General features: G+C 44.1%; 1 protein-coding gene and 1 long non-coding RNA gene across 2 annotated transcripts; both read left to right on the top strand.

The window, feature by feature from the left end:
- Nucleotides 1-12,546: 12,546 nt before the first annotated feature.
- Nucleotides 12,547-76,557, top strand: LOC124038998 (SH3 and multiple ankyrin repeat domains protein 1-like). The gene is given in 31 exon segments (XM_046354893.1): nucleotides 12,547-12,724; nucleotides 29,807-30,369; nucleotides 40,177-40,380; nucleotides 40,922-40,993; nucleotides 45,078-45,186; nucleotides 45,369-45,520; nucleotides 45,801-45,968; nucleotides 46,327-46,368; nucleotides 47,128-47,244; nucleotides 47,404-47,481; nucleotides 47,736-47,802; nucleotides 52,146-52,324; nucleotides 52,503-52,633; nucleotides 52,895-53,043; nucleotides 53,226-53,339; nucleotides 53,744-53,822; nucleotides 59,480-59,562; nucleotides 59,760-59,884; nucleotides 60,302-60,440; nucleotides 60,586-60,666; nucleotides 61,042-61,050; nucleotides 61,202-61,228; nucleotides 61,326-61,382; nucleotides 61,809-61,921; nucleotides 69,550-69,653; nucleotides 69,771-69,822; nucleotides 69,825-71,771; nucleotides 71,836-71,897; nucleotides 72,001-72,592; nucleotides 72,767-72,986; nucleotides 73,129-76,557. Coding segments are annotated over 30 exon segments (6,684 nt in total). The 5' UTR covers nucleotides 12,547-12,724; nucleotides 29,807-29,868; the 3' UTR covers nucleotides 74,040-76,557.
- A 9,306-nt stretch (nucleotides 76,558-85,863) lies between these two features.
- On the top strand, nucleotides 85,864-95,367 carry LOC124039897. Its single transcript, XR_006839639.1, has 3 exons — nucleotides 85,864-86,103; nucleotides 94,541-94,628; nucleotides 94,766-95,367. It is a non-coding gene; the product is annotated as an uncharacterized LOC124039897 (long non-coding RNA).
- Nucleotides 95,368-132,833: the final 37,466 nt, after the last annotated feature.

The following is a 132,833-nucleotide window of genomic DNA, read 5'->3' as shown; positions in this document are numbered from 1 at the left end:
GTTAGCTGAAGTCTTTCTGACACACTTGGCTGGGCTGAGGAGATTCCTGGTGGGAACAGCAGGTTCAGGTAATTATAGTCAAGATGGATGAGTGTAGTGCAGGAGGATTCCACCCCTCCTCCTCTGCCAGCCCTGGGACTCCTCCCACAGCTTCCCTCTTCTCTGACCACTCAAAGATATTTCATGGGTCAAAGATAATGGCTTCAATGTTGTAAAGACCAAGGTGCGTATTCACAAAGCGAGACGCTGCTCTAGGATCAGTTTTGCCTTAGATCTTTATGAATAAGATTACATGGACAGAGGAACTTAGATCAGCAATCTTACTGTAGGAGCGCTGTGTGAATACAGCCCCAGAACAGTAACCAGTTGTAGACAGTGTTAACCACCCATCCCTATGGTAGTATTAAACCCTGCTGCTCATTCTATTGTTCTCAGACCTCATTTTAATATAATTATTCCAGCACAGGGTGATCCCGCACCAAGGTACACCAAAGTGCAATGGTATAATAATATTGACTCAATCTGTGTCTGGTTGAGTGTGGGACCCAAACAACTGATTAAACTTTGAGTATTTTATATATTTTTAAACCTTTATTTAACTAGGCAAGTCAGTTAAGAACAAATTCTTATTTACAATGACAGCCTACCCTGGTCAAACCCTCACGATGCTGGGCCAATTGTGTGTCGCTCTATGGGACTCCCATTCATGCCGGTTGTGATACAGCCTGGAATCAAACCAGGGTCTGTAATGATGCATCTAGCACTGAGATGCAGTGCCGGAGACTGCTGCGCCACTCGGGAGCCCTAGTTTCCATAAAACAATTTATTATGCACATACTTTATTTCAGCAAACTAAATGATCATAATGATAATACCCATATTCCACTGCTGCCCACTATAACTAACATATATATTGTAGTGGTTTCAGGGGTTGTGTGGTGGATGGATGGTATGTGCCTGCAAGGTTTCTGTGTTTTCTGGCTGCCAGTATTCCCTAGAGGCAGGACCATGGACAGCTCAGGGGAAACTGCCAGACTACAGCAAAACAGCCACACCTGTCTCCAGTTGTAATTAGGCTAAAAGTCAGACAGGTGAAACCAATTAGGGCCTCTACTTAACCGCTCCCTGGGTTTGCTTTTCTTGCCTTTCCTTTGGCCCGGGCTGGAGGAGGAGGAGGAGGCGGCGGCGGCGGCGGCGGCGGCGGCGGCGGCGGCGGCTATTGGAGAGACTGAGCATACGAGGGAGAAGGACGTTCACCGGAATAACCCCAAAGACCAAGGGTGGAGGCCCTTCCACTGGTGACGACATATTTACTTTGTTTGAGTTTTGTATATCAGGAACACTGCCGGTACCTGATAGATAAATAAACCATGTTAACCCTTCACGTGGACTGGTGGTGTGCGTTTGTATGTGTAAACCCTGCCTTACCAAGATCATAGTGCCGAAACCGCCACAATATACAGTCTAGAGTATCGCTTTGAGATATCAATATGTTTAATATACATTATATCTCAATGCAGGCTCCGTGTGCATCTGGAAAATATTCAGACCCCTTGACTTTTTCCACATTGTTACGTTACTGCCTTATTTTAAAATGTATTAAATAAACATCCCTTATTTACATAAGTATTCAGACTCTTCGCTATGATACTTGAAATTGAGCTAGGATGCATCCTGTTTCCATTGATCATCCTTGAGATGCTTCTACAACTTGATTGGAGTCCACCTGTGGTAAATTCAATTGGACATGATTTGAAAAGGCACACACCGGTCTATATAACGTCCCACAGTTGACAGTGTATGTCAGAGCAAAAACCAAGCCATGAGGTCGAAGGAATTGTCCGTAGAGCTCAGACAGGATTGTGTCGAGGCACAGATCTGGGGAAGGGTACCAAAAGATTTATGCAGAGTTGAAGGCCCCCAAGAACACCGTGGCCTCCATCAATTAAATGGAAGGAGTTTGTAACCACCAAGACTCTTCCTAGAGTTGGCAGCCCTGCCAACCAGGGAGATGACCAAGAATCTGTTGGTCACTCTGATAGCTCCACATAGGAACTCTGGGAATGGGAGAACCTTTCAGAAGGACAACAACCCTACGTACACAGCCAATACAATGTGGAGTGGCTTTGGAATAAGTCTCAATGTCCTTGAGTGGCTCAGCCAGAGCCTGGTCTTGAACCCAATCTAATATTTCTAGAGAGACCTGAAAATCGCTGTGCAGCAAGGCTCCCCATCCAACCTGACAGAGTTTGAGTTTATTCTGCAGAGAATAATGGGAGAAACTCCCCAAATACAGGTGTGCCAAGCTTGTAGCCCCATACCCATGTAGACTCAAGGCTGTAATCTTTGCCAACGGTGCATCAACAGAGTACAGAGTAAAGAGTCTGAATACTTATCTAAATGTACATTTAAATGTTTGTAAAAATGGCTAAACTGTTCTTGCTTTGTCATGAGGTATTGTGTGTAGATTGATTATATTATTTTTTAAATCCATTTTAGAATAAGTCTAACGTAACAACATTAGAAGAAAAAAAGTTAATGGATCTGAATACTTTCCAAATGCCTCTGAATACTTTACAAATGGGTCTGAATACTTTACAAATGGATCTGAATACTTTACAAATGCGTCTGAATACTTTCCAAATGCGTCTGAATACTTTCCAAATGCGTCTGAATACTTTCCAAATGCATCTGAATACTTTCCAAATGCATCTGAATACTTTCCAAATGCATCTGAATACTTTCCAAATGGTTCTGAATACTTTCCAAATGCATCTGAATACTTTCCAAATGCATCTGAATACTTTCCAAATGCATCTGAATACTTTCCAAATGCATCTGAATACTTTCCAAATGCATCTGAATACTTTCCAAATGCATCTGAATACTTTCCAAATGCATCTGAATACTTTCCAAATGGTTCTGAATACTTTCCAAATGGTTCTGAATACTTTCCAAATGCATCTGAATACTTTCCAAATGCGTCTGAATACTTTCCAAATGCGTCTGAATACTTTACAAATGCGTCTGAATACTTTACAAATGCGTCTGAATACTTTACAAATGCGTCTGAATACTTTACAAATGCGTCTGAATACTTTACAAATGCGTCTGAATACTTTACAAATGCGTCTGAATACTTTACAAATGCGTCTGAATACTTTACAAATGGTTCTGAATACTTTACAAATGGTTCTGAATACTTTACAAATGGTTCTGAATACTTTCCAAATGCCTCTGAATACTTTCCAAATGCGTCTGAATACTTTCCAAATGCACTGTAATTTGAATTTGATTGAAGGGGCAATCTGCAGTTCAAACACAAGAAAGTGGCCAGCCAGCCACGGTCTTCGGTAAACAGCTTAGACGTGGGACTGGAGAAATGTAACCACTCTCAGATTCATAGACAGGACAAGATGCAATAACTGACCATCCATGAGATCAAAATTATAGTTTATTTATTTTATTACAATGTTAAACAATATAGCAAAACAAGCTTATATTTTTGGTTTTGATGGGGTTAAACAGTTGCGCTATGCCCACGAGGCATTTCTAAGTTATATTCTTCAATAAGCCTCAGGGTGGAGGAGACGGACGGTATGAGGAGCTGAGAGAGAGGGAGAGTACGACACCCAGAACACAACTCCAGCAGCAGCAGCAGCAGGGGGAGAGAAAAGTGGGGGAGACACCTTGAAGGTGAAGGAAGAGGAGGCTAAAGATAGGGATGGGGAGAGGAGGTTGTATGACATTTTGAAAAAGTCCAAAGATGGGTGTGGGGGGGGGGGGGGGGGCAGAATCTGTACCATACTTTGGGGGCAAAACGCAAAACTATAGGTCGATTTGAAAATGCGATGGAAACACATTGAAATGTAGATTTCTATTTGGTACATGAAAACGTATTACCATCATTACCTTCAGGCATGAAGGTCAGTCCTACCTAAACCCCTTGATTTAAACTACCCACATTTTTTGCCACTGAATTGAAACTATATGTCAATGAAGCTTATGCATTTGGAAATTGGCATGTTATATTTACCCAGAACTGAGATGGTGTAGCTGTTACTCTTCTGTCCATTGCTCTCACAGAGTCTCTACTCTGGGGATACATTTAAGCTGAGCTGTGACAACAGCACAGGTACGATAAAATGGTCCAAGAGCAAGACAGCCAGACATGCAGCAAGACTTGCTCTTGAATCCCATTTTTGTTAAATAAATATTTTATAGTACCTGCGCTGTTGTCACCACTCAGCTTAATTGTATCCCTAGAGTAGACTTGCTTGACTGAGGGGGACATGGAAACTGAAAAGAGATTGAAAAAAAAGGAGAGAGAACAATTTGAGAGGCTTTTGTCTCTTAGTGTAAATAGGAATTCTCACAATATTTGGCTGAAGTGGCCAACTGCAGTCTCAGAGGTTAGGTTTATGCTGCCATCTAGCGGTAGATTACAAACAGCGGCATTTGAGACGTCACACTTGAGAAGTGATATGAAAATTGCTATGGTGGTTAAATTGTTATCTGTGGGATTTCATTTAGTGACGGGGAATCAACTAAGGTACAATTATCTCGTGGACAGACTACGTAAAGCATTTTACCAAATTACATAAGATTTTAGTTCTGGGCTCACCAAGATTACTCAAGAAGTAGCCTAATTAAAAGGCTATTTTAAAGATGCATTAAGGCAAGAGAGGAACAGGGAGATATGAGTCATTCCGTAATTGGTTCAAGTCATGTATTGTCCCTCTGTACAAAGAACTCTGTCCAACACTCTAGCGTTGATGTATTGTTGTAAGGTTAAGAGTAGCTATGATTCCATTCACTTTTGTAGCGATTTTTTGTTGTTATTGACATTTTGAAAATTCGCGTAGAAAAGAGTTGCGACATTTGCCTGCTAAGGTGCGTTTCCATGTAGATCTCTTGTGTAGATAAAAACAGCTGGACGTAATGACTGATAAACGCCACTACACGGTAGGGAGATGAGGAGGAGCAAGCAATGTCTGTTTGCTCCTGGCTCTTATTTGCTAGAAATATTTGTTGTTAATCTGATTTTAAAGGGATAGTTTGAGATTTCTGTCAATTAAGCCCTTTTTCTTCTTACCTTTTCTACTCATTCGCTTCTGTTAAATTAATACAGGGGAAACACTGCAGACAACCAGAAATGCAAGGCGAAGCAATTCAGACATTCTTGATAGTCAGGACAATCCTTGTCCTGCAGTACAGTAAGCAACTAGGCGTTTATGGTGCAGACATTCATATGGCCTATTGTTAGCTTCAGTCATGTCATGTCATGTGACCTGGCCAACATCCAAATGTGTTTGATAGATCACTGGAAACACTGGAAACACTGCAACACATCTCCTTCGCACAGAGTTGATCAGGCTGTTGATTGTGGACTGTAGAACGCTGTCCCACTCCTCTTCAATGGCTGTGAAAAGTTGCTGGATATTGGCGGGAAATGGAACACGATGTCGTACATGTCGACCCAGAGCATCCCAAATATGTTCAGTGGGTGACATGTCTGGTGAATATGCAGGCAATGGAAAAACTGGGACATTTTCAGCTTCCGGGAATTGTTTACAGATCCTTGCGACACGAGGCTGTGCATTATCAAATCAAATTAAATTGTATTTGTCACATGCAACGAATACAACCGTACGTAAAAAGACTTTACTTACAAGCCCTTAACCAACACTGAAGTTCAAGAAATAGAGTTTAAAAAATATTTACTAAATAAACTAATGTAAAAAATAAAATAAAAAGTAACACAATAAAATAACAATAACAAGGCTATATACAGGGGGTACCGGTACCGAGTCAATGTGCGGGGGTACAGGTTAGTCTAGCTAATTTGTACATGTAGGTAAGGGTAAAGTGACTATGCATAGATAATAAACAAAATCCTGTTGAAACATGAGGTGATGGCGGCGGATGAAAGGCATGACAATGGGCTTCAGGATCTCTTCACGGTATCTCTGTGCATTCCGATGCAATTGGGTTCGTTGTCCGTAGCTTATGCCTGCCCATACCATCACCCCACTGCCACCATGGGCCACTCTGTTTACAACATTGACACCAGCAAACCGCTCGCCCACACGACGCCATACACATGGTCTTCGGTTGAGAGGCCTGTTGGACGTGCTGCCAAATTCTCTAAAACGAAGGTTGCTTATAGTAAAGAAATGAACATTAAATTATCTGGCAACAGCTCTGGTGACCATTCTTGCAGTCAGCATGCCAATTGCATGCTCCCTCAACTTGAGACATCTGTGGCATTGTATTATGTGACAAAACTGCACATTTTAGAGTGGCCTTTTATTGTCCCCAGCACATTGTCCCTAGCTCGTCTCTTACAAAAGCGTTCCAGAACTTGCAAACTGCTTTTTATACTGTTCCACATACCTTGTGTCAATTGAAGCTTATCCTCAATACTGACAAAACTAAACGAATGGTGTTTTCTAAAGCAAGAATTAGACCTCTGAACTTTTCACCTATTATGACCTGTCAGGGCATTGAGATTGAGACTGTAACCTCATATAAATATCTTGGAATTTTAATTGATGACGGCCTCTCTTTTAAATTGCATATTCAACCATTTACAAAAAAATTGAAGCTGAAATTGGGATTTTATTTTAGGAATAAGGCCTGTTTTTCTTTTGAAGCCAGAAGGAGGCTAGTAATCAGCTACATTTATGCCTTTACTAGATTATGGGCATATTTTATATTTGAATGCTCCCCCTCAGTGTTTGAGATCAATTGACACCCTTTACCATGACACTTTGAGATTTATTTTAAACTGCAAAACCCTTACGCACCACTGCACTTTGTATACCAGGGTTGGCTGGCCTTCTCTAGTCACTCGTAGGCTCAGTCACTGGTATACTTTTATTTACAAAGCCATTTTGGGTTTACTACCATTTTATTTGGGCATTTTTATTGTTCAGAAATGTGGTGGGTACTCTCTTCGTTCGCTGGACTTTATCCTGCTAACTGTTCCAAATGTTCGAACTGTATTTGGTAGAAGGGCTTTTATGTACTCTGCGCAATCATCTTGGAACGCCTTAAAAAATACTTTTAAACTGGAAAAACTTGTCCCGATTGGTATTTTTAAATCACTGATGAAGGATCTTGAGACTGATTCCCTGACCTGTCAATGTTTTTAATTTGCTGTTTTATACTCTTGTGAATTCTATGGTTTTTACTAGATTACTTGTAGTTTTTAATGTTGTTTGTCTGTAATGTTTGTAATGACTTGGTGCTGCCTATCTTGGCCAGGACGCTCTTGAAAATAGATTTTAAATCTCAATGAGCCCTTCCAGGTTAAATAAAGGTTACAAAAATAAAAGTGCACCTGTGTAATTATCATTTATTGGATATTTTATTTCAGTTCATGGGACCAACACTTTATATATTGCTTTCATATTTTTGCTCAGTGTACATAACACATTGATGTGAATCACACTGCTGCTCTCTCATTTAAATATTTGCGCCTTATGGATTGTATTTGTTGTGGACAGCTTTTCCCAAATGTATATGTATTTGAACCCAATAATGGTTGAATTGAAGACGTTTAAGCTGCCTATCAATCATTGCTTTTGCAACCATTGGACAGACAGTGAAAAATGTGCACTTGCAACAGCTGCATATTGCGGACCCCAAGCCTATTGAATACAAGTTTGAGGATCTTCCTCCATTCTAAACTTCTCTATGGTATTGTGCTCCATACTGTCAAAAACTAGTTTTATTTAAGAAGACCACGAGTGGGGTTTTTATTGCTCAATCGGGCTGATAAAATAAAACATCTGAATGCTTAATGGACACATGCTCAAATGTACATACCTTTGATAGATTTAAACAGCTGCAAATGATCAAGATATCAAAGTGTCACCAGAAAAATGGTAAACAATAGGCCTATGGCAAATGCAGCATATGGCATTCATTTTTCACATGCAAATAGCACGTTTTGGTAGTGATCAAAGCATGCCATTCCATGAGCGCAGCATTTCTTTTTCAACTTGAAGCAATGAGCCCAATCAATCCTCCACGACAACAAAATATACAACAGAGTAGCTAGGCAAATAAGTCCTTAGCTGACTAAAGTCCACTCCATGGTAGTCAGCTACTAAGTCCCTAGTGTTTGTGTTATGCTCAGGCAAAACATCTACACTATATTTCCAAGTCCTGTTCTTGAAGATCGAGGGGTATTCAATTCACTGTAATGACTGGAAATCTGAAGGAATTTGGTTTTTAATGTAAAGATATAGCCTAATCATATTATTATCTGTAGTATAAAGCAATGGGTTAGAATACGCCTACATAACCAACCCATATAAAGCATTTATGGCCAGCTATGTAAACTTTTAACATTGATTTATACTGCAATAGATGTTGTTAAATGGGTAGATTTTGTGTCTTCTTCTAATGCCTCTTAATGGGAAAGTCATCTAAAAGTAACAAAGTTATCAGATCACTGAGTTTGGGTAATCCAAAAATTATGTTATTAATAACAATTTTGGGCAGGTAACTAGTAACTGCAATGGATTACATTTAGAAAGTAACTTACCCAACCTGCCGGTGATTTACCGAAGTTACCGGAATCTTTAGTAATTTAGGTAATTAACAGAAAATCTATCATAAAGTTGGTAATTTATACCTGAATATATATTTTTTCTTCTTATTTAGTATTCATTTATTATATCAGTTTCCATAATTTCCATGTGTTTTTAATAGATAGACCATATGGTCGGAAAGAAAATAGCCTAGTTAATGAAAAAAGCATCTAATGACATTATTATGTTCTGTTAACTCTGCAAACTCTTCCAACTATTGACGTTTTTCACAACTGCCACCAGTTTGACGCCAAAACGTTGAAAACAAATACATATTGACATTGTAAAATAAATACGTTTGTAAAAAAAAATACACAAAGGATTTTTCATGCTGAAACTCTCATATTAAACATTGGTATTCAAGTTAATGGTTAATATAGGATAATAATTTAGGATAATGTTTTACACGCTTGTCATTAATTATAAAACTCTTTTTAAATCATCTTATTGAATTATTTGATATATTTTGCATGTGAAAAGTTTTAGCTTATCATCTGATGACCTACTGTAATCATTGATGGAAGTGAGAGAAGCTTTTCACAGCCATTCAGTGTCATTTATTTTAGGGCACTGGACATTGGGTTATACTGGTTAGTAGTAGTATTATACTGGTTAGTCTAACCCAATGTCTTGGGGAGAAATAGAAATGCAGTCGATGAAAGATGTTGTCATGCCCTTAGTCACCTCGATGACAGGAATTGAGTAACTTAAGTGCCTGTAAGCAAGTTGTATGCTTCTCAGTTATTCAGTCATGATAAATTATTACCCCCAGTCCATTGGCGCACACGCAGCTAATCTTCTTTCAATTACTCATAACTGTCACTAGAGTTCACTACTGTGTTATTTTTCACTAAATAAGTTGTGTAGTTTCTTCCATAAACCAGATGGCACTGTGATCTGAGGTCAAGGTTGAGTGTAGAAATGACCAACCTGGACACATATATCTTTTCTGCTCTAAATTTGTTACTGAAGAAATGCAATTAAACCATATGGTGGCAATTGCTTCCATGACATGTGTTTGTAATGAATTGATAGATAGTCAAAAGGACTTGTATATTATAACTTACTATGTATGGTGCCCACATAACGAATGCTATTCTTTCCATTTCGTTCCATGAGCTATACAGTGCCTTCGGAAAGTATAAGTTGTAGAAACATCTCAAGGATGATCAATGGAAACAGGATGCATCTGCATCAATTTCAAGTCTCATAGCAAAGAGTCTGAATACTTAAGTAAATAAGGTATTTCTGTTTTTTATTTTTAATACATTTGCAAAAAATTCAAAAAACCTGTTCACGCATTGTCATTATTGGATATTGAATGTAGATTGCTGAGGATTTAAATATACATTTAATCCCTTTTAGAATAAGGCTGGAACGTAACAAAATGTGAAAAAAGTCAAGGGGTCTGAATACTTTCCAAAGGCACTGTATATACAGCACAATATAAGCGCACTCTTCCTTTCATCCCATTCATTAAATCATTTTCTCCTCTCCCTTTACACACACACACGCACGCGCACACACGCACACGCACACGCACACGCACACAAACACACACACACACACAAAATCCCTACTCTCTCCTCCATCTGCCCATGACCCACTTTTTTTCCTTCCCATTGGGATGTGAACTCGGAAGGCAAGAGGAAAGCTTGTCTTTCAGAATCAGGACATAGGACTGCAAAACCAGAGAGCACACCAATATAGGCCTGGAGTATAGTGTATTAAAGAGAAGAAGTGTGCCATCGTGGTACGTGGGTAAAAAAGCTAAATATGATGTGGCTGTCTATGGTTCTGATTTCTGTGTGTGCGCATTCGTGCAAGTCGAAAACATCTTGACTCACCTGTTAATGGAAATGCATTCCAGGTGACTACCTCATTTTTTATTTATTTTACCTTTATTTTACTAGGCAAGTCAGTTAAGAACAAATTCTTATTTTCAATGACGACCTAGGGGCAGAACGACAGATTTGTACCTTGTCAGCTCGGGGATTCGAACTTGCAACCTTTCAGTTACTAGTCCAACGCTCTAACCACTAGGCTACCCAAGCTAGTTGAGAGAGTGCCAAGATATTAAATATATTTTAATTAGTTTAACACTTTTGGTTACTAAATTATTCCATATGTGTGATTTCATAGTTTGGATTTCTTCAATATTATTCTACAATGTAGAAAATAGTAAAAAATCTATAAAAACCCCGGAATGAGTAGGTGTGTCCAAACTTTTGACTGTACATATTAAACTCCCATCCTCTCAAGTGACAGGCACAACAATGTATAAATTAATTGTTGGATTAGAATCACGGTTATAATCGTTGGCCAGCACAGAGAATGAAGTAAAACCACAACCACAAGTATCATATCACTGTGCGATGTTCTATCGATTCCCAGGATCATTTCATATTTATCTGAGCTAGTCCATAGGTTGCTGGCTTTTGTAGGAGGGGGTCCCTGGGCAAGAAAAGATTGAAGACCCCTCTTATATTGTATTTGTGCATCTCTGAGTGATGTTCTGTCGATTCTCCGGGGTCATTTCATGTTTCCATGTGTATCTGAGCTGTTCACTGTTCAAGCATACAGAAACACAGTGTTTAGTATTTCTACCCGTTTTGTATTTCTACCTGTTTGATAGCTCAGATAAAGATGAAATGACCCTGGGAATCGATAGAACATCGCACAGTGATATGATATAACATTCAAAATGGGTGAATCTTTCCTTTCATGTTAATGGAAACACATCCAACGCAGATCCAGCCGACTCGTTAGTGTGCTGCTCATGGTCTGTTGTCCAGCTTCCTGTGGACAGGCCCTCTTTCTCAAGATCAAAGGAAATAATTCAGTACATAAGTCCTGCTGGAGTTCCGTTTAAACAAAAAATACATTGACCTCTTATTAAGACTGTAAACATGGCATTAGTGTAAACAACCCGGCTTCCAAAGTAATTAAATATTCAGTACTACCACAATCAATCATATTGAGGGTAATCAATTATAAATTGTTTATCTGGTGTCGCTTGTGGCTTGAAGGCCAATCATGCAGATGATTTACATGTCATGTTTCTAGTAGGATGCATCAGTAAATTGGTACCTGCATTTTCCAGCTACCTTTCTTCTAGCTGCCAGCCTGTCTTACACTCCGGGTCAACCCAAATAGGAAGTGGGGATCAGCAGTATGTGACACATCCTTACATAGCTCCATAAACCCTGTCCCATTGGGAAGTGAACGTTAATTACGACAGTGTACCTCTCCCAACACCTTGCACTGCGGCGATCACTTGAAGCTTCCGATTCCCCACCAATGTGATGAGAGAGAATAACCTTTGAATTTGGTCAATGGAGAGAGGTCTTGCAGGCTGTGATTTTGATCCCCACTGAACATCAAAGAGACCAGGAGAGAGATGACCTGAATCTGGCTGCTGTCAGTGTTAGACAGTGTCAGTGGTAGATAGACCACAGGAGGGGAGAAGAGTGGCATAATATCATGAGAGAAGAATGTGTGTGAGAGAGGGGTGGAGGCAGGGAGGGAGAATGGCAAGCGACAAGGAGAAGGAGAGTGTGTTAAGAGGGAGGTTGAATATTGGGGGGCGAGGGAATATGAGAGCGTATGTGAGTGAGAGGGTGTGAGAAAGAAAGACAGAATGGAGAGTCACAGGAGTAGCTAGAGTACGTAAGTGGAACATAAAGAGAAAGGGAGGAGAGTGATGGAGTGAGATCAACCTACCAGCTGTAGAGAGTGCGAGCAGGGTTGTTTGAATGAGCCACAGTGGCGAGGGAGAGTGTGTGTGTGTGTGCGAGGGAGAGATAGATAGAGCTATTGAGGGGGTAGGGTAGGTGAAAGAGTGTGTGTCTGAGAGAGAGAGAGGTTGTCAGACCCCCATCGAAGTAGAGGCTACTGCTCAGTGCAGTTGCTCTGGGTCCCATTGATACCCATTTGTAGAGTGGGAAATGTAATTTTGAAAGGAGAAAAAAACATGTTTTCTTTTTTTTCTCCTTCCTTATTTTTCCTTCTGGATCTTTACTCATCTCCAATCTGGTCCTCCTTGCTCTCTTTGTGGTTGTATGAAGGAGGTCACTGCGGATACAAAGTAACGGAGCACAGTCCAAACAACACTGTAGAAGGTATTTATTCTTTAGTTTTTGTGCTTGTTATATACTGATGTATTGTTTTAAAGAATGTTTAATAGAGTAACATTAGTAGTTAACTCAGAAGAGTAACTTAATGGAGAGCAGGTTTTGGTGTTTGGTGACCGACCAAGATAAGTGACAGAAAAGGTGTCTGAAAGTCAAAGGCACAGTAACCAATAGGAAAAGGTCGATCGTTTGGTGACAGAGACCCACTGTGCAAAAAGACAAAGATAAGATAACATCTAGAAGCAAGCTTGGATATGTACGAGAGGTGTCGTCTCAGCAATCAAATCAAATCAGTCTCAGTAGTCTCAGCGATGCATGTTTCATACAGAGAGGGGTGTGAGCAGGAAAGTCGCAGTGTTCTTCAGAGAAGAAAGTGAAAGAGAGCACAGCGCTGGTATCCGTGTTGTAGAGAGCAGAGGGGTGTGTATGATGGTGAAGAGGTCTAATTCACATGTTTTATGTAGATGGGGAGGGGGATAGGTGCAAAGTGGGACAGTACAGGGATTACATGTTCACAGAGGATTCTTCAAAGCCAACACTCGTGTAATTGGGCACATCACTCAAGAGTAGATTAGTATTACTCAAGAAATAGACGATAGAACAGATTTGTCATAGATAAAGTGTGCCTTCTATACCCTGCTTCCATGTGATTTCCATGAAATTTTTGTACAGTATGTAGCCAAAAGCTTGTACAGTTGTTAGGTAATCTAGTTCAACTCCTGAAGTAGTCAATAGAAGAAGCTTACGGTGTCTACAACTTGAATTGAGTTGCGTTACTGTAAATAATTGCTCGATGCGTATGAACGTCGGGCATGAACAAACGGAGAACGAGTCACCACAAGGTTGAGTCAGACGAGTGGGCAAAGATTGTCAGAAGTTTATTCTGAAAGGGACTTTATCACCTGAGGACACTTTGAAGCGTGATTACAACAATATTAGGCCTATGTTTTTTTCAGTCGCATGCAGTACCATAGTCAGACCATGTTGCATGCGCTACCTACTTCTTACAGAGCAATAGAGAGAGGGTGGGGGGGGGTGCATACACATTTCGGGACGGCAATCTGCAAAGCTGCCCCTGTTGATGTAACAAAAGTTATAAAATGTGTTGCATCTTGCTGGGTCAGTTCAGTAGCCTGACGACCTATCCACATCGCTCCGGCCAAATGCCACGCCCACTAGCGTTTCTTCTCTATGTCTGGGTTTGCTTTCTTCCATGACGTCTTGTAGAATGTGAACATATTCTTACCGTTCGGATTGGTCCCAGATACTGACCGTGTTGGGCCAGAGCCCGGCGCCAGAGCCATCATTGGCTTTGCTTAATCCAATTGGCTAGAGACAATCTCATCGCAGTCAAATTTGTTTTGCACAACGCACCCCTGATTTTTGGCGTCAGTACAAATGACTTCTAGGATGGCCGTTTCTGACTGAACGTATGGAGCGATCGATAGAGCAGTGGAATTACATTCATGTGAGTCGCCAAAGGCACCGAGTTCAGAGTGAGGAAATAGAAAGGTTAGGAGAATCATCGCAGAGCACAACACCGAATTTCACACACTTCCTGTTCTGATGCTTGTCAACAAAGTTGAGTTTTATTCCTAACTTTGAGTTCTTACTATGCTATAAGCTGTCTCCAGACAGCACCACTGAATGAAGTCCAGTCATATGCGAGTGGAGCAGGTTATTATATGATAGAAGATGTGCTATGCATCAATGGGGTAAGACAGGCTCATGAGCTGAGCAGAAGACTTTGATCTTATAGATACAGAAAGTAATTGGCTATGCCTCCCTCTAGACTTACAGTGAACATTATACCGGTACATGTTATATTGCACAACTGGCAGTCTTGCTATTGACGAAAAATAGCATATTTTTCTATGGAAAAACTGGACCCCAGGGAATTAATTTACAGAACAAAAAATGCAGTTTGGAGGAGAATGGTTACACCAAGATGAATGACTTCCTTACGAACACAGAACGATTTATCAACATGAATTTGAACGCAACAAAGTCAGTGACGTGACATTATCGAACCCGTAATGAGATCAAATGAACATAAATAACGTGCGCGTGTTCAAAGGAAATAGGATTCATGTAAAGCATGGCGATGAAAAGAAGCATTAATGTAGGCCACAATGCTCGGAGGTTCACTGGGTGCTTTTCTACTCAACAGAACTGGGAGATTTCCCTCTGTGCCCCTACTATCGTCTCTTAATAAAGGAGAGGAATGGAGAGGTCACTGTGTAGCAGATTTAACTCTGGTGTTTGCTGCAGTATCTCTCCAGGGTTTAGTGTGGAGAGTGTGGAAGACACAGAGGGAGACATGTTGAGAATGGCTTTGTGGCAGCGATTCTCCTACGAGAAATAAAGAGGGCGAATTGCAAGCTACTGCACAGTAAGATGCAGCATTTACAATACAATATAGCTTAATTCGCTCCCATGTGGAAATCATAACTGGGCTGCAGCAGATGGGACACACACACACACACACACACACACACACACACACACACACACACACACACACACACACACACACACACACACACACACACACACACACACACACACACACACACACACACACACACACACACACACACACACACACACACACACACACACAGTAGTTGTGTACATAACTAGAGAAACACATTATTAGAGTGAAACACTTATGATGACTCAAGTTAAATATCCTATATGCTCTGTTGGTTAAGTGCCATCAATTAAAGGCCTTGAGAAATACTTTTTTATATATATATAAAAAAAAGCTATCCTTAGATAAAAAATGTTTAATGAGCTTTCGATTGTTGCTTACTGTAGCGAGCATAGCAGCCTCCCAGAACGACACTCATTAAGAAGGTGGAAGACAACAAAATAGCTGTTCCACCTGACTCAGCAATGCTTTCATATCACGTAGGACAGCCCCTAGAGTAAAGGAGAGGACAAGCCAGCATAGCTGGAGCTGGTAAACGGCTACATAACCATCATAATAGAGCACTCTGAAAAATGTATTTTCTTCAAAAACCGACTCGTACAGTATCAGTTGAAAATGCTGTGATATTCCAATAACAAAGCCGTAATGTATTTTTAATGACACTAGAGTATTATACTGTAGTAATTTTGTTCCCCTTCGGCTAAAACACCACGATTCCTAGCTAATGATTCCACTGTAATTAACAGCCTTTAAAAACGAGTCCAAAACCGAGCCAGATGAAAAGCAGTCATTGGTGGCCTATACTCCATGTATCGAACAAGGGCCTCGTAGTCAATAAATAGAGAAGTGTCCGTCTCCTAAACGAATCCAGTGTTTCCCCTATTCTTTTTTACAATAGTGGTGACAAAGTTAGCGTGGGGTGTTGGGCTTGGCCATTGGCGCAGTCTCCAACCAACATTTTTAAAGGCCCTCCTCTTGGCCGCAGATGTTTTTGAAATATATATTTTTAAGCTAATTTCCTGCAATTCTACACAATTCTACACATTTTGCCATTGGCCTGAGAGAATATTTGCAGTTTTAAGGCTAATTTCCTACACATTTTGCCATGGTTTATGCTGTGTTTTTTCTGCTATCTGAGCAGGACGGTAACCAGGGTTTGAGTCTTAGTGAGTTCCAGAAGGAGCTTTGAGAGTTCAACGCATTTACATTTCTATACAATTAACAAACTTTAAAATGCTATTTGGAGTACAGCAAAAATAAGCACAGATGACCCCAGCCATTGTGGCAAAATGGATTAAGGACAACAAAGTCAAGGTATTGGAGTGGCCCTCACAAAGCCCTGACCTCAAATCCTATAGAAAATGTGTGGGCAGAACTGAAAAAGCGTGTGCGAACAAGTAGGCCTACAAACCTGACTCAGTTGCACCCGCTCTGTCAGGATAAATGGGCCAAAATTCACCCAACTTATTGTGGGAAGCTTGTGGAAGGCTACCTAAAACGTTTGACCCAAGTTAAACAATTTAAAGGCAATGCTACCAAATACTAATTGAGTGTATGTAGACTTCTGACCCACTGGGAATGTGATGAAAGAAATAAAAGCTGAAATAAATAATCATCTCTACTATTATTCTGACATTTCACATTCTTAAAATAAAGTGGTGATCCTAACTGACCTAAGAAAGGGAATTTTTACTGCTGTAGGTTATGCCCCTAAAAGTGGGGAAATATGAGAAATGATTCACACGGACATGTAGCATGAGCCACGAAACAATAACGTACTACATTTTTAGAACTGTATGTATTGTTAAATTCCTAACTTGATTTTCTAAGGGGACCCAACCCCAAGTTTGCTTGCTTTCTTTCTCTCTCACTCTGCTCTGCTTCCTCCTGCATGCAATGCAACCTGCCTCAGCCTCACCGCTGAGCGCCACGTCACTGTCTCAGACGATCAGTAGCCTACTCTCTGTAAAACAAAGTTATTATCGGAACGTAGAAGCATATTTTTTTCTCCTGCTGAGGTAGGCTCCGTTTAACATTAGCTTCTAACTTCATCCTTATAACTGGCTAAGTAATACTATTCCAGAGCCCTTCAATGTTACTGCAATCCTTTGGGTGGTGGACCATTCTTGATACAAACCGGAAACTGTGGAGCATGGAAAAAAAACTCAGCAGTATTGCAGTTCTTGACACACTCGAACCTGTGCGCCTATCACCTACTACTATATCCCGTTCCAAGGCACTTGTCTTGCCCATTCAACGGCACACATACACAATTGTCTCAATTGTCTTATAATTGTCTTATTGGCTTATAAATTCTTCTTTAACCTGTCTCCTCCCCTTCATCTACACTGATTGAAGTGACATCAATAAGGGATCATAGCTTTCACCTGGATTTGCCTGGTCAGTCTATTTCATGGAAAGACCAGGGGTTCCTAATGTTAAATTTTTTAAATATTTTTTAAACATTACAGAGGTCCAGACCTCTGTGTCCTCATACGTAGTAACGGCCACGAGCAGGCCCTGGGGCTGTGCCGCAAGAGGGCGGAGTTAGCCATTTGAGAGAGTGGTGAATGTGACACTAAAAAGGCAAATCTGGGAGGCAAATCCGGAGGACGCAGGCGAACATAATGAACAAACCACGGTTCATGATTCCACTCGTTCGCAAAGAGGCAGGCTTGATTAGAACTGTCAGATAAAGAAGATTAAGCGTTCTAAACTTTGATCAACGCAGGGAACAATATTTAGATGTTGACCCGTTATTCATTTTCTTTATGTGTACAAAGTATATATTTGTATTATATATATACATTTTTAAAATAAAATGAGAAACAATTACCGAGGTCTGGACCTTGTTGTCCTCATACTGACTTTTATATCTGGTTGAAATCGTTTATGTTTAGGGAAAGGAAAGAGGGATACCTTGTCAGTTGTACTGAATGCATTCAACTGAAGTCTCTCCTCTGCATTTAACCCAACCCCTCTGAATCAGAGGGGTAATCGACACTGAAAACATTTCATATAAAAAAAAGGTGATGCTTTTTGGGGGAGTGGTCTGCTTTCCCCTAAATGAATATAAGGGAAACACTATAATTGTGCTACATTTGTGTGTTAAAGAACTAACCTTAACAAGAGCCGACAGTCACGTCTCATACACTTCCTCTCTCTGGCATCATCATAGTCCCCCTGTTGAAGCTACTGTATATTTGACAACATTTATTATGATCTTGTATGCCTCAGTTCCTCAAAAATGCACACAGAACCCTTTGTACTAACAGGCAGAGGCTACATACAGTTGAAGTCGGAAGTTTACATACACCTTAGCCAAATAGATTTAAACTGACTTTTTCAAAATTTATGACATTTAATCCTAGTAACAATTCCCTGTCTTAGGTCAGATAGGATCACCATAATCAAAACGAACCAGATAAGGGTTATTTTCTTTCCTTTCTCTCAACCTCAGTTTTTTTTCATGCTGCTATTGTCCGTTGCCTGCTTTTCTAGGGCTTTCGGCCTCGGATCTTTAGTGAACAATATGATGTCTGTAGAGTAAAACGAGCCCTTGGAATATACACGTGTTAATGGGTACACTGGGATGAACTGTTGTGGAGAGACAGATATGTCGCCACTGCCCCCCTGTGTTTCTGTGTTTCCGCTGTGGATGTGAAACAGTAGGAATCCTGCAGCAGAGATCCCTTTGATGTTCAAATGCTCTTTCATGGCATTTTAATGCACACTGTCAAAGCATGCCAGCCATGTTTATATACTGTATATACTACCACCCCACCCAACAAATGTTTTTCATTTTTCAAAATGGAAAGCCCCAGAGATTGATTCGTTCATCTAATTTCTTGAGAGAATATTGATGACGCCACTGGTTTGCTATAAGATCACATACAGCGTCTGCAGTCTGCACAATATTACTAGAAAAATGTGTGCTATGCATTTGATTTAAAAGTTGTAATTGTAAATGTAACAAAGTAATCAGCTGGAAACGTCAGCCCTCGATCAGCTGGAAAACTCAAGAACAACATTTTGATAGAAAAGCAGCTTTCAACGATATCACTGGGGACATTACAGCTAAAATGTGCCCTGCACAGTAGGCTACCCACACTCTCCACCAAGTATAGCCTAAGCCCAGGCAGGCGAGGCACTCAACACACATTCCACCTGACCCATTTATACCCAGTCTGGTGGGGAAAGAGAGAGCGCCGCTTTTGATCTGCACCAGACCACTGCCAGCCAGTTTAAGTGGTCTGAAACCTTAGCTGCTTTCTAGCTACACTCGGGACAGAGGAGTCTGTCTTTAGAGTATGATTCCAAGCTATCTGTATTTGAAACCTTGTCAGCCTATCTCTAACCTTTGAGGATAGCTAGATGTTTCCAGAAAAGGATGGCCCTTGGTGAAGTAGAGTTGGAGGACGGGGAGGCTTCAGAGTAGATCAAAGAGTTGGGAATTGTTTACCGAGGAGTGTAGGCTCGGGATAATTATTTTAATCAAGCACTTAATTAATGATAAGATGTCTGTTTGAGTAACGGTTTGATTATCATCTAACATTCTGTTTGATTAATGAAACGCAATTGTTTTGGAGAGGCGATCATTGAATTTTCCTGTGAAAAGACGGTAAGTGAATCATGGAAGAGGATGGTGAATTATACTATTATCTCATTTGAAAATAAATGAAGGCAGCAGAAATGTATTTTTGTGACCAACATTTAATTGTATTTACCTGCAAAACCTGAAAATGATACATTTTAGATGGTTGACTGTTTCACATCTCGACAATAATCTAATTTTTTTGCACCAAGTACTTCCTTGGTTTATTAGGAACCTGAACCTGAAACATACCTAGCACACAACATGGCCCTCACGGAGTTAAAATGGACTTCCCTGAGTGTTTGCCATCTTCCTGTATTGAGTGCCGCCCTTTAGAAATGATCTACTGAAGTTTAACTCCTCCTCCCCATCTTCTCTGACCACTCCCCACTTCGATGGCCAATGATCCACTCGTAGGTACCTCCCATATAACTTATCAAAGCCCCCTTTTCACATTAGAAGTGTTCATTCTGTCTGTCTCTCTGATGTTGTAATAGACCTACGGCACATTCCTAAATGTCTCATGCTTAAGTAGAGGGGACTATCAGAGTGAAAGAGGTTGAAGGATGGCGACCTAGTGAAAGAGAGGGATATGGAGGACACAACTTGGCCGCTCTACTTTCATAGGACTCAAAAGTGGGACAATCTGTTCCTTGGATACTCTCCAATTCTAGTTTCTGGGGACCAATACACTGAAAATATATCTATACTCACGCTCTGTCCTACATAGAGAGAGAGTGAGGGAGAGGAGAGAGAGAGAGGAGAGAGAGAGAGAGAGAGAGAGAGAGAGAGAGAGAGAGAGGGAGAGAGAGAGAGAGAGAGAGGAGAGAGAGAGAGAGAGAGAGAGAGAGAGAGAGAGAGAGAGAGAGAGAGAGAGAGAGAGAGAGAGAGAGAGAGAGAGAGAGGAGAGAGAGAGAGAGAGAGAGGAGAGAGAGGAGAGAGAGAGAGAGAGAGAGAGAGAGAGAGAGAGAGAGAGGGAGAGAGAGGGAGAGAGAGAGAGAGAGAGAGAGAGAGAGAGAGAGAGAGAGAGGGAGAGAGAGAGAGAGAGAGAGAGAGAGAGAGAGAGAGAGAGAGAGAGAGAGAGAGAGAGAGAGAGAGAGAGAGAGAGAGAGAGGGAGGGAGGGAGGGAGGGAGAGGGAGGGAGGGAGGGAGGGAGGGAGGGAGGGAGGGAGGGAGGGAGGGAGGAGAGAGAGAGAGAGAGAGAGAGAGAGAGAGAGAGAGAGAGAGAGAGAGAGAGAGAGAGAGAGAGAGAGAGAGAGAGAGAGAGAGAGAGAGAGAGAGAGAGAGAGAGAGAGAGAGAGAGAGAGAGAGAGAGAGAGAGAGAGAGAGAGAGAGAGAGAGAGGAATGCGTCTTTAAGGCCTAAAAAATGCTCTGCGCTGCGACCGTATTTATGACCATTCCCTTGAAATGGACCCAAAAAAGGAGAAATCCCTAGATCTAGACTTAGACTTAACTCAAATGTGACATGCCAGTTGCTGATCGACCATCTGCCTATGAAGAGAGGAGTGTTGCTAACAGGTGTAAGATGTAATGTCTGACAGTACAGATGTGCATGATATAGCATGTAGTTCTGGTGTGTTCTGGTATTGACTTGTCAGGCCATGTTCAACTCTCTTTCAATATTTATTTTATTTATCATGTTTTGTACGATTTTTTTACACAGCTACCTAGAGGGGGGGGGGGTCAGATGTCACTGCCAGCCCAAAGTCATGGTGACTTTGTTGCAAGTGATGAGATCTAGATCCTATCTTCCAAAGCAAAGAGGAAAAAGAAAGATGGAAGAAAAAGATATCATTAAACCTTTCTCGAAATCTATCCATCCATCCATCTTTGCTTCCTGGGCACTGAAAGAGGGCAATTTATCTCTGTCCTCGTTATCATGATTAATCCTCCTCTGATCCTCCTCTTATTTTCAACTCCTTCTCTCTCCTCTTGGCTTCTACACACCTCAGTGAACCCATGTGTTCTGTTCCCCATATCACTGTCAAATACCCTGTTTGGGCCCCATGCCCTTTCTCCAGGTTTCCACCAGGGTTTCTGGCGCTGATCTGAGTTCAGACCTGTAGGCCCTAATTTTCAGATCGTTCAGCCTTTCCTCTCCCCAACATAAGTGTCTGTCTTTCAAAAAGCAGTCTTCAGATGGTGCTACGCTCTCACTGTTTTCAATCCATTGGGGCCCTCCACGTACTATTAGTCATGCAGAGCAAGGCAACAAGTGTGATGTTGTCAGTTTTTTAAATCAGAAGGGAGCTTTATCCTTTTATTGGGAGGTTCATGAGGCTTCAGTACCTATTGTGGTGTAAATGTGGCTCAAACTTGGGATGTAAGCCCTAATTTCCCGTACCAACTCCTACACTCTTTGGTTGTCAGCCAGTTCTTTCTCTCACCCCCTCCTCATCCAATCACTCTTATATCCTACGTTTCCTCCCAGGGCTCTTCAACTCTCTTTCGACACCTTTCCAATCCCCCCAATTGTTCTCTCTCTCTCTCTCGTTCTCCCTTTATCTGATTACTCTGCTTTATGCTAAATACATCTCACTCTTTCTCTTTCTCTCTCATGTATTCCCCCTGTGCTCTCTCTCCCCAATTAGTTTGTTCTGTGACGCTCTATTGGCCCGTCTACCCTCTGCCTGTCCTTCTTCTCTTATCTCTTCCAGTGCAGACTCCCAAGTTCTTAAATATTTAATGAGACAATGTACATAAATCAGCCTCTCTCCGTCCACCCTGGCTAATTGTATGATGGTGTTAACCTCCTAAAGCCTTGTAAGCGTCAGGCTAACATGCTGCGGTTTAGCAACGTGCGAATTATAGAACGGCCATCACCGTTAATACGAGGCTTGGTTCGGGAATGGCGGATCTAATGCCGCCAACAACAACTGGAGTTTATGATGAACGGTAGCTTGATATAGCATGAGAGTTAGTTTGGGTTGGCTTGTTTTGGTTAGTTTCATAGGTAGTTTACTGCATTTCTAAGCTACTGGTACAGGTTATTTGCCTGGAGTGTACACTTTTATTCAACATTTTTGAATAGTTGATGAATTATACAAAAATATAAACGCAACCTTGACATTTTCCTTAAAAAGCTTATTTCTCTAAAAAATGTGTGCACAAATTTGTTTACTGTCCATCCCTGTTAGTGAGCATTTGTCCCTTGCCAAGATAATCCATCCATATACCCTACATTATTCATCTCATATGTATACGTATATACAGTACTCTATATCATCTACTGCATCCTTATGTAATACATGTATCACTAGCCACTTTAACTATGCCACTTTGTTTACATACTCATCTCATATGTATATACTGCACTCAATACCATCTACTGTATCTTGCCTATGCCGCTCTGTACCATCACTCATTCATATATCTTTATGTACATATTCTTTATCCCCTTACACTTGTGTCTATGAGGTAGTAGCTTTGGAATTGTTAGCTAGATTACTTGTTGGTTATTACTGCATTGTCGGAACTAGAAACACAAGCATTTCGCTACACTCACATTAACATCTGCTAACCATGTGTATGTGACAAATACAATTTGATTTGATTTGATTTGATATCAAGAAGCTAATTAAAAAGCATGATCATTACACAGGTGCACCTTGTGATGGGGACAATAAAAGGTCACTCTAAAATGTGCAGTTTTGGCACACAACACAATGCCACAGATGTGTCAAGTTTTGAGGGAGCGGGCAATTGGCATTCTGACTGCAGGAATGTCCACTAGAGCTGTTGCCAGATAATTGAATGTTAATTTCGCTACCACAAGCCGCTACTTCGTTATAGAAAATTTCGCAGTACGTCCAAACTGCCTGACATCCGAAGACCACATGTAACCACGCCAGCGAAGGACCTCCACATTTGGCTTCTTCATCTGCGGGATCGTTTAAGACCAGCCACCCGGACAACTGATGAAACTGAGGAGTATTTCTGTCTGTCATTAAGCCATTTTGTAGGGAAAACTCATTTTGATTGGCTGGGCCTGCCTCCCCACTGGGTGGGCCTATGCCCTCCAATGCCCACCCATGGCTGTGACCCTGCCCAGTCATGTGAAATCCATAGATTAGGGCCTAATTTATTTATTTCAAATGACCGATTTCCTTATATGAACTTTAACTCAGTAAAACGGTTGAAATTGTTGCATGTTGCGTTTATATTTTTGGTCAGTATACTTACAGTGGGTATAGAAAGGCATCACCACCTTTCAAAATGTTCACATTTTGTTGCCTTACAGCCTGAAATAAAAACACATCAAATCATTTATTTTCCAGCTTTACTTACACATAGTAACCCACAATATCCAAGTAAAAAATGTAAATGAAAAAACTCTGAAAATGAATTACAATTAAAACAGTAAAATAACCTATTTGGATAAGTGAACACCCCCATGAGTTAATTATTTTGCTTGAATTACAGCCATGAATTTACAGCTAGTCTCTTTGAAAACATGTCTACTAACTTTGCACACCTAGACTGTGCAATATTTGCCCATTCTTCCTTGCAGAATTGTTCAAGCTGAGTCAAATTGCATGGTGACTGCTCATGGACTGCACTCTTCAAGTCATTCCACAGATTCTCGATGGGATTTAGTTTGGGGCTCTGACTAGGCCACTGAAGGACATTCCCCTTCCTGTCCTTCAGCCTCTGTACGGTTGCTTTGGAGGTGTGCTTTGGGCCATTGTCAAGTTGAAACGTGAACCATCATCCCATTTTCAACTTCCTGGCAGAGAGCTGCAGGTTCTCTTCAAGAATCTGTCAGTATTTTGCACTGTCCATTTTCCCTTCTATCCTGACAAGTGCTCCAGTCCCTGCTGAAGAGAAACACCCCCACAACAGGACGCTGCCACCGCCGGGCTTTACTGTAGGCATGGTGTTCTTTGGGTGGAAAGATGTATTGGATTGTCGCCAGACATGTGGTTATGTGTTGTGGTCACATGCACACATTGACCAGTCTTCGCCATAAAGGCCTGAAGCTCCTTCAAAGTCACTTGGCTTCTTCTTGCCTCTCTGATCAGTCTCCTTCTTGGTAGCCTCTGATCAGTCTCCTTCTTGGTAGCCTCTGATCAGTCTCCTCCTTGCTCGGTCATCCAGTTTGAAGGGGCGGCCTGATCTATGCAGGGTCTGGGTGGTGCCATGCGCCTTCCACTAATTAATAATGGTCTTAACTGTGCTCCGAAGGATAGACAAAGGCTTTGAAATCTTTTTATATCCATCCCCTGACTTGTGCCTTTCCACAACTTTATCTCGTACTGTAGATCTTTTCAAAGTACCTTTCCGCCAGTAGTGGATCCTTTGCTTTGAATTGCACTACCAAGCAAAAGACTCCTCTATGAACAACTGCTTTTATTCTGAACTAATCAAAGTCACTACAATGGATCACAGATGGAAGCCAATTGGTTGGTTATACCTCAGCAAGTTTGCAATTGCAATTCTAAGGGGCTTTGTTCACTTATCCAAATAGGGTATTTTACAGTTTTAAATATTTCCACACATAAAAAATAATAAAATTAATTTGGATATTGTGGGCTACTGTGTGTAAATAAAGCCAGAAAAGGTGAATATTTTGAAAGGGGGTGGTGACCCACTGTATTTGATAGATTCTTTATTTGATTTAGTGCACGTATTATGGCCCTTGCAATGTTTTTCATTGAGCCCCCCCTCTCTAATGTGCACTGAACAAAAATATAAATGCAACAATTTCAAAGATTTTACTGAGTTACATTTGATATAAGGAAATCAGTCAATTGAAGTAAATTCATTTAGCCCTTAATCTATGGATTTCACATGACTGGGATTACAGATAAGCATACGCAGGTCACAGATACCTTAAGAAAACCAGTCAGTATCTGGTGTGACCATTTTCCTCATGTAGCACAACACATCTCTTTCGCATAGAGTTGATCAGGCTGTTGATTCTGGCCTGTGGAATGTTGTCCCACTCCTCTTCAATGGCTGTGTGAAATTGCGGGAACTGAAAAGCATGCTGTCGTACATGTCGATCCAGAGCATCCCAAACATGCTCAATGGGTATATGTCTGGTAAGTATGCAGGCCATAGAAGAACTGGGACATTTTTATCTTGCAGGGATTATGTACAGATCTTTGCGACATGGGGCACTGCATTATTATGCTGAATCATGAGCTGATGGCGGCGGATGAATGGCACGATAATGGGCCTCAGGTTCTCATCACGAAATCTCTGTGCATTAAATATACCATCGATAAAATCCAATTGTTTTTGTTGTCCGTAGCTTATGCCTGCCCACCGCCACCATGGGGAACTCGGTTCACAACGCTGACATCAGCAAACGACTCGCCCACACTACACCATACATGCTGTCTGCCATCTGCCAGTTGAAACCAGGAATAATCCGTGAAGAGCACACTTCTCCAGCGTGCCAGTGGCCATCAAATTTGAGCATTTGCCCACTGAAATCGGTTACGACGCAGAACTGCAGTCAGGGCAAGGCCCTGGTGAGGACGACGAGCACCCAGATGAGCTTCTCTGAGATGGTTTCTGACAGTTTGTGCAGAAATTATTTGGTTGTGCAAACCCACAGTTCCATCAGCTCTCTGGGTGCCTGGTCTCATGACGATCCTGCAGGTGAAGAAGCTGGATGTGGAGGTCCTGGGCGTGCAAGGTTACACGTGGCCTGTGGTTGTGACTGCCAAATTCTCTAAACAACATTGGAGGCGGCTTATGGTAGAGAAATCAACATTACATTTTCTGGCTACAGCTCTGGTGGACATTCCTGCAGTCAGCATGCCAAATATATGCTCCCTCAAAACTTGACACATCTGTGGCATTGTGTTGTGTGAAAAAAATGCACATTTTAGAGTGGCCTTTTATTGTCCCTAAACAAGGCGCACCTGTGAAAGGATCATGCTGTTTAATCAGCTTCTTGAAAAGCCACACCTGTCAGGTGGATGGATTATTTTGGCAAAGGAGAAATGCTTAATAACAGGAATGTAAACCAATTTGTGCACAAAGTTTGAGAGATATAAGCTTTTTGTGATTATGGAAAATTTCTGGGATCTTTTTTTTCAGCTCGTGAAACATGGGACCAACACCTTACATATTGCGTTTATATTTTTGTGCGGTGCATTCGGAAAGTATTCAGATCCCTTGACTTTTTCCACATTTTGTTACGTTTACAGCCCTATTCTAAAATTGATTGAATTATTTATTTTCCTCATCAATCGACACACAATACCTCATAATGACAAAGCGAAAACAGGTTTTTAGAAATGTTTGCAAATATAAAAAATATAAAAAGATAAATACTTTCTTACATAAGTATTCAGACCCTTTGCTATGAGATTCGAAAAGTTTAACTCTGGGGCATCTTTTTTCCATTGATCATCCTTGAGATGTTTCTACAACTTGTTTCCACCTGAGTCCACCTGTGGAAACGCACACACCTGTCTATATAAGGTCCCACAGTTGACAGTGCATGTCAGAGCAAAAACCAAGCCATGAGGTTGAAGGAAATGTCCGTAGAGCTCTGAGACTGGTTTGTGTCGAGGCACACATCTGGGGAAGAGTATTAAAACATTTCTGCAGCATTGAAGGTCCCCAAGAACACAGTGGCCTCCATCATTCTTAAATGAAAGAAGTTTGGAACCACCCATACACTTCCTAGAGCTGGCCGCCATGTCAACCTGAGCAATCGGTGGGGAAGGACCTTGGTCAGGGAGGTAACCAAGAACCTGATGGTCACTTTGACAAATCTCCAAAGTTCCTCTGTGGAGATGGGACAAACTTCCAGAAGGACAGCCATCTCTGCAGTACTCCACCAATCAGGCCTTTATGGTAGAGTGGCCAGATGGAAGCCACTCCTCAGTAAAAAGCACATTATAGCCTGCTTGAAGTTTGCCAAAGGGCACCTAAAGGACTCTCAGACCATGATGAAATGAAGTTTGAACTCTTTGTCCTGAATGCTAAGCATCATGTCTGGAGGAAAACTGACACCATCCCTATGGTGAAGCATGAGGGTGGCAGCATCATGCTTTGGGGATGTTTTTCAGTGGCAGGGACTGGGAGACTAGTCAGGATCGAGGCAAAGATGTACAGAGCAAAGTACAGAGAGATCTTTGATGAAAACCTGCTCCAGAGCGCTCAGGACCTCAGACTAGGGCGAAGGTTCACCTTCTAACAGGACAAACGACCCTAAGCACCAAATAAAGACATTGCAGGAGTGGCTTCGGGACAAAACTCCGAATGTCCTTGAGTGGCCCAGCCAGAGTCCGGACTTGAACACGATTCAACATCCTGAAAATAGCTGTGAGCAACGCTCCCCATCCAACCTGACAGAGCTTGAGAGGATCTGCAGAGAAGAATGAGATAAACTCCGAAATACAGGTGTGCCAAGCTTGTAGCAGCATGCCCAAGAAAACTGAAGGCTATAATCGCTGCCAAAGGTGCTTCAACAAAGTACTGAGTAAAGGGTCTGGATACTTAGGTAAATGTGATTTTTCAATTTTTTTGCAAACATTTCTCATCCTGTTTTTGCTTTGTCAATATGGGGTATTGTGTGTAGATTCATGAGGGAAAAAAAATTCAAATAATTTAATTTTAGAGTAAGGCTGTAACGTAACAAAATGTGGAAAAAGTATAGGGGTCTTACCACCTCCCGAATGCACTGTATGTGTGCTTACGGAAGTGGTTTGTGACACATGTCCTTCTTCCCCTCACCACCATTCTCCGGCCGGTCGCTCATCTCCCTGGCATGCCAGCCTCACTTCCTCTGACAGACTGTTGGTCACGGTGAAGTGGCCAACCCTGTCACCTACTGGCTCTTTGGGAATCACTTTCCCCCCATGCTCAATCCTCTTTTTCACTCGCTTACTTTACACCACAACTGTTTAATGGGCGTGCTTCCTGTTTGGGCTCTGAGACATGAACAGACCTTATTGATTTGCATATGCGTCAAACATACGACCTGCAACTGTCATTCAATGGTGCTGATACACAAACCCTCGAACCCTTTTTACCCTATTCATCCATTATGCTTGTCATTTGACCTATGTGAGCGATGTGTCTGCACTTTCGTCATGTCTGTAATTCTTTCAAAATCCTGTGTATTTCCAGAAGCAGGCCGACTATCCTTGTTGTGCCTGCTTACTAGAGTCTAAAATTAATACTTACCCTGTGGTCTCGAGTTTTATTGAGCTCCGTCTGTCGGTCTGAATCTACAAATTCACATCTATGTAGGTTTCACCACCGTCATTTTCATCATTTCTTATTTTATACATTTTTACCAAAGTGAAGCCGCTCCAAAAACACAAACCAATTCCAACCATGAAACTGCCAATGGACCAGTGGGGAATCCCAACGTCATCCACCATCATTCAGACAGTTTGTGGACCTGACCTAACTCTGCATGATGTCAGGCCCTGTAGCCAGACTATGCCACGTAGAGAAGCCAGAACAAAGCATCTGGAGGAAATTAGAACAAAACCAGAACAAAGCATCTAGAGGAAACCAGAACAAAACCAGAACAAAGCATTTCTCAGTCAAATGTTCATGAAAGGGAAGCCATATTAAATTGTGCAAGTCTTGCTGTTATCATTGTGTTTTTCCAGAGAAAACAGTGCTACTTTAACAATGGTGCTCAATGCTCTTGACCAGTTGGGATAGTAAACGGCATGTCCTCTCTCTCCTATAATGAACTTGCAAATATTGATATAGTTTATATATAGGCCGTCTCTCATCAGCCCTACTCCATATATTATATAGGAGAGAGAGGACATGCTGTTTACTGGACCAGCACTCATATGCTTTGTGAGAATGTCACCAATAAGTTATTACTTCTGTTGCATATGTCTACACTACTGTTCAGATGGCTATGCTACTGTAATTATGGCTATGCTACTGTTCATATGGCTACACTACTGTTCATGCCAAATGCTAAATATTTGTAATATTTTTGACTTATTTTCTCACAGTTTGAGAAATGTGTTGATTTCAGTGTTATCAGTCAATGTGTTAATTAGCTATTTGGTTAACCCCTTTCTCTCCCTCTCTCCTCCACAGCATGTTTTTGGGGGTGAAAACGATGTCGCACGGGACAACCATGTCACGTTGCAACAATAGCAATGTCACCCGGCCCTCTCTGCAGTGACCCTGCACAGCAAAGGATGCTGGGAAATAACAAACACTATTATCCCGGGGAGGACGACAAGGATGGGGAGGATGAGGAAGAGGAAGAGGAGCAGGGACAAGAAAACAACAAGGGGGATGGTAGAGAGAAGGAGAACGGAGGGATGGAAGGGCTCGAGGAGATTGAGATGAAGGGAGGCAGACAATCACGTGAAGGGAAAGGGGAGGGAGGTAAACCCTCAGCCATTGTGGTTGGAAGGCAGAGAGGGGACCGGACACTGAGGCCAGACAATCCAGGAAATAGAGGCATCCCTTATACGTCCAATCAGGCCCCTCATAAGCAGCAGCACCAGCAGCAGTATCACCCGGCCCCATCCACTCAGACCCAGAAAAGACGTGCTCACATGGAGCGCAGTATGACCACAGTGGCACCCATAGAGGACACTCGACTGACCATGATGGTGTTCCGCATTGGAATCCCTGACATCAAACAGACAGTAGGTGCATGTTTCACGGTACTGCTAAGTACAAGTATGTCAAGCTGCTATTATATACTTCTTATGTTACTATCATTACATACATTCAGTGTAACAGCCAAGCCCAGGCCAGAGATAAACCCTGAGGGGAACCATACTCAATTCAGAACAACCATCTCTGTCACACACAGTGCCTTCAGTAGGTATTCATACCTACATTTACATTACATTTACATTTAAGTCATTTAGCAGACGCTCTTATCCAGAGCGACTTACAAATTGGTGCATTCACCTTATGACATCCAGTGGAACAGTCACTTTACAATAGTGCATCTAAATCTTAAAGGGGGGGGTGAGAAGGATTACTTATCCTATCCTAGGTATTCCTTAAAGAGGTGGGGTTTCAGGTGTCTCCGGAAGGTGGTGATTGACTCCGCTGTCCTGGCGTCGTGAGGGAGTTTGTTCCACCATTGGGGGCCAGAGCAGCGAACAGTTTTGACTGGGCTGAGCGGGAACTGTACTTCCTCAGTGGTAGGGAGGCGAGCAGGCCAGAGGTGGATGAACGCAGTGCCCTTTTTTGGGTGTAGGGCCTGATCAGAGCCTGGAGGTACTGAGGTGCCATTCCCCTCACAGCTCCGTAGGCAAGCACCATGGTCTTGTAGCGGATGCGAGCTTCAACTGGAAGCCAGTGGAGAGAGCGGAGGAGCGGGGTGACGTGAGAGAACTTGGGAAGGTTGAACACCAGACGGGCTGCTGCGTTCTGGATGAGTTGTAGGGGTTTAATGGCACAGGCAGGGAGCCCAGCCAACAGCGAGTTGCAGTAATCCAGACGGGAGATGACAAGTGCCTGGATTAGGACCTGCGCCGCTTCCTGTTTGAGGCAGGGTCGTACTCTGCGGATGTTGTAGAGCATGAACCTACAGGAACGGGCCACCGCCTTGATGTTAGTTGAGAACGACAGGGTGTTGTCCAGGATCACGCCAAGGTTCTTAGCGCTCTGGGAGGAGGACACAATGGAGTTGTCAACCGTGATGGCGAGATCATGGAACGGGCAGTCCTTCCCCGGGAGGAAGAGCAGCTCCGTCTTGCCGAAGTTCAGCTTGAGGTGGTGATCCGTCATCCACACTGATATGTCTGCCAGACATGCAGAGATGCGATTCGCCACCTGGTCATCAGAAGGGGGAAAGGAGAAGATTAATTGTGTGTCGTCTGCATAGCAATGATAGGAGAGACTATGTGAGGTTATGACAGAGCCAAGTGACTTGGTGTATAGCGAGAATAGGAGAGGGCCTAGAACAGAGCCCTGGGGGACACCAGTGGTGAGAGCGCGTGGTGAGGAGACAGATTCTCGCCACGCCACCTGGTAGGAGCGACCTGTCAGGTAGGACGCAATCCAAGCGTGGGCCGCGCCGGAGATGCCCAACTCGGAGAGGGTGGAGAGGAGGATCTGATGGTTCACAGTATCGAAGGCAGCCGATAGGTCTAGAAGGATGAGAGCAGAGGAGAGAGAGTTAGCTTTAGCAGTGCGGAGCGTCTCCGTGATACAGAGAAGAGCAGTCTCAGTTGAATGACTAGTCTTGAAACCTGACTGATTTGGATCAAGAAGGTCATTCAGAGAGAGATAGCGGGAGAGCTGGCCAAGGACGGCACGTTCAAGAGTTTTGGAGAGAAAAGAAAGAAGGGATACTGGTCTGTAGTTGTTGACATCGGAGGGATCGAGTGTAGGTTTTTTCAGAAGGGGTGCAACTCTCGCTCTCTCGCTCTCTCGCTGACTGCTGGACGTAGATTTCACAAGACGCGAGATTTCATCTGGAGAGAGAGGGGAGAAAGAAGTCAGAGCACAGGGTAGGGCAGTGTGAGCAGAACCAGCGGTGTCGTTTGACTTAGCAAACGAGGATCGGATGTCGTCGACCTTCTTTTCAAAATGGTTGACGAAGTCATCTGCAGAGAGGGAGGGGGGGGGGGAGGGGGAGGAGGATTCAGGAGAGAGGAGAAGGTGGCAAAGAGCTTCCTAGGGTTAGAGGCAGATGCTTGGAATTTAGAGTGGTAGAAAGTGGCTTTAGCAGCAGAGACAGAGGAGGAAAATGTAGAGAGGAGGGAGTGAAAGGATGCCTGGTCCGCAGGGAGGCGAGTTTTCCTCCATTTCCGCTCGGCTGCCCGGAGCCCTGTCCTCTTGACTTCCACATCTCACATTTTGTTGTGTTATAACCTGATTTACAAAATGGATTAAATAGTTTTTTTTCTCATCCATCTACACAAAAAAAAACTTAATGCCAAAGTGAAAAATGTATTGATAATTAAATACAAAAATGTCTCATTTGAGTTAATACTTTGTAGAAGCACCTTTGGCGGCAATTACAGCTGTGCACACCTGGATTGTACAATATTTGCTCAATATTCTTTAAAACATTCTTCAAGCTCTGTCAAGTTGACTGTTGATCATTGCTAGACATATATTTTCAAGTCTTGCCATTGATTTTCAAGCCGATTTAAGTCAAAACTGCAACCAGGCCACTCAGGAACATTAAATGTCCTCTTGGTAAGCAACTCCAGTGTAGATTTGGCCTTGTGATTTAGGTTATTGTCTTGCTGAAAGGTAAATTCATCTCCCAAGCTGTGTTCAAATGCTCATACTAACCAAACTAACTGTACTGTTGTGATTTAAATTGAGTCAGTATGACAAAAGTTACCGGATGTCATACCACATTTTCCAAAATACGAAGTATACAAGCAGTGGACACTATTTCCGGGCTTTTAGGGCCCATAATGCAACTATTCAGAAAATGGGCGTGGCTTCACAACATTATCAAATGTGAATAAAATGGTGGAAAATATGCAGCTGAAGTCTGACGAGAGCGGATACAAATTCATTGCTTTAACAAATTATGACAAATGTTAAGAAAATGTTGAGCAATGTAATCAAGTAATGACTTTCAAATAAGTTTCATTGCATGTAATGTTGGCTGACAATTTGTTAGCTATGCTGTCCTTACGAAACGCATATCATATTATTACAGCAGTATGTACCAATATGTTAGCTAGCTACCTAACATTACTTGGCTACTGATACTTGCCAGTCAAACATGCCAGTATATTAACTATAGTCTATATAACTAACTACACAACGTTTATTGACTTATTAGTGATTATTTGTGCATTCTCAATGGACATGGTTAATTCTGTCTAACTACTCTGATTTCAGAGCACTCTCATCTGAGTGTCAGAGTTCATAATAACTGATGAATTTACTCAACACCCGTTGAATATGGTCTGAGTCAGTAGACGACAGCAAAAAAAGCGTTATTAAGTTGTTGCCAGCAGCACAGTTACAGTCACCAAAGCTCTGGATAACATGAAAACAGACTAACCAGCTCTGCTAGGGCGAATAAAAAAGACGGACATTGCAATTCATTGCCCTGGCCACATCTGCAGTCCTCATGCCTCCTTGCAGAATGCTTAAGGCACGTTCACGCAGATGAGCAGGGACACTGGGCATCTTTCTTTTGGTGTTTTTCAGAGTCAGATGAAAGGCCTCTTTAGTGTCCTAAGTTTTCATAACTGTGACCTTAATTGCCTACCGTCTGTAAGCTGTTAGTGTCTTAACGACCGTTCCACAGGTGCATGTTCACTAATTGTTTATGGTTCATTGAACGGGAAACAGAGTTTAAACCCTTTACAATGAAGATCTGTGAAGTAATTTGGATTTTTATTAATTATCTTTGAAAGACAGGGTCCTGAAAAACAGGGTCCTGTTTCTTTTTTTTGCTGAGTTTAGCATATACTCATTAAGTATGTAATATACAGTATGTTCGTATGGGTATTTGAACACAGCTCCAGTGTCTGTTGGGAACAAACTGAGCCAAGTTTTCCGCTAGGATTTGCCTGTGCTTATAGCTGTATTATGTTTCTTTTTATCCTAAAAAAAAACCTCCCTAGTCCTTGCCGATGACACGCATACCCATAACATGATGCAACCACTGCAATGCTTGAAAATATGAAAAGTGCTACTCACTGATGTGTCGTGTTGGATTTGCCCCCAAACATGATGCTTTGTATTCTGGACAAAAAAGTGAATTTCTTTTCCACATTTTTTCCAGTGTTACATAAGTGTCTTGTTGCAAACAGGCTTCTGTCTTTTCACTCTGTCATTTAGGTTAGTAATTGTGGAATAACTACAATGTTATTGATCCATCCTCAGTTTTCTCATATCACAACCATTGAACTCTGTAACTGTTTTAAAATACCCATTGGCATCATGGTGAAATCCCTGAGCAGTTTCCTTCCCCTCCGGCAACTGAGTTAGGAAAGACGCCTGTTTTTTTGTAGTGACTGGGTGTATTGATACACCATCCAAAGTGTGATTATTAACTTCAACATGCTCAAAATAATATTCTATGTCTGCTTTTAAAATGTTTTACCCAGCTACCAATAGTTGCCCTTCTTTGCGAGGCATTTGAATACCTCCCTGGTCTTTGTGGTTTAATCTGTGTTCGAAAATTAACTGCTCAACTGAGGGACCTTACAAATAATTGTACGTGTGGGGTACAGAGATGAGGTAGTCGCTCAAAAATAATGTTAAACACTATTATTGAACAGAGTGAGTCCATGCAACTTATTATGTGACTTGTTAGGCACATTTTTACTCCTGAACATATTTAGGCTTGCCATAAAAAAGGGCTTGAATACTTAATGAATCAAAACATTTCAGCTTTTAATTGTTTATTCATTTCTAAATGTTCCTACTAACAGAATTCCGCTTTGACATCACGGGGCATTCCGTGTAGATCCGTGACATAAAATCTCAATCGAATCCATCTTAAATTCAAGCTGTAAACAATAAAACGTGGAAAAAGTAAACGGGTGTGAATACTTCCTGAAGGCACTGTAATTTATCTATACATGAAGAACAAAAATCTATGGAGACTTGACTCACTTAATAATCCAATGTAATTGACAGCCTAAAGCCGTTCATTATCATCAAAATTACAGTGTTCTCTCTTCTCACTAAAGTTAGCAATGACTTGCGCTTTCAGATGCTTTCTTGGTATTGCACAGGTAGGTGAGATTGTGGGTGAGAATTGGCTAACCAATCAGTCTGTATAGCGGCATTTCAGGTGAAAATGGGTGCCCTATGCTAACCCTTCGCCTGTTATGAATCTTCTCTGTACTCCAATTCCCAGAACATTCCCAACTGTTCTACATGTCAGCTAATCTGCCCTCAATATAACAGTAATTGTTAATTATCTAATAGGGTTTTAATGAGTTTGGAGAGGACTGGGAAGTGAGCAGCATTGTGAAAGGCATAAACACCAAGAGGGCATTTGGTGTCTTGGTCTTAGAGCACTTTCACCAACGGGTACCTAAACCGCCCACTACCCACTCCAACAAACACTTACAGTACCTCGCACAGGGAATATAATTGTTGAAATGAAAGGAGGATGGAGAGAATGAGGAGCATACTGTAGGCTAAAAGTTTGAGAGAGAGAAGGAGAGAGGGAGAGAGAGAAGGAGAGAGGGAGAGAGAGAAGGAGAGAGGGAGAGAGAGAAGGAGAGAGAGAAGTACAGGATATTAGAAAGGGAGAGGCAATTACAGGGGGATCGAGATCAGGTCACACACAACATACATCTGTCCATTGATCAGTAATTTATGTCTGAACAATGCTATGTTCAATGTAATAAGGACAGCTGCTGAGGGCATCCCAGAAAATCCTGTAGGAATCCACAGAATGATGGGGAGGAAGTGTCACACTCATATACAGTGCCTGTCAGAAAGCATTCATTGGCCTTGGCTTATTACATATTTTGTTGTGTTACAGCCTGAATTCAAAATGGATGAAATAGATGTTTGTCTCACCCATCTACACACAATACCTAATAATGACAAAGTGAAAGCATGTTTTTATATATATTTTTTTTGCAAATGAAATGCAAAAATATGAAAGTTGCGTAACTATTCACACCTCTGAGTCAATACTTTGTAGAAGCAACTTCGGCAGCGATTACAGCTGTGAGTCTTTTGGGGTAAGTCTCTAAGAGCTTTACACACCTGGATTGTACAATATTTGTCAATTTAATCTTTAGAAAAGGATTCAGGCTCTGTCAAGTTGGTTGTTGGTCATTGCTAGACAGCCATTTTCAAGTCTTGCCATAGATTTTCATGCCGATTTAAGTCAAAACTGTAACTCGGCCACTCATGAACATTCAATGTTGTCTTGGTAATCAACTCCAGTATAGATTTGTACTATTTCTTTACGCTATTGTCCTGTTGAAAGGTGAATTCATCTCCCAGTGTCTGTAGGAAAGCAAGTCTCTAGGATTTTACCTGTGCTTATAGCTGTATTCCATTTATTTTTATCCCAAAAAACTCCCAAGTCCTTGTCGATGACAAGCATACCCATAACATGATGCAGCCACCACCATGCTTGAAAATTTGAAGTGGTACTCGGTGATGTTTTGGATTGACCCAAACGTGACGCTTTGTATTCTGGAAAATTAGTCAAACAAATTGCCACATTTTATGCAGTATTACTTTTTTTGCAAATAGGATTGCATGTTTTGGAATTGTTTTATTTTGTACAGGCTTTCTTCTTTTCACTCTGTCATTTGGGTTAGTATTGTGGGATAACTACAATATTGTTGATCCATCCTCAGTTTTCTCATATCACAACCATTAAACTCTGTAACTGTTTTAAAATCTCCATTGGCCTCAAGGTGAAATCCCTGAGCAGTTAACTTCCTCTCTGGCGACTGAGTTAGGAAGGACACCTGTATCTTTGTAGTGACTGGGTGAATTGATATACCATCTAAAGTGTAATTAATAACTTCACCATGCTCAAACGGATATTCAGAGTCTGCTTATTTTATTTTTTACACATACCAATCGGTGCCCTTCTTTGCGAGTCTTTGTGGTTGAATCTGTGTTCGAAATTCACTACTTGTTTGAGGGATCTTACAGATAATTGTACATATGGGGTATAGAGATGGAGTTGTCATTCAAAAGTCATGTTAACCACTATTATCGAACACAGAATGAGTCCATGCAACATGTGACTTGTTAAGCACATTTTTACTCCTGAACTTATTTATGCCATTACAAAGGGGTTGAATACTTATTGACTCAAGACATTTAAGCTTTTAATTGTTTCTTAATTTGATTTTTTTTTTATACAAATAAAATTCCAGTTTGATATTATGGGGTATTGTGTGTGGATCAGTGGCACAACATGTCTATTGAATCCATTTTAAATTCAGGCTGTAACACAACAACATGTGGAAAAAGTCAAGGGGTGTGAATACTTTCTGAAGGCACTGTATATTACATTAGCTTGACTCTCTCCATGGGATTGCACACGCACACGCACGCACACGCACACGCACACGCACACACACGCACACGCACGCACACACACACACACACACACACACACACACACACACACACACACACACACACACACACACACACACACACACACACACACACACACACACACACACGCACACGCACACGCACACGCACACGCACACGCACACGCCAGACACACATACAACCCCTCCTCATATGGTTTACCTCCCAGGGAATACCAAGGCATTGCTACGGCAACGGGTGCCTTGCTCCTCTAATGAACTGGTTGCCATGCCAATGCTGTTGGCTACAGTATCATATGTAGAGGCAGAGGGGGAGAGGAGGGAGACAAGGAACTATGCTGAACTGTACCATTTTATTTACAGATCATAAGCATGGGACAATAGCTCTGTGTGTATCTCACTAACCCCCTTCTCATATACACACATGAAGTTCCAAGACAAACATCGCAAAGGAATTGTCGTTCCAAGAAAAAAAAAACACATTGGGAATAAATCATATAGAAGCGCTACCAGATGCATATAAAAACATCAAAGAAATTGTCCATTGTGACCAGAAAGCCTCTAGTGTATCAAGCACAGACATGTGTGGGGGGGGAAGCTCTTTATCCTTCAAAGAAGTTTAAAAAGAAAATCTCTATTTCTCATTTCTCAGGTCTAGGCGTATGGCATAGGCAGATAATTGGTTTAGACGAGAGAGCGTTGAGTCTTTTGTGTCTTGAGTCTTGTTCACGACACTGAACGAAAAATAGCAAATCAGTCAATTTAAATCAATTCATTAGGCCCTAATCTATGGATTTCACATGACTGGGAATACAGATATGCATCTGTTGGTCACGGATGGCACGACAATGGGCCTCAGGATCTCATCACAGTATCTCTGTGTAATCAAATGGTCAATCAATAAAATGGAAGTGTGTTCATTGTCCGTAGCTTTATGCCTGCCCATACCATGACCCCCACTGCCACCATGGGGAACTCTGTTCATAACATTGACATCAGCAAACAACTCGCCCACATGACTTCATACACGCTGTCTGTCATCACCGAGATCCATCTCTAAAGAGCACACTTCTTCAACATGCATCGAAGGTGAGCATATGCCCACTGAAGTCGGTTTCGACGCCGAACTGTAATCAGGTCAAGACCCAGGTGAGGACGACGAGCAGGCAGAAGAGCTTCCCTGAGATGCTTTCTGACCGTTTGAGCAGAAATTCTTCGGTTGTGCAATCCCACAGTTCCACCAGCTCTCTGGGTGGCTGGTCTCATATGATCCCACAAAAGAAGAATCCGGATGTGGAGGTTCTGGGCGGGCGTGGTTACACGTGGTGTGCAGTTGTGAGACCGGTTGGACGTACTGCCAAATTCTCCAAAACAACGTTGGAGGCGGCTTATGGTAGACAAATTAACTTTCAATTCTCTGGCAACAAGTCTGGTGGACATTCCTGCAGTCAGCATGCCAATTGCACGCTCCCTCAAAACTTGAGACGTCCTTGGCATTGTGTCACCTGACAAAACTGCACATTTTAGAGTGGCCTTTTATTGTTCCAGCACAAGGTGCACCTGTGTAATGATCATGCTGTTTAATCAGCTTCTTGATATGCCACACCTGTCAGGTGGATGGATTATCTTGGCAAAAGAGAAATGTTCACGAACAGGAATGGAAAAAAATGTATGCACAACGTTTGAGAGAAATAAGCTTTTTGTGTATTTGAAACATTTCTGGGTTCTCTTATTTCAGCTCAAGAAATGTTCAGTGTTCATAGTTAATTCAATGTTTTAAAATGAGTCGGAACGGTGATAGCGAATCAGCAGCTTTACAGTTAATGAGCACAGTTTGATGTTTAATAGGTAGTAGGCCTATGCTAGCTCAGTTAGATTATACATTTATTTCAAGAAGCATATGAATGATTATAGTCAGCTTTAAATGAGACCAGTAAAGTGCCATCGATAGAGAGGTGAAACCAGTTTTCATAAAGTACTACATCTACTTTTAATACAAAAACTTGTCAATCATGAGCCGTAAATACAGCCTCGATGTCACCACATTTGAGTTAATTAACTGTAATTATGCTTTAGATTTGGATCACAAACTGTTTGCCAAGCTAATTATACACCTTTCAGTCAAATCAAATGGCATTTAAAATGTAGAACACACCTTTGACCCACTCCTTACTTCCATCCTACACGCACCCCCCCGCACACACACACACAGACACACACACACGCACGCACGCACGCACACACACACACACACACACACACACACACACACACACACACACACACACACACACACACACACACACACACACACACACACACACACACACACACACACACACACACACACACACACACACACACACACACACAAACCACCTTGAAAACAATACATTCATGATCTCCCTCTTATCAACTGTTCACTGTGCTGTCTTGTCTCTCGTCTCCTCCCTCTGTCAGAGGTGTCTGCAGTTTGACCCTGACTTCACAGTTTGGAGCGCCAAGCAGGAGGTCATCTGTTCGCTGAGCGAGCCACTGTGGGACGTCTATAACTATGGCCTCTTTCAGCCCGCCGGAGACGGATGTGATGCCATGTTCCTGGAGGAGGAGTGCTGCCTCCGAAACTACCCACAGTCCTTTGAGAAAGGGGTGCCTTACCTGGAGGTATTTTGTTGGAAGACACTGGGGAAACGTTGTTAGATAGTGATGCAGTAAAAATATGTTTATCCCATTTAGGCTTTTCAGGAAGATAATTTAAAAACTGACTTTGACTAATGGGCTGCCCACCAATCTGATCTCCATTTTGTTTTAAATGCATGACCTCCACCATAACCACAACCACCTTGTAGGAGCAAACACATTTCTTATAGATATATTTAATATACGTTTTTAGTGGGTTTGCAGTGCATGGATGTGACTTAGATTTTTCACTGTGGAGCTTCACATACTATTCAAGTCCTATACAGTACAGTGATACCTATACACTGATATTATGATGCCCTCTTGTGGTACATCTTTTGCAAGTGTTCAGGGTGGGGTTCCAAATATGCAACAGATCCGGGTTAGGGTTGATTCCAGAGGCACTACAGTGTTAAGATTAGGCCAAGTTGGAGCCAGGAACATGAAAATAAATGTGGTTCTTATCCTTCAGATGGTTGTAAAGATTTAAATAAATGTTTTACCATAAATGTTTTCTGTTTTACAGTTTAGGTACAAGACCAGGGTATACAAACAGACAAACCTGGATGAAAAACTACTTACAAAATTGCACACCAAGGTACTTCCTATTTTGTTATAATATTCTTATGTCACTTTTGTAGGTGAAACATATTTGTACAACTATGCTAATTAATGTTCCTTGCTAACAACAAATGTTACCACGACATTAAAGAACGATCCCTTAAGAGTCTCATTCGGTCATTAACTTACGTTTTCAATGGAATCTTCCTGGGATGTGCAAGGAATGTTTCCAAGGGACCATTCCCTTAATGTCAATTAGAACCAGAACGTGGTTACCATGTTCTCAGAACTTAAGAAATTAATGTTCTAGAAACGTTTCATTGGAACATTGCAAGAACATTCATGTGTCCAGTTTTCTGTGGGTTAGGAGAATATTCCATCAACGTTGCCCCAAACACACAGAACATGGTTGCCATGTTCTCAGAACACAAGATGTCAATGTTCTAGACACGTTTTATGGGAACGTTGCAGATTCCATCAACGTCCTACCAAACATACACAAAAAAATAAGCACATGGCCTAGAGATATCCCTTATTGGGACAGTATTTAGGGAATTTGTCATTGATGCTGGTGTCCTGGGTTTGAGACCTGCTTGGGGATTCACCCTACTCTCACATTCTTCGCAATGCATATGTTAATGTCATTATTGCTGTTTTGAATTGCATTTATCAGACATTTTGATTGTTTGTATGGACATTTTGTTACACTTGGACATATTATTTATGTATTTCTGTTGATTATCATGTGTATAGATTTCTCCTCTTTCACTAATTCCTGGAACTTTGGCTACCAGCTCTGTCAGGTTTGATGTGGTGTTTCTGGACGAAGAGATCAATGCTGCCTTTTCAGAGTTAGCATTATACTCAAATGTTGTTCTCTTTCTCCTCGATTTAACTTAAAGAATAATGGGTGCATTTGCACAAGGAAAACGTTAAGCAGGGTAACAACACAGCTGCCATCTTTCGTTGATTTTCGGCATTACAATAGTCTATTGGAAACGAGTTAGCCTACAGCATGAATTCCATTAGCATGAGACAAGGCTTTACAGAATGTAACACACCGGCAAAGAGAAAGTGAGATACGTAAGTCAGTTGTCCAACTGAATGTACTCAACTGAAATGTGTCTTCCGTATTTAACCCAACCCCTCTGAATCAGAGAGGTGCAGGGGGCTGCCTTAATCGACATCCATGACTTCGGCGCCCAGGGAACAGTGCCTTGCTCTGGGGCAGAACGACTGATTTTTACCTTGTCAACTCAGGGGTTCGATCCGGCAACCTTCCGGTTGAGCCTAACGCTCTAACCACTAGGCTACCAAAATATATGCTTCTGAAAGTAATCTACGGGTTACTTGAAAACATAACTGTAATACTATTACAATATTTGAAACCAGTAACTAGTTATTTTACTCCGTTAATCATAAAAGTAAGTAAGTAATATATTACCCCAACACAGTTCCCAAGTGATTCTGTGCTACTGTAAATATGCACAGTTCTCATATTCGGAGAACAGGACAGCCATGTGTTTCTATCAGTGGCAACACCATTTTTTCGTCTGGAGGGTTGATGCAAAAACATCCTTGGTTGACAACCTCTGATTTGGAAATGAATATGTGATATTTTTTTACTTGAACCTTTATTGAACTAGGCAAGTCAGAACAAATTCTTATTTACAATGACAGCCTACCCCAGCCCAATTGTGCGCCGCCCTTTGGGACTCCCAATCACAGCCGGATGTGATGCAGCCTGTATTTAAACCAGGTAATGTCTTAGACCACTGCGCCACTCGCGCGATCAAATTAAATGAATGAATCTTGAAAATATATGAATTTGAAGATTGTACCTGTAAAACCCACCAACAAAAAATATGACAAAATAAATATACATTTGGTCACAAAAAAATAAACACCACTACCGCCTGGGCCATGTTTCGGCAACAAATAAGGAATGTTCCAGATACACACGTTTGTTCTACATGGTATACGTGGTGAGATTTCAAAAATGTGATAGCACAGCATCTCAAAAGAAAATCTAGAATTTTCAATGATAAACACATTTGAATTAGATCCTTATAGGTGTGTTGTGACTGTTGCCTAATAATGACATAACATATTGCTAAGAATGTGAGAGTAGGGTGACTCCCCTAGCGGGTTTCAAACATAGGCCACCAGCACCAATGACAAACACCCTAACCACTGTCCCAATAAGGGATTTATTGGGCATGTGCTTATTGATCCAGTATAGTTAGGCCCTGTCCAGAGGAAATCCTAAACCCTCCTCCTTAGGCATTTGTGTAGATCTAAAAGAATGTGATAGGTGTGAGCAATGTGGTGAATGCACTTTGAAGTAAATCGCAGCTCTATTAAAAGTACAAACAAGATACATTTGTATTGATCATAGTGATTCAGGAGTGTAATTAAAACAGGTTAATATGCCCCACCAACAAAAAGAACTATACAGAAAGCCCTTAAATTGTTCAAATAAGTAAATGAAATCGAACTAGAGAGAATAGGCAAATTAACTGACAACTTACACAGACATGGTGGCATAGCAGTAAGAGCTGAATGCTGAGTTCAGATCCCAGGTGAGAACATGTTATATAGTAAAGACTGTATAAATAAACATCCAAAATGTAATCATGTGTGTTAAATATGTAACTTAAAAGCTATGTGTATGTATTCCTAACCTTGTCAATAGACAAAAAGAGCTGTGAATGCATCAGGGGTTTACCAATCAGGTCCTTGATGGGCTTGGCAACAGTAACAAAGCCATGTCTAATGAAACATGTTTTTTCGGAAAACATTTCTTTGGGACTATCAGGCTGTGTCCTGACAACTGCTACACCTTCCTATGAAACGTGTCTGGTACATTAATACGTTATGCAATTTCTAAACGGTTCTACAGATACGGATGAAAATACCCTCAAATTAAATTTGACCGTCTACACTTTAATCCAGGGGTTAGAACTCGTTCAGGGAACAGAACTGAAAACCGTAAAATAACAACATGTTTCATGGAACAGAAACGGAACCTGTAACAAAAGTGACCCATACTGTTCTGGAACAGCACCATTCTTTAAAAAGCATGGGAACCAGTTAATAATGTTAAGGAGTAAGATTTTTAACTACAAAAAGGTAAGACGTGTTTTTAATTCTGGTGCCGCTCTGCACACACAAGCTTGTTCGCTACCTAGCTCAAAGGACATTCAATTTCTACATAGAAGCCGCTCCTCCTAGGTATAATTCTGGTGCCGCTCTGCACACAAGCTTGTTAGCTACCTAGCTCAAATGACATACAATTTCTACATAGAAGCCGCTCCTCCTAGGTATAATTCTGGTGCCGCTCTGCACACACAAGCTTGTTAGCTAGCTAGCTCAAAGGACATTAAATTTCTACATAGAAGCCGCTCCTCCTAGGTATAATTCTGGTCCCGCTCTGCACACACAAGTTTGTTAGCTAGCTAGCTAGCTCAAAGGACATTCAAAATTCCTACTTTAGAAGCCACTTCTCCTAGGTATAATTCTGTGGACCTAATTCAGATAATGTATGTCATAACTAGATGCCCACCTGCAAAATTTCAGTCACATCTTGCACCATAGGCTACACTTGTCTGTCCTTCACGCATTTAAGCAACTAGCTTGCCTGCTCTATCCACACTGATTGGTTAGGTAATTTAGTGAGGAAAATGTCAAAAGCTGATGATTTGACAGGTTAAAAAGGAACAGAAAGGATCTAAAGAACCGGTACTGTCTTGAAGTTCAAACCGGTTCAGAACTTTATTTTGTTGGTCGGAAACAAAAAAATAGTGGTTCTGTTCAGAACTAAATTATTGGAAAATAATTTTGGTTCCAACCCCTGCTTTAACCTCATAGTCATTGTATAATTTCAAATCCAAAGTGTTGGAGTACAGGGCCAAAACAACAACAATTGTCACTGTCCCAAAACTTTTAGATCTCCCTGTACTGTAGATATAACGTTCCCCTAACTAATAGAAAACTTGACACTCAAACATTAGGGGAACATTACAGTTAACATTACAAAAACGTTCTCTCTCCCTGGATTTGTTAGTTGGGTTTATGACAGACAAATGTTGATATTGGCCAGTAAACCTCTTTCCGTGCAGGTGAGTCTGAAAAAGTTCATGGACTACATTGCAAGTGGATCAATAGATAAAATGTCAAAAGCCCTGGAAAAAGGTCTCGACCCAAACTACCATGACCCTGACAACGGAGGTGAGTTGAACACTAGCTTGATAGGGTTGCCACTGCATGACTTTAACACTGTTTTCAATCAAATGTCAAATGATCATTTCAGATATTGACAACCCTCTTAATCTCAAACACTTTCTCTGCTCCCCCTCTCTCCCTGTTCCTCCATTTCCTGCCTCCTTCCTCTCTCTCTCCATCTTCTTCAGAATCCCCACTGTCTGTGGCGGTGCAGTCTGGCATGACAGTGGAGGGGATCAGGGTGCTCGTTCAGGGTGGGGCCCATGTGGACTTTAGAACCAGAGATGGACTGACAGCTGTACACAAGGCTGTCAGGGCACACAATCACGTTGCACTGCTGGTAAATCACGTTGCACTGCTGGTAACTAGGACTACACACACACACACACACACACACACACACACACACACACACACACACACACACACACACACACACACACACACACACACACACACACACACACACACACACACACACACACACACACACACACACACACACACACACACACACACACACACCACGTTGCACTGCTGGTAACTAGGATTACACACGCACACACACACACAAAATAAACATGCATTTAATAAACATGTCTTTTCCCCCTCCTTGCTAGGCTCTTCTGTCCCTGGGAGCATCTCCTAACTACAAGGACCGATGTAGCCTGACCCCACTGTACCACTCAGTGCTGACAGGTGGCGACACCTCCTGCTGCGAGACCCTACTCTACTACAGGGCCAGACTGGGAGTGAGGGATGAGAATGGCTGGGAGGAGTCTCACCAGGTATCCGTCTAGCTGTCTGTCCGGCTACCTATCTCAAGGATGGGGGTTGATATTGTTTTGGACTGTGTTTTGTAAATATGTCAGTATTTGACTTTGACTTTAATCGAATCTGAAGTATCATATTTTAATGTGTAATATTTTTTGTGTGTTGATTTTTGTGTATGTTTGTCTTCTGTGTATTATCATACGTTGGTATAGTACATTAGGTTTTTAGCATACTTTCAATATCCTGTCCTGTCCATGTCTTAAATTTTTCACCCCTCGTTTTGCACTCTCCTTTCTCCTCCATTGAGAGACACCTTCTCGCTGGTCTCTTTCCGTTGTTTCCCTTTCTCCCTCTCTTCCTTTCTCTCCATAGCTCAGGGATGAAGAGGAATTTGGAATGCAAGAGATACACAAGGTACTGATCATCTAATCCATGAATACTTCCATTCAAGTTGTGAAGTTGGGGGAAGAGTGACTCTTAGGATCATGACCTTGCATGACCTTCCATGGTCTCAAAGGGGTAAAAAAAGAAGATGAAAGAAAGCAGAGTTGAGTTATTTCTTCCTGAAACAGAGATCCTTCACAATTCAGTACATTCATCTCATGTAACTGTTGAGATGCGGATAAACATTAGACACCATCTCGTGCTGACATCTGCTATCTCTGCGTCATTCACTCACTATCTCAGTGCGCTGCTGTACACCAGTGTGGTGTCATTCTATTTTACTTTATTTTATGTTAACTTATGTAGTGTCCTGTGTTTTGTTACTTCTCTAATTTTGTGTTGTGTTATTTTAAGTGCAAATAACGAAAGCGGAAACCGTTAAGGGGAAGGTCAAAAGCTTGTTTACATTGTTTTAATTTCTTAATTTGCAATGGTTCAGACATTCATCAGTTCTATATATTATTCTGTTTGTCTTTTAACGTGTCACAATTGTATGAATAAGCACAGTAATTGCATATTTTCAAGTGATTGTGAAGTGATGACCCTTTCGATACTCTCTGTGATGTAATCTTTCGATACTCTCTGTGATGTAATCTTTCGATACTCTCTGTGATGTAATCTTTCGATACTCTCTGTGATGTAATCTTTCAATACTCTCTGTGATGTAATCTTTCGATACTTTCTGTGATGTAATCTTTCGATACTTTCTTTATACCCCCTCCTCTCAAGGCCTGCCAGAATGGTTTTGCCCAGCACTTGGAGCACCTTCTGTTCTATGGGGCAGATACCACTTCTCAGAATGCCTCAGGGAACACCGCACTTCATATTTGTGCTCTGTATGATAAGGTAATTATCATTTTTTTTAAATACAGGGACAACACAATAATCAGTGTTCGTGTCCATTCAAAGTTGAACTCAAAGTAACTGTTTTTTGAGTTTCAAATGTCTGTGTGACATTTTAGTCCTGAATTAAGTTAAACAGTGGCTGTCTTTCTGGCCTATCAGGAAAGCTGTGTTCGTGTTCTGCTCTACAGAGGGGCCAGTAAGGAAATTAAGAACAAGCATGGACAAACCCCCTTTCAGGTATCAATAACAACTTAATGTTTTCAGTTTTCTTTAGTTATTTATTCTTCCGACTAGCCCTAATGTAATCAGGTTTGCTATAAGTCAATAAACCATTGAGTTGGAAATCAGTTAGTTGTTTTAAATGTATTATTTGCTAAGTGTTTATTAAATTGGGCATTTGCTGTTTTGGAGGGACTCTTACTTTACCCGATGCATGTGTTACAGTGTTGCATGTAATTGTATGCGTGCGTACATGTGTCTGTGTTTTGAAGGTAGCAGTAATGTCGGGCCATTTTGAACTTGGGGAAATCCTCAAAAACCACAGAGATGCAGATGTAGGTAAGTCTTGGTCCTCCACGTAGGTCTTTTCAGATTAGGAAGTGATTGATAGTGAGTTTTGGTGCATGAGTGTCTGTTAGCGTTGAATGGCGGGAACTCGGTTACCGAGATTTACTACCCAAAACCACTCCCTTTTCCCGGAATAAATAACTGCGAGAAACTGAGCAATTATAATAAATGATTTACATCAACAACATGATGTGAAATGGAACTGTTACATTATGTGAAATGATTCAATCTTGCTTCTCTGCTGTCTTCACTCTGCTCTCTGCATGATCAGTCATCAACACTCATGTTGTGGACAGACAGCCCGACTCAGTATGGAGTGCAGTTCATATTGCATGTAGACCAATCATCTCATCATGGTAACCTTTTTTTCTTGTGACAGGTAGGCCTGCATTTACTGCAGCATTGCCTATGCTACGGTATAAGGACAAATGCATGTAGAATTTATCATCTCCATCACCTTGTTCTTTTATTTGAAAGATTTGTGGGGTTTTTTTGTTGTAGCTGCAGAGTTTTAAAACGGCCAATCACTTGAATATTGTTGCGTTAAATTAGAGCAGGCGCGAGCAGTCTTCAAATCAAATTGCATCCAAGATAGATAATCCTGTTCAAGATTCACATATACAGTATATATACAGTACCAGTCAAAAGTTTGGACACACCTACTCATTCAAGGGTTTTTCTTTATTTTTACTATTATTCTACATTGTAATAATTCTACATTGTAGAATAATAGTGAAGACATCAAAGCTATGAAATAACACATATGGAATCATGTAGTTACCAAACAAGTGTTAAACAATTCAAAATATATTTTAGATTTCTTAAAGTAGCCACCCTTTGCCTTGATGACATTGGCATTCTCTCAATCAGCTTTACCTGGAAGGCTTTTCCAACAGCCATGAAGGAGTTCCCACATATGCTAAGCACTTGTTGGCTGCTTTTCCTTCACTCTGCGGTCCAACTCATCCCAAACCATCTTAATTGGGTTAGGGTCAGTGATTGTGGAGGCCAGGTCATCTGATGCAGCACTCCATCACTCTCCTTGTTGGTCAAATAGCCCTTACACAACCTGGAGGTGTGTTGGGTCATTGTCCTGTTGAAAAACAAATGATAGTCCCACTAAGCGCAAACCAGATGCGATGGCGTATCACTGCAGAATGATGCGGTAGCCATGCTGGTTAAATGTGCCTTGAATTCTAAATAAATCACTGACAGTTTCACCAGGAAAGCACCATCACACCATCACACCTCCTCCTCCATGCTTCAAGGTGGGAACCGCACATGCAGAGATCATAATATAATCCGTTCATCCTACTCTGTGTCTCACAAAGACATGGTGGTTGGAATGAAAAATCTTAAATTTGGACCCATTCAGACCAAAGTACAGATTTCCACATGTCTAATGTCCATTGCTCGTGTTTTCTGGCCCAAGGAATTCACTTCTTATTATTGGTGTCCTTTAGTAGTTGTTTTTTTCTGCAATTCGACCATGAAGGCCTGATTCACACAGTCTCCTCTGTACTGTTGATGTTGAGACGTGTCTGCTACTTGAACTCTATGAAGCATTTATTTGGGCTGCAATCTGAGGCTGGTAACTCTAATAAACTTATCCTCTGTAGCAGAGGTAACTCGGGGTCTTCCTTTCCTGTGGCGGTCCTTACGAGAGCCAGTTTCATCATAGAGCTTGATGGTTTTTGAGACTGCACTTGAAGAAACTTTCAAAGTACTTGAAAGGTTCCGGATTGACTGACCTTCACTTTGCTAATTTGAGCAGTTCTTGACATAATATGGACTTGGTCTTTTACCAAATAGGGCAATCTTCTGTATCAAATCAAATTGTATTGTTCACATACACATGGTTAGCAAATGTTATTGCGAGTGGAGCAAAAATGCTTGTGCTTCTAGTTCCGACAGTGCAGCAATATCTAACATGTAATCTAACAATTCCACAACAACTACCTAATACACAGAAATCTATGTAAAGGAATGGAATAAGAATATATGCATATAAATATATGGATGAGTAATGATAGAGTGGCATAGGAAAGATGCAATATTTGGTATAAAATGCTGTATATACATGTGAGAGGAGTGATGCAAGATATGTAAACATTATTAAAGCGGCATTATTAAAGTGACTAGTGATCCATTTATTAAAGTGGGCAATGATTTCAAGTCTGTATGTAGGCAGCAGCCTCTGTGTTAGTGATGGTTGTTTAACAGGATGGTAGTAGGGTGAACAGGCAGTGGCTTGGGTGGTTGTTGTCCTTGATGATCTTTTTAGCCTTCCTTGTTGTAGGTGTCCTGGAGGGCAGGTAGTTTGCCCCTGTATACCACCCCTACCTTGCCACAACACAACTGATTGGCTCAAACTCATTAAGAAGACAATGCACACCTGTTAATTGAAATTAATTCCAGATGACTCCCTCATGAAGCTGGTTGAGAGAATGCCAAGAGTATGCAAAGTTGTCATCAAGGCAAACGGTGGCTAATTTGAAGAATCTCAAATACAAAATATATTTTGATTTGTTTAACATTCCATATGTGTTATTTCATAGTTTTGATGTCTTCATGATTATTCTACAATGTAGAAAATAGTACAAATGAAGAAAAACCCTTGAATGAGTCAGTGTGTCCAAACATTTGACTGGTACTGTATATCCTAGCCTACCTCTTTCAGGTAATACATTCAATTTACTATTAGCCAAAACATTTATCTAATGAATGTTGGGTTATGCATAAATACGCTTCTAACTTAAAACCTCGGTCTCTTGCACAATACGCAAGCACCTGCGTTCCGCTGGCCTCACCTTAAAAAAACGTTCCTTAGATCTTGGAGTCTCATGCGGAAAAAGCTAGACTAGAATAGCTTGCCGGACATTTTTTGTTGTTGTTGCGCTTCTTTTACCAACAGACTAATCAAAGAGGGATGCTTGCTCTTGTTTGCTTCAAAGTTAAATACAGCAGCCAATAGAACTCATGGGTAGTTTGAAAGAAGAGCGAGCGCGCGATGGCGGTAGACTATAGCAGTTTTTTATTCAGACCCATAACCATTCAATCTTTGAGAAGAGAAGGGAAACTCTAGTCCTATATTATTCAAGCGTGTCATTGCAATGATGAAGACAACAAAGCTTATTTCGTTTAACTGAAGAAGAAACGAACGACTGAAGCAACAATAGAGAGAGAAATAGTTAGGCAGGCTAATAACATTAGGGAAAATATTATGAAGGTATATATGCGGCTGCTTATTACACAAATATAAGCCCTATTTCAAAATTAAAATAAACAATTTTGAGTAACTTTTACAACTTTTTAAAAGTAATTTTTTAGGCAGCATGTGCTGCACCAGAATCACATGTTCTCTCAGCTTTATCATGGTTTTGAACAATGTGCGTAAGTCCAGTCAAATAATACAATACAGTACAGTAATACAATACAGTACAGTAATACAGTCCAAACTCAAAAAGATCAGCCTACTGGAGCTTGTTTAATTTCTTTACCCGAGAGAGCATATAGCTAGCCACATCTATAAGCTTTTCTGTTTTTCTGTCGAGCGTAATGCGCAGTAGCCTATATATCATATATGTATTGGATAATGGCACAATCATTTGGGCTTTTTGGGGTTTGGGATTATAAAAGTACTTTTTGATGTAGGCCTCGTAAAATGTATTTACTGTATGGCTCATCAGGCTCAGGTAGCATCAGCCTTGAATTTTAGATCAAAGCTCTAATCAAATCCAGACATAGGCCCATTTAAGTGACACTTCTGTTTTTTCCGGGGAACACCGGGTTATCTGGGAGAAAAGTGATTTATTCTCAGGATGGAACATTTGTAAAATAAGGGGAAAATATTCTTCCTAAGTGTCTGTACTGTATGTCTGTCATGCTATCTGCTATAAATCACTTTGCAGTGCATTGTTTGGTATAAATGTTCTGCTTCATCAATCAACATGTGACTCAGAAGATCTGTTGTCTTTTGCCGTCATATTAAGTTGCTTTATCCCACTGGTAGATGGTGTTTGATGCGGTGCACTGGATCAGCATACAGAGGCTAATCCCTAGACATTTTACAAACTATTTTGTTTCTAGAAACACTATTGGTTCAGAGGTGGCCGTTGACCTCAACTGATGTTTTGGATTATTGCTTGCCCAGTTTGAGGGTTGTATATGTGGTGTTCAAGTCCATCTGTGTTACTTGTCGATTGTCTTTGCATCCGAATCACTCGAGTTGGGTTGTTCATTGTTCACACTCTCACAGTATTCCCTCCCACTTTCTCTCAACTCTTGCACTAACCTCATTGTTTTTCCACCTACCTGTGACTCTCTTTTCTCAGTGCCCTTTCTGGAATCCCCAAAGTATGCTCCCAAAAGAGGAGAGAGTGCACGCACGCTCCCTCTCCTCATGGCTCACCCCTACCCCCTCCTGCGTGCTAACAGTGATAACAGCATGACCCTGCCTGACCCCATGGCCCTATCCAACAAGGCTGCTGGAGCCAATCCCATCCCTGGAAAGGTACATAGAGGCACAGTACGCAGATGTAGCAGGAGATTGCAACTGTACGGTTTATTGGGGAGCTGTGCTCTTAGCTACTTTGGGATGTTAACCAATGAATTGTGAGTTTGGGTCTGTGTAAGTCTCAACACAATTCTATATTTCATCCTGCGTGTGTGTGTATTCCCTCTCTGTCTAGGGTCGCAGGGCCTCTGAGGGTGTGAGGAGCTCCAGCAGTCCCAGGGCCCGTACCCGCTCCCCGTCGCGAGGAGGAGGGCAGAGCGACACGGAGGAGAGGCATCAAAGCAAACCACAGCGCGGCAGACAGGGGTGCGAACATACTGGAGGGAGAGACTGTAGATATTTCAATCGATTGATATATAATGTGCATATCCAAAAAGTGATATTTTTACATGCATTTTGGTTGTCTACAGCCAATGGGGCTGTTACCAGCTTTAAAGTTTCCAAAAATGTTATTCTCATAGTGTAAACCATTGTCATGAGCCATTTCTTGTCCCTCTATCTCCTTACTGGTATCCCCAGGTGTTGTTCCATGATACACAAACTCTTCCTCTGTCTTTCCTCTTGCAGTGCGACCTCAGCGGGTAGTGGCGGGTCAGCTGGGGGTCAGATGAGGCATATGTACAGTGCGGTCCCAGGGCGAGTGTACATGGCCACGAGGGCCTACACTGCCCACGGAGACAAAGAGCTCAGCATCAGCAAAGGAGACAAAGTCAAAGGTAAGAGAGATTCAGAGAGGAGCGGGTTTTTGGAGAGCCACTGTGTTGATTGTAAAGTTGGGATGACCCCTCTTCTCTTTGTTCTCTCTCTCTCTCTCGCTCTCTCTCTCTCTCTCTCTCTCTCTCTCTCTCTCTCTCTCTCTCTCTCTCTCGCTCTCGCTCTCTCTCCTCCCTTCTCTCAGTGTTGAGTGTTGGAGAGGGGGGGTTCTGGGAGGGCACGGTGAAAGGTCGTACAGGCTGGTTCCCCTCAGATTGTGTGGAGGAGGTCGGTCCTCCCAGTAAGGACAATCGATCAGGTGAGACAACACCAGCAACCTTATAGAAACCAAATACAATATGTGCTCAGACAGACACAATCCTCACTCGCATTGCATCAGCTCAGACAAACACCAACCAAAATCCCTCTACAGATGCTAACCCCGCATTTACTGAATGACTCATCTTATCTTCATTCAGTTGCCAACATTCTATTGACTGCAGGACATCCTCACAATGTTACATGCAGTAGGGCATGTATCACACCCACCCAGTAACATTAATAGCACACCACCACAACAACCAACTTGATCATTGTGTGTTTCAGAGATGATGCAGTGGAATACAAAAGTATACAAAGACACAGAGTACACAAATAGCGGGGACACAAAGACGACAAATAACACACATTAATATAAATGTGACACATGATTTTTGGTTCCAGAGACGCGCAGTGAGAAAGCCAAGAGGAAGCTGTTCCGTAATGTCACCATGGGAGCATATGATGGCGTGGATGGCCCCAGGTAAGACTGGACTTGATCAAAACTTGTCATCTGCTGGCCCTCAGGGACTAGACGTATTGATGAATGACCTCACGCAAAGTCTTTTTTTTTTACCCCTGGGACACATGGTCACCATGGTCACCAGGTTCTAAGGGTGGAGCAATAGTGAAGTAACGAAGGAACAGAAGACAAGAGGCTCTGGGAAATCACTAGCTAACTCTGCTAAGATTGAATACCCAGTACTCATCGTGCTCTGCAGCCCTTATGATTCTCAGTAGAACACATACAGTAAGCTTAGACCTGATCTACTGTAATGTTTTAGCTGTGTTTTGTCACTTGTGTAGGTGGACAGCTAGAATCGGCTAATTTGTTGGTGTTTCTGATGGGCGTGTTTCTGGGTTGGAAATTGGAGGAAGGTGTGCGTGTGTGTAGGGTGAACCGGAAGTGATTGCGTGTTTACGCTATTGTGCAGCTGTTTTAAGACCATGCTGGCGCTAAAAGCACGGAAGTCAACATGTCAGTTCAATTCTATTTCTTGTACATCTAGCAGACAAAGTTGCTTGACTTCTGCTTGTTCATCTGGCCAAAATCAAATCAAATCAAATTGTATTTGTCACATGAGCCCCAATACAACATTTCACATTACAGTAAAATGCTTACTTACAAGCCTTAACCAACAATTAAGTTTAAAAAATAAAATAAAAAATACCTTTGAAAAAAAGAAGAATAAGAAATAAAAGTAACAAATATTTAGAGAGCAGCAGTAAAATAACTGGGGCGTACAGAGTCAATGTGCGGCGGCACCGCTTAGTAATATGAGGTAATATGTACATGTAGGTAGAGTTATTAAAGTGACTATGCAGAGATAATAACAGAGAGTAGCAAAAGTGTAAAGGGGGGCAATACAAATAGTCTGGGGAGCCTTTTGATTAGATGTTCAGGAGTCTTATGGCTTGGGGGTAGAAGCTGTTTAGAAGCCTCTTGGATCTAGACTTGGCGCTCCGGTACCGCTTGCCGTGCGGTATGAGAGAGAACAGTCTATGAACAGGGTGGCTGGAGCCCAACTCACATGACCAATCACCCGTCCGAATTCGCCCTTTCAGTCCTACTTATTTTCACTGTTAAAAAAAAGAATGCCATAAATGTTGACGATGGATTCCTTCTCCCCCATTGCATCTGTCTAATCCTCTAGCGTCAAGCTGCAGTCCAGCCCCAGACATCTGCAGTTGTGGTGTGCATCATAAGGACTAACAGTGCTGTGTGTGTGTGTGTGTGTGTGTGTGTGTGTGTGTGTGTGTGTGTGTGTGTGTGTGTGTGTGTGTGTGTGTGTGTGTGTGTGTGTGTGTGTGTGTGTGTGTGTGTGTGTGTGTGTGTGTGTGTGTGTGTGTGTGTGTGTGTGTCTACGTGTCTACGCGCGCGTGTGTGTGTCTACGCGCGCGTGTGTGTGTGTGTGTGTCTACGCGTGTGTGTGTGTGTCTACGCGTGTGTGTCTACGCGTGTGTGTGTGTGTGTCTACGCGCGCGCGTGTGTGTGTGTGTGTATGTCTACGTGTGTGTGAGCGTGCGGCACAACATCCTGATGATGAGTCTTGGGGATTTGGAGGTGATGAGCTTGCGTTCAGTAAATCGGCAGGTGTGAGGAGGGACTCCACGCCCCCAGGGTTTTGGGCTTTCAACGTGTAGCTGACATTAGCCGTGTGCTAAGAAGCTCTTATTATTAGCTTAATAAAGGTTCACCGGTATTTGGCTATGTGAATAATGGCCAGTGACTCAGACGGTGAATGACGTCTGTGTGAAGAGAGAGTGCATGGAGAAATGTGTGTCGTACAGTGGTGGTTATGTGGCCGATTTGTAATACAGTAGCATTTTGAACTGGATCCAGCTCCAGATGTACGGCTGATGCTACCCACTGCATTTGTGTGTTTGGGAGAATGTCAATGAGAATTTTGAGTGGGTTTTGTTCGAATTTGAATGTTGCAAGTGCTGTTATGTGCATGTGTGTGTCTGTATTTGCAGATTAGGAAATCTCTCTGGAGTGGAAATCAGCTGTTTGTGAATCTGCCAGAAACCAGTCAGTGGATGTTCAAGTAAACACCGCATCCCTGCTGCCTGTTACCCCCCCCTTCCCCCACCTGCAAAAGCATTTCTTTTCTCTACCTCTTTTATGCTAAACCAACACTCTCTCTTTCCCTCCCCCTTCCCTTTTTCACATCCAGCGTTCTCTCCCTCCTCTCTCTTGCACTCTCTCTCCTTGTCGCAGAGAACCATCTCCGTAGCTTTCCTTTTCTTTCTTTCACTCCCTCCCTCTCTACTCTCTCTCTCTTTCGCACTGTCTTAAGCATGCAGGGTGTAGACGTGCTAGGGCAGCGCTCGCTCGCTCTCTCCTCTCTCTCTTCTCTCTCTTCTCCTCTCCCCCACTCTCGCGGCTCTCTCTGGCTGTGCTCTCGCTGGTAGAGCGAGAGGTGGAGGGAGAGGAGGGGGTGGAGGAGAGGTGGGGGGAAATGGCAATGGGGGGATGCGGAGAGAGAGATCTGTCTCTCTCTCTCTCCCTCTCTTCTTCGTGGCCGTCACTGGGCCCCAGAAACAGGAGCGTGTGGTTCATTTACAGGTAGCCGCTGTTTCCTCATTCATTGCCTGGCTATGGATGTGAGGAGAGGACAATGGAGAGAGGGGAGAGGTAGATGCAACAGAGAGGCCGTGGATTTGAAAGGCGGATTAATAAGCTATGTATTGTGTGTGTGTGTATTTGTGTGTATTTGTGTGTATTTGTGTGTGTGTGTGTGTGTGTGTGTGTGTGTGTGTGTGTGTGTGTGTGTGTGTGTGTGTGTGTGTGTGTGTGTGTGTGTGTGTGTGTGTGTGTGTGTGTGTGTGTGTGTGTGTGTGTGTGTGTGTGTGTGTGTGTGTGTGTGTGTGTGTGTGTGTGTGTGTGTGTGTGTGTGTGTGTGTGTGAAATCCTCTTTTTCCAGTGTGTGTGTGTATTTGTGTGTGACGGAAGTGGCTACTGAATGGAGGCTCTGACTGCAGCATGTTTATCTCTGTTTCTCCCCTCTCATGTATTTCTGAGTGTAATCTGAGAGCACGCTGCAATGTCAGCTATATATTGCCATATCTCATAAACTGTGTGTTCCATCTGTGTTTGTACCACTAACATATAGGATGATAATTGTTTTATAGAAAGGGCGAGAGTGGACAGATTAAGTGGTTTGTTTGTGATTTCCTTCATGTGAGTGTGTAAGTGGGTGTGAGCGCACAGGCACAGTGTGTGTCACTGTGGTTGAGTGTCGTTGTGGGAGTAGTTCATCTGTGTCTGTGTCCCTGAATTGTGTCTGCGTGTATGTCATTGTGTCTCATGGTTTAATTGTATGTATGTAAATGTAGAAGATGAGTATGTAAGTATGTATGCCTACAACGCTGCTTCTTCTGTACAATCCTGGAAGCTACAGAGGATGATTCAGGAATAGGCTACTGTAATACTGTAGGCTACTGTAATACTGTAGGCTACTGTAATAATGTAGGCTCCTGTAATACTATAGGCTCCTGTAATACTATAGGCTACTGTAATACTGTATGCTACTGTAATAATGTAGGCTCCTGTAATACTATAGGCTACTGTAATACTGTAGGCTACTGTAATAATGTAGGCTCCTGAAATACTGTAGGTTACTGTAATACTGTAGGCTACTGTAATACGGTAGGCTACTGTAATAATGTAGGCTCCTGTAATACTATAGGTTCCCGTAATACTGTAGGCTACTGTAATACTGTTGGCTCCTGTAATACTGTAGGCTACTGTAATACTGTAGGCTCCTGTAATACTGTAGGCTCCTGTAATACTGTAGGCTACTGTAATACTTTAGACTCCTGTAATACTGTAGGTTACTGTAATACTGTAGGCTCCTGTAATACTGTAGGCTAATTTAATACTGTAGGCTACTGTAATACTGTAGGCTCCTGTAATACTGTAGGCTACTGTAGGTTACTGTAATACTGTAGGCTCCTGTAATACTGTAGGCTAATTTAATACTGTAGGCTAATTTAATACTGTAGGCTACTGTAATACTGTAGGCTACTGTAATACTGTAGGTTACTGTAATACTGTAGTCTACTGTAATATGTGAGTGTCACACTGGCCAGTGGTGAATTCATGTAACGTAGAAGCAGTCAATATGCACATATAAATGTAACAGGAACGACGGGGGTTAAATGGTACAGACTATTTCAAAGAACCACGGTGTCATTCCTACACCTCTGTTGCTTTGGGGATAACATGATACAAACCAGCCATTTGAGCACACTGCTGCATGTAGATTTGTATCCTTTGAGAGGGAATGCACGAAGGAGACGGGATGAGAGAAAAGGACTGAAGTGTGAACAGCAGATGGATGGAAGGCGGCTTTTTGCGTTGGCGAAACCGTAACTTTGACAGTGTGGCGACACACAAGGGAAGGATGAAAGGGACAGTCCAAACTGTAGACCTCAGTATGAGAAGTTAACAGTGGTTTCTTCAGCTCTGTAATGGATCCCATGGACTGCCTGCTCACACCGAGTTCAGCAACTCCCAGAAAAGCAAAGACTCTCATCCTCAGCCGTGTTGTACCTTGATGGATTTGCACAGTCGATTGGAGGCGTCAGTTTGAGTTTATCCCGGGCATCTAATGCAGAAAAATGAAGCTCCGGAATAAAACACGAGGATTTCAACCCAACAGATTCAACCACAAGTCATACAGTGACCGAAGAGCCAGACATCCTAATGGAGTTTGCAAAACAGCATGAATTGAGACCGGCCAGCAGTGTAAAATTGAGACCTTTAAATGAACGGAGATGTTGTTGTATATGGCTGTTAAGTCTGAGGTTACAGTATGCACTGAGCTCGTAAAACAGTGTGAATTGAGACCCGGCAGGCTTTACAGCGTGAATTGGAGACACTGTTGTTGTAGGACAGTATATGGCTACTGTGGAGTGAGGCTCCTGTATTCTCTGAGCTCTACATGAGGGAAAGCCGCTGTAAGGCAGCCATAAATCTGGCAAGCAAACAGAAGTCCCAGACATGGCAATGGGGCAATGACCAACTCGTAACCCTGTGCCGTAAAACTAATCCTACCATATCATAACAACTGTCAACCATCGATGAAAGACAGCAAATGTCATTATGAAGAGCGACGACTATCTGCTACTCAAACAGAGATCCCTATCTGTGCATCATCAAGTGGAGAAGTGGAATGAGAGCTAAACCAAGTTAGCTAGTGCAGTGAAAGCTTGAAGAAAGTGAATGCAGTATTACAGGTGTGTTTATAAGTTCCCATTAACAGTGAAGTGTCTGTGCAGCATTTTTTATGTACATTCCCACGTGCTTCCTGGTGCTAGTCAGCGTTATGCTGGATTATGGAGAGGTCTCTCCAGTACACTCCTCCTCGCCCATCATGACACCGACTCTCCCCTGGTTTGACGAGTGTCTTTGTATGGTGGTGCTCTTTGTATGCCATGCCTCAAGCCCCCCCATCTTTTGGTGCAGTGTGATTTCATAATGTGATGCAGTATAGCTGTCTCCCAGATTCAGAAATGCTTTATTTGCATGACAATGAGGCTTTCTGTTACTCAAGAAGTCATATAGCTTGCTCTCTCTCTTGCTCATTCGCCCCCCCTCCCTCCCTCCTCCCCTTCCTCCTTATTCTCTCTAAGTGACTACATCATTAAGGAGAAGACAGTGCTCCTGCAGAAGAAAGACAATGAGGGCTTTGGCTTTGTGCTTCGGGGAGCCAAAGGTGAGTGCCTGTCCTCCGAAATATCCCTGGATGTCTCCTATCTCCAGCTTCCACAGTCCTCTATCCCTCTATATATTTAACTTTCACCTCTCATTTCCTCTTACCCATTTCTTCCATCCTATCTCCCTGCCTCCACTTTAACACCATTGTATTACTTCTCTCCCTTATCCTCTTGTTCTTTACTTGTCTCTCTGCAGCCCAGACTCCTATAGAGGAGTTCACGCCGACCCCAGCATTCCCCGCGCTGCAGTACCTGGAGTCTGTGGATGAGGGCGGTGTGGCCTGGAGGGCTGGCCTAAGGATGGGGGACTTCCTTATTGAGGTATGGATCCCTGGAAAGGCTTGTCATTCTGAGAGTTTATGCAGGACTGGAAATCAACATGGGATCAACTTTTGTACTGACTATCAAATTGTAGATTTTTTTATTTGCTTTGAGTTTGAACTCAAACAGTGCAGTAAGACAGTTTAGTCTTGTTGCCAGCCAGTGTTATCTCTCGCTCCCTCTCTCTCTCTCTCTCTCTCTCTCTCTCTGTGTGTGTGTGTGTGTGTGTGTGTGTGTGTGTGTGTGTGTGTGTGTGTGTGTGTGTGTGTGTGTGTGTGTGTGTGTGTGTGTGTGTGTGTGTGTGTGTGTGCGTGTGTGCGTGCGTGCGTGCGTGCGTGCGTGCGTGCGTGCGTGCGTGCGTGCGTGCGTGCGTGCGTGCGTGCGTGCGTGCGTGCGCGTGTGTCTGTGCGTGTGTAGGTCAATGGTCACAATGTCGTGAAGGTGGGCCACAGGCAGGTGGTCAACATGATCAGACAAGGTGGCAACACTCTGATGGTCAAGGTTGTCATGGTGGCCCGCAACCCGGAGATGGAGGACACCAACCCCAGGAAGAAAGGTATACTTTTGAGTTTGTCCTGTGTCATTTATGCAATTCATGTTTATAGCATAGTAGTAAACAGTAATGATTGTTTGCAATGAGAGTATGTTTATAACACACTAGTCAGAAAGTAAGTGCGTGTTTGGTCCTTCTCCTTTGGCAGTCCCCCAGCAGGCTAAGAGGCTGACTCCTCCTGCCATTGCCCTGCGCTCCAAATCAATGACATTAGAGCTGGAAGACATGGGTAAGACAATTGAAGAAGGAGGGTGGAGAAGCATGAAAACCATGGAGAAAAGGAAAGGAAAAGGATTGTGCACATTCTGACCCATAGAAAAAAATGATTGAAAAAGTCCATGAAATATTAAGTGAGTTGATGCAGAGAGCCTTGGGGATTTAACTGGTATAGGTAAGGATCCTTTTTCTATTTACCAATGGCTTGATGAGGAGGACTATACTATGGAGATACATGTCCTCTTTCAAGTGAATGTATGGAAATGTGCCCTGTATGGGAAAGATAGAGAATTGTTCACATTCTGGAAACGCTACAGTAAGCAACGGCATAATATAACCTCTGCTCCTTTTTCTTCTTTTTCGGCTAAATCAAATGGATGACTAACAGTGGAGAAAGGTGGGAAAAGGTTGAGTTGTGTATCATCATTGTCATCATCAGTGTTAAAGTATGTACTGGGTTCATTCATGTTATTTTGTGATATTACAGCAGCCTCGGTATACTGTCATAGCATAATATGATTGCCCTTCTTTTCTCTAATATGCTGCAGCTGCCTCTCCGTGGAAAAAGAAAGCAGGTGAATGTCTCGCTTATCATTACTTTCCTCAGCCCTTAAGCCCCCATTCAAAATCAGTCTGCGAGGGTCCTATGAATACACTGCCTCTGCTTTCCAGAGTATGAGTCCTCCCAGGTGCCTGATAAGAAGAGGACAGTCTATCAAATGGCACTAAGTAAGATCTGACCCCTGACCCCTTTTGTGTTTCAAGAGGCCGTCTTTGCTTTTCATATTCTTATGCTTTTGATCTCTCTCTCTCTCTCTCTCTCTCTCTCTCTCTCTCTCTCTCTCTCTCTCTCTCTCTCTCTCTCTCTCTCTCTCTCTCTCTCTCTCTCTCTCTCTCTCTCTCTCTCTCTCTCCCTCTCCCTCTCTCTCTCTCCCTCTCCCTCTCCCTCTCTCTCTCTCTCACACACACACACACACACACACACACACACACACACACACACACACACACACACACACACACACACACACACACACACACACACACACACACACACACACACACACACACACACACACACACTCTCTATCTCTCTCCCCCCTTTTCTCCCTCTCTCTCACACATACATACGCACAAACTCTCTCTGTCTGTCAGATAAACTGGATGAGATCCTGGCAGCAGCTCAGCACACGATTGCGTCAGACGGACAGGGGCAGCGGGGTCACGGGGGGAAGAGAGAACGAACCAAGAGCATCGCCCCCAATGAGGTACTGCATCATTCTCAGCATTGTTAGTGCCACTGTTGTTAGTGCTTTCTTAAAACGGCATTGTTGGTTAAGGGTTTGTAAGTAAGCATTTCACTGTAAGGTCTGCACCTGTTTAATTCGCTGCATGTGACTAATGCAATTTGATTTGTTTTGATTTGAATAAATTACATTTTTGATGGGAGGCTGTTGCAGAGGAGTGTAAAATGCTTATTTTAGGCTGGATCATGTGGATGAATTGTATTGTATTGTTGTATTGTTTTAATTCTGTAATGTAATGATTGTTGCTGCCTTCTTTGCCAGGTCTCATATGAAAAAGAGACTCTGGGTCTCAATGGGCTTCTCCTGGTTAAATAAAGGCTCAATTTAAAAATAAAAATAAATGCTCTACCATCAACTCAAATCAAATTTTATTGGTCACATAAACATGGTTAGCAGATGTTATTGCGAGTGTAGCGAAATGCTTGTGCTTCTAGTTCCGACAGTGCAGTAATATCTAACATGTAATCTAACAATTCCACAACTACCTAATACACACAAATCTAAATGAGGAATGGAATACGAATATATACATATAAATATATGAATGAGCAATGACAGAGCGGCATAGGAAAGAAGCAATAGATGGTATAAAATACAGTATAACATATGAGATGAGTAATGCAAGATATGTAAACATTATTAAAGTGGCCAGTGATTTCAAGTCTGTATGTAAGCAGCAGTCTCTGTGTTAGTGATGGCTGTTTAACAGTCTGATGACCTTGAGATAGAAGCTGTTCTTCAGTCTCTCGGTCCCTGCTTTGATGCACCTGTACTGACCTCTGGATGGTAGCGGGATGAACAGGCAGTGGCTCGGGTGGTTGTTGTCCTTGAGGATCTTTTTGGCCTTCCTGTGACATCAGGTGTTATAGGTGTCCTGGAGGGCAGGTAGTTTGCCCCCGGTGATGTGTTGTGCAGACCGCACCACCCTCTGGAGAGCCTTGCGGTTGTGGGCAGTGTAGTTGCCGTACCTGTCATGTTTTGTCTTATATTGTCTTGTCATTTTGCTTTTCCTTCTGTTCGTTTTCCCCCTGCTGGTCTTTTTAGGTTCGTTCCCTTTTTTCTCTCTCCCTCCCTCTCTCTCTTCTCTCTATCGTTCCGTTCCTGCTCCCAGCTGTTCCTATTCCCTAATCAATCATTTAGTCTTTCCACTCCTGTTCCCTATCTTTTCCCCTGATTAGAGTCCCTATTTCTCCCCTTGTTTTCCGTTTCTGTCCTGTCGGATCCTTGTATATTGTTCACCGTGCTGTGTCTTTGTATCGCCCTGTCGTGTCGTGTTTCCCTCAGATGCTGCGTGGTGAGCAGGTGTCTGAGTCTGCTACGGTCAAGTGCCTTCCCGAGGCAACCTACAGTTTATGATCGAGTCTCCAGTCTGTTCTCGTCATTACGAGTGGAATTGTTTTTTATGCTTTATTTACCGCTCCGATTTGTCTAGGAGTATTGCATATTTCCTTTACTGGATTAAAGACTCTGTTTTCGCCAAGTCGCTTTTGGGTCCTCATTCACCTGCATAACAGAAGGATCCGACCAAAGAATGGACCCAGCGACTACAGACGCTCGTAACACTGCCGTCGAGATCCAAGGAGCCATGCTCGGCAGACACGAGCAGGAATTGTCTGCTGCTCGTCATGCCGTGGAGAACCTGGCCGCTCAGGTTTCCGACCTCTCTGGACAGTTCCAGAGTCTTCGTCTCGTGCCACCTGTTACTTCCTGGTCTGCCGAGCCTCCGGAACCTAGGGTTAATAACCCACCTTGTTACTCCGGGCAGCCCACGGAGTGCCGCTCCTTTCTCACCCAGTGTGATATTGTGTTCTCTCTCCAACCCAACACATACTCTAGAGAGAGAGCTCGGGTTGCTTACGTCATATCACTCCTTACTGGCCGGGCTCGAGAGTGGGGCACAGCTATCTGGGAGGCAAGGGCTGATTGTTCTAACAATTACCAGAACTTTAAAGAGGAGATGATTCGGGTTTTTGACCGTTCAGTTTTTGGTAGGGAGGCTTCTAGGGCCCTGGCTTCCCTATGCCAAGGTGATCGATCCATAACGGATTACTCTATAGAGTTTCGCACTCTTGCTGCCTCTAGTGACTGGAACGAGCCGGCGCTGCTCGCTCGTTTTCTGGAGGGACTCCACGCAGTGGTTAAAGATGAGATTCTCTCCCGGGAGGTTCCTTCCAGTGTGGACTCTTTGATTGCTCTCGCCATCCGCATAGAACGACGGGTAGATCTTCGTCACCAAGCTCGTGGAAGAGAGCTCGCGTCAACGGTGTTTCCCTGCTCCGCATCGCAACCATCTCCCTCCTCTGGCTCAGAGACTGAGCCCATGCAGCTGGGAGGTATTCGCATCTCGACTAAGGAGAGGGAACGGAGGATCACCAACCGCCTGTGCCTCTATTGCGGACTTGCTGGACATTTTGTCAATTCATGTCCAGTAAAGCCAGAGCTCATCAGTAAGCGGAGGGCTACTGGTGAGCGCTACTACTCAGGTCTCTCCATCTAGATCCTGTACTACTATGTCGGTCCATCTACGCTGGACCGGTTCGGGTGCTACATGCAGTGCCTTGATAGACTCTGGGGCTGAGGGTTGTTTCATGGACGAAGCATGGGCTCGGAAACATGACATTCCTTTCAGACAGTTAGACAAGCCTACGCCCATGTTCGCCTTAGATGGTAGTCATCTTCCCAGTATCAGATTTGAGACACTACCTTTAACCCTCACAGTATCTGGTAACCACAGTGAGACTATTTCTTTTTTGATTTTTCGTTCACCTTTTACACCTGTTGTTTTGGGTCATCCCTGGCTAGTATGTCATAATCCTTCTATTAATTGGTCTAGTAATTCTATCCTATCCTGGAACGTTTCTTGTCATGTGAAGTGTTTAATGTCTGCCATCCCTCCCGTTTCTTCTGTCCCCACTTCTCAGGAGGAACCTGGCGATTTGACAGGAGTGCCGGAGGAATATCATGATCTGCGCACGGTCTTCAGTCGGTCCCGAGCCAACTCCCTTCCTCCTCACCGGTCGTATGATTGTAGTATTGATCTCCTTCCGGGGACCACTCCTCCTCGGGGTAGACTATACTCTCTGTCGGCTCCCGAACGTAAGGCTCTCGAGGATTATTTGTCTGTGTCTCTTGACGCCGGTACCATAGTGCCTTCTTCCTCTCCGGCCGGGGCGGGGTTTTTTTTTGTTAAGAAAAAGGACGATACTCTGCGCCCCTGCGTGGATTATCGAGGGCTGAATGACATAACGGTTAAGAATCGTTATCCGCTTCCCCTTATGTCATCAGCCTTCGAGATTCTGCAGGGAGCCAGGTGCTTTACTAAGTTGGACCTTCGTAACGCTTACCATCTCGTGCGCATCAGAGAGGGGGACGAGTGGAAAACGGCGTTTAACACTCCGTTAGGGCATTTTGAGTACCGGGTTCTGCCGTTTGGTCTCGCCAATGCGCCAGCTGTTTTTCAGGCATTAGTTAATGATGTTCTGAGAGACATGCTGAACATCTTTGTTTTTGTCTACCTTGACGATATCCTGATTTTTTCACCGTCACTCGAGATTCATGTTCAGCACGTTCGACGTGTTCTCCAGCACCTTTTAGAGAATTGTCTCTACGTGAAGGCTGAGAAGTGCTCTTTTCATGTCTCCTCCGTTACTTTTCTCGGTTCCGTTATTTCCGCTGAAGGCATTCAGATGGATTCCGCTAAGGTCCAAGCTGTCAGTGATTGGCCCGTTCCAAGGTCACGTGTCGAGTTGCAGCGCTTTCTAGGTTTCGCTAATTTCTATCGGCGTTTCATTCGTAATTTCGGTCAAGTTGCTGCCCCTCTCACAGCTCTTACTTCTGTCAAGACGTGTTTTAAGTGGTCCGGTTCCGCCCAGGGAGCTTTTGATCTTCTAAAAGAACGTTTTACGTCCGCTCCTATCCTCGTTACTCCTGACGTCACTAGACAATTCATTGTCGAGGTTGACGCTTCAGAGGTAGGCGTGGGAGCCATTCTATCCCAGCGCTTCCAGTCTGACGATAAGGTTCATCCTTGCGCTTATTTTTCTCATCGCCTGTCGCCATCTGAACGCAACTATGATGTGGGTAACCGCGAACTGCTCGCCATCCGCTTAGCCCTAGGCGAATGGCGACAGTGGTTGGAGGGGCGACCGTTCCTTTTGTCGTTTGGACAGACCATAAGAACCTTGAGTACATCCGTTCTGCCAAACGACTTAATGCTCGTCAAGCTCGTTGGGCGTTGTTTTTCGCTCGTTTCGAGTTTGTGATTTCTTACCGTCCGGGTAGCAAGAACACCAAGCCTGATGCCTTATCCCGTCTTTTTAGTTCTTCTGTGGCTTCTACTGATCCCGAGGGGATTCTTCCTTATGGGCGTGTTGTCGGGTTGACAGTCTGGGGAATTGAAAGACAGGTTAAGCAAGCACTCACGCACACTGCGTCGCCGCGCGCTTGTCCTAGTAACCTTCTTTTCGTTCCTGTTTCTACTCGTCTGGCTGTTCTTCAGTGGGCTCACTCTGCCAAGTTAGCTGGTCATCCCGGCGTTCGAGGCACTCTTGCTTCTATTCGCCAGCGCTTTTGGTGGCCGACTCAGGAGCGTGACACGCGCCGTTTCGTGGCTGCTTGTTCGGACTGCGCGCAGACTAAGTCAGGTAACTCTCCTCCTGCCGGTCGTCTCAGACCGCTTCCCATTCCTTCTCGACCATGGTCTCACATCGCCCTAGACTTCATTACCGGTCTGCCTTTGTCTGCGGGGAAGACTGTGATTCTTACGGTTGTCGATAGGTTCTCTAAGGCGGCACATTTCATTCCCCTCGCTAAACTTCCTTCCGCTAAGGAGACGGCACAAATCATCATCGAGAATGTGTTCAGAATTCATGGCCTCCCGTTAGACGCCGTTTCAGACAGAGGCCCGCAATTCACGTCACAGTTTTGGAGGGAGTTCTGTCGTTTGATTGGTGCGTCCGTCAGTCTCTCTTCCGGGTTTCATCCCCAGTCTAACGGTCAAGCAGAGAGGGCCAATCAGACGATTGGTCGCATACTACGCAGCCTTTCTTTCAGAAACCCTGCGTCTTGGGCAGAACAGCTCCCCTGGGCAGAATACGCTCACAACTCGCTTCCTTCGTCTGCTACCGGGTTATCTCCGTTTCAGAGTAGTCTGGGTTACCAGCCTCCTCTGTTCTCATCCCAGCTTGCCGAGTCCAGCGTTCCCTCCGCTCAAGCGTTTGTCCAACGTTGTGAGCGCACCTGGAGGAGGGTGAGGTCTGCACTTTGCCGTTACAGGGCACAGACTGTGAGAGCCGCCAATAAACGTAGGATTAAGAGTCCAAGGTATTGTTGCGGCCAGAGAGTGTGGCTTTCCACTCGCAACCTTCCTCTTACGACAGCTTCTCGTAAGTTGACTCCGCGGTTCATTGGTCCGTTCCGTGTCTCCCAGGTCGTCAATCCTGTCGCTGTGCGACTGCTTCTTCCGCGACATCTTCGTCGCGTCCATCCTGTCTTCCATGTCTCCTGTGTCAAGCCCTTTCTTCGCACCCCCGTTCGTCTTCCCTCCCCCCTCCCGTCCTTGTCGAGCGCACCTATTTACAAGGTACGTAGGATCATGGACATGCGTTCTCGGGGACGGGGTCACCAATACTTAGTGGATTGGGAGGGTTACGGTCCTGAGGAGAGGAGTTGGGTTCCGTCTCGGGACGTGCTGGACCGTTCACTGATTGATGATTTCCTCCGTTGCCGCCAGGATTCCTCCTCGAGTGCGCCAGGAGGCGCTCGGTGAGTGGGGGGTACTGTCATGTTTTGTCTTATATTGTCTTGTCATTTTGCTTTTCCTTCTGTTCGTTTTCCCCCTGCTGGTCTTTTTAGGTTCGTTCCCTTTTTTCTCTCTCCCTCCCTCTCTCTCTTCTCTCTATCGTTCCGTTCCTGCTCCCAGCTGTTCATATTCCCCTAATCAATCATTTAGTCTTTCCACTCCTGTTCCCTATCTTTTCCCCTGATTAGAGTCCCTATTTCTCCCCTTGTTTTCCGTTTCTGTCCTGTCGGATCCTTGTATATTGTTCACCGTGCTGTGTCTTTGTATCGCCCTGTCGTGTCGTGTTTCCCTCAGATGCTGCGTGGTGAGCAGGTGTCTGAGTCTGCTACGGTCAAGTGCCTTCCCGAGGCAACCTACAGTTTATGATCGAGTCTCCAGTCTGTTCTCGTCATTACGAGTGGAATTGTTTTTTATGCTTTATTTACCGCTCCGATTTGTCTAGGAGTATTGCATATTTCCTTTACTGGATTAAAGACTCTGTTTTCGCCAAGTCGCTTTTGGGTCCTCATTCACCTGCATAACAGTACCAGGAGGTGATACGGCCTGACAGGATGCTCTCAATTGTGCGTCTGTAAAAGTTTGTGAGGCTTTAAGGTGACAAGCCAAATTTCTTCAGCCTCCTGAGGTTGTTGCGCCTTCACCACACTGTCTCTGTGGGTGGACCATTTCAGTTTGTTCGTCGATGTTGATCAGGGGGTGCTCCTCGTCTGTTTCCTGAAGTCCACGATCATCTCCTTTGTTTTGTTGACGTTGAGTGAGAGGTTGTTTTGCTGACACCACACTCTGAGTGCCCTCACCTCCTCCCTGTAAGCTATCTCGTCGATGTTGGTAATCAAGCCTACTACTGTTGTGTCGTTTGCAGACTTGATGATTGAGTTGGAGACGTGCATGGCCACGCAGTCATGGGTGAATAGGGAGTACAGGCGGGGAAGTGGCGATGTTGTTACCTACCTTCACCACCTGGGGAGGCCAGTCAGGATGTCCAGGACCCAGTCGCACAGGGCGGGGTTGAGATCTAGGGCCTCAAGATTAATGATGAGCTTGGAGGGTACTATGATGTTGAATTCTGAGCTATAGTCAATGAACAGCATTCTTACATAGGTATTCCTCTTGTCCAGATGGGATAGGGAAGTGTGCAGTGTTATGGCGATTGCATCGTCTGTGGACCTATTGGGGCGGTAAGCAAATTGAAGTGTGTCTAGGGTGTCAGGTAAGGTGGAGGTGAAATGACCTTTGACTAGCCTCTCGAAGCACTTCATGATGACAGAAGTGAGTGCTACGGGGCGATAGTAATTTAGTTCAGTTACCTTTGCCTTCTTGGGTACAGGAACAGTGGCGGCTATCTTGAAGCACGTAGAGACAGCAGACTGGGATACGGAGAGAATGAAACTGTCCATAAACACACCAGCCAGCTGGTCTGTGCATGCTCTGAGGACACGGCTAGGGATGCCGTCTGGGCCGGCAGCCCGGCGAGGGTTAACACGTTTAAATATCTTACCCACTTCGGCCACAGAGAAGGCGAGCCCACAGTCCTCGGTAGCGGGCCACATACCATGACTGTACTTGCAGAACCTACTGACCCTAGGGATCATACCCTGAATTCAGGGACTGTGTCTGCAATGCTGGATGTGAAATAGACCTCACAGCCTAGGATATTCACTTTTTGCTTTCTCCATATTGCGCTATATCACTTTTACTCTCAATGCAAGTGTAATCACTTCACTTTTTCCCATTCTCCACATCCCTCCCTGTGTGTCTTTCTTCTTTGTGTGTCTTGCAATACATTAAGCCAAGTCATGACCAGTTGGTTGGTGTAATGCCGCCTGGCTTCAACCAGGGTCAGTATCCCCCCCGGCCATCCGCATGGAGTAATGTTGCGACAGAAATCTATTGGTAAGTCCTACCGATACAATTACTATGAAGGTTACTGTCAAAAAGCCACATTCTGACTGTTGTAAATTAACTTTGTTTTCCAACCAGATAGTCTGTGTAACAGTGTGCCCGTTTCAGGTGTGACGGAGGAGGAGAGGCAGTCCCTTCACACCCCGGCTATGAAACTGGCCCGTAGCCTGTCGGAGGACATCCCCCCTCCCCCCAGCACATCCGCCCCAGAACCCCCCTTGTCTGCTGGACCCCACACTGCCCGGAGGGGGGGAGCAGTCTGTCCCCCAGCCACTGTCCTCCCAGGCCCAGGCCCACTACCAGGCCCTCTCCACCCAACAACAAGCAGCGCATGATGCCCAGGCAGGTTGGGACAGTCAACAGCACGGCATGACCACCACCCTCCAGAGAGGAGTAGGACAAGACACAGGGGATCCCACGGAGGGGACGAGGAGAGGAGGAGGAAAAATGGGGGCATTGAGGAGGGGCTACAGTAGTGCTACTCCACCTACAAGTGCAGCTCCCACAACTCAACAGCAACCCCAGCAGCAACAGCAGCCCCAGCAACAGCAAGTGGCGGCCCTCGAGAGGATCGGCGGGGCAAGCAGGGGCGGGGGAGTCAGGAAGGGCGGGAGGGGCCCTCTCGTGAAGCAGCCCACAGTGGAAGGTGGGCTCGGCAGGCACCACAGAGGGGGGCAAGGCCAAGGGGGTAAAAGCTCCGGGGCCAAAGAGAAGAGCTCCATCCCCATCCCCACCATCATCGTCAAGGCTCCATCCACCAGCAGTGGCAGTGGCCGCAGCAGCCAGGGCAGCAGCATGGATGCCGAGCAACCGCCTCCCGACATAGACGACCCTACCTCCCCCCCTGCCTCTCCCGACACCTCCACCACCCCCGGCCCGCCTTCCACCGTGGCCCCCTCACCACCCCAGCCCCCTGTCTCCTCCCCCATGACCCCTTCGACTGTCGCCCCCCAGCTGCCCCCTAACCTGGAGAACCTGGACTTCACCACCCAGTTCGGGGGGGCCTTCGTCGGGGCAGCGCGCCGGGACCGGGAACGTTTCCGTGACATGAGGAGGAAGAGTGCTTCCTTCTTTCTCTCCTCTGAAGAGGATGTCCAAGGGGAGGCGGGGGGAGGTGGAGGGGTATGGACCCAGCCCCTACAGGGGATGGGGATCGATGTCCCCACCCCCCGCCTCCGCCCTTCCAAGTCGATTGACGAGGGCATGTTCTCTAGGGACAATTACATCCACTACGCCAGCAGTATGCCCCCCGCCTTTGGGCTACCTGAGTACCACTCCCCTGTGATGGGCCAGGATGGCCAGCCCAAGTCCGCTCCCTCCAACTACGGCCCAGGCACTCCAGCCACCACCTTCATCCACCCTCTAACTGGGAAAGTCCTGGACCCCTCGTCCCCCCTGGGCCTGGCGCTGGCTGCACGAGAGAGGGCCCTCAAGGACGACCGGAGGACCCGACGGGAGGAGCGGCACTTTGGCCGGCAGATGTCCAGCGTCGGGGTGTTCCCTACATCTCTCCCGTCTCCCACGCCATCCCTGTTTTCCACATCCACCACCACCACCTCACACGCCTCACTGAACCGCCCACAGTCACCCAGGATATTACGTTTGGGAGGGGGAGCAGAGAGAGTGGAGAGGGACCAGGCGGGTGGAGCCAGAGAGGGCCTCAGAGTTCGGTTTTCAGAGGACAGAACCAATCAGTACCAGACCCAATATTACCAACAGAGTCCAAGAGACAGGGAGCCACCTGGCCCACCCATGCAGCCGCCCGGCCCGCCGCCTCAGCCTGCACCCCGCAGACCCTCGTTCCTGCAGATGGAGAGCAGTGCAAACGCTAGCTACATCCCCCAGTACACCCTCACCGCAGCCCCAACACACCCACATGAAGGTGGGGGAGAGGGAGGAGTTGGAGGGGGACTGGGGCTCATGGTTCTTCCCCCGCCTGCACCCTCGATAGATTTGGACGATGAGTTTGTCTTTGTTGACCCCCTGCCCCCCTCCCTTGCAGTTCGCCAACGGCCAAGGCCAGCGAGAAATGCAGAGGGGGTACCCTCAACAGCATCAACACTCAGCTCAACACGTCTCTTCCGCCATGCCACCCCCACCACCCCCCCTCCCCTCTCCTAAAGTACCTCCACCAGGAGGCTTCCCCTCCAACGCCCCCCTCCCCTCCCCCCAGGCCGGGGACTCTGCCGCCTCCAGCCTCACATCCTACGACAGCGAGGTGGCCAACCTCACCCAGTCAGGTCTATCTCCCTCCCTTCCCTCACCCCAGATATTCCCCCCCTTCCTCCACCACTACAGCCACCTCCATTTTACCCGCACCTGCACCCTCACTCCACAGACCCCAGCCCATGTCGCATACACACCCCTTCTTCAGTGACCCCACCGTACCAGTTAACCCCGCTAATATGGGTGCCCCTGCTCCCCAAATGACCTCAGCACAGTACCGCGGCCCGGCCACCCTCACTACAACTATGACCTACGCCACAACAACGACCATGACCGCCGCCGCCACTGCTACCACAGCCTCTGTGGTGTCGTCAGACTTCAACGCGTCTCTGAAAGCCCCCAGAACCGCCATCAACACTGCAAGCAAGGCAGGAGACCACCACCCCTCCATGATGAAGACTGGAGACTGGCAGACAGAGACGGTGGTGGACTCTGGGATCGAGGAGCTGGACAGCCACAACAGCGGCGACCAGCACCTGGAAATACTGGGAGTGAGTGAACTGACAGGTGAGAGAGGAGGAGGAGGAGGAGTAGAAGGGGACGGATGGGGTGGCGAGCACCCAGATCCTTATATGACCTACTCAGGCGGGCAAGAGTTTGAAACACACCCCACCAAACACACGACCAAACCAACCGTGTATCCAAAGACGATGCAGTACAAAGAGGGCGGTATCAAGGGCACAAGGGAAGCATTACATCGACAGGTGAGCACCAACCCGCCCTACCAGAACACCCCACCACACCCCCAGAGACAGGCTAACCCAGAGGAGGAGGCCAGGAGAGGAGAGGGAGGAGCAGCGGACGAGAGGAAACAACGTAGACAGAGTCGACCCAAGATGGAGGACGGCTTCGGTTCCACCCTGGCTGCCTGTCTGGAGCGACCCAACACCTTGGAGCCAAGGGGTTCAACCGAGGGGGTCGACCCGGGACAGGGCCTGGAGCGAGGTGAGGCCCAGAGGGACGGGATGTCTATTGAGGGGCGCAGGCTGCACTCGCCACTCTCGGGGATGAAGGCCAGCATCATCAACGAGCTGAGCTCCAAGCTTCAGCAGATGAGCAGTAAGAGCACAGACGACTGGGGTCAGTCTGAGATGCGAGGTCAGAGTCCCATTAGTATGAGGTCACCCACAATGCACAGGTGAGGCTGCTGAGGTTTAGTCAATTCTAACTGTTTTACTAAGTGGCTCCACGGCATTGTGTACTGAGCACAGTAACCCCTTTTACTTTCCTTATCTTTTAGATATTCTGGGGATTTCTCCGCCTCGTTTCAGAGCCCCCCCCACAACCCGCTCCACTTCCCCCTTACCCACCTCCTCCCCGCAGCATCGCCCGCCAATCCTCACCCCCAATCTCACCGCCACCCCCTCCGGCTCGCCCTCCCACCAGCCCACGCTACAGCCCAACTGGACCCGCTCTCCCTCTCCCCAGATACCCACCTCCCCCTCTCACTTCTCTCACCCTCCTCTCTCCCCCACCTACTCACCCTATCCCACGTCACCCAAACACCGCACTAAGTATCGTGGAGCCAAGATTTTTGACTTCCAGTGTACCCCTGGTCCAGAGCTGAGGTCGTCTGTGTCACGCCGGCGCGCCCCCAGCCCCCTCATATACTCCACAGACCGCCCCAGCCCCGCCCCTCCCAGACCCTCCTCCCTCCCCATCCTCCCCAGCACCCATGTCTACAACACCCCCTTTGATTTCCCCTCACCCCTCACCCCTTCATCCCCAAGCCACACCCTAGGAGACTCTTACAACCCCTCCACACCGCCTCTCTTCCCCACATCCCCACAACCTCCCAGTGCCCTCCTGGTCTCCCGCTCCCTTTCACCCACCCAGTTCCTCTCCGGCGCCTCCTCGCCCTCCATGCACATGCCCCCCTCTCCGTCCTGCCTCAGCTATCCCCACCACACCCCTCCTCCCCCAGCCAAACCCTTTACCATCAAGCCCCTGTCCTACTGGACTAGGTGGGACGTGGCCGACTGGCTGGCCTACCTAAACCTGGGGGAGCACCGGGAGCGCTTTCTGGACAACGAGATTGACGGCTCCCACCTGCCCTCCCTCACCAAGGACGACTTCCTGGACCTGGGGGTGACGCGCGTCGGCCACCGCATGAACATCGAAAGAGCGCTGAAGACACTGACTGACAGGTGAGGAAGGAGCGGCATGGACAGAGTCAACACACAGACAGAGGCTACATGTCAGCCAAGTGGCGAGTGGAAATACAGAGAGAGAAAAAGAAGGAAAGGATGGAGAAGGAAAGACAAGTGCCTCTTTCCTTCCCTGCGAGCCAGATGATTCCATCCCCTTCCCTTTTAGCATAAAGCCTTTGTTAATTTGATACGTTATTCCATCTCTCTCTCTCTCTCTCTCTCTCTCTCTCTCTCTCTCTCTCTCTCTCTCTCTCTCTCTCTCTTCTCTCTTTCTCTCCCATATTTAATTTACTACTTTCACTCCTTATTCATTTTCCATTCATTCTTATTTCTTGATTTACCCTCCTCCCTCTTTCCTCAGGCTCTTCTCTCCCATGCATGAGCCTAGCCCCTCCCCTGTGCCACAGACTGAGAGAGTGAAAGATGAGGTGACTCAGAGCTCAGAGAAAGACAGAGAAACAAACTGACTGAGATGAAAGCTAAAGAAGACCATTGGACACAAACAGACTGAGTTGGACCTCAGACAGGAAGCGATCGTGATGGACAAGGCTTAAACACGCCAAGAGAGATTTGGTATGAGTGGAATACAATTGTTTGGAATCTTTCTTGAGATGAACATTGATTACACGTGTTGGTCAAAAGAAGGTAGAAACACTTACGACACACACTCATGTCTAAAACTATACTATTGACACACACTGTACAACTACTGATGAATAGGCTTTTAATTCACACATGGACACACACACATTTGACTGGTGATTCTCACACTCCATTTGCTGCCTGAGTTACAGTAAAAGGAGAAATGCTAACAAGAATCTTGAGATTGGAGTGCTGCTACCCATAAAGAGAGGGTAAGCCCATGGATATACTAAAGGTGGTGGTGAAGTTCCTCTAATAAACAGTGAGGGCCATATTCAAACTTGTCCTGAGGTTCATGCGCACACATTGACTTTACGCGTATTGCATCATGGGATTGGAAGCTATGGTTGGAATGTATAAACTTCAGAATATGGTCATAATATGGAAAGATACATTCATTGGTTTTGTACCAAGTGCTGATTGCAATCATTCATTTCAAATAGGTCAGGGTGTTATTCATATGTAATCATTCAAATGTGTGTTTAATGAGAAATATTCTAAAATATACAAAACATATAGTCATAAAATGACGTAATTATTATCATGGTTATTATCTTTACAAAGGCTGGCTGGAGTATGTCAGAGAGAGGCAAAGGGGAGTAAAATCTGGGTTTTTTTCCCCCTGAGACACGGCTATAAGGTGTCCACAGCCATGTTTGAGAGTTCGCTATGAACTCAAGTCATTTTACATTACACAGCTTACCGGTCATTCATGATGTTGACGTTGATGTTTACGAGCAGAGCACATGTCCAGGGGATGTGAGTGTCTTTTGTCTCGTATTCACACACACACACAGGTGCAACAATCAAAAAGGGCTTATACCGTGTGTCTGTCAGTCTTTATGGTGTCTGGCTACCTTGGCCTTTTTCCTCTGAGTGTTTGTACGCGTACGAAGATCTGTTCGTCAGCCTGCCTTGTTACCCATGATCCTTTACCCACCCTCTGCCCCTCTCTCTTATGCCTTCTCCGAAACTCAACGGGCCCGTTGTCCAAACATTTGAAAACGTAGAGATGTATATTTTGCACCGGTTGACAATCCTAACTTTGCCCTATTTCATAAACTTCTCTTCGAAATCTGGAAACTTTCTCAGATCCACATATTTCAGAAAAAGACACACACACACAAACACACACGCGCACACGCGCGCACGCACGCACGCACGCACGCACACACACACACACACACACACACACAAATACACAGGCTCTTTTAGATACCTATTTGCTATTGCCTTCGGTGAAATGCATTGTAAGGTGAGGAATACACAAAAACTTTTTACACATAATTTATAGGTCTATATCAGTGATGGGCAACTTTGATGGGGGTGGGGGCCACAAAATCTGAACTCATCATGAGGGGCTGCAGTGGCTTACGGGTCTGCGTACCCACATCCATACCTACACATGCAGTCAGAGCTATCCCTAGCCTTTTTGGGACCTAAGTGACAAGTTTGCTGCAATTCTACACATTCGGCCATGATGGGGTGGAGAGAAAATGTAGCAATTGTATAACACATTTCATGCAATTCTACTCATTTTGCCATAGGGTGGAAGGAAATGTTGCAGTTTTTAATATAATATCTGTGTGAGAGTAACTAAGAAAATCAATAGAAAATCAGTAATTCAAACATTATTACCACAAGTTTAGATATCTGGCTGGACTAACTTACCAATCTAAAACAATTTAGCTGACAAAGGGCTAATTGAGTGACTGTCAGTGACTGACCTACCAAAAGCAAAACCCTAACTCAGTCCCCCCCAATTATTTTAATTTTAATTTTAATTTTAGATATATACAGTGCCAGTCAAAAGTTTGGACACACTTACTCATTCATGGGTTTTTCTTCTTTTTTGAAAAACTATTTTCTACATTGTAGAATAATAGTGAAGACATCAAAACGTAAACCAATGGTGTATCGCTGCAGAATGCTGTGGTAGCTATGCTGGTTAAGTGTGCCTTGAATTCTAAATAAATCATTGACAGTGTCATCAGCAAAGCACCCCCACACCATCACACCTCCTCCTCCATGCTTCACGGTGGGAACCCCACATGTGGAGATCATCCGTTCACCTACTCTGCGTCTCACAAAGACATGCCGGTTGGAAACAAAAATCTCAAATTTGGACTAAGCACAGATTTCCAAAGGTCTAATGTCCATTGCTCGTTTCTTGGCCCAGGCAAGTCTCTTCCTCTTATTGGTTTCCTTTAGTAGTGGTTTCTTTGCAGCAATTCAACCATGAAGGCCTGATTCACACAGTCTCCTCTGAACAGTTGATGTTGAGATGTGTCGGTTACTTGAAGTATGTGAAGCATTTATTTGGGCTGCAATTTCTGAGGCTGGTAACCTTCTGCAGCAGAGGTAACTCTGGGTCTTCCTTTCCTGTGACGGTCCACATTAGAGCCAGTTGCATTATAGGGCTTGGTGGTTTTTGCGACTGCACTTGAAGAAATGTTCAAAGTTCTTGGATTGTTCCGGATTGACTAACCTTCATGTCTTAAAGTAATGATGTACTATCGTTTCTCTTTGCTTATTTGAGCTGTTCTTGCCATCATATGGACTTTATCTTTTACCAAATAGGCCTGTCTTCTGTATACCATCCCTACCTTGTCACAACACAACTGATTGGCTCAAACACATTAAGAAGGAAAGAAATTCCACAAATGAACTTGTAACAAGGCACACCTGTTAATTGAAATGCATTCCAGGTGACTACCTCCTGAAGCTGGTTGAGAGAATTCTGAGAGTGTGCAAAGCTGTCATCAAGGCAAAGGACGGCTACTTTGAAGAATCTCAAATCTAATTTGATTTGATTAACACTTTTCTGGATACTACATGATTCCGTATGTGTTATTTCATAGTTTTGATGTCTTCACTATTATTCTACAATGTAGAAAAACCCTTGAATGAGTAGGTGTGTCTAAACGTTTGACTGGTGTGTGTATGTATGTATGTATATATATATATATATATATATATATATATATATATATATATATATATATATATCATTATTTATATATTTTTTTTGTATTGATCCGCGCCCTGTAAAAGGTGGCTGCCCGCAGATTGCCCATCCCTGGCCTATATAATATATTGATTATGATAATGACAATAATAACATAAATTATAGTATAATTTAACAATAATTATTATATCAATGGTTAGGTATATGTAAACATTTTAAACACTACAGAATCTCTGTCTTCCAGATAGTGTGAGAAAAGTTTTGAAGCTACTTGTTTTCTTTCGTTCTCTTTATTTATTATTTCCGGTACATGCTTTCTATACTGCTCTACTAGTCTGACAACTACCTACTCTATTATTCCTGTGAGACTAATGCACAACAACACACATTCTTTAAGGTTGTTGCCATTCAAGAACCTTCTGATGGAAATGATTGAGCGGTAGTGTAGAAAGCATTATGTTCTATGATTTAAAGAGTATTTTAGGACTAGTAATATAAACATATGATTATGATGAATATATACAGTATGAGCAAATGTATGCAGAAATAAGATGTATTTACGAAGTTTTGTTTAAAATGAAATACAGAAATATACTGATAAAATATGATAAGAGTTATAATTAAGGTGTTGAAATAAATGCTGAATAAACTATTGAACTGTTTGGATATTTTTTCCCTCTCTGAATCAAAGAATCAAAGATCTTTACAAAACTGTTTCAGTTCAGCAATATTCTTGGGATGTCTGGTGTGAACCGCTCTCGAGATCAAGACACAGCATTTTACATCGGGTTGAGGTCAGCACTGGGCAACTCCAGAAGGCATATTTTCTTCTGTTGAAGCCATTCTGTTGTTGATTTACTTCTGGGTTCTGGGTCGTTGTCCTGTTGCATCACCTTACTTCTGTTGAGCTTCAATTGACGGACAGACAGCCTTACATTCTCCTGCAAAATGTCTTGGTAAACATGGGAATTCATTTTTCCGTCGATGATAGCAAGCTGTCCAGGCCCATGATGCTCCCTCCACCATACTTTACTGTTGGGATGAGGTTTTGATGTTGGTGTGCTGTGCCTTTTTTTCTCCACACCTAGTGTTGTGTGTTCCTTCCAAATTTGGTTTAATCTGTCCACAGAATTTTGCCAGAAGTGCTGTGGAACATCCAGGTGCTCTTTTATGAACTTCAGATGTGCATCAATGTTTTTTTTTGGACATCAGATCAAATTGGCTTCTTCCGTGGTGTCCTCCATGAACACCATTCTTGTTAAGTGTTTTACATATCATAGACTCGTCAACAGAGATGTTAGCATGTTCCAGAGATTTCTGTAAGTCTTTAGCTGACACTCTAGGATTCTTGATTGAACATTCAGCGCTGTGCTCTCTCATCTTTTCAGGACAGTAACTTTTAGGGAGAGTAGCAACAGTGCTGAACATTCTGCATTTATAGACAATTTGTCTTATCGTGGACTAATGAACATCATGGCTTTTAGAGATACTTTTGTAACCCTTTCCAGCTTTATGCAAGTCAACAATTCTTAATCTTAGGTCTTCTGAGATCTCTTTTGTTCAAGGCAATGTGAGCATTGACACATCAGGCAATGCTTCTTGTGAATAGCAAAATCAAATTTTGTGAGTGTTTTTTATAGGGCAGGGCAGGTCTAACCAACATCTCCAATCTCATCTCATTGATTGGACTCCAGGTTAGCTGACTCCTGACTCCAATTAGCTTTTGGAAAAGTCATTAGCCTAGGGGTTCACATACTTTTTCCAACCTACACTGTGAATGTTTAAATGATGTATTCAATATAGACAAGACAAATACAATAATTTGTGTGTTATTAGTTTAAGCACGCTATGTTCGTCTATTGTTGTGATTAAGATGAAGATCAAATCAAATGTTATGTTATGCAGGTGAATGAGGACCCAAAAGCGACTTGGCGAAAACAGAGTTTTTAATCCAGTAAGAAACTTTACAAAACAAAAAGCATAATACTACTCGTAAAGACGAGAACAGACTGGAGACTTGATCGAGAACTGCAGGTTGCCTCGGGAAGGCACTTGAACCTAGCAGACTCAGACACCTGCTCACCACGCAGCATCTGAGGGAAACACGACACGACAGGGCAAAACATAGACACAGCACGGTGAATTATAGATAAGGATCCGACGGGGCAGGAACGGAAAACAAGGAGAGAAATAGGGACTCTAATCAGGGAAAAGGATCGGGAACAGGTGTGGGAAGACTAAATGATTGATTAGGGGAATAGGAACAGCTGGGAGCAGGAACGGAACGATAGAGAGAAGAGAGAGCGAGAGAGTGAGAGAGGGAGGGGGAGAGAGAGGGATAGAAAGAGGGAAAGAACCTAATAAGACCAGCAGAGGGAAACGAATAGAAGGGGAAGCACAGGGACAAGACATGATAATTAATGACAAAACATGACAGTACCCCCACTCACCAAGCGCCTCCTGGCGCACTCGAGGAGGAACCCTGGCGGCAACGGAGGAAATCATCAATAAGCGAACGGTCCAGCACGTCCCGAGACGGAACCCAACTCCTCTCCTCAGGACCGTAACCCTCCCAATCCACTAAGTATTGGTGACCCCGTCCCCGAGAACGCATGTCCATGATCTTACGTACCTTGTAAATAGGTGCGCTCTCGACAAGGACGGGAGGGGGGAGGGAAGACGAACGGGGGTGCGAAGAAAGGGCTTGACACAGGAGACATGGAAGACAGGATGGACGCGACGAAGATGTCGCGGAAGAAGCAGTCGCACAGCGACAGGATTGACGACCTGGGAGACACGGAACGGACCAATGAACCGCGGAGTCAACTTACGAGAAGCTGTCGTAAGAGGAAGGTTGCGAGTGGAAAGCCACACTCTCTGGCCGCAACAATACCTTGGACTCTTAATCCTGCGTTTATTGGCGGCTCTCACAGTCTGTGCCCTGTAGCGGCAAAGTGCAGACCTCACCCTCCTCCAGGTGCGCTCACAACGTTGGACAAACGCTTGAGCGGAGGGAACGCTGGACTCGGCAAGCTGGGATGAGAACAGAGGAGGCTGGTAACCCAGACTACTCTGAAACGGAGATAACCCGGTAGCAGACGAAGGAAGCGAGTTGTGAGCGTATTCTGCCCAGGGGAGCTGTTCTGCCCAAGACGCAGGGTTTCTGAAAGAAAGGCTGCGTAGTATGCGACCAATCGTCTGATTGGCCCTCTCTGCTTGACCGTTAGACTGGGGATGAAACCCGGAAGAGAGACTGACGGACGCACCAATCAAACGACAGAACTCCCTCCAAAACTGTGACGTGAATTGCGGGCCTCTGTCTGAAACGGCATCTAACGGGAGGCCATGAATTCTGAACACATTCTCGATAATGATTTGTGCCGTCTCCTTAGCGGAAGGAAGTTTAGCGAGGGGAATGAAATGTGCCGCCTTAGAGAACCTATCGACAACCGTAAGAATCACAGTCTTCCCCGCAGACAAAGGCAGACCGGTAATGAAGTCTAGGGCGATGTGAGACCATGGTCGAGAAGGAATGGGGAGCGGTCTGAGACGACCGGCAGGAGGAGAGTTACCCGACTTAGTCTGCGCGCAGTCCGAACAAGCAGCCACGAAACGGCGCGTGTCACGCTCCTGAGTCGGCCACCAAAAGCGCTGGCGAATAGACGCAAGAGTGCCTCGAACACCGGGATGACCAGCTAACTTGGCAGAGTGAGCCCACTGAAGAACAGCCAGACGAGTGGAAACAGGAACGAAAAGGAGGTTACTAGGACAAGCGCGCGGCGACGCAGTGTGCGTGAGTGCTTGCTTAACCTGTCTTTCAATTCCCCAGACTGTCAACCCGACAACACGCCCATAAGGAAGAATCCCCTCGGGATCAGTAGAAGCCACAGAAGAACTAAACAGACGGGATAAGGCATCAGGCTTGGTGTTCTTGCTACCCGGACGGTAAGAAATCACAAACTCGAAACGAGCGAAAAACAACGCCCAACGAGCTTGACGGGCATTAAGTCGTTTGGCAGAACGGATGTACTCAAGGTTCTTATGGTCTGTCCAAACGACAAAAGGAACGGTCGCCCCCTCCAACCACTGTCGCCATTCGCCTAGGGCTAAGCGGATGGCGAGCAGTTCACGGTTACCCACATCATAGTTGCGCTCAGATGGCGACAGGCGATGAGAAAAATAAGCGCAAGGATGAACCTTATCGTCAGACTGGAAGCGCTGGGATAGAATGGCTCCCACGCCTACCTCTGAAGCGTCAACCTCGACAATGAATTGTCTAGTGACGTCAGGAGTAACGAGGATAGGAGCGGACGTAAAACGTTCTTTTAGAAGATCAAAAGCTCCCTGGGCGGAACCGGACCACTTAAAACACGTCTTGACAGAAGTAAGAGCTGTGAGAGGGGCAGCAACTTGACCGAAATTACGAATGAAACGCCGATAGAAATTAGCGAAACCTAAAAAGCGCTGCAACTCGACACGTGACCTTGGAACGGGCCAATCACTGACAGCTTGGACCTTAGCGGAATCCATCTGAATGCCTTCAGCGGAAATAACGGAACCGAGAAAAGTAACGGAAGAGACATGAAAAGAGCACTTCTCAGCCTTTACGTAGAGACAATTCTCTAAAAGGCGCTGTAGAACACGTCGAACGTGCTGAACATGAATCTCGAGTGACGGTGAAAAAATCAGGATATCGTCAAGATAGACAAAAACAAAGATGTTCAGCATGTCTCTCAGAACATCATTAACTAATGCCTGAAAAACAGCTGGCGCATTGGCGAGACCAAACGGCAGAACCCGGTACTCAAAATGCCCTAACGGAGTGTTAAACGCCGTTTTCCACTCGTCCCCCTCTCTGATGCGCACGAGATGGTAAGCGTTACGAAGGTCCAACTTAGTAAAGCACCTGGCTCCCTGCAGAATCTCGAAGGCTGATGACATAAGGGGAAGCGGATAACGATTCTTAACCGTTATGTCATTCAGCCCTCGATAATCCACGCAGGGGCGCAGAGTACCGTCCTTCTTCTTAACAAAAAGAACCCCGCCCCGGCCGGAGAGGAAGAAGGCACTATGGTACCGGCGTCAAGAGACACAGATAAATAATCCTCGAGAGCCTTACGTTCGGGAGCCGACAGAGAGTATAGTCTACCCCGAGGAGGAGTGGTCCCCGGAAGGAGATCAATACTACAATCATACGACCGGTGAGGAGGAAGGGAGTTGGCTCGGGACCGACTGAAGACCGTGCGCAGATCATGATATTCCTCCGGCACTCCTGTCAAATCGCCAGGTTCCTCCTGAGAAGTGGGGACAGAAGAAATGGGAGGGATGGCAGACATTAAGCACTTCACATGACAAGATACGTTCCAGGATAGGATAGAATTACAAGACCAATTAATAGAAGGATTATGACATACTAGCCAGGGATGACCCAAAACAACAGGTGTAAAAGGTGAACGAAAAATCAAAAAAGAAATAGTCTCACTGTGGTTACCAGATACTGTGAGAGTTAAAGGTAGTGTCTCAAATCTGATACTGGGAAGATGACTACCATCTAAGGCAAACATGGGCGTAGGCTTGTCTAACTGTCTGAAAGGAATGTTATGTTTCCGAACCCATGCTTCGTCCATGAAACAACCCTCAGCCCCAGAGTCAATCAAGGCACTGCATGTAGCACCCGAACCGGTCCAGCGTAGATGGACCGACATAGTAGTACAGGATCTAGATGAAGAGACCTGAGTAGTAGCGCTCACCAGTAGCCCTCCGCTTACTGATGGGCTCTGGCCTCTTACTGGACATGAATTAACAAAATGTCCATCAAATCCGCAATAGAGGCACAGGCGGTTGGTGATCCTCCGTTCCCTCTCCTTAGTCGAGATGCGAATCCCTCCCAGCTGCATGGGCTCAGTCTCAGAGCCAGAGGAGGGAGATGGTTGCGATGCGGAGCAGGGAAACACCGTTGATGCGAGCTCTCTTCCACGAGCCTGGTGACGAAGATCTACCCGTCGTTCTATGCGGATGGCGAGAGCAATCAAAGAGTCCACACTGGAAGGAACCTCCCGAGAGAGAATCTCATCTTTGACCACTGTGTGGAGTCCCTCCAGAAAACGAGCGAGCAGCGCCGGCTCGTTCCAGTCACTAGAGGCAGCAAGAGTACGAAACTCTATAGAGTAATCCGTTATGGATCGATCACCTTGGCATAGGGAAGCCAGGGCCCTAGAAGCCTCCCCACCAAAAACTGAACGGTCAAAAACCCGAATCATCTCCTCTTTAAAGTTCTGGTAATTGTTAGAACAATCAGCCCTTGCCTCCCAGATAGCTGTGCCCCACTCTCGGGCCCGGCCAGTAAGGAGTGAAATGACGTAAGCAACCCGAGCTCTCTCACTAGAGTATGTGTTGGGTTGGAGAGAGAACACAATATCACACTGGGTGAGAAAGGAGCGGCACTCCGTGGGCTGCCCGGAGTAGCAAGGTGGGTTATTAACCCTAGGTTCCGGAGGCTCGGCAGGCCAGGAAGTAACAGGTGGCACGAGACGAAGACTCTGGAACTGTCCAGAGAGGTCGGAAACCTGAGCGGCCAGGTTCTCCACGGCATGGCGAGCAGCAGACAATTCCTGCTCGTGTCTGCCGAGCATGGCTCCTTGGATCTTGACGGCAGTGTAACGAGCGTCTGAAGTCGCTGGGTCCATTCCTTGGTCGGTTCCTTCTGTAATGCAGGTGAAAGAGGACCCAAAAGCGACTTGGCGAAAACAGAGTCTTTAATCCAGTAAAGTAAATACAATCAAAAAACACAACTTTCACTCGAAATGACGAGGACAAACTGGAGACTCGATCTTGAACAGCAGGTGAACAGCAGGTTGCCTCGGGAAGGCACTTGAACCAAACAGACTCAGACACCTGCTCACCACGCAGCATCTGAGGAAAACACGACACGACAGGGCGATACACAAACACAGCACGGTGAATTCTAGACAAGGAACCGACAGGGCAGAAACGAATAACAAGGAGAGAAATAGGGACTCTAATCAGGGAAAAGGATCGGGAACAGGTGTGGGAAGACTAAATGATTGATTAGGGGAATAGGAACAGCTGGGAGCAGGAACGGAACGATAGAGAGAAGAGAGAGCGGGAGAGTGAGAGAGGGAGGGGGAGAGAGAGGGATAGAAAGAGGGAAAGAACCTAATAAGACCAGCAGAGGGAAACGAATAGAAGGAGAAGAACAGGGACAAGGCATGATAATCAAAGACAAAACATGACACTAATAAGACCAGCAGAGGGAAACGAATAGAAGGGGAAGCACAGGGACAAGACATGATAATTAATGACAAAACATGACATTTTATGACTAATTTGTGCAGAAATCCAGGTAATTCCAAAGGGCTCACATACTTTTTCTTGCAAATGTAGGTTCACATACAGATAGATAGCTAGGTTCACTGTTTGTTATGTTATGATTGACTCATTTGGCAGCTTCTCCTCCTCCCAGCCCACCAGCGGCCTTACACCATATTGTTCTCATGTTCAGGATTACTTCAGATCTGGACGAATGAGGGAAAGAGGCCACTAAGTACTTGGATTCATCTGCTGTAATCATACACTGTAGGAGGTAAGGTGGGTCTTTAAGAAGTGGGAAGTCAAGGAGAAAAACTGAGAAACCAGCTAACGGTCAATGAGAAGTCATTTCTTGACACACTTGTACACTTGTACACTTGTTCTGATACAGTTGGTTTCCAGGACCCACTACATCAGGGAAACCCCCAAACCTCACTTTGCTCGCAAGCAGTAGGGCAGCATGCACACTATGTGGTCTGGGAGTATGCTCTTTGGCAGTTTTGACAAATTCCGTCACATCAGAGAATGGAGTGTGCAAAGGAATGGGTCAGTCAGTTGTACAACTGCAGGCATTCAAAGGTGGCCAGGGTGAATGTGACAGGTCACAGGGCCGCTACCTACACACACACTAATAAGCTCACATGATGCGGTGCCACATTGACACAATGCTGTGCAGAGGGTTGAAATAAACGTTGCATACACTCGTGTCAACACTAGTTCCTCAGCACCCTATTGAGGGAGGGAGGGAGGGAGGGAGGGAGGGAGGGAGGGAGGGAGGGAGGGAGGGAGGGAGGGAGGGAGGGAGGGAGGGAGGGAGGGGGAGGGAGGGAGGGAGGGAGGGAGGGAGGAGGAAGTTTCTTCTATCTGTTTTTGTAATGGACTGTACAGTAGCAGTTGTAGAGAGCGAGAGAGAGAGGGACAGTGAGAGAGCAGGAAGAGGTAGACGAAACAAATCATCTGACACAGAGTTTCAAGGAAACTACGGGAAGAAAAAATGAAAGACAGGGAGAGAGTGAGTGAATAGAGGAAAACTTGAATAACGACTTCAGAAAACAGCAAGAAAGTTGACCGAGAGTGGAATGAGTATTAGGATAGAACAACACTGCTAACAGTGGAGGAGTGAAAGGTAAGAATGATCTTTATTTGCCTCTTGCCTACCAATCATTGTATGATTTTTATGCAAATTCACTGTCTTTTTCTTACTTTTGTTGGCTCTGACTTGGTGACTCGTTCTTTCAGATCACACTGGTGTGTGTAACTTTACAGGGGAAATTGTGTCAGTGAGTGAGGAGAATGTTTTGTGGAAGAGACACGGAGAGAAAAAGAGACAGAGAGAAAGTCTGAATGGCCCAAGAACTAACAAAATTGTTCACCTTATGACATCCAGTGGAACAACCACTTTACAATAGTGCATCTAAATATTTTAAGGGGGGGAGGGGGTGAGAAGGATTACTTTATCCTATCCTAGGTATTCCTTAAAGTAATCAGGGAGTTTGTTCCACCATTGGGGAGCCAGAGCAGCGAACAGTTTTGACTGAGCTGAGCGGGAACTGTACTTCCTCAGTGGTAGGGAGGCGAGCAGGCCAGAGGTGGATGAACGCAGTGCCCTTATTTGGGTGTAGGGCCTGATCAGAGCCTGGATTCACCATGGTCTTGTAGCGGATGCGAGAAGCCAGTGGATGTAACTGATGACAAGTGCCTGGATTAGATTTCTCTTAGCGCTCTGGGAGGAGGACACACTAGTGTAATCACTAGTGATTCAGAGAGACATGTAACTGATGATTTCTCCCAGACATAGTTTTCATTTTTGTCATGTTTGAATGAGGACTTTATTATTTCAATGACTTTAACACAACTTAAATGTATTTTTATTGGAATTATAGTCTAACTGTTCAGTGTTATGAAACTGAGCAAAACTAGCCAATTGATACTAACAAAACCTAGTCCCCTACCCACCTTACCTCAGCATGCTGATATAATAAAACAAAGTGGATATAGTGGGACTATATTTTAACCAGAACAACAATTCTGTGACATTCATCAACAGTAGGCCTACTGAACTGTTATGTCATGACTTACAAGACCAGCTGAGAGAGGGACAGGCTAGATAAACACAGCAGCAAGGGGGAGGACTGTAAGTGAGACAGAACCTTGGTTCTTCTCTTCTCTCGGCTTTAGTCCAGTGATGAAGTACGGTTATTCGGTTTCACGCAAAGGAAATAATCACTCTGAAAATAAAGTGCCCAATGTCTTATGGAGACAATAATAGGCCTGTAAGAAAAATCAGTTAAGAACAAATTCTTATTTTCAATGATGGCCTAGGAACAGTGGGTTAACTGCCTTGTCCAGGGGCAGAACAACATATTTGTACCATTGGGGATTTGATCTTGCAACCTTTCAGTTACTAGTCCAATGCTCTAACCACTAGGCTACGCTGCCACCCCAAAAATATTATTATTAGTATTAATTAGTATTATCTTGTACTGGTCAGAAAACTTCTTATACTGACATAACCTTGTGTTAATTTGAAACAAAGCTTTGACTTAGAACTACAGTAAGCCTATTCATTGTTTTCCAAACCCAAACTTTCTCCCCTCGCACTTTGTTGTCATGTTTTCCACGTTAAAGGGACATACTGCAAGTGAGAGGAGAAGATGGTTCAGCTAATAGGGAGGCCGTTAGTCAGAGCCAGAGAAAGATGACCTTTCCCTCCTGATTATTTTTGGACAGCAGCAGGAAGAATGTTGGAGCTGGGGTGTTCTATTCTTGCTGTTAGATTCCAGCCTATGAATTCCAGTCTCGGAATGGTACTCCCCCTTACTCCTGATAGGTTCCGATTTAGCATGGACGTCAGCAATGTAATGTATAAATTATAGCTGCGAGCAGCAATGAATTGGGTTCACAGGATGACAGAAAAGACACCATATCAGTTGGATAACAGAGCAAGCACTCTATCATTTAGGAACTCTCTTCCTTTATGTTCAACCAGTGAAAGCATTACCATGTTTATCTCTCAATAGCACAAGGATGACGCAAGTGATGTTTAGTCTCGTGCTGTAGGTTGGTTATCTTTAAATGCAGCAGGTAATCATTCTTAAAGTCATGACTTAATGTATTGAGTTTATACACAGTACCAGACAAAAGTTTGGACACACCTACTTATTCAAGGGTTTTTCTTTATTTTTACTATTTTGTCCATTGTAAAATAATAGTGAAGACATCAAAACTATTAAATAACACATAGAGAATCATGTAGTAACCAGAACAGTGTTAATCAAATCAAAATGTATTTTATATTTGAGATTCTTCAAAGTAGCCACCCTTTGCCTTGATGACTTTGCTTTGTACACTCTTGGCATTCTCTCAAACAGCTTCATGAGGTAGGCATCTGGAATGCTTTTCCAACAGTCTTCAAGGAAAATAGTACAAATGAAGAAAAACCCTGGAAAGAGTAGGGGTTTGGCCGCTCAGCCAAACTGAGCAATGTGGAGAGAAGGGCCTTGGTCAGGGAGATGACCAAGAACCCGATGGTTCGGAGTTCCTCTGTAGAGCTCCAGAGTTCCTCTGTGGAGATGGGAGTACCTTCCAGAAGGACAACCATCTCTGCAAGCACTCCACCAATCAGGCCTTCATGGTAGTGGCCAGACGGAAGCCACTCCTCAGTAAAAGGCACATGACAGCCTGCATGGAGTTTTCCAAAAGGCACCTAAAGGACTCTCTGACCATGAGAAACAAGATTATCTTTGGTCTGAATGCCAAGTGTCACATCTGGAGGAAACCTGGCACCATCTCTACGGTGAAGCATGATGGTGGCAGCATCATGCTGTGGGGATGTTTTTCATTTGGCAGGGACTGGGAAACTGGTCAGGATCGAGGAAAAGATGAACGGAGCAAAGTACAGAGAGATCCTCGATGAAAACCTGCTCCAGAGTGCTCAGAACCTCAGATTGGGTTGAAGGTTCACCTTCCAACAGGACAACGACCCTAAGGACACAGCCAAGACAAAGCAGGAGAACATCTCTGGAGAGACCTGAAAATAGCTGTGCAGCGACGCTCTCCATCCAAACTGACAGAGCTTGAGAGGACTTTCAGAGAAGAACAGGAGAAACTCCCCAAATACAGGTGTGCCAAGCTTGTAGCGTCATACCTAAGAAGACCCGAGGCTGTAATCGCTGCCACAGGTGCTTCAACAAAATACTGAGTAAGGGGTCTGAATATCTATATAAATGTGATATGAATGTTTTTTCTTTGTACATTTGCACAAAAAAAATGAAAAGCCTGTTTTTACTTTGCTATTATGGTGTATTGTGTGTAGACTGATGAATAAAGGCTGTAACGAACCAAAATGTTGAAAAAGTGAAGGGGTTTGAATACTTTCCGATTACACTGTATATGTTATTGGTCCTTGAGGCAAATTTGTTCAACATGAGAAAAAACACCTCCATACAAATTTTAAAGTCTCTATGTCAAACGGAGCACCGGATATGAGGGTTTAACTCAGACTGCTTACAACATCGCCCCCTTTAGGCCAATCTGTGCTATTATTTTAGATAAAGTTTCTGTGTGCCTAATTGGGGAAAAAAGTTACCAATCTAGGCTTGAGTTATTTGGCCATGTAAAGGAAAAAAATAATTGGAATCCAGTGAATAACAGGTTTCACGGTTTCGCTGTGAACCCCTAATAATGTTTCATCAAGTCGCTGCTGGTTCCAGCACTGTAGGCTCACTGTAAGAGTTGGATGTTTTTTGTTCCATTTCAATGAAATTCTGTATATTCCTAATCATATTTAATCATGTTGAATTTGGGAAAATTCTGTACAAATCTTCACTAATTATGTCATCAAGCCAAAAATGTTAAACATTTAAATAAGCATGGTCACTGGCATGCACATTTCAGATTTATGAGCTAAGACACATTTCAATTGGGTAATAATATATCTGTTGATATACTTCATGTAATGATGCAATCTCTGTGAAAGCACTGTAAGGAGGTTGTTCATGATCTTTCCCTTTCTTCTTCTATGATGTCCCCAAAAATGTTGACGCTCCCCAGAGAACCCCCCCGAGGACAACAGGATGCAGAGTTTCTGGATGGTGAGGAGGAAGTTACAGATAAAAAGATCAACATAACATTTTACAATAGTTTGAGGCTACCATTAACGGATTATCTACACTACATGACCAAAAGTATGTGGACACCTGCTCGTCAAACATCTCATTCCAAAATCATAGGCATTTATATGGAGTTGGTCTGCCGTTTGTTGCTATAACAGCCTCCTGGGAAGGCTTTCCACAAGATGTTGGAACATCGCTGCTCGGACTTGATTGGGCGTTTAGGCCTGGCTCGCAGTTAGCATTCCAATTCATTCCAATTCATCCCAATTCATCCGAAAGGTGTTCGATGGGGTTGAGGTCTGGGCTCTGTGCAGGCCAGTCAAGTTCTTCCACACCAATTGACAAACCATTTCTGTATGGACCTCACTTTGTGCATGGGGGTATTGTCATGCTGAAGAAAGGTCCTTCTGCAAACTGCTGCCACAAAGTTGGAAGCACAGACTCGTCTAAAATGTAATTGTATGCTGTCGCATTATGATTTCCTCACTGGAACTAATGGACCTAGCCAGAACCATGAAAATCAGCCCCAGACCATTATTCCTCCTCCACCAAACTTTACAGTCGGTACTATGCACTGGGGCAGGTAGCAATCTACTGGCATCCGCCAAACCCAGATTCATCTGTCGGACTGCAAGATGATGCGTGATTCATCACTCCAGAGAACACATTTCCACTGCTCCAGAGTCCAATGGCAGCAAGCTTTACACCACTGCAGCCAACGCTTGGCATTGCGCATGGTGATCTTAGGCTTGTGTGCAGCTGCTCGGCCATGGAAACCCATTTCCTGAAGCTCCAGACGAACAGTCCTTGTGCTGATTTTGCTTCCAGAGGCAGTTTGGAACTCAGTAGTGAGTGCTGCAACCGAGGACAGATGATTCTTACGCGCTTCAGCAGTTGTTGTTGCTCCTAGACATTTACACTTCACAATAACAGCTCTTACAGTTAACCAGGGCAACTTTACCAGGGCAACAATGTGACGAACTGACTTGTTGGAAAGATGACATCATATGACGGTGCAACGTTGAAAGTCACTGAACTCTTCCGTAAGGTCATTCTACTGCTAATGTTTGTCTGTGCTTGATGTTATACACCTGTCAGCAACGGGTGTGGCTGAAATAGCCAAATCCACTAATTTGAAGGGGGGTCCACATACTTTTGTATAAATAGTGTATGTTTTGATTTCTAAGACTTTGTACGTTTTATATATCACATCTAAATTTGCCAAATAACTCGAAATCTAGCATATATGACCTGTTTCAAATAACTCTAAATCTAGCATATAGGACCTGTTTCAAATAACTCTAAATCTAGCATATAGGACCTGTTTCAAATAACTCTAAATCTAGCATATAGGACCTGTTTCAAATAACTCTAAATCTAGCATATAGGACCTGTTTCAAATAACTCTAAATCTAGCATATAGGACCTGTTTCAAATAACTCTAAATCTAGCATATAGGACCTGTTTCAAATAACTCTAAATCTAGCATATAGGACCTGTTTCAAATAACTCTAAATCTAGCATATAGGACCTGTTTGAAATAACTCTAAATCTAGCATATAGGACCTGTTTCAAATAATTCTAAATCTAGCATATAGGACCTGTTTCAAATAACTCTAAATCTAGCATATAGGACCTGTTTCAAATAACTCTAAATCTAGCATATAGGACCTGTTTCAAATAACTCTAAATCTAGCATATAGGACCTGTTTCAAATAACTCTAAATCTAGCATATAGGACCTGTTTCAAATAACTCTAAATCTAGCATATAGGACCTGTTTCAAATAACTCTAAATCTAGCATATAGGACCTGTTTCAAATAACTCTAAATCTAGCATATAGGACCTGTTTCAAATGATCATGTTTATGCTCATATGTGCATTTGGTCCGGAATAGAAAAAATATATAATTTCTGTTTTATTAATCAATTATAGTTCAATTATATTCTTCTACAATAAAATCATGTCATATAAAATAATGTCGTTGGATCTTGTCAGCTAAACAAACAAGCCTACAGCCTACGGAGCATAGCAAGACAGCATACAGTAGACCATCTCATATTCTGTTCTTCTGAAAAACATTCTCTTCATATCGGAATGTTTATTTAGACCGGCCTAAATGGATTTAATGTGATAGTGTATATTCAATTGATTTATTCGATTGTTTTGATGGGTTCAGACTTCTAAATGTTTAAAATATGAAATATTCTTATTCATGTCACTGAGGGAGAGAAGGGAATGTAGAATGCTTACATTCTGTCAGAATATGTTATTGTTAGACATCAGAGATCCTATGGAAAGGAGAACGGTCACAGTCTGGTTCAAGTCAACAGGACAGCCGTGAGTTGGGGAGGAGTGGGGAATTTGGGCCAAGGTCAGGTCAGATGAAGTGAGGAAGATATCACTAAAGTTCTGTCTAGCAACAGAGGTGTATTGGCTGTTCTGATGTGTAAGGAGGAGACTTAAATAGGAGGAAGGGTTAAATACCTGTGCTTGTGTGAACATGTCTTTGTCTGTTCAGCTGTCTGGCCTTTTGGGTGAATAAACTTGGTTTGAGCTCTTCACAGTTGTCCGTCATTTGTTACCCAATTATTTAGAACCTAAAACTAAAATGTAGCTGTTGCAAAGGTGCGCATCAGCGACTTGTATGTAGCTTGATTAATGCGCATTCCTGTGAGACCCGCAGTCTTTTGCATGACAATAACCGGCTGACAAAAGTTCATGACAACCACAGCCCTATCTACAGCGCATTCGTAAAGTATTCAGACCCCTTGACTTTTCCACATTTTGGAAATGTTACAACCTTATTCTAAATTGTATTAAGTTGTTTTTTCCTCATAAATCTACACACAATACACCACAATGACAATGTAAAAAAAAAAAACATATCACATTTATATAAGTATTTTGCTAGTGTTGATAGGCTTTTTACTACCAGCCATATATAGAGCTCTGATTACTACTGTATACATACTATGTGTTGTGTGAAATGATACGGAGAGAGTTAATGAGGAGAAAGCACTGATGCTAATAAAATAATCTATATCATCAGGAATGGGTCCCTCCTGTAAATAAGCCAAAGAATAAAAATCCAGAAGGATAAACTGTAAGCAGTGTGTGTGTGTGTGTGTGTGTGTGTGTGTGTGTGTGTGTGTGTGTGTGTGTGTGTGTGTGTGTGTGTGTGTGTGTGTGTGTGTGTGTGTGTGTGTGTGTGTGTGTGTGTGTGTGTGTGTGTGTGTGTGTGTGTGTGTGTGTGCGCGTGTGTGTGTGTGCGTGTGCGTGCGTGCGTGCGTGCGTGCGTGAGGACTTGTTTTACTATCTTGTCACAACTAGGATGTCGTAACAAGATGGGAAAACAAGAAAAAATCTGAAAAGTTCAAATGCTATTTTCTTTTTAAAGCTGCAAAATGTTTGGTTAAGACGGCGCCGGAGAGGATGGCTGACGTGTTACATGCTCCAAACCAACTGTGCTATTTTTTTGTGTGTTGTTTGTAACTTATTTTTGTACTTATTTTGTACATAATGTTGCTGCTTACGTCCCTTATGACTGAAAATAACTTCTGGACATTAGAACAGTGATTACTGACCTCGAACTGGAAGAAGCTTTTTCTTTTAACGAGTCCAATGATAAGGATATACTGCTTTCCCAGGAACAGGCCCAAATCACCGTCATTTGCGTGAAGAAAAGATGGAGAAAAAGGGGGCAGAGGTCGGGCTGCCTTCTGAGAATTAATTGGCGAGCGAGTAAACTCCCACCGCCATCTGTTCTATTGGCTAACGTGCAATCATTACAAAATAAAACTGATTACCTATTTTTTACTTTAGTCAACATTGTAAATATTTTCTTATCTCTTCTTGAACTGCACTGTTGGTTAAGGGCTTGTGAGTAAGCATTTCACGGTAAGGTTGGCGCATGTGACAAATAAAGTTTGATTTGATTTGATATGTAACTTTTTGTGTTACCTAACCAAATTTATGTTGAAATATGTGTTATACAGTGCCTTCGAAAAGTATGCAGAACCCTAGACTTTTTCCACATTTTGTTAGGTTACAGCCTTATTCTAAAATTGATCAAATGTTTTTTCCCCCTCATCAATCTACACACAATACCCCATAATGACAAAGCAAAAACAGTTTTGGAAATTGTAGCTAATTTATTAAATATAAAAAACTGATCCTGACTAGTCTCCCAGTCCCTGACACTGAAAACATCCCCACAGCATGATGCTGCCACCACCATGCTTCACTGTAGGGATGGTGCCAGGTTTCCTCCAGACGTGACGCTTGGCATTCAGGCCAAAGAGAATCTGAGAGTCTTTAGGTGAGAGTTTTCAGGTGTCTTTTGACAAACTCCAAGCGTGCTGTCATGTGCCTTTTACTGAGGAATGACTTCCGTCTGACCACTCTACCATAAAGGCCTGATTGGTGAAGGTTCTCCCATCTCCACAGAGGAACTGTAGAGCTCTGTCAGAGTGACCATCGGGTTCTTGGTCACCTCCCTGACCAAGAATGAGCGAGGAGCTGTCCTTTAAAGCAGGTAACCTGACACCACAATCTCTTCAAAACACAGTTCAATTCAGCATTATGTCAAAAGCATTGAGAGATGACGGTTCCTTTAGCCAGTCCAATGTCTCATCTTGAATCATGTTTGTTTCCATACCTGTATTATTCCAGGTGAAGTGTTCCGGAAGGTTGAGGAGGAGGATGACCAGGGCTGGTGCAGGGGGATGATGGATGGAGGAAAGGACGGCTTCTACCCAGCTAATTACATTGAGGCTGTTGTGCAGTGATGATGTCATCCTGCCACGCCCACACTCAAGTGTTACCTCAAGTGTTACAAAATGTGCATGTGTTCATTGACAAATCCACTTTGGTGCAAAAACCATTTAGAATTTGGAGTTGACTTTGACATCTTACCAAAATAACCATAAACATGAAATGTTAACGCCCACAATGTTATCATAATCATCATGCTGAAATATGCAATGTACATTTTTATCTAAAGATTGATACCCTCAATTATCTAATTTTATATCACCAAATTTTTACATTCTGGCACAAAGAACACATGTTCAACTTCATAAAAAAACATGTTTTCCCATCTCAAGAGGTAAATACAAAAAATACTATAGTAAGTGCCTAATAAATGCCAAAGTAGGTAACAGGGTTGACCGTAACTTAACCAATTAACTTCTTGCGTCGAGCCATCCCGGATCCGGTATCGTGACTACAGCCTCAAGCTCATTACCATAACGCAACGTTAACTGTTCATGAAAATCGCAAATGAAATGAAATTAATCTATTTGCTCTCAAGCTTAGCCTTTTGTTAACAACACTGTCATCTCAGATTTTCAAAATATGCTTCTCAACCATTGCAAAACAAGCATTTGTGTAACAGTATTGATAGCTAACGTAGCATTTAGCATAGCATTTAGCGTTAGCAAAACCAGAAAAAGCATTCAAATAAAATAATTTACCTTTGAAGAACTTTGGATGTTTTCAATGAGGAGACTCTCAGATAGCAAATGTTCAGTTTTTCCTGAAAGATGATTTGTTTAGGACAAATCGCTCCGTTTTCTGCGTCACGTTTAGCTACGAAGAAAAACCTGTATCCAGGATTGTGTAAATCTATCCGCAAGCTCATTAGCGTAACACAACGTTAACTATTCATGAAAATCGCAAATGAAATGAAATTAATCTATTTGCTCTCAAGCTTAGCCTTTTGTTAACAACACTGTCATCTCAGATTTTCAAAATATGCTTTTGAACCATAGCTAAACAAGCATTTGTGTAACAGTATTAGTATTAGCCTAGCATGGGATGCCTCTATTTCAGCATACAACATTTTCCACAAAAACCATAAAATAATTCAAATAAAATAATTTACCTTTGAAGAACTTCAGATGTTTTCAATGAGGAGACTCTGTTAGATAACAAATGTTCCGTTTTTACAAAAAATATTATTTGTGTCGACTAATCGCTCCGTTTTGTTCATCACGTTTGGTTAAGGGAAAAAAAATCATTAAAACGCGAACTTTTTTCCAAATTAACTCCATAATATTGACAGAAACATGGCAAACCGATGTTTAGAATCAATCCTCAAGGTGTTTTTCACATATCTATCGATGATAAAATCCATCGTGGTAGTTTACTTTCTCTTCTGAAGAAATGGAACGCGCATGGACCTACAGATTACACACACAGGACACCGGGCGGGACACCAGGTAAATGTAGTCTCTTATGGTCAATCTTCCAATGATATGCCTACAAACACGTCACAATGCTGCAGACACCTCGGGGAATAGACAGAAAGCGCAGGCTCATTCCTGGCGTATTCACAGCCATATAAGGAGACATTGGAACGCAACGCCTTCAGAATCTGGGGCATTTCCTGTATGAAACTTCATCTTGGTTTCGCCTGTTGCATTAGTTCTGGGGCACTCACAGATAATATCTTTGCAGTTTTGGAGACGTCAGAGTTTTGTCTTTCCAAGGCTGTCAATTCCATGCATAGTCGAGCATCTTTTCATGACAAAATATTGCGCTTAAAACGGGCACGTCTTTTTATCCAATAATGACACAGCGCCCCCATAGGTTGAAGAGGTTCATCTTAAATCTGCCATAAATCGCCTTGTGACCTGGGGAATGAAAGCTTGCTGTGTGCAACAGGGAGGGTCAATTGAATTCAAGCTTCATCCCAAAAATGATACTGTTAAACATTTATAGCCTATCTATCTATGGGTAAGAGGGTTGACGTGTTATGCCAGACACACTCAGTTTTCTACCACAAAGCACCAACTGCCAACACACCTACTTTTACATCATGATTTGACTTACTGTATGTTCAATGTTTATAAAAAAAAAATTAAGAGTTCAGTTCACTTAATAGGGTTGACCTTAAAATGAGGTACAGACATGAATTAATTAAAAAATAATAATGTCATGTTTTGTCTTATTTTGTCTTGTCATTTTGCTTTTCCCTCTGTTCGTTTTCCCCCTGCTGGTCTTTTTAGGTTCGTTCCCCTTTTTCTCTCTCCCTTCCTCTCTCTCTTCTCTCTATCGTTCCGTTCCTGCTCCCAGCTGTTCCTATTCCCCTAATCAATCATTTAGTCTTCCCACACCTGTTCCCGATCCTTTTCCCTGATTAGAGTCCCTATTTCTCTCCTTGTTTTCCGTTCCTGCCCTGTCGGATCCTTGTCTATTGTTCACCGTGCTGTGTTTGTGTATCGCCCTGTCGTGTCGTGTTTCCCTCAGATGCTGCGTGGTGAGCAGGTGTCTGAGTCTGCTAAGTTCAAGTGCCTTCCCGAGGCAACCTGCAGTTCAAGATCAAGTCTCCAGTCGGTTCTCGTCATTACGAGTGGAAATTGTTTTATTTCATTGTATTTTTACTTTACTGGATTAAAGACTTTGTTTTCGCCAAGTCGCTTTTGGGTCCTCATTCACCTGCATAACAGAAGGATCCGACCAAGAATGGACCCAGCGACTATGGATTCTCTCTACTCTACTCTCGAGTTCCAGGGAGCGATGCTCGGCAGACACGAGCAGGAATTGTCTGCTGCTCGGCATGCCGTTGAGACCCTGGCCGCTCAGGTCTCCGACCTCTCAGGACAGTATCAGAGTCTTCGTCTCGTGTCACCAGCTACTTCCGGTTCTTCCGAGCCTCCGGAACCTAGGGTTAATAACCCACCATGTTATTCTGGGCAGCCCACTGAGTGCCGCTCCTTTCTCACCCAGTGTGACATAGTGTTCTCTCTCCAACCCAACACATACTCAAGAGAGAGAGCTCGGATTGCCTACGTCATATCACTCCTTACTGGTCGGGCTCGGCAGTGGGGCACAGCTATCTGGGAGGCAAGCGCTGAGTGTACTAACAATTATCTGAACTTTAAAGAGGAGATGATAAGGGTTTTTGATCGCTCAGTTTTTGGGAAAGAAGCTTCCTGGTCCCTGTCTTCCCTATGTCAAGGTAATCGATCCATAACGGATTACTCTATAGAGTTTCGCACTCTTGCTGCCTCCAGTAACTGGAACGAGCAGGCGTTGCTCGCTCGTTTTCTGGAGGGACTCCACGCTAAGGTTAAGGATGAGATTCTCTCTCGGGAGGTTCCATCCAGCGTGGATTCTTTGATTGAACTCGCTATTCGCATTGAACGACGGGTAGATCTTCGTCACCGAGCTCATAGAAGAGAGCTCGCGTTAACTGTGTCTCCCCTCTCTCCGACACTACCGTCTCTCCCCACTGACTCTGGTGTTGAGCCCATGCAGCTGGGGGGTATTCGCATCTCGACTAAGGAGAGGGAACGGAGAATCACCAACCGCCTCTGTCTCTATTGCGGTTCCGCTGGTCATTTTGTCATTTCATGTCCAGTTAAAGGCCAGAGCTCATCAGTAAGCGGAGGGCGACTGATAAGCGCTGCTAGACGGTCCTCTCCGTCAAGTACATGTACTACCTTACCGGTCCATCTACGCTGGACCGGATCGGCAGCTTCCTGCAGTGCATTAATAGACTCTGGGGCAGAGGGCTGTTTTATGGACGAAGCCTGGGCGCGGGAACATGACATTCCTCTCAGACAGTTAGGGGAGCCCACGGTCATGTTTGCCTTGGATGGTAGTCCTCTCCCCAGTATATTATGTGAAACACTACCTTTAACCCTCACTGTATCTGGTAACCATAGTGAGACCATTTCTTTTTTGATTTTTTGTTCACCTTTTACACCTGTTGTTTTGGGTCATCCCTGGCTAGTGTGTCATAATCCTTCTTTTGATTGGTCTAGTAATTCTATCCTTTCCTGGAACGTTTCTTGTCATGTGAAGTGTTTAATGTCTGCTATTTCTCCTGTTTGTTCTGTCCCCTCTTCTCAGGAGGAACCTGGTGATTTGACAGGAGTGCCGGAGGAATATCATGGTCTGCGCACGGTCTTCAGTCGGTCCAGAACCAACTCCCTTCCTCCTCACCGGTCGTATGATTGTTGTTCTGATCTCTTTAAGAAGCGTTTTGCATCCGCTCCTATCCTTGTTGCACCTGACGTCACTAAACAGTTTATTGTTGAGGTTGACGCGTCGGGGTGGGCGTGGGAGCCATTCTGTCCCAGCGCTCCGATACTGACGATGGGGTCCACCCTTGTGCGTATTTTTCTCATCGCCTGTCACCGTCGGAACGTAACTATGATGTGGCTAACCGCGAACTGCTCGCCATCCGTTTAGCCCTAGGCAAATGGCGACAGTGGTTGGAGGGGCGACCGTTCCTTTTGTCGTTTGGACTGACCAAAGGAACCTTGAGTACATCCGTTATGCCAAACGACTGAATGCGCGTCATGCTCGTTGGGCGTTGTTTTTCGCTCGTTTCGAGTTCGTTATTTCTTATTGCCCGGGTACTAAGAACACCAAGCCTCATGCTTTATCCCGTCTCTTTAGTTCTTCTGTGGCTTCTACCGATCCCGAGGGGATCCTTCCTGTTGGGCGTGTTGTCGGGTTGACTGTCTGGGGAATTGAGAGACAGGTTAAGCAAGCACTCACGCACACTGCGTCGCCGCGCGCTTGTCCTAGTAACCTTCTTTTCGTTCCTGTTTCTACTCGTCTGGCTGTTCTTCAGTGGGCTCACTCTGCCAAGTTAGCTGGCCATCCCGGCGTTCGGGGTACGCTTGCTTCTATTCGCCAGCGGTTTTGGTGGCCTACTCAGGAGCGTGACACGCGCCGTTTCGTGGCTGCGTGTTCAGACTGCGCGCAGAAGTCTGGTAATTTTTTTTCTGCTTCTGCTCCTGGTCTTGCTGGGTCTCAGTCTGTTCCCTGACATCGCATCTCTCCTGTTCTTGTTCCTGCCCTTGCTGTGTCTCAGTCTGTCCCTAGTTGTTACTCTCCTGGCCTGTTTGGTCCTGTTTGCTCTAAAGCTTTCAGTTCTCTACCCGTGTCTCATTTTTTTTTTAGAGTAGTACCCTAGTTTCCCTTTTTATCGTTTTTCGTTACGGTCCTGAGGAGAGGAGTTGGGTTCTTTCTCGGGACGTGCTGGACCGTTTGATCTATGATTTCCTCCGTTGCCGCCAGTGTTCCTCCTCGAGAGCGCCAGGAGGCGCTCGGTGAGTGGGGGGGTACTGTCATGTTTTGTCTTATTTTGTCTTGTCATTTTGCTTTTCCCTCTGTTCGTTTTCCCCCTGCTGGTCTTTTTAGGTTCGTTCCCCTTTTTCTCTCTCCCTTCCTCTCTCTCTTCTCTCTATTGTTCCGTTCCTGCTCCCAGCTGTTCCTATTCCCCTAATCAATCATTTAGTCTTCCCACACCTGTTCCCGATCCTTTTCCCTGATTAGAGTCCCTATTTCTCTCCTTGTTTTCCGTTCCTGCCCTGTCGGATCCTTGTCTATTGTTCACCGTGCTGTGTTTGTGTATCGCCCTGTCGTGTCGTGTTTCCCTCAGATGCTGCGTGGTGAGCAGGTGTCTGAGTCTGCTAAGTTCAAGTGCCTTCCCGAGGCAACCTGCAGTTCAAGATCAAGTCTCCAGTCGGTTCTCGTCATTACGAGTGGAAATTGTTTTATTTGATTGTATTTTTACTTTACTGGATTAAAGACTCTGTTTTCGCCAAGTCGCTTTTGGGTCCTCATTCACCTGCATAACAAATAAACATTAAATAAGTAATAATAATAATTTGTCAAAGCAACAAAATATCAAGGGCTTTGCAATGATGGTGGAAACTGAGAAACTTTGGGGTTAAGTGGGTTAAAATCTTCCGAGAAGTAAAAAAGAAATAAATGAAAATAAATGTCAAAATAATGTTTTTGTCAGTTTAGCATTTGCTCATAAAAAATCGGATTTATTGAATTTTCCATATGGTCTATATTATTAAAGGGGCCTTTTATTTAATAAAACAGGCCTTTAAAATTCAATATTGATGCAATATTCTTACTTGCATTATCAAACGATGCAAAAGACACTTAATTCGCTGAACAACCCCTATATGTTTGGAATATTTGTGCAATATGAATGAACTTATAAATAAATGGCTATCACTCACTGTGTGTACTTTTTGCAGGAGCTCTCTGGTTTAGAAGACCACAACAATATACCACCGGTGCGTCGGTGAACAGCGCCTTCAAACGACGGAATGCTCCGTCCACCTCTGCTGACCACTGTACGCAGTGGCCCCCCCTTCAGCAGTGAGGTAATAGGATAAACCTCCGGTAGTAATTGGCAAACTCTAAGAACCGCTGCACCTCTTTTACCGTGGTCAGAGTTGGCCAATTACGCACTGGCTTTGACGAGGTCACCCTCCATTACCTCCCTCAAGGTGGAAATGCAATAACCCAGGAAGGAAACGGCTTGTTTGGAAAACTCACATTTCTCCGCACGTACAGGTCATGCCTCCAGCAGTCGCCCAAGAACCTTGCGCCCCAGAGACACATGCACGGCGCACACCACCACACCCTGTCCGTGCAGGTCTTTGAGAATCTCGTCTACGAAGGATTGAAAGATGGCTGGAGCATTCTTTAACCCGTACGGCATGACGAGGTACTCATATTGGCCAGATGTGGTACTAAACGTGGTTTTCCACTCATCTCCCTCCCGAATACGCACCAGATTATAACCGCTCCTGAGGTCCAGTTTCGAGAAGAATCGCGCCGTGAAATGATTCCACCGCCGTAGCGATGAGAGGTAGTGGGTAACTAAAACCCACAGTGATGGAATTGAGACCTCGATAATCAATACACGGACGCAAACCACCCTCCTCGTTCTTCTCGAAAAAGAAACTCGAGGAGACGGGTGACATGGAGGGCCGAATGTACCCCTGTCCCAGGGATTCCATGACATATGTCTCCATAGCCCACGTCTCCTCCTGGGATCTCCCTGTCTCCACGAAATCTTAAGATTGTGAATAGCCAGTCAGGGAATCCCCAGCACCACCGGAAACACAGGTGAATCGATAAGGAACAGACTAACAGACTCACTGGCCCACTCCAGGGCTCTACCCGTCAGGCAGGAGAGGAGGACACTCACGCTCTCCTCATCCGAGGGAGCCGGCCGAACGGTGGCCAGGTAGAGATCTAGTCGTAGCAGGAATCCCTGGCACCCCGCCGCTGCTCCATTGCACTCCCTCGGAGGCGTAATACACAGAGCGCTGGCACCGGATCCCACTGGAGGAGATGGTAGAGTTGCTGGTAGAAGGGTACATTTACATTTACATTTAAGTCATTTAGCAGACGCTCTTATCCAGAGCGACTTACAAATTGGTGCATTCACCTTATGACATCCAGTGGAACAACCACTTTACAATAGTGCATCTAAATAATAGTAGGGTAGGTGGGGTAGTAGGGAGACCACTCTTCTCCCAACGGTCCATCCTCTCCATCATTTGATCCATCAATGATACGATGCGATGGAGGATGGACGTGTGAAGGAGAGGGGTGAGGGGTGGTCTCTGCTCCTGCTGACTCCATAAAAGAGGTGCGGGCTTCTGTAAAGTCGGGAGAGTGATGGGTGTGGAGTCAGGAGCAGAGAGCAGAAGTTTCACGGGAAAAAAACGCTTTAATGTCCTCAGTAAACAGGAACAGGTACAATAATGGGTGAAGCCAAAACACAGGTGCAAACACAACCCAAAGACCACTGTTACATAAACCGGACAGCAAAAACCCAAGATCAACAATATACCACCTACGTACAATAACAACAAGCCCTGTGGTAGCAGAATCAGAATCCTTTAGGTAACATGTATAAATAAGATGTTTTATTAATTTTCATAAGTATGGTTATGTGGGAAAAGTTACTTTTCCCATTGGGGAGAGGTCAGCCTTGTCTTCTTATGGGAATGTGTCTAACTATTACATGTCCCCTCTGAGGTTGCCCTTATCTTGATTTAGTATATGGCCTAGGAGGCTCACTGTCTCCGTGAGCTTGATCTTGTCCAGGAGGGATTGTATTTGAGATGGGAGTATCTAAAATGACAATTGATATATACCATTGGATAAGGTAATGTCTTGGTACTATGTTGTACCAAGAACGATATAAGAACTTTGTTTTAGGAGGGCAAACCCTACCCTAACCCGGATGACTCTGGGCCAATTGTACGCCGCCTCATGGGTCTCCCGGTCGCGGCCGGCAGCAACACAACCCTTGGATCGAACCCGGGTCTGTAGTGACTGCGATGCAGTGCCTTTGACCGCTGCCCCACTAGGGAGGCCAATTCTCAAATATTTAATCCCAGTAGGAACACATTTGAAATGAAATGAGGTAACGGTTCCAGAGTAATATATGGCATTAATTGACATTGCTTCCGACTTATTCCAATTAATTTTGTAGCCTGATATAAATATATGCCATTTAGCGGACGCTTTTATCCAAAGCAACTTACAGTCATGTGTGCATACATTCTATGTATGGGTGGTCCCGGGAATTGAACCCACTACCCTGGCGTTACAAGCGCCATGCTCTACCAACTGAGCTACAGAATATGATTCAATATAAGTTAGTAATCCTTGTACAGACTGAAGAGTACCAGAGACCAGCAGTAGAAAATAATCTGCATTCATAAGCAGCTTATGTTTTCCTCCTCCATGTACACCCCTAATTTCTGGATCTGTTCTTATCATTGTTGCAAGAGCCTCTCCTAAAACAGGAGAGGGGAGAGTGAGCAACCCTACTTTGTGCCTCTAGAAAGACGAAAAAATTTGACATAATTCCATTCGTAAGTACTGTTGCTTTAGGATTGGAATAGAGGACCCCTATCCATTTACAAAAGTCAGGTCCGAACCACATTTTTCTAGGGTTCTTAAGAGAAAATCCCCCTCTACCCTATCAAATGTCTTCTCAGCATCTGTAATAATGGAGCCGTGAGTCGGGAAGCAGGTGTAAGCGAAACGTTTAATAAAACAACAAAACCAGGAAGGAGATAATTCCTTTTGGCTACAAGCCGGTACACAAGAACAATACCAACTGTTGGGTGAACATAAGAATGGGAGGAAATAATGAAGGTAATGAAGTCCAGTTGTGAATCATAATGATTAACGATCGTAATGATGAATACCAGGACCGGTGGTTAGTACTCTGGCAACGTCGTACGCTCCAACGTCGTACGCTCCAACGTCGTAGGCTCCAACGTCGTAGGCCCCAACGTCGTACGCTCCAACGTCGTAGGCTCCAACGTCGTAGGCCCCAACGTCGTACGCTCCAACGTCGTACGCTCCAACGTCGTACGCTCCAACGTCGTACGCTCCAACGTCGTAGGCTCGAACGTCGTAGGCTCCAACGTCGTACGCTCCAACGTCGTACGCTCCAACGTCGTACGCTCCAACGTCGTACGCTCCAACGTCATAGGCTCCAACGTCGTAGGCTCCAACGTCGTACGCTCCAACGTCGAACGATCCAACGTCGTACGATCCAACGTCGTACGCTCCAACGTCGTACGCTCCAACGTCGTACGCTCCAACGTCGTACGCTCCCACGTCGTACGCTCCAACGTCGTACGCTCCAACGTCGTACGCTCCCACGTCGTACGCTCCAACGTCGTACGCTCTCACGTCGTACGCTCCCACGTCGTACGCTCCAACGTCGTACGCTCCAACGTCGTTGTCATGCAGGTGAAAGAGGACCCAAAAGCGACTTGGCGAAAACAGAGTCTTTAATCCAGTAAAGTAAATACAAACAAAAAAACACAACTTTCACTCGAAATGACGAGGACAAACTGGAGACTCGATCTTGAACAGCAGGTGAACAGCAGGTTGCCTCGGGAAGGCACTTGAACCAGACAGACTCAGACACCTGCTCACCACGCAGCATCTGAGGAAAACACGACACGACAGGGCGATACACAAACACAGCACGGTGAATTCTAGACAAGGAACCGACAGGACAGGAACGGAACACAAAGGAAGAAATAGGGACTCTAATCAGGGGAAAGGATCGGGAACAGGTGTGGGAAGACTAAATGATTGATTAGGGGAATAGGAACAGCTGGGAGCAGGAACGGAACGATAGAGAGAAGAGAGAGCGAGAGAGTGAGAGAGGGAGGGGGAGAGAGGGATAGAAAGAGGGAAAGAACCTAATAAGACCAGCAGAGGGAAACGAATAGAATGGGAAGCACAGGGACAAGACAAGATAATAAATGACAAAACATGACAGTACCCCCCACTCACCGAGCGCCTCCTGGCGCACTCGAGGAGGAATCCTGGCGGCAACGGAGGAAATCATCAATGAGTGAACGGTCCAGCACGTCCCGAGACGGAACCCAACTCCTCTCCTCAGGACCGTAACCCTCCCAATCCACTAAGTATTGGTGACCCCGTCCCCGAGAACGCATGTCCATGATCTTATGTACCTTGTAAATAGGTGCGCTCTCGACAAGGACGGGAGGGGGAGGGAAGACGAACGGGGGTGCGAAGAAAGGGCTTGACACAGGAGACATGGAAGACAGGATGGACGCGACGAAGATGTCGCGGAAGAAGCAGTCGCACAGCGACAGGATTGACGACCTGGGAGACACGGAACGGACCAATGAACCGCGGAGTCAACTTACGAGAAGCTGTCGTAAGAGGAAGGTTGCGAGTGGAAAGCCACACTCTCTGGCCGCAACAATACCTTGGACTCTTAATCCTGCGTTTATTGGCGGCTCTCACAGTCTGTGCCCTGTAACGGCAAAGTGCAGACCTCACCCTCCTCCAGGTGCGCTCACAACGTTGGACAAACGCTTGAGCGGAGGGAACGCTGGACTCGGCAAGCTGGGATGAGAACAGAGGAGGCTGGTAACCCAGACTACTCTGAAACGGAGATAACCCGGTAGCAGACGAAGGAAGCGAATTGTGAGCGTATTCTGCCCAGGGGAGCTGTTCTGCCCAAGACGCAGGGTTTCTGAAAGAAAGGCTGCGTAGTATGCGACCAATCGTCTGATTGGCCCTCTCTGCTTGACCGTTAGACTGGGGATGAAACCCGGAAGAGAGACTGACGGACGCACCAATCAAACGACAGAACTCCCTCCAAAACTGTGACGTGAATTGCGGGCCTCTGTCTGAAACGGCGTCTAACGGGAGGCCATGAATTCTGAATACATTCTCGATAATGATTTGTGCCGTCTCCTTAGCGGAAGGAAGTTTAGCGAGGGGAATGAAATGTGCCGCCTTAGAGAACCTATCGACAACCGTAAGAATCACAGTCTTCCCCGCAGACAAAGGCAGACCGGTAATGAAGTCTAGGGCGATGTGAGACCATGGTCGAGAAGGAATGGGGAGCGGTCTGAGACGACCGGCAGGAGGAGAGTTACCCGACTTAGTCTGCGCGCAGTCCGAACAAGCAGCCACGAAACGGCGCGTGTCACGCTCCTGAGTCGGCCACCAAAAGCGCTGGCGAATAGACGCAAGAGTGCCTCGAACACCGGGATGACCAGCTAACTTGGCAGAGTGAGCCCACTGAAGAACAGCCAGACGAGTGGAAACAGGAACGAAAAGGAGGTTACTAGGACAAGCGCGCGGCGACGCAGTGTGCGTGAGTGCTTGCTTAACCTGTCTTTCAATTCCCCAGACTGTCAACCCGACAACACGCCCATAAGGAAGAATCCCCTCGGGATCAGTAGAAGCCACAGAAGAACTAAACAGACGGGATAAGGCATCAGGCTTGGTGTTCTTGCTACCCGGACGGTAAGAAATCACAAACTCGAAACGAGCGAAAAACAACGCCCAACGAGCTTGACGGGCATTAAGTCGTTTGGCAGAACGGATGTACTCAAGGTTCTTATGGTCTGTCCAAACGACAAAAGGAACGGTCGCCCCCTCCAACCACTGTCGCCATTCGCCTAGGGCTAAGCGGATGGCGAGCAGTTCACGGTTACCCACACATCATAGTTGCGCTCAGATGGCGACAGGCGATGAGAAAAATAAGCGCAAGGATGAACCTTATCGTCAGACTGGAAGCGCTGGGATAGAATGGCTCCCACGCCTACCTCTGAAGCGTCAACCTCGACAATGAATTGTCTAGTGACGTCAGGAGTAACGAGGATAGGAGCGGACGTAAAACGTTCTTTTAGAAGATCAAAAGCTCCCTGGGCGGAACCGGACCACTTAAAACACGTCTTGACAGAAGTAAGAGCTGTGAGAGGGGCAGCAACTTGACCGAAATTACGAATGAAACGCCGATAGAAATTAGCGAAACCTAAAAAGCGCTGCAACTCGACACGTGACCTTGGAACGGGCCAATCACTGACAGCTTGGACCTTAGCGGAATCCATCTGAATGCCTTCAGCGGAAATAACGGAACCGAGAAAAGTAACGGAGGAGACATGAAAAGAGCACTTCTCAGACTTTACGTAGAGACAATTCTCTAAAAGGCGCTGTAGAACACGTCGAACGTGCTGAACATGAATCTCGAGTGACGGAGAAAAAATCAGGATATCGTCAAGATAGACAAAAACAAAGATGTTCAGCATGTCTCTCAGAACATCATTAACTAATGCCTGAAAAACAGCTGGCGCATTGGCGAGACCAAACGGCAGAACCCGGTACTCAAAATGCCCTAACGGAGTGTTAAACGCCGTTTTCCACTCGTCCCCCTCTCTGATGCGCACGAGATGGTAAGCGTTACGAAGGTCCAACTTAGTAAAGCACCTGGCTCCCTGCAGAATCTCGAAGGCTGATGACATAAGGGGAAGCGGATAACGATTCTTAACCGTTATGTCATTCAGCCCTCGATAATCCACGCAGGGGCGCAGAGTACCGTCCTTCTTCTTAACAAAAAGAACCCCGCCCCGGCCGGAGAGGAAGAAGGCACTATGGTACCGGCGTCAAGAGACACAGACAAATAATCCTCGAGAGCCTTACGTTCGGGAGCCGACAGAGAGTATAGTCTACCCCGAGGAGGAGTGGTCCCCGGAAGGAGATCAATACTACAATCATACGACCGGTGAGGAGGAAGGGAGTTGGCTCGGGACCGACTGAAGACCGTGCGCAGATCATGATATTCCTCCGGCACTCCTGTCAAATCGCCAGGTTCCTCCTGAGAAGTAGGGACAGAAGAAACGGGAGGGATGGCAGACATTAAACACTTCACATGACAAGAAACGTTCCAGGATAGGATAGAATTACTAGACCAATTAATTGAAGGATTATGACATACTAGCCAGGGATGACCCAAAACAACAGGTGTAAACGGTGAACGAAAAATCAAAAAAGAAATAGTCTCACTGTGGTTACCAGATACTGTGAGGGTTAAAGGTAGTGTCTCAAATCTGATACTGGGAAGATGACTACCATCTAAGGCGAACATGGGCGTAGGCTTCTCTAACTCTCTGAAAGGAATGTCATGTTTCCGAACCCATGCTTCGTCCATGAAACAACCCTCAGCCCCAGAGTCTATCAAGGCACTACATGTAGCACCCGAACCGGTCCAGCGTAGATGGACCGACAAAGTAGTACAGGATCTTGATGGAGAGACTTGAGTAGTTGCGCTCACCTGTAGCCCTCCGCTTACAGATGAGCTCTGGCTTTTACTGGACATGAATTAACAAAATGTCCAGCAACTCCGCAATAGAGGCACAGGCGGTTGGTGATCCTCCGTTCCCTCTCCTTAGTCGAGATGCGAATCCCTCCCAGCTGCATGGGCTCAGACTCTGAGCCAGAGGAGGGAGATGGTTGCGATGCGGAGCAGGGAAACACCGTTGATGCGAGCTCTCTTCCACGAGCCCGGTGACGAAGATCTACCCGTCGTTCTATGCGGATGGCGAGAGCAATCAAAGAGTCCACATCTGAAGGAACCTCCCGGGAGAGAATCTCATCCTTAACCACTGCGTGGAGTCCCTCCAGAAAACGAGCGAGCAGCGCCGGCTCGTTCCACTCACTAGAGGCAGCAAGAGTGCGAAACTCAATAGAATAATCCGTTATGGACCGTTCACCTTGGCATAAGGAAGCCAGGGCCCTAGAAGCCTCCCTACCAAAAACTGAACGGTCAAAAACCCGAATCATCTCCTCTTTAAAGTTCTGGAACTTGTTAGAGCAATCAGCCCTTGCCTCCCAGATAGCTGTGCCCCATTCTCGAGCCCGGCCAGTAAGGAGTGAAATGACGTAAGCAACCCGAGCTCTCTCTCTAGAGTATGTGTTGGGTTGGAGAGAGAACACAATCTCACACTGCGTGAGAAAGGAGCGGCACTCAGTGGGCTGCCCGGAGTAGCAAGGTGGGTTATTAACCCTAGGTTCTGGAGGCTCGGCAGGCCAGGAAGTAACAGGTGGCACGAGACGTAGACTCTGGAACTGTCCAGAGAGGTCGGAAACCTGAGCGGCCAGGTTCTCCACGGCATGGCGAGCAGCAGACAATTCCTGCTCGTGTCTGCCGAGCATGGCTCCTTGGATCTTGACGGCAGTGTAACGAGCGTCTGAAGTCGCTGGGTCCATTCCTTGGTCGGTTCCTTCTGTCATGCAGGTGAAAGAGGACCCAAAAGCGACTTGGCGAAAACAGAGTCTTTAATCCAGTAAAGTAAATACAAACAAAAAAACACAACTTTCACTCGAAATGACGAGGACAAACTGGAGACTCGATCTTGAACAGCAGGTGAACAGCAGGTTGCCTCGGGAAGGCACTTGAACCAGACAGACTCAGACACCTGCTCACCACGCAGCATCTGAGGAAAACACGACACGACAGGGCGATACACAAACACAGCACGGTGAATTCTAGACAAGGAACCGACAGGACAGGAACGGAACACAAAGGAAGAAATAGGGACTCTAATCAGGGGAAAGGATCGGGAACAGGTGTGGGAAGACTAAATGATTGATTAGGGGAATAGGAACAGCTGAGAGCAGGAACGGAACGATAGAGAGAAGAGAGAGCGAGAGAGTGAGAGAGGGAGGGGGAGAGAGAGGGATAGAAAGAGGGAAAGAACCTAATAAGACCAGCAGAGGGAAACGAATAGAATGGGAAGCACAGGGACAAGACAAGATAATAAATGACAAAACATGACAGTCGTAGGATCCAACGTCGTACGCTCCAACGTCGTACGCTCCAACGTCGTACGCTCCAACGTCGTACGCTCCAACGTCGTACGCTCCAACGTCGTACGCTCCATCTTATTGCCCTTTTTAATTTCTGGAATTACTTTGGAAGTGTTCTGCATTTCTAGTTGTGTTTCTAGTAGCCTGCATGTCTCATCACCTGCCTCATAAAAACTGGGCGACGTCAAAACAGTGTATATTCTGCCTTTTTGTTATACATTTCTTGCAACTGAAATGTAAATTTGCAGGAAGTTTGAAATGTGCTATCTGTGTCTTGTCAAAACCCTTTCCAAGACACATAGCTCTGTTTCTAATATTTTTACTGCTTCGGCTCCTTCTCTCTTCTTTTTGGTCACACGTGCTATTAGTTCCCCTCTAATATATGCTTTAGAGGTTTCCATTACCTTGGAAATATTTTCAGTTGAGACTATGTTGATCTCCAAAAAAAGGATCTAAGATCATCTGCTAGTGTTGTCTAAATCTACCCTTCTTCACATTTCCGGAGTTGAATACAACATGTAACTCTAATATAGCATGATCTGTGAGGGCAATGGGCCCAATTTTGTAATCAATCACATTATTAACCATAAAATTAGATATCAAGAAATCTATTCTGGAGTGTGTATTATGACAGTGGGAAAGAATAGTCCATCCTAATGATAGAAAAAGGTATAATCTCCATATGTCTGTAAGGCCCATATCTTCTACTGCAACAATAATCAGAATAATCAGCATAATCACCCCATTTTGTTTGGAATTAAATGAGCTAAACTTCTGCAGCCCAGCCTCCTCTAAATTTCATTGCCTCTGTGTCTGTTAAATGTGATTCCAGTATGAACACAATATCCACCTGTTTTGACTGTTAATACATGTATGTCAAAATGTTTTTCCTCTTCACTTGGTTACGACAACAATTTATGTTCCAAGAGATTATTTTTACATAACCATTAGCCATATTTGCACTGAGTAGTTATAGCCTGTGAGCATGACGTGTCCCATTTAACACACGTGACAACTCTAATGAACATTATTATTTAACCATTCACAAAATACTGTGCCTTTGGAAAGTATTCAGACCCCTTGACCTTTTCCACATTTTGTTACGTTACAGCCTTATTCTAAAATTGATTCAATAAAACATTTTCCTCATCAATCTACACACAATACCCCATAATGACAAAGCAAAAACAGGTTTTTAGACATTTTGCAAATGTATTCAAACAAAGAACAGATACCTTATTTACTTAAGTAATATGAGATGTAAAATTGAGCTCAGGTGCATTGATCATCCTTGAGATGTTTCTACAACTTGATTGGAGTCCACCTGTGGTAAATTCAATTGTTTGGACATGATTTAGAAAGGCACACACCTGTCTATATGATGTCCACAGTTGACAGTGCAAAAACCAAGCCATGAGATCGAACAAATTGTCCATGGAGCTCCTAGAAAGGATTGTGGCGAGGCAAAGGTCTGGGTAAGGGTACCAAAGCATTTCTGCAGTATTGCAGGTCCCCAAGAACACAGTGGCCTCCATCATTCTTAAATGGAAGAAGAACAAGACTCTTTCTAGAGCTGGCCGCCTGGCCAAACTGAGCAATCGCGGAAGAAGGACCTTGTTGACCAAGAACCTGATGGTCACTCTGACAGAGCTGTAGAGATGGGAGAACCTTCCAGAAGGACAACCATCTCTGCAACACTCCACCAATCAGGCCTTTATGGTAGAGTGGCCAGACAGAGGCCCCTCCTCAGTAAAATGCACATGACAGCCTGTTTGGAGTTTGCCAAAAGGCACCTGAAGACACTCAGACCACGAGAAACAAGATTGTCTAGTCTGATGAAACCAAACCAAGAACTCTTTGGCCTGAATGACAAGTGTCACGTCTGGAGGAAACCTGGCACCATCCCTATGGTGAAGCATGGTGGTGGCAGCACAATGCTGTGGGGATGTTTTTCAGCAGCAGGGACTGGGAGACTAGTCAGGATTGAGGCAAAGATGAACGGGGCAAAGTACAGAGAGCTCCTTGATGAAAACCTGCTCCAGAGCACTCAGGACCTCAGACTGGGGTGAAGGTTCCACCCTAAGCACACAGCCAAGACAGCACAGGAGTGGCTTCGGGACAGGTCTCTGAATGCCCTTGAGCCTGGACTTGAACCTGACTGAAGATCAGGAGAGACCTGAAAATAGCTCTGCAGCAACGCTTCCCATCCAACCTGACAGAGCTTGAGAGGATCTGCAGAGAAGAATGGGAGAAAATCCCCAAATACAGGTGTGCCTAGCTTGTAGCGTCATACCCAAGAAGGCTAGATATTGTAATCAATGCCAAAGGTGCTTCAACAAAGTACTGATTAAAGGGTCTGAATACTTATGTAAATGAGGTATCTGTTTTTTATTTGAATACATTTACAAAATGTCTAAAAACCTGTTTTTGCTTTGTCATTATAGGGTATTGTTTGTAGATTGTTGAGGAATTTGTTTTATTGAAGAAATGTGTCAAAGGGTCTTAATACTTTCCGAAGGCACCGTGTGCTCCAGCTGTTCAATAATACTGTGAAAATAAACATAGAAAACCAAAGCCAAAATAAAACAAAGCAATACCATGAGTTAATCATCACAGAATTCTCTTTGATGCTGCAGAAGATAACCTGCAGTCTCAACTCACAATTCCTTATGGTCCATGACGTGCTCGAAAGGCTAAATTAGCAAAAAAAACTCCCGCAAACACATAGGCTACCTTCATTTGTATGGTAAACTGCATACCATTATATTTGACCTTGTTTCGTGTACTTTGTCTAGGCTAAACACTTTGCTCTAGCAGGAATCTCTCTGCTTCCACATTGTCCTTGAAAATCCTTTTCTTTCCCTTCCAAGTAGAGGGGTCGCTTGGAATGCCAGTGTGTCTGACATTCTTCTTGTGTAGTTCTTTCTTTGCCGTTGCAAACTTCTTCATTGCCAGTTCCTTGGACAGGTCCAGGAAAAAGACAGCCAACGGTCTTCTCACTGAACATCACCCTTTTCTTTCGTCTCTTTTTGTATCTTGTCCCGGGCTTCAGATCTTAGGTTGCAGATGAGAACCGTTCTCCCGGTTGCCCAATCCTGTCAGGCATGGTTAAACTCCGATGGGTTTGTAGCTCAGTTGGTAGAGCATGGTGCTTGTAACGCCAGGGTAGTGGGTTCGATCCCCGGGACCACCCATACGTAGAATGTATGCACACATGACTGTAAGTCGCTTTGGATAAAAGTGTCTGCTAAATGGCATATATTATTTTATATATTTTGTTCAATTTCGAATTCGTGCCTGTCGTCAAATCCAAATCCTTCTGCAATGATTTCCTGCACACACGAGATTGGTCCACCACCAGCCTCACTGCCCTCTTTCAGGTGAACCAATCTCACCGTATTTCTCCTATTTCTGTTCTCAAGTTCTTCGACACGATTCCACCATATGTCCAGCTTTATCTCATGATTCTCATCTCCCTTCTGGATGGTCGTGCCACCGACCCATCATCCTCTCTTGTATCGCATCTACTCTTTCCTTTAGCTCGGTAGTTGTTGTTTTTATCGTGGAGACATCAGACCGACCATGAGAAACGCTGCAACTGAAGATGCATTTTCTTGTTTGCTTATGGCCCCATAGACCCCTTTCTGTGCCAAGAGTGTGCCAAACTGTCATCAAGGAAAAGGGTGGCTATTTTGAATAGTCTAAAATATGTCAGATATATTTTTAGTTGTTGAACACATTTTATTTTGGTTGCTACATGATTCTATGTGTGTTATTTCATAGTTTTGATGAGAAAATAGTCAAAATAAAGAACCCTTGAATTAGTAGGTGTGTCCAAACATTTGACTAGTACTGTATATGTGTATTAAAATGGTCAAAATTTTAGTATTTGGTCCCATATTCTTAGCACGCAATGACTACATCAAGCTTGTGTCTACAAACTTGTTGGATGCATTTGCTGTTTGTTTTACTTGTGTTTCAGATTAATTTGTGCCCAATAAAAACGAATGCATTGTGTCATTTTGGAGTCGCATTTCTTGTAATAAGAATATAATATGTTTCTAAACACTTCTACATTAATGAGGATGTTACCATAATTATGGATAATCCTGAAGGAATCGTGAATAATGATGAGTGAGAAAGTTACAGTTGCACAAATATCATACCCCCAAGACACTCTGAAATATATGCCGCTGTAACTTTCTCACTGATTATTATTTACAAAGTTTGACTACTTTATTATACATATAAGTGAATTTTTCACCCGATATGGATGACTATATCCCCAACTTAAAGCTGACAGTCTGCACTTTAACCTCACAGTCATTGTATCATTTCAAATCCAAAGTGCTAGAGTACAGAACCAAAAATGTGTCACTGTCCCAATACTTTTGGAGCTCACTGTAGATAAATTATCTTGGTAAATAGTTTGGTCTGCAGCTTATCATGAGGTATTCTAACTAAGGCGAACAAAACTCAAGACTTCCTTAATATTAGAGATCACGCACCAGCTGTTGTTAACAAAGTGACACACACCTCCTCTCTTCGCCTTACCGAGTCTGCCGTCCAGTCTTCACGATGCAAAGGAAAACTGTACACTGAGTGTACAAAACATTAGGTACACCTGCTCTTTTCATGACATAGACTGACCAGGTGAAAGCTCTGATCTGTTATTGATGGCACTTGTTAAATCCACCTCAATCAGTGTAGATGAAGGGGGGAAAATAGGTTAAAGAAGGATTTTTATGCCTTGAGACAATTGACATATGTATGTGAATGGTCAAGACAAATGATTTAAGTGTGGGCTCCCGTGTGGCGCAGAGGTCCAAGTCACTGCATCTCAGTGCTAGAGGCATCACTACAGACCCTGGTTTTGCTCCAGGATGTATCACAACCGGTCGTGATTGGGAGTCCAATATGGTGGGACCCGCGTCGTCCGGATTTGGCCAGGGTAGGCAGTCATTGTAAATAAGAATAAACTGACGTGCCAAGTTAAATATATGAAAAATCAATAAATAGTGTCTTTGAACCGGTTTGAGTGTTTCAAGTTCAACAGATGTTTAACACTCAACAGATGTTTAACACAACAGATTCCTGTGTGTATTAATAATGGTCTACCACCCAAAGGACATCCAGCCAACTTGACACGTCTGTGGGAAGCATCGGAGTCCACATGGGCCAGCATCCCTGTGGAACGCTTTCGACACCTTGTAGATTCCATGCCCTGATGAACTGTTCTGAGGGCAAAAGAGGGTGCAACTCAGTGTATATCCATATACTTGTTCAGCAAAGACTCTGAGAAACATAGTATATCACAGTTTTTCAGGTCCCGTTGATAGGATAGATTCAAAGGGAGCTCGTACAGTTTGTTCTCCAGTGATTGTACTGTTCTGGAAAAATTCGTACACAGGGACACTCGAAGTCCATCTTAAATGAATCATTGTTTATTGTCAGCGCGCTGGAGAGGTTCCAAACAACTCAATGCATCATAGTACACATCAATCAGGAGCTCTCTGGGCAGTCCCAGCAGTTGTCTTATATACGGCTATACACAGACAAGTTATATATGCATGATTTAGCATAATTATTTCATCATTATTGTTTTGTTTCATTCATATGACCGACCACTACTGTTTCATAGCATGTGACAGACCAACACCTTACTACGAGGCTTCTCCTCTCTAAGCTGAGACCTTGAAACTGGGATATCTTTTGTTTGTTCTCAAAACAAGGTCTGGGCGTACTGCCAAATTGCAGCTACTTTGTTTAGTCAACCACTTGCATGAACACAAAAAAGGTTTTTTAGAACAGCACATGATTAGAACACAGAAATTAGGTATGAGAAATGCACAAACATTATTCCCTTTACAGTACATTTGCCAATGTTGGTGTATTTGCTTGTCGACGTAGTCTCTTTCGCTGTAACGTCCTCTTTTGAGTCCCTGGGATAAAGGCCTGGTCCGGAGTAAGAAGAACATCCAGAGGTGCCAACTGGTTGAAGTATGTTTGTGAGTGATCGCTGTTCTGATGTCTAGAAGCTGTTTTCGGTCATAAGAAATTATAGAGGAGGCATTATGTTTCAGGTAAGACCCAAATTGTGTTGAAGTAGCAATGTTTATTCCAGGCAACAGGGGCAGGCAAACGACAGGTCAAGGCAGGCAGGGGTCAATAATCCAGAGTAGTGGGCAATGGTAAAGGACGGCAGGTAGGCTCAGGGTCAGAGGCAGGCAGAGGGGTCAGGCAGGCGGGTTCAGAGTCAGGACAGGCAAGGGTCAAAACCAGGAGGGCAAGAAAAAGAGAGACTGGGGAAAAGCAGGAGCTGAGACAAAATGCTGGTTGACTTGACAAACAAGACGAACTGGCCACAGACAAACAGAGAACACAGGTATAAGTACCCAGGGGATAAAGGAGAAGATGGGCGCCACCTGGAGGGGGGTGGAGACAAGCACAAGGACAGGTGAAACAGATCAGAGTGTGACATTATGTTTTTAAAAAAGATCAGCATATAAAAACACACAAAATAGCAGAATTGGTCAGGATCCCGTAAGACGCCTGCTGTCCACTGCAGAGCCATCTTTTTCATCAAAATCAAATCAAATTTTATTGGTCACATACACATGGTTAGCAGATGTTATTGCGAGTGTGGTGAAATGCTTGTCATAGCTTGCATCAGCTATAATAAATCAAGATTTATTCACAATCACAATGACATAAGAAGGCTTAGAAATAAGAGTTTGGCATTTTGATAGAAATGTCTACATCAGGGTGACTGTCCTTGGTATGGCCACCAATGGTATGGCCACCAATGGAGTTTGACTGTTGGTTTATCTTCACCCCTCCATCAACCTATCAGGGGGAAGTCAAAAGGAAATCACAAATTGCAATTAAACGTTCAGATAAGTTATGATTTTTCCGGCACACTTCAAATTAAATCTTGCTAACATTGTTCACTGCTACCACCCCTACCCTAGATACTGCTGTGTACAAAAAGACCACCGAACTTTTGTCAGTGAACCAACTAATGTTTTCCAGTTCATTAATGAATCTTGTGTAGTCCACATTAACATTGCTCTGTCTCTCATCTCTCCCAGCTCCCCTCCCTCCCCCAAACAGAGCGTGTCCCTGCAGTCCTACCCCTCCAGCACCCTCCTCAGAATCTCAAAAACAACAGCCCCCTTTCCAGAGCAGAAAATCACATTTAAAAATGGTGAGGTGAAGAGAGCTCCCAACTCCTCGCCACTGTTTGAGAATGCAGCCTTCCATCTTAGGTGAGGAGTTGATGTTCTGTCACACCCTGACCATAGTTTGCTTTGTATGTTTCTATGTTTTGTTTGGTCAGGGTGTGATCTGAGTGGGCATTCTATGTTGGATGTCTAGTTTGTCTGTTTCTGTGTTTGGGACTGATATGGTTCTCAATCAGAGGCAGGTGTTAGTCATTGTCTCTGATTGGGAACCATATTTAGGTAGCCTGTTTTGTGTTGGGTTTTGTGGGTGGTTGTTTCCTGTCTTTGTGTTTGTTGCACCAGATAGGGCTGTTTCGGTTTTGCCACGTTTATTGTTTTGCATTATGTTCATGTTGAGGTTTCCTATTAAAAAACATTAACTTCAACCACGCTGCATTTTGGTCCGCCTCTCCTTCGCAGGAAGAAAGCCGTTACATGTTCCAGGCTCGCTCAAACACACATCTCAAACAGCTCAGAGGAAGGCCCCAAAAATTGTCAAAGACTCCAGTTACCCAAGTCATAGACAGTTCTCTCTGCTACCGCACGGCAAGTCATGAGACTGCTGAACAATTAATCAAATGGTTATCTGGACTATTTACATTGACCCCCCTTTGTTTTTACACTGCCCCTTTGTTTTATACTACTGCTACTCGCTGTTTTATCTATGCAGTCACTTTACGAATTACCTTGACTAACCTGTACCCCCGCACATTGACTCGGTACCCTCTGTATATAGCCTCGTTATTGTTATGTCATTTTCTTGTATTACTTTATGATTTCATTTTTTACTTTATTTATTAAATATTTTCTTAACTCTATTTCTTGAACTGCATTGTTGGTTCCTCTCTGGGACAGGCATCCCACTTGCAGGACAACTTCCGGTGAAACTGGAGGGCATGCAATTCAAATAAATAATCATAAAAATTATGGATATTAAACATTTAGGAACATACAAGTGTCTTATATCGGTTAAAAGCTTGAATTCTTGTTAATCTAACTGCATTGTCCGATTTACAATAGGCTTTACAGCAAAAGCATGCCATGCAATTGTTTGAGGACGGCGCCCCACATCAAAATATTTTTCCACCAGCACAGGTTTCATAAATTCACCAAAAGCGATTAAATATTCATTTACTTTAAAAAAATCTTCCTCTGATTTGTCATCCAAAGGGTCCCATTTACAACATGTAGTGTCATTTTTGTTAGATAAAATCCTTCTTTATATCCCAAAAAGTCTGTTTATTTGACGCCATTGATTTGAGAAATCCACTCGTTCAACGTGCAGATAAAGGAATCCAAAAAGCTACCACTAAACTTTGTTAAAACAAGTCACCCTAAAATGTAATTAAACTATAATATTTCATACGGAAAGAAGTATGTTCAATAGGAAAACGATATTAGCAGGTGCCTGTCCTCTTCGTGTCACGCCTGCTCCTGCTCTTCCCTTCCCCTGGCGCTTGAGTGCGCCTGATTACCCTGCACCACACGTTTTTGCCATCCATCACTCACACCTGCCTTCCCTCGTCACACGCATCAGCGTTATTGGATTCACCTGGACTCATTCATCACCTGTTATTTCCTCCCCTATATTTGTCAGTTCCCTAGCTTTGTTCCCTGCTGCTTCATTGTATTGTTTTTGTCTTAGTTTATGTTCTTGATGCTGTTCATGTCTTGTCTATGTCCGTTATTATTAAATGTTTTACTCCCCGTACCTACATCGTCCATCCAGCGTCATTCTTCGTGACACTTCGTTGCGCACGCATAGACTAATTTCTAAGCCTGTATCCTAGTACTAAAACTCATAATTTTTCCTCGTTTGGGAAGAAACAAGCCTAAAACCTTGAACAAAGACCACTGACATCCAGTGGAAGCCATAAGAATTGCATACTGGGAGCTAGATTACATTTGATCCCTATACGTTCTAATGGAAGGGCTCTCAAAAAAAACAAACGTTCCTAGTTGGTTTTTATTTGGATTGTCTGCTACCATATCTATTGTATTATAGTCTCCTACATTATTTTAACATTTCTACAAACGTCAGAGTGTTTTCTTTCCAATGGTACCACTTATATGCATATCCTGGCTTCAGGGACTAAACAACAGGCAATTTACTTTGGGCACGTCAGTCAGGCAGAAATGGAGAAAAATAGACCCTAACCTGAAGAAGTATTAAGGGCTTGTAAGTAAGCATTTCACGGTAAGGTCTACACCTGTTGTATTTGGCGCATGTGACAAATATAACTTGATTTGTTTTGACAGGTTTGCCTAGCAATAATGTCATTTTTATATACAGTTCAATTGGCATTGTATCAGTATTGTGGCTAACATTGTGTCCATCTCTACCTTCCTCAGCTCTACTTCCGTCGTCCATGCGATCTTAATCACCTGCCAATCCCAGGCACCCCTTCCCTTCCAGTAACCAGAGACTGACCTTCCGAAGGAGGAACCAGACATTGGGGGTCATCCATGGGATCCAGACTACTCATACATTATCGCAGAAGGCAGTGGGGAAGGGATGAAGCTTTTAGACACCACCGTCAACAGATGACTGGTCAATGTGCTTCAAAGAGACATTCTTTGGTAGGCTTAAAGCTCGTATAATCAGACAATACTGGCATTCATGCTATCCACATATTAAGATGCCAACAAAACAAAGACTCTTGCATGTGATGACAGACGAAGATATGGCAAAGATTATGATGACAACCAGAGCATGAATTGCACAGTGACAATCGAAGTGGTCTCTATTGAGTGGAAAAAATGTATGGGTCTAATAGTAAAGACAATTTAACGGTAAAAATGATTTACCATTTTAATGTAGCATGACCACAACAGTCATGATACTGTCATCTAATCACTTCAAAAAGTAGGCTACCTACCTGTGCATGTTCGTCCACAACAAAATAATCAAACAGTGCAATGGATGTACACTTGCGCCATTAGATTAATGGAGTTAGATATTCTGTTTACAAAACACCAAAAAGTGTGCCTAATGACATCGGACGATTGTCATTGATTAGGCCTTACGTTAATTGATGCAGCTTACTGACAAATTCACATTTTTTTGTATCCTGAAAAGTCGGTACACCCCCCAAATGGGTCTGAAACTGTCCAGAGAAAAACGGGATGGTCACCATAAAACAGTCATTTTACTGGACTAGGCTACAATGTGTAGGCCTATTACCATGAACTTCTGGGGATACCGGTAGCCATTAATGTAGTGGTAAAAAAAAATAGGTGGCCATTTTTCTAAAAAATGTGGGTAAAACTGTGTTTACTTGCGTTCACCTTCCACTAGACCTACACCACTGCCGGTAGCCTACCTTCTCAGCAGAGGCAATTTTACACACATGAACACGTGCGGAACAGGTACCCTACATTCAATATAATACACCAGTTGAATCAAACCATGTTTGTACCATAGTTCATGAGTTGTCAATAATTGATGAATTGAATGCGTGGAGTCTTCACAGATCGTCTGACACGCAACACTACTTTCCTTTCATTGACATTCATGACAGTGTTATTTGTAATTATTAGAACATCAGAACATTGAAGTTAAAACCTGTATGATTCCTGGATCTTGGAAATCTCTGAAAATGCACTGTAAGTGTAACTGTGCCTATGTAACATTTCATCATGTTTAGACGTAAAAACAGTTACCAAAAGAGTCAACTATAGGTCTACTGTCATTGATGTTGGATGGATTGGAAGCACATTCGTGTCTAGCTGTAGGATAGTTGTCTAGTGATATTGGCGGCCATCATCCGCTGGTCCAGGAAATAAAATATTGATAGAAAATAATAAAGCAAAATAAATGGTATACTTCTTATGGCCACGGACGGCATAGACAACACCAATACCTGCGCGCACCTGAAAAACAAAGCAATGAGCGCTCTAGGACAGCTGACTGACAAAAGCAAACTGATAAATCAACAGATACATCAAACAGCAAAAATGAGCAAGTAAAAGGGAAAATCTATGCATTTAAAAGGAGCTCAGCTGAGGTCAAATTCGGCACTACTAACTGGTTAGCTCAGTGGACATGGAGACGGTATATACAGCCACATAGAAGTAAATGGTTTAAACCATGACAGAGTTGGGGGTGTTTGTTAAATTTGGAAGCTTTTATTTTCATATTTACCACTGTAAAACATATTTGCATTTCGAGGGTCTAATGTCTCATTCAGGGCAGCTGAGCCTCCCCCGGCTCAACCAAAATTTGCACACTGAAGACAACCAGCGGTGACATATGATTCTCTATACTTCTTGCTCCATCCTTGCCACCAAGACCGTCCTTTTGAGGTCCTGTACAGAATCCCTAGTCTTGTTGCCTGATTCTCACATGCTGACCAGACCAGACACGTCGCATGCGCGAGCGTTGCAAAATAAATTCAATTATTGTGTTATTCAACTTGTGTCTAATCGCAGTGCTCACCATAAAGGGCTGCATAGAAGGCTGCACGATGAATCGAATTCAGATTGAAATTGAGATATTGGCATGTGCAATATCCATATCGCGAGTGGCTGCAATTGTCTCCTTTCTTTGACACTGTTAATACAACAAAAACTAGACTACAGTTCCTCCTTCACTGAGAAGCGCTGAAGTCCATTCATTCACTCTACATGCACAGAAGATGCTGGCCAATCACAAGCGGGCTCTCTCACTCGCTGCATGGCATGCACATGCTGGCCAATCACAAGCGTCCCTGCTTAGAGCATGCAGTTAGATGCTGGTGAGGAGAGAAAAGGCAAAACCTCAGCGTGTGTGTCGGAAACACGAGTGTGGTAAGGCTAGATTAAAAGAATGTGATAGGAATACCTCCATAATAAATGTTGTTCTGTATAATCAATATGGTTTTGTTTTAAGTACAGTGGGGCAAAAAAGTATTTAGTCAGCCACCAATTGTGCAAGTACTCCCACCATAACATGCAAATAAATTAATTAAAAATCCTACAATGTGATTTTCTGGATTTTTTTTTCTCATTTTGTCTGTCATAGTTGAAGTGTACCTATGATGAACATTACAGGCCCCTCTCATCTTTTTAAGTGGGAGAACTTGCACAATAGGTGGCTGATTAAATACTTTTTTGCCCCACTGTAGTTTCACATTCAATGCTGGTTGAAGCTGTATATACTGACCCAGACCTGGTGCCAGGATAAAGTGACTAAAGAGGGCAGTTGAAATCGGCATCCTGGAATGGAATTATATTGAATTCTGCTTATATCACGCCATACGACAATAAACAAAGTTTAAATGGGAGAAAAGTTTAAACGCGAGAACCATTGAGTGCTTTTAAAGTGACGGATAGTTTGGCGCAAAATCTGCAGCCTATATCCACTGCCGTAGTATCATCACAACGGACAGTGCCCTACACACTACAGCAAGGCTGTTTTGGTAAAGAATATAGGCTACAAGATAGACGGGGTTGTTCACCAGTTACAAACAGCCTATGTGAATGCAGCCGTACACACAGCTGTCTTACCAGAATAATTGAAAAATAAATGCTGAATAGCAGTTTGGCTTGGAATACAAACAATGTGAACAAATGAATGAGAACAGAACAAGACAGTGGTACCAAGTAGTAGGCCTAGTAAACAAAATATCAGATTGATAAAAGGCATGGCACAATCTATATTTAGGCCTGTTACATTAACAGTGACCAAACAGCGAATGGAGATCCAAATAACTAAAACAACGAGATGCAGCAATGCACAACTGTCTTACCAAATAAATCCTGCCCCCTTCAAACATGGAAAATTAGCCACTCATGAGTTCAGCAACACGTCGTGTCACGGCATTATACATTTCGGTGGATCAAATCCGAGATAGCAATTAAGCAATGCCAGTCCACCAAAAACACGTTTCCAATACGTACAGTTCCATTTACAACCACGAAAACCAATGGGCTACCAAGAAAACCATAATATAATGTATATATTTCTATGATGAAACACACCGATATGTAGCTATACCCAGGGGCGTTATTTGGGGTCTCGCATTGGAATTATATTGAGTTCTGCTTATATCATGCTATATCACAATAAACGGAATACATCACAATGGAAAATGAGTTGGAGTCCATTTGGAGCAGGCGATTTCAGTCTGCAAAAACTGGCGAGCGACACTAAACTCAGCTTCCACCAAATTTGTTTTGCTCAGATCCAGCAGTGGTTTCACCTTTTTCACATCTATTAAGTCATGGCTCTCTGGGTCAAGGGCACACAAGGCCTCCACCAGTTGGCTGTTGCATTCACTGAATCGTTCTGACATTCTCACCAATGACGGCATTCAACGTGCTGAAGTACAGTCTTTTACACTCAAATCAAATTTATTTATATAGCCCTTCGTACATCAGCTGATATCTCAAAGTGCTGTACAGCATGGCCAGGTGGACTGGGGACAGCAAGGAGTCATCATGTCAGGTAGTCCTGGGGCATGGTCCTAGGGCTCAGGTCCTCCGAGAGAGAGAAAGAAAGAAGGAGAGAATTAGAGAACGCACACTTAGATTCACACAGGACACCGAATAGGACAGGAGAAGTACTCCAGATATAACAAACTGACCCTAGCCCCCGACACAAACTACTGCAGCATAAATACTGGAGGCTGAGACAGGAGGGGTCAGGAGACACTGTGGCCCCATCCGAGGACACCCCCGGACAGGGCCAAACAGGAAGGATATAACCCCACCCACTTTGCCAAAGCACAGCCCCCACACCACTAGAGGGATATCTTCAACCACCAACTTACCATCCTGAGACAAGGCTGAGTATAGCCCACAAAGATCTCCGCCACGACACAACCCAAGGGGGGGGGGGGGTGCCAACACAGACAGGATGACCACAACAGTGAATCAACCCACTCAGGTGACGCACCCCCTCCAGGGACGGCATGAGAGAGCCCCAGTAAGCCAGTGACTCAGCCCCTGTAATAGGGTTAGAGGCAGAGAATCCCAGTGGAAAGAGGGGAACCGGCCAGGCAGAGACAGCAAGGGCGGTTTGTTGCTCCAGAGCCTTTCCGTTCACCTTCCCACTCATGGACCAGACTACACTCAATCGTATGACCCACTGAAGAGATGAGTCTTCAGAAAAGACTTAAAGGTTGAGACGGAGTTTGCGTCTCTGACATGGGTAGGCAGACCGTTCCATAAAAATGGAGCTCTATAGGAGAAAGCCCTGCCTCCAGCTGTTTGCTTAGAAATTCTAGGGACAATTAGGTCTCTTCTCCTCTGTCCTGCTGGCCTACTGTACTGTCCACCATATAGCCGGAGGTTTGTACTAACATCATCGTTTGCTTGGAGGTGGTGGCCCAAACGGCTTCGAACTCGCTGCCACACCTCAGCTTTTCGACGCACTCCAACCCACTTCGGACCACTTTGACTCCATTGTAAAGATACGTGGCTTTTGCCTGGAGTAATTTGCTTGGAGGATGGAACAAGAAGACTGAGGTTTCTGTGCACCATGTTGGCGATAAACATAAACCCGGGGTCCGTCATTTCCTTAAGCAGCGCTGTAGCCTCGAGTCTTACATCTGTGTTGTACGAACATGTGCATTCGATGTCAGAGAGGAACTTCACAATGCTATCACAACTTTAACAACCACTGATACAGTAGCCAGTTGTCCAGTCCATTCTCTTCCTATGAACTAGATGCTATTACATTACATTTTTTGTACAGGTAATCTGCAACTAGGGTAGGATTCTAGACTAACCTGGGCTGGCTCCTCTGTTCCAAGATCGTCATGAACAGTCGGAGGTGCAGGGGGCTAACGAGCCATTATCCTGGCGCAGAGATAGCAGAGATGTTGCTGCTGCTCATTGCTCTCCTACTCCATTAGCTTTGTTTGGGAAGCCAATTTCTGACATCCATCATTGCAGCTGGTTCGAGCTAGCTAAATAGGCTAAGGCTAATAACACTAATGCTTTTTACAGCTAGCTAAGAAGCTAACTAAACTCTGTATTGGAGGGGCGTGAGTTGCTTCAATGGTAAACTTGACCCCGCCCTTATAAATCAAAATCAAATATTACAGGTGGAGGCATATCAAGTTACTCACTTAGCCTACCACAGATGAGAAGCCTTTTATCCCACTTTTTATGGAAACCCAAAGGAGTCATACCTAACCGTCCCAGTGGCTTTCCAATTCCAAAGCATTCCTACACACACATTTCTTCCATGGTGCGCTCTGTCCATTGTGCTGACACAGTTCAGTGGAGATACAGATTTTGCGCAAACCTGTCACTCAATCGCTTTAACTTTTTTAGCAATTTTTATGTAGGGACATTAAACTAAAACTGAGGGGGCACAAGTTTCAACTGAGGGGCCTATGCCCCCCTTTCCCCCCTTGTGAAGCCGGGTATGTATTGACCATTTATACAGACCACAATATGTACTGACTTACAACCCCTGCGAGATTAAGATGAGCAGCGAAATTCTTTCTCTATCATGGCCCAGGTGTTTGAAGGAAAACAGCCAATCTACAGACCACATCTTCAGGTCAACCATCTTTGATTCATGGTGCTTGCCTACGGAGCTGTGAGGGGAACGGCATCTCAGTACCTCCAGGCTCTGATCAGGCCCTACACCCAAACAAGGGCACTGCGTTCATCCACCTCTGGCCTGCTCGCCTCCCTACCACTGAGGAAGTACAGCTCCCGCTCAGCCCAGTCAAAACTGTTCGCTGCTCTGGCCCCCCCAATGGTGGAACAAACTCCCTCACGACGCCAGGACAGCGGAGTCAATCACCACCTTCCGGAGACACCTGAAACCCCACCTCTTTAAGGAATACCTAGGATAGGATAAGTAATCCCTCTCACCCCCCCCCCCCTTTAAGATTTAGATGCACTATTGTAAAGTGACTGTTCCACTGGATGTCATAAGGTGAATGCACCAATTTGTAAGTCGCTCTGGATAAGAGCTTCTGCTAAATGACTTAAATGTAATTAGTTTGATGGGCATTAGTGGCTACATTTGGGAGATATTGTGATGATCGAAGTCACTACCAGTAAATTAAATAGGAAGTGGATCAACCTATGTGCTGCACTTGTGACAGATTTGTTGGCAGATTCACAAATCTGTCACAAGTGCAGCACATAGGTTGATCCACTTCCTATTTATTTAATTTATGATGTGGGTTTTAAACCAGTTTGTGATTAGGACTCATCACATTCAACAATCAGGTGTAATGTTTAATCCGTTTCCCATTGACATGATTGACTATTTCTGAGTGTTGATATCTAATGAAATTGTGTTTTCATGCTCTTTACATTCATTGGCTGTAGGTATTAAATCTGTGTTTTCTGTGTCACATTTCACAATGCGGTTGGTGGGAGGAGCTATAGGAGGACAGACTCATTGTAATGGCTGGCATGGAATTGACCCTATCCTCCTATAGCTTCTCCCACTAGCCTCCACTGATTTCGAGTCAATATTTGGACGCATTCATCCAATATTTGGCTGTGAATCTAAAGTTGTTTTAATCAGTATATTAAGATCATGCACTGGTGTTTGTCTTGCCAGGTGACTGCACGGATAGGAACATTTCTCCTCGCTTTTTTTAGTGGGGTGCCGAGATTCTAAGGTAATATGAGAGAGGCAATAAGGGAACAAACAAACTCTACATTTTAATTCAAGGGCCCATGTGTTCCAAGAGCAAATAAGCCATGGACTTATTTTAAAGCTGGTCCAATGAAGGAATAATTTAATGTAATAACGGCATGTTGACACCCTTCTCTTTTCATTAAAAGATTGTCTAAGAGTGGTGCCTCGGCTCTAGGTCCAGCTTGTAGCCATAGCGATGGCATCTCGGGAACCAGGGTCAAAAGCCAGACAGTCCTATAGTTTCAGTGCCCCTGAATACATACTGTATCTGTCTTGTTTATGACATCGTACCATTGGAATATATTGTCGTCTTCCCAGGTGATTATTTGCACCGATGGAAAGGCCTACACAGACCTGGGGAATCTGGAGGTGGAGGACAACATTCAAGCTCGATATTTCCTCTACTCCACCATCTTCTACCAAGACCTGGGTGAGTATGCTGCTAGTCAGGTGTTGGTGCAACTCTACTGTCTTCACTAGCTCAAATTTCAGTTCTATTTGAGTATCACAGTGCAGTGGAGAACCTATTTTACCTCTGATTAACACATTTTCATACAGGCTATGTTGATAGTCTTTAAGGTGTTAACATAAATTATATGTAGTTATTGAATACTGTAAGCAATCACTTATGTAACCCTTTCTCTCATAGGGTGACTGTGGCAGTGTTGGCCATTGAGGGGAAAGACTGCAGACTTGATGAGCAGGGGAGACCAGCAGGTCATACAGGCGAAAAGGTTTGTGATACATAAAGCAGGGTTCTCCAACCCTGTTCCTGGAGAGCTACCCTCCTGTAGGTTCATTTCAACCCCACTTGTAACTAACCTGATTCAGTTTATCAACCAGCTAATTATTAGAATCAGGTGCGCTAGATTGGGGTTGGAGCGAAAACCTACACGACGGTAGCTCTCCAGGAACAGGGTTGGAGTGACCTGCAATAAAGAATTTTACATTACGCTCTTTCGTGCTTTGTATTTTTGAGCTACAAATCTATTTGGCTTGCTCGTGATCAGTCAGTTGTGCAAGATGTGTCTTTTAATATGGTACTGTATGTGTTTTCTTTTCCCCCTAGGTGGTGATAGCAAGCTATATATATATATAGCAAGCTATATGAACTACACACTGAATTTATTTGAGATTATAGAGAACAGGACGATAGCTACACATTGTAGTGTGAATTTGCTGCTCCCAACAACTCTGTAAGTGTTGAATTACACATCGGTATATTCATTTGTATTTACAAATATAGTATATGTACAGTGGGGGGAAAAAAGTATTCAGTCAGCCACCAATTGTGCAAGTTCTCCCACTGTTACGGATACAAGTATCCTGTGTGTGTTTCTTTTCTCTCCTACCCTCACAGGTGAAAATCATCACTCCCCAATCAATCATCAATCAGAAGACGCACCTCCTCCTGTTTCCTACCCAATCACCGTTCCTCTCCCTTTGTTTAGAAACCCTGTCAGTTGTTTGCTGTGGAGCTCAATCTCTCTGTAAATGCCATGTCTGTAGGTCTCTTTGTTTCACTCTCTCTGTGTATTGACACCTCCATAGCACTTTGTCATCACCTGTGAGTATTGTTTTTTGTTATGGTGTTTGTTTGTTTGTTTGCTGGTGGGAAAAGGGGGAACCGAGACAAGTCGCCCATGGGCATACACTACCCGTAGGTAAACTTTGTTAAATACACTAGTTAGAACTGGGCGGACCACCCACTGTATTTTTGGTTAGTTAGCTGTTGTTAAAGTATGCTATCTTAGGGGTGTTTTTGAATACTTGTTTCTTTCCTTGGGTCCAGCTCAGCCCCTTTTCCTGCTCCCCCCCCATTCCCGTGTGTTTAATAAACCTTGAGTTTGACGGTAGATTTCAGTTGTTGTGGTTATTTCGTTCACACTTTTACTTTGTCACTTATAAATTGCATGAGTTATGTTACGGGTCTCATTACCATCCCCCCCCCCCTAGACTATCATAGGCTAAAAATATCTTATATCTATATAATATCTATGCACATAAAAATATCTATAATCATGCATTCCTGCAAGGATGAGTACCTCAGTGTTCTATTTATTATACTTCACTATGAATGACTGTATAAGATGATTACTCATGATTTGAGTCTGACCAAATCATGGGCTGGTGCCACCAACTGTAAAAGTTTGTGACACCAGGGGAAATGTTAGTCTGGAGCACTGTAATAGTAATTAACACTTAGGGTAGGTGTTGATTCAAGGGAACACTAATTTGCAATATAGCCTAAATTGTTAGCTTGGATTTTATAACGTACAGTACCAGTCAAAGGTTTGGACACTTACTCATTCCAGGGTTTTTCTTTCTTTATAATATTTTCTACATTGTAGAATAATAGTGAAGACAAACTATGTAACACATATGGAATCATGTAGTAACACCCTTTGCCTTGATGACAGCTTTGCACATTCTTGGCATTCTCTCAACCAGCTTCATGAAGTAGTCACCTGGAATGCATTTCAATTAACAGGTGTGCCTTTGTTTGTGGAATATCTTTCCTTCTTAATGTGTTTGAGCCAATCAGTTGTGTTGTGAGAAGTTAGGGGTGGTGTACAGAAAGTAGCCCTATTTGGTAAAATACCAAGTCTATATTATGGCAAGAACAACTCAAATAAGGCCGGAGATACGACAGTCCATCATTACTTTAAGACATGAAGGTCAGTCAATCTGGAGAATTTAAAGTTTCTTCAAGTACAGTTGCAAAAACCTTCAAGTGCTATGATGAAACTGGCTCTCCTGAGGACTGCCACAGGAAGGCCAGTGGTGTAAAGTACTTAAGTTGTACTTTAAAGTATTTTTACTTAAGTCATTTTCTGGGGTATCTTTACTTTCCTATTTATATTTTTGACAACTTGTAAGTTGCTACATTTCTAAAGACAATGTATTTTTTACTACATACATTTTCTCTGACACATTTTGAATGATTTAGCAGGACATGAAATGTGGTCTAATTCACATACTTATCAAGACAACATGTCTAGTCATCCCTACTGCCTCTACTCTGGTGGACCCACTAAACAAATGTTTCTTTGTCAATTCTGTCTTAGCCAGGGGCACACTCAGACACTATCTGTAAATAAAAATAAGACAATTTGTCAGTCTACCTTGATTAATATAATACATTTGAAATGATTTATACTTGTACTTTTGATACATAAGTATATTTTAGCGATTACATTTACTTTTGATACTTAAGTATAAAAATTAAATGATTTTTTTTTTACTATTACTCAAGTAGTATTTTACTGGGTAATGTTCACTTGAGTCATTGTCTAGTATGGTATCTTTACTTTTAATCAAGTATGACAATTGGGTACTTTTTACACCACCGAGGAAGACCCAGAGTTACCTCTGCTGCAGAGTATACGTTCATTAGAATTAATTGCACCTCAGATTGCAGTCCAAATAAATTCTTCAGAGTTCATGTAACTCCGTGAATCATGCCTTCATGGTCAAATTACTGCAAATAAACCATTACTAAAGGACACCAATAAGAAGAGACATTCTTGGATTTGGATAAAATGCCACGATTCTTGTCCCAGTCCGCCCCTGACCACACACATACAGTGGGGCACAAAAGTATTTAGTCAGCCACCAATTGTGCAAGTTCTCCCACTTAAGAAGATGAGAGGCCTGTAATTTTCATCATAGGTATTCAACTATGACAGACAAAATGAGAAAAAGAAATCCAGAAAATCACATTGTAGGATTTTTAATGAATTTATTTGCAAATTATGGTGGAAAATAAGTATTTGGTCAATAACAAAAGTTTCTCAATACTTTGATTTATACCCTTTGTTGGCAATGACAGAGGTCAAATGTTTTCTGTAAGTCTTCACAAGGTTTTCACACACTGTTGCTGGTATTTTGTCCCATTCCTCCATGCAGATCTCCTCTAGCCGCAGCCCGTCTAGTGTTCAACCTTCCCAAGTTCTCTCACGTCACCCCGCTCCTCCGCTCTCTCCACTGGCTTCCAGTTGAAGCTCGCATCCGCTACAAGACCATGGTGCTTGCCTACGGAGCTGTGAGGGGAACGGCACCTCAGTACCTCCAGGCTCTGATCAGGCCCTACACCCAAATAAGGGCACTGCGTTCATCCACCTCTGGCCTGCTCGCCTCCCTACCACTGAGGAAGTACAGTTCCCGCTCAGCCCAGTCAAAACTGTTCGCTGCTCTGGCTCCCCAATGGTGGAACAAACTCCCTCACGACGCCAGGACAGCGGAGTCAATCACCACCTTCCGGAGACACCTGAAACCCCACCTCTTTAAGGAATACCTAGGATAGGATAAAGTAATCCTTCTCACCCCCCCATCCCCCCCTTAAAAGATTTAGATGCACTATTGTAAAGTGGCTGTTCCACTGGATGTCATAGGGTGAATGCACCAATTTGTAAGTCGCTCTCGATAAGAGCGTCTGCTAAATGACTTAAATGTAAATGTAAATTTGGAAGGTTTAATGGGGAAATCCTCGGTATTGCTAACCGGCTACACAAAGTGGTAGTCCCAGTCATTCCTATGATGCGTCTTCAGAAGGTTGCAAGAAATACAAATCACTGATGCATTCTTTAATATTCATTATATGTAGGCGTTGGATTGAACGAATCTGCGCTCGTTTTTTTCTCTCTCTGGGGCACTCGGATACAACTGCACAATGAAGCTTATCATTACAACAATTATTATCTGGGTCGCACACGTGCTCCCAGGTCCCAAAGCAAAACATCTAGGGGCACTTTAGAGACCGGTCTACATTGCAGTAATGTGTTTTGTCATTACTTCATTCGTGCACGACTGTTCTGTGCTTTGTAAACACGGGATTAACCTCTCTATTTGTCCCATCTTTTAGACATACTTGCAATGAATGTGGGAAGGCATTCAAGATACAGAAGCAACTATCGAACCACCTAAGATTTTACAAGGAGAACCATGCCAAAATACAGGAGCTCAACAACCAGATTCAGGCCGTCATGCAGATGAATGGCACGAGGTCAGAGGGAGGAATGCGCTTGCTTAATGCACCTGTCAATCAAGCCACCACCACCCACAAAAAGGATGGTGGTAGGCCAACCCCCAACAGAAAGAATCCGTGTGGAGGAGGGGGCTCAGACTCGAGTCAAATCAGTGGAAGCATGCGACCCTCGCCCCTACCCCTGTGACCAATGTGGGCGAACGTATCGACACGCAGGAAGTCTGGTCAATCACAAGAACTCTCACAAGACCGGTGAATACTACTGCTCTGTTTGTAACAACACCTACTCCAACCAGCTGGCTATGAAGAACCACCTGCGCATCCACTTCTCAGTTAAAAAGCACAATTGTGAAGACTGTGGTAAGGCCTTTAGGGGAAAGAAGCAGTTGTCTAGCCATATTTGCGCACATTTCAGAAAGGATATGCCAGGAGGGGTCAGGGGAAGAGCTCGCAGACGAGCAAGAAACGTTAGATGTAAGCAGTGCAGACAGACATTTATATCTGCTGACCAACGGACAGCCCATACCTGTGGGTCACTGGCAAACTCATCAGAGGGCAATGATGGACAAACGAGTATGTCCTTGAAAAGGGAGGAGCGACCATTCACCTGCATCATTTGCAATCGCAGCTACCGCCACGCAGGCAGTCTCCTGAATCATAAAAACACTCATAAGTCTGGCCATTTCAGCTGCACTTTCTGCTCCAAGTCCTTTTCTAACCCCATGGCGTTACGCAACCACACACGAATCCACACACAGAAGAAGAAGCATGTCTGCCTGACCTGCAGGAAGGCGTTTCGGTTGGCCAGTATCCTTCATAACCACCAGAAGGTCCACACCAGGGTGGCTAACCACTTCAGCTGCCCAGAATGTGGCAAGACCTTCCAGGGCAAGTCTGGGCTGAAGAGGCACCGCTGCCGGGGGGGTCAGGATGACTCGGCTAGAGCTTGTGACCGCTATCACAGAGAGAGTGGAGACAAGTGCTTCA

This window comes from Oncorhynchus gorbuscha, linkage group LG07 (genome assembly GCF_021184085.1).
Source record: "Oncorhynchus gorbuscha isolate QuinsamMale2020 ecotype Even-year linkage group LG07, OgorEven_v1.0, whole genome shotgun sequence".
NCBI classification, from domain to species: Eukaryota; Metazoa; Chordata; class Actinopteri; order Salmoniformes; family Salmonidae; genus Oncorhynchus; species Oncorhynchus gorbuscha.
Note: the sequence above shows the minus strand (reverse complement) of the source record. Positions and strands in the feature narration are given on the sequence as shown.